Source organism: Mya arenaria, chromosome 9 (genome assembly GCF_026914265.1).
Source record: "Mya arenaria isolate MELC-2E11 chromosome 9, ASM2691426v1".
Classification (NCBI taxonomy): Eukaryota; Metazoa; Mollusca; class Bivalvia; order Myida; family Myidae; genus Mya; species Mya arenaria.
In genome coordinates this window covers 31,013,765-31,157,943 of record NC_069130.1, presented here as the reverse complement: position 1 = coordinate 31,157,943, position 144,179 = coordinate 31,013,765, and the positions used below count along the sequence as shown (strand labels likewise).

The 144,179-nt window shown below is 35.9% G+C and overlaps 1 protein-coding gene and 1 long non-coding RNA gene across 5 annotated transcripts; one reads left to right on the top strand and one right to left on the bottom strand.

Moving 5' to 3' along the window:
• Nucleotides 1-38,917: 38,917 nt before the first annotated feature.
• LOC128246430 (uncharacterized) lies at nt 38,918-44,035 on the bottom strand. The gene is made up of 3 exons (XR_008263249.1): nt 43,837-44,035; nt 39,919-40,058; nt 38,918-39,438 (listed from the first exon to the last, which is right to left on the bottom strand). It is a non-coding gene; the product is annotated as an uncharacterized LOC128246430 (long non-coding RNA).
• Nucleotides 44,036-51,103: 7,068 nt separating this feature from the next.
• On the top strand, nt 51,104-133,654 carry LOC128246970 (msx2-interacting protein-like). Of its 4 annotated transcripts, none has more exons than XM_052903641.1 (20): nt 51,104-51,306; nt 61,413-61,688; nt 84,758-84,901; nt 86,978-87,199; nt 90,369-90,508; nt 95,212-95,323; nt 95,440-95,528; nt 102,455-102,603; nt 102,861-102,986; nt 109,042-109,269; nt 109,611-109,747; nt 110,083-110,226; nt 112,573-122,449; nt 122,696-123,103; nt 123,301-123,433; nt 123,724-123,905; nt 126,107-126,862; nt 129,133-129,336; nt 129,544-129,702; nt 129,890-133,654. In XM_052903641.1, the coding sequence occupies exons 1-20, from the start codon at nt 51,224-51,226 to the stop codon at nt 130,019-130,021; spliced, it is 13,701 nt and encodes a 4,566-aa protein (XP_052759601.1). In that variant the 5' UTR covers nt 51,104-51,223; the 3' UTR covers nt 130,022-133,654. The 4 variants fall into 4 exon arrangements, with proteins under 4 accessions (XP_052759601.1, XP_052759600.1, XP_052821505.1 ...); XM_052903640.1 differs by having other exon boundaries at nt 90,366-90,508; nt 122,699-123,103; XM_052965545.1 differs by having other exon boundaries at nt 90,366-90,508.
• The last annotated feature ends 10,525 nt before the right edge of the window (nt 133,655-144,179 follow it).

Sequence of the window (144,179 nt, the reverse complement as noted above, 5' to 3'; positions counted from 1 at the left end):
ATCCAGTGGTAAAGTTGTGTCAGGTGAGGACGTGCCCCTTAGCACGACGGGATCTGCCGAGCCAGCGCTTACACAGCAACAGACCAGTAGCAGGCCTTTTCCGGAACATGTGCCACTTACGCAGACGGCTGGTGACATCAGTAATCTGACATATTCGCAGACATTATCGCAGTCATTGATTTCAGGTACTCCGATTAACAGTGCTATTGTTGATAAACAAAGTGCACGTGGTCGACCCCGATCACGTGGCCAGTCATCAACTAATCGGAGCAGACCGAGATCAGCCAGCGCTAAGCCAGCGATTACCACGTCACGAAAGAAGACACAGCTGACCAATCAGAGCGTGGTTTCAAATAGTGAACCGCCTACTGGGGTTAATACCTAGGACGGTTATAGTACTACCGGTGTATACATAGACAATGTAAATAGCACAGTTAAATTTGCTTTATTGAACATTCAGGGATTAAAACTTAAGCGTATAAACAAACTTGAAAGTAATGATTTACGATTGATATTTGATAAGAATGATATTATATGTTTAACTGAGACTTGGGGAAGTGATGATTTAGATTTTACAGTTAGTGGATTTCAACATGTAGTCTTAAATAGAAAAGAGAAACTTAAAGGCAGTACTCGAAATTCAGGTGGAATAATTTTATATATTAGAGATAAGCTAGCAAGTACAGATATGTGTGTTATGCAACAAAATGATTCTCATTTTTTGGGTTAAATTAGATGGAAAACATTTTAATCTTATGACTGACTTGCTGATTTGTGTATGTTATATCATACCGGCTAACTCCAGCAGAAGTGCACTTGTAGAAAATAGTACTTTTGACAATATTATAGGCAATATCGCCCATTTTCAGAGCGCAGGGGGAGATAATAAATATACGTTTATGATTCTAGGCGATTTTAATTCACGCACAGGAACTTTACATGATTTTGTCGAGGATGATAATGATGAATTATCAAATCTAAATATTTTACCTGATGCTAACATTGCAGATCGATTATTACCATTACCATATTTTAAGCTTCAGAAAGAAAACAGCCTGTTTATAAATAAATATATTATTCATTTTTATTTCAGATCCTGACATGGATCCAAGCTGCTGGTAACTAGGCGGGACGGATTGTTACACAGAACTGCAGGTTTCTGGATGGGTAACTAAATTTCCATATTTCCGGTTTACTCATGTTATTTATAAGCAAGATAAAAGTAAATACACCACAAGAGCGAATCAAGTGGAAATCGCGCATTATGTATGTATTTACAGTCAGTTTGTAGCATTTTTTTTACCAAATCTCAATTTAATACAAACTTTTAAGCTTATCATGCATATAGTTTTATGCACATTCTATAATTATAATATTAAAGATGTGCAGCAAATATATGGAATGATCCACATCACTGGATACTGTATATATGTAACATTGCATGTGAAAATGCATAGCAACAAGTGATATAAGACTGCTGAAAAAATCACATTGCAAGTTTTCATATTTATTTTCAAAAATTGATGTTTTATGCATTTTTCAAAAAAATTAATTTGCGACAGAAATATGAAAAACTGTGATAAAATCTTTTGTCAGCATTTTTGTATCGCTGGTTTTCAGATGTTTACACAAAATTTGCTCATTCCTGGACAAAAGATAAAATATTATTAAAACTGTTAATCTGTAAGAGTGCAGCCTTAAAGAAAACAAATGAAATAAAAAGGGGTTTTAATGATTTCTAGCAGATAAGTCTGGTGTCAAGACTGGTGTCTGTTGATGAAGAAGTTCCTACCTCCTCTAGTTCTGAGGAAGAACAGCCTACTGCTGCTGAGGCTCAGGATCAGGATCAGGATCATGAACAAGAACAAGAAAGTTTACACATTCCTGCTGCAGCACAAACATCTAAAGGTAATAAAAGTACTCGCAAGAAGAAAGGGACATCTAGGCAGGTGTACAGAATTGATGACCATCTATTTGAAGAGAACATTTAAGAATGGATGCAGCAACAGGAAAATGACTTCTTATGGAATTCAATCAGAACAGACTATCGCTAACCTCAAAAAAAGAAGACCAGATTTGGTTTGAAAGAAAAAGAGATCAATGATGACCCGGCTTACGACAATGGACGATAAGTTAGTTCCTTATTCCTTATTCCTTTTTCGAATAAGGAATAGGGAACTGGTTCCTTATTCCTTATTCAAAATAAATAATTGTAGATATGCATAAAATCACTTCTTTGTGATATTTTCATCACAATTAAACAACTTTGTGAATAAAATAATGCACGATAATAGAAAAAATCGAATAAGGAATAAGGAACTAGTTCCCTATTCCTTATTCAAACTCGAATAAGGAATAAAAACTTTTTAAGTAATACATTTTTTTTCCAATAACTATGCAGAAGTGGTCTACATAAAAAGTTTACAGAAATGCATTGTCTATTCAAGAAGGTTTCAGTGCTTCAAGTGCTTTAAAAACGTTCCAAAAACCGAATAAGTAACAGAATTTACGAAAAAACTCAATTTCAAAGGGCTTATTTTGCTAATTTTTTGAAGAAATATCAAAAATTAATCTTTTTAAACAACTTAAATAAATGCATTTACTTATTTAAAGGGATGGAGAGTTTCAATTTCTTTATAACGCACACTAAGTCGAATAAGGAATAAGGAACTAGTTCCCTATTCCTTATTCAAACTCGAATAAGGAACAGAAACGGTGAATTTTCAACTTTTTAATTAAGACATATTTTGATCAAATAACTATGCAGAAGTGGACTACATAAAAAGTTTACAGAAATTCATTGTCTATTCAAGAAGGTTTCAGTGCTTCAAGTGCTTTAAAAACGTTCCAAAAACCGAATAAGTAACAGAATTTACGAAAAAACTCAATTTCAAAGTGCTTAATTTGCTAATTTTTTGAAGAAATATCAAAAATTAATCTTTTTAGACAACTTGAATAAATGCATTTACTTATGTAAAGGGATGGAGAGTTTCATTGTCCGTACAAAATATTTATGAGTACATTGTCCGGACGATTTTTTAATTAACCTATAAGTGACATTTACATTACTTTTTCCTTATTATGAAATATTTATGAGTGCATTGTCCGAACGATTTCATGCTTAAAGCATTTCTCATTAATAATTTTAAACTGTTCCCTTCTTTGTAGATTATGCTGCACTACAAGTCTGTCCGGCCTACTTAAAACGCTTTCCAGACGAGTTCTGAAATGAGTCGGATTAATATTTCGTGTAAGTAAGCACTATTTTAGCTGTTTATTATTTTATTTCTTCGATGTGTATTTTAATAGAAATATTCCCTATTATAATAAACCCCTTTACCTCTTTAAACAACTTGCGATGTGCAAAGTGAACGGAGAACACTTATTGTACGATATTAAATGTACTATGCATTTTAATTATAGTATAATATACATACAGTAAGAAAGCAGTACAAAACATGTCCTAGTATTTAAAGTTTATAAATATATTATACCTCCATCCAATATCTCAATTTATTGAAACGATGCTTAATTAAGAATAATTCCACCGTCTATGATTGGCATACTCATATGTGTTGCTAATTTAATGTATAGCACGTGTAAATCCATGCCATCTATTAAAATGACTTGTATTAGTACGTCTGTTTGTGGGTTGAGAGTCTGGCTGTTCGTTGACTGCGACTCCTTAAGAACCGGTTATATATTCAGCCAAACTTTGGTGCACATATTGCACGATAAAGTATACACATGTCCAACAACAACATTTATACTTCTACATTGTTTTATTTACGTTCATTTTTCGACTTTGAAACAACATACGAGGGTTATCGTTCGCTCTTGTTTAGTAAAACGATGCATAGGCGTACAATGCTTTGCATTTTATTTCAGAATGCGACAGAAGAAGTCCACACTTTCGCTCCATAGACCCAAACAAAAACGAACTAGAAGAAATACCACTAAACGAGGCATGCAAAATGATTTAAACCGTGAAACAAAAAGCGGAAAACATTTTTACCCAGCAAAATTGTTTTCTCCAGCAAAATGTCATACACAAGTAATTCTCCAAGGAATGACACCATCTCCTTTGAAATCACCATTCCGTTCCCCTCTCTACAAGGTTTCGCCATCAAAATACAATTGAAAATGCCTGAACTGTAATACTGAGAATTAGAATCAATGTATAATATGTTAGTTTGACAATTTCATTGAAGTTATCGTTGTCGCTGTGTTGTCACGTGTATGTAAGACATTCGAAACCGTCAAATAGTTTACGTGTGATGTCTTCTTTTTCACCACAAGCATAAAAGTGCATTGCTTTTTGATATATTCAGTTTGTGTTAACCGACGAATAGGTGAATAAAAAGAAACTATTATTATTTATTTTGATTGTATTCATCACAGACTATTTATCACTATTTTGTAAATTTATAGTTGCACATTAACAGTGCATGGCACAAAACTTTTCTAGTGGTGTTGTAAAGTGGAATCAAATAACAATGTGAACAAAAAACTATATGCATAAATATGATCCTGTAAAATAATATGGCAAATATGTGGCATTGCATGGCACCACATGAATAAACGTTAAATTTACTACATCTAGATTATTATGCTCTTTAAAGTGCAATCCAATGTCTCTGCATTTTTGATTTGCTGCAGAACGGCTTTCCACAGCAATGGTATGGCGCCTTTTCATCATGGATGTGCTCGTGTTCGTTTAGCCCCGATCTGCTTTTAAATACCTTCCCACAATGCCGGCACATCAATTCTTTTCTAGACTCCTGAAATTAATTTCAATTGGTTTATTTCACATTTGCATGTTTATGATAGATGGTGGCAATGAATTTAAAAACACACCAAAAATACGTTGGATTAACAAAAAATGATCAGGCTTAGGCGAACCCCTCATGTCACCTTTCGCATATTTTGTCGATATGGCATGTGTCGTATTCATGACATACCACATGTAAAATGAGTCACGTGCAACAACGCGCAACTTCTTTTTCCATTTGTTGTATGGTCTATGAAAGATATATTACGCCATTCCAATAAAGCACAATCAAATAATTATATATGTTTGCTAGACTTCTAATTAAAATTAACATAAATAATCGTTAAAAAAGGCTAGATTAAGTTACTTAAAAGCACTGCGCTCTATGGCGTCAGTAAACAATGTCGCACGCGCTTTTGGTGTAATAGTACAAAAGTTCGTTTTAAACGTCATTTTCTCCACAAATTGATAAATTTACATATGCAAGAAAAAGATAAAATCATGTTTTTCCGGTCCAGATTAAAAAATCCGACCCTCGGACACGCTGCGAGACCGGTAACTCGGCAAGCCTCGTTACCGGCTAACGCACGTGCCCTCGGGTCGCATTTTTCTGCAAACATATATATTTGATTGCGCTTTATTGAAATGGCAAAATATATATTTCATAAACCATACAATAAATGAAATAAGAAGTGGCGCGTTGTTGCGCGTGGCTCATCTTACATGGGGTATGTAATGGGGTATTTCTGATATAAACTTATCTTAAGAAATTGATTCCGACAATAAAAGCCTTTTTAATTTTTAAACAGGCATACGTATAAAATATTTATGAGTACATTGTCCATTGGGGGATTAAATATGGCGGACAGTACACATCGGAAATTTTACCTGTAGTGAAAAAAATGGATTTTCAATGATTGATTAATTTAATAAGTGGATCTAAACCAAGTGGATTGAAAGTGAAATATAATCTAAGGCAATGGAATTCAGTGAATTACTATCAGATTTGACACAAGACCAGGAGAACCAGGATTTATTTTCAAGCGCGGGAGAAAGAGCAGGAGAACAATGGCGAGTCGTCGGCGGCAAGAGGGATCCGAAGCGTAAACGTGCAGATACAGGTAGTGTCGAACTGGACTCTTTCCAAACCATGAGCACGGACAGTAAGTTAAATGTTCTATTTACAAAAATCGACACAGTGGAAAAAGCTCAAAGCTCTGTGATACAGGTAGAGGCCAGCCTTGAGCAGGTGAAACACAAAATTGAGGAGCATGACGATAAAATAACAACTTTAACATATAAGCTCATAGATCTACAAGCAAGGGAGAAACGTTGTAATGTGATTATTTATGGGCTAGACGATGATCAGAGGAAAGAAATTTACGATCTAGTCAGTGATTTTCTCTATGACATGAACTTAGACCCTGACGAGTTTTATATAGAACATGCAGAAAGGTTGGGTTCCTCACAGCGCCCCGGTCAGCGTAGAACTCGTCCACTTATAGTGACGTTCCGTTCACAAACGGAAGTTGACGCGGTCATGCGCAATGCAAGATATTTGGCTGGGTCGAGATGCGCCGTGGATAGGGACTATCCAATAGAGATACGAAATGCAAGGAAAAGATTATGGCCAAAGTTTAAGGAATGCAAATCAAATCGTGCCAACAGAGTGCAACTAAAATATCCCGCCGAACTCGTTGTAAATAACCGAACGATTATAAATGAATTCCCGAACTGGCATACTTTACTAGCAAAACCCATACCCCGACGTTCTACGCCATATGTAACTAGTGAAACCGCGCCGACACGAGATCCGTCGGCGTTTCAAGCGGTGAGTGGCGTTTTGGGTTCGACATCCAGTGGTAAAGTTGTGTCAGGTGAGGACGTGCCCCTTAGCACGACGGGATCTGCCGAGCCAGCGCTTACACAGCAACAGACCAGTAGCAGGCCTTTTCCGGAACATGTGCCACTTACGCAGACGGCTGGTGACATCAGTAATCTGACATATTCGCAGACATTATCGCAGTCATTGATTTCAGGTACTCCGATTAACAGTGCTATTGTTGATAAACAAAGTGCACGTGGTCGACCCCGATCACGTGGCCAGTCATCAACTAATCGGAGCAGACCGAGATCAGCCAGCGCTAAGCCAGCGATTACCACGTCACGAAAGAAGACACAGCTGACCAATCAGAGCGTGGTTTCAAATAGTGAACCGCCTACTGGGGTTAATACCTAGGACGGTTATAGTACTACCGGTGTATACATAGACAATGTAAATAGCACAGTTAAATTTGCTTTATTGAACATTCAGGGATTAAAACTTAAGCGTATAAACAAACTTGAAAGTAATGATTTACGATTGATATTTGATAAGAATGATATTATATGTTTAACTGAGACTTGGGGAAGTGATGATTTAGATTTTACAGTTAGTGGATTTCAACATGTAGTCTTAAATAGAAAAGAGAAACTTAAAGGCAGTACTCGAAATTCAGGTGGAATAATTTTATATATTAGAGATAAGCTAGCAAGTACAGATATGTGTGTTATGCAACAAAATGATTCTCATTTTTTGGGTTAAATTAGATGGAAAACATTTTAATCTTATGACTGACTTGCTGATTTGTGTATGTTATATCATACCGGCTAACTCCAGCAGAAGTGCACTTGTAGAAAATAGTACTTTTGACAATATTATAGGCAATATCGCCCATTTTCAGAGCGCAGGGGGAGATAATAAATATACGTTTATGATTCTAGGCGATTTTAATTCACGCACAGGAACTTTACATGATTTTGTCGAGGATGATAATGATGAATTATCAAATCTAAATATTTTACCTGATGCTTACATTGCAGATCGATTATTAGCCAGAAATAATAAAGATTTAAATGTTAATTCGAATTGACGACTGTTGATTGATTGACTGGTGACATCAGTAATCTGACATATTCGCAGTCATTGATTTCAGGTACTCCGATTAACAGTGCTATTGTTGATTAACAAAGTGCACGTGGTCGACCCCGATCACGTGGCCAGTCATCAACTAATCGGAGCAGACCGAGATCAGCCAGCGCTAAGCCAGCGATTATCACGTCACGAAAGAAGACACAGCTGACCAATCAGAGCGTGGTTTCAAATAGTGAACCGCCTACTGGGGTTAATACCTAGGACGGTTGTAGTACTACCGGTGTATACATAGACAATGTAAATAGCACAGTTAAATTTGCTTTATTGAACATTCAGGGATTAAAACTTAAGCGTATAAACAAACTTGAAAGTAATGATTTACGATTGATATTTGATAAGAATGATATTATATGTTTAACTGAGACTTGGGGAAGTGATGATTTAGATTTTACAGTTAGTGGATTTCAACATGTAGTCTTAAATAGAAAAGAGAAACTTCAGATGTTTACACAAAATTTGCTCATTCCTGGACAAAAGATAAAATATTATTAAAACTGTTAATCTGTAAGAGTGCAGCCTTAAAGAAAACAAATGAAATAAAAAGGGGTTTTAATGATTTCTAGCAGATAAGTCTGGTGTCAAGACTGGTGTCTGTTGATGAAGAAGTTCCTACCTCCTCTAGTTCTGAGGAAGAACAGCCTACTGCTGCTGAGGCTCAGGATCAGGATCAGGATCAAGAACAAGAACAAGAAAGTTTACACATTCCTGCTGCAGCACAAACATCTACAGGTAATAAAAGTACTCGCAAGAAGAAAGGGACATCTAGGCAGGTGTACAGAATTGATGACCATCTATTTGAAGAGAACATTTAAGAATGGATGCAGCAACAGGAAAATGACTTCTTATGGAATTCAATCAGAACAGACTATCGCTAACCTCAAAAAAAGAAGACCAGATTTGGTTTGAAAGAAAAAGAGATCAATGATGACCCGGCTTACGACAATGGACGATAAGTTAGTTCCTTATTCCTTATTCCTTTTTCGAATAAGGAATAGGGAACTGGTTCCTTATTCCTTATTCAAAATAAATAATTGTAGATATGCATAAAATCACTTCTTTGTGATATTTTCATCACAATTAAACAACTTTGTGAATAAAATAATGCACGATAATAGAAAAAATCGAATAAGGAATAAGGAACTAGTTCCCTATTCCTTATTCAAACTCGAATAAGGAATAAAAACTTTTTAAGTAATACATTTTTTTCCAATAACTATGCAGAAGTGGTCTACATAAAAAGTTTACAGAAATGCATTGTCTATTCAAGAAGGTTTCAGTGCTTCAAGTGCTTTAAAAACGTTCCAAAAACCGAATAAGTAACAGAATTTACGAAAAAACTCAATTTCAAAGGGCTTATTTTGCTAATTTTTTGAAGAAATATCAAAAATTAATCTTTTTAAACAACTTAAATAAATGCATTTACTTATTTAAAGGGATGGAGAGTTTCAATTTCTTTATAACGCACACTAAGTCGAATAAGGAATAAGGAACTAGTTCCCTATTCCTTATTCAAACTCGAATAAGGAACAGAAACGGTGAATTTTCAACTTTTTAATTAAGACATATTTTGATCAAATAACTATGCAGAAGTGGACTACATAAAAAGTTTACAGAAATTCATTGTCTATTCAAGAAGGTTTCAGTGCTTCAAGTGCTTTAAAAACGTTCCAAAAACCGAATAAGTAACAGAATTTACGAAAAAACTCAATTTCAAAGTGCTTAATTTGCTAATTTTTTGAAGAAATATCAAAAATTAATCTTTTTAGACAACTTGAATAAATGCATTTACTTATGTAAAGGGATGGAGAGTTTCATTGTCCGTACAAAATATTTATGAGTACATTGTCCGGACGATTTTTTAATTAACCTATAAGTGACATTTACATTACTTTTTCCTTATTATGAAATATTTATGAGTGCATTGTCCGAACGATTTCATGCTTAAAGCATTTCTCATTAATAATTTTAAACTGTTCCCTTCTTTGTAGATTATGCTGCACTACAAGTCTGTCCGGCCTACTTAAAACGCTTTCCAGACGAGTTCTGAAATGAGTCGGATTAATATTTCGTGTAAGTAAGCACTATTTTAGCTGTTTATTATTTTATTTCTTCGATGTGTATTTTAATAGAAATATTCCCTATTATAATAAACCCCTTTACCTCTTTAAACAACTTTCGATGTGCAAAGTGAACGGAGAACACTTATTGTACGATATTAAATGTACTATGCATTTTAATTATAGTATAATATACATACAGTAAGAAAGCAGTACAAAACATGTCCTAGTATTTAAAGTTTATAAATATATTATACCTCCATCCAATATCTCAATTTATTGAAACGATGCTTAATTAAGAATAATTCCACCGTCTATGATTGGCATACTCATATGTGTTGCTAATTTAATGTATAGCACGTGTAAATCCATGCCATCTATTAAAATGACTTGTATTAGTACGTCTGTTTGTGGGTTGAGAGTCTGGCTGTTCGTTGACTGCGACTCCTTAAGAACCGGTTATATATTCAGCCAAACTTTGGTGCACATATTTGCACGATAAAGTATACACATGTCCAACAACAACATTTATACTTCTACATTGTTTTATTTACGTTCATTTTTCGACTTTGAAACAACATACGAGGGTTATCGTTCGCTCTTGTTTAGTAAAACGATGCATAGGCGTACAATGCTTTGCATTTTATTTCAGAATGCGACAGAAGAAGTCCACACTTTCGCTCCATAGACCCAAACAAAAACGAACTAGAAGAAATACCACTAAACGAGGCATGCAAAATGATTTAAACCGTGAAACAAAAAGCGGAAAACATTTTTACCCAGCAAAATTGTTTTCTCCAGCAAAATGTCATACACAAGTAATTCTCCAAGGAATGACACCATCTCCTTTGAAATCACCATTCCGTTCCCCTCTCTACAAGGTTTCGCCATCAAAATACAATTGAAAATGCCTGAACTGTAATACTGAGAATTAGAATCAATGTATAATATGTTAGTTTGACAATTTCATTGAAGTTATCGTTGTCGCTGTGTTGTCACGTGTATGTAAGACATTCGAAACCGTCAAATAGTTTACGTGTGATGTCTTCTTTTTCACCACAAGCATAAAAGTGCATTGCTTTTTGATATATTCAGTTTGTGTTAACCGACGAATAGGTGAATAAAAAGAAACTATTATTATTTATTTTGATTGTATTCATCACAGACTATTTATCACTATTTTGTAAATTTATAGTTGCACATTAACAGTGCATGGCACAAAACTTTTCTAGTGGTGTTGTAAAGTGGAATCAAATAACAATGTGAACAAAAAACTATATGCATAAATATGATCCTGTAAAATAATATGGCAAATATATGGCATTGCATGGCACCACATGAATAAACGTTAAATTTACTACATCTAGATTATTATGCTCTTTAAAGTGCAATCCAATGTCTCTGCATTTTTGATTTGCTGCAGAACGGCTTTCCACAGCAATGGTATGGCGCCTTTTCATCATGGATGTGCTCGTGTTCGTTTAGCCCCGATCTGCTTTTAAATACCTTCCCACAATGCCGGCACATCAATTCTTTTCTAGACTCCTGAAATTAATTTCAATTGGTTTATTTCACATTTGCATGTTTATGATAGATGGTGGCAATGAATTTAAAAACACACCAAAAATACGTTGGATTAACAAAAAATGATCAGGCTTAGGCGAACCCCTCATGTCACCTTTCGCATATTTTGTCGATATGGCATGTGTCGTATTCATGACATACCACATGTAAAATGAGTCACGTGCAACAACGCGCAACTTCTTTTTCCATTTGTTGTATGGTCTATGAAAGATATATTACGCCATTCCAATAAAGCACAATCAAATAATTATATATGTTTGCTAGACTTCTAATTAAAATTAACATAAATAATCGTTAAAAAAGGCTAGATTAAGTTACTTAAAAGCACTGCGCTCTATGGCGTCAGTAAACAATGTCGCACGCGCTTTTGGTGTAATAGTACAAAAGTTCGTTTTAAACGTCATTTTCTCCACAAATTGATAAATTTACATATGCAAGAAAAAGATAAAATCATGTTTTTCCGGTCCAGATTAAAAAATCCGACCCTCGGACACGCTGCGAGACCGGTAACTCGGCAAGCCTCGTTACCGGCTAACGCACGTGCCCTCGGGTCGCATTTTTCTGCAAACATATATATTTGATTGCGCTTTATTGAAATGGCAAAATATATATTTCATAAACCATACAATAAATGAAATAAGAAGTGGCGCGTTGTTGCGCGTGGCTCATCTTACATGGGGTATGTAATGGGGTATTTCTGATATAAACTTATCTTAAGAAATTGATTCCGACAATAAAAGCCTTTTTAATTTTTAAACAGGCATACGTATAAAATATTTATGAGTACATTGTCCATTGGGGGATTAAATATGGCGGACAGTACACATCGGAAATTTTACCTGTAGTGAAAAAAATGGATTTTCAATGATTGATTAATTTAATAAGTGGATCTAAACCAAGTGGATTGAAAGTGAAATATAATCTAAGGCAATGGAATTCAGTGAATTACTATCAGATTTGACACAAGACCAGGAGAACCAGGATTTATTTTCAAGCGTGGGAGAAAGAGCAGGAGAACAATGGCGAGTCGTCGGCGGCAAGAGGGATCCGAAGCGTAAACGTGCAGATACAGGTAGTGTCGAACTGGACTCTTTCCAAACCATGAGCACGGACAGTAAGTTAAATGTTCTATTTACAAAAATCGACACAGTGGAAAAAGCTCAAAGCTCTGTGATACAGGTAGAGGCCAGCCTTGAGCAGGTGAAACACAAAATTGAGGAGCATGACGATAAAATAACAACTTTAACATATAAGCTCATAGATCTACAAGCAAGGGAGAAACGTTGTAATGTGATTATTTATGGGCTAGACGATGATCAGAGGAAAGAAATTTACGATCTAGTCAGTGATTTTCTCTATGACATGAACTTAGACCCTGACGAGTTTTATATAGAACATGCAGAAAGGTTGGGTTCCTCACAGCGCCCCGGTCAGCGTAGAACTCGTCCACTTATAGTGACGTTCCGTTCACAAACGGAAGTTGACGCGGTCATGCGCAATGCAAGATATTTGGCTGGGTCGAGATGCGCCGTGGATAGGGACTATCCAATAGAGATACGAAATGCAAGGAAAAGATTATGGCCAAAGTTTAAGGAATGCAAATCAAATCGTGCCAACAGAGTGCAACTAAAATATCCCGCCGAACTCGTTGTAAATAACCGAACGATTATAAATGAATTCCCGAACTGGCATACTTTACTAGCAAAACCCATACCCCGACGTTCTACGCCATATGTAACTAGTGAAACCGCGCCGACACGAGATCCGTCGGCGTTTCAAGCGGTGAGTGGCGTTTTGGGTTCGACATCCAGTGGTAAAGTTGTGTCAGGTGAGGACGTGCCCCTTAGCACGACGGGATCTGCCGAGCCAGCGCTTACACAGCAACAGACCAGTAGCAGGCCTTTTCCGGAACATGTGCCACTTACGCAGACGGCTGGTGACATCAGTAATCTGACATATTCGCAGACATTATCGCAGTCATTGATTTCAGGTACTCCGATTAACAGTGCTATTGTTGATAAACAAAGTGCACGTGGTCGACCCCGATCACGTGGCCAGTCATCAACTAATCGGAGCAGACCGAGATCAGCCAGCGCTAAGCCAGCGATTACCACGTCACGAAAGAAGACACAGCTGACCAATCAGAGCGTGGTTTCAAATAGTGAACCGCCTACTGGGGTTAATACCTAGGACGGTTATAGTACTACCGGTGTATACATAGACAATGTAAATAGCACAGTTAAATTTGCTTTATTGAACATTCAGGGATTAAAACTTAAGCGTATAAACAAACTTGAAAGTAATGATTTACGATTGATATTTGATAAGAATGATATTATATGTTTAACTGAGACTTGGGGAAGTGATGATTTAGATTTTACAGTTAGTGGATTTCAACATGTAGTCTTAAATAGAAAAGAGAAACTTAAAGGCAGTACTCGAAATTCAGGTGGAATAATTTTATATATTAGAGATAAGCTAGCAAGTACAGATATGTGTGTTATGCAACAAAATGATTCTCATTTTTTGGGTTAAATTAGATGGAAAACATTTTAATCTTATGACTGACTTGCTGATTTGTGTATGTTATATCATACCGGCTAACTCCAGCAGAAGTGCACTTGTAGAAAATAGTACTTTTGACAATATTATAGGCAATATCGCCCATTTTCAGAGCGCAGGGGGAGATAATAAATATACGTTTATGATTCTAGGCGATTTTAATTCACGCACAGGAACTTTACATGATTTTGTCGAGGATGATAATGATGAATTATCAAATCTAAATATTTTACCTGATGCTTACATTGCAGATCGATTATTAGCCAGAAATAATAAAGATTTAAATGTTAATTCGAATTGACGACTGTTGATTGATTGACTGGTGACATCAGTAATCTGACATATTCGCAGTCATTGATTTCAGGTACTCCGATTAACAGTGCTATTGTTGATTAACAAAGTGCACGTGGTCGACCCCGATCACGTGGCCAGTCATCAACTAATCGGAGCAGACCGAGATCAGCCAGCGCTAAGCCAGCGATTATCACGTCACGAAAGAAGACACAGCTGACCAATCAGAGCGTGGTTTCAAATAGTGAACCGCCTACTGGGGTTAATACCTAGGACGGTTGTAGTACTACCGGTGTATACATAGACAATGTAAATAGCACAGTTAAATTTGCTTTATTGAACATTCAGGGATTAAAACTTAAGCGTATAAACAAACTTGAAAGTAATGATTTACGATTGATATTTGATAAGAATGATATTATATGTTTAACTGAGACTTGGGGAAGTGATGATTTAGATTTTACAGTTAGTGGATTTCAACATGTAGTCTTAAATAGAAAAGAGAAACTTAAAGGCAGTACTCGAAATTCAGGTGGAATAATTTTATATATTAGAGATAAGCTAGCAAGTACAGATATGTGTGTTATGCAACAAAATGATTCTCATTTTTGGGTTAAATTAGATGGAAAACATTTTAATCTTATGACTGACTTGCTGATTTGTGTATGTTATATCATACCGGCTAACTCCAGCAGAAGTGCACTTGTAGAAAATAGTACTTTTGACAATATTTTAGGCAATATCGCCCATTTTCAGAGCGCAGGGGGAGATAATAAATATACGTTTATGATTCTAGGCGATTTTAATTCACGCACAGGAACTTTACATGATTTTGTCGAGGATGGTAATGATGAATTATCAAATCTAAATATTTTACCTGATGCTTACATTGCAGATCGATTATTACCATTACCATATTTTAAGCTTCAGAAAGAAAACAGCCTGTTTATAAATAAATATATTATTCATTTTTATTTCAGATCCTGACATGGATCCAAGCTGCTGGTAACTAGGCGGGACGGATTGTTACACAGAACTGCAGGTTTCTGGATGGGTAACTAAATTTCCATATTTCCGGTTTACTCATGTTATTTATAAGCAAGATAAAAGTAAATACACCACAAGAGCGAATCAAGTGGAAATCGTGCATTATGTATGTATTTACAGTCAGTTTGTAGCATTTTTTTTACCAAATCTCAATTTAATACAAACTTTTAAGCTTATCATGCATATAGTTTGATGCACATTCTATAATTATAATATTAAAGATGTGCAGCAAATATATGGAATGATCCACATCACTGGATACTGTATATATGTAACATTGCATGTGAAAATGCATAGCAACAAGTGATATAAGACTGCTGAAAAAACCACATTGCAAGTTTTCATATTTATTTTCAAAAATTGATGTTTTATGCATTTTTCAAAAAAATTAATTTGCGACAGAAATATGAAAAACTGTGATAAAATCTTTTGTCAGCATTTTTGTATCGCTGGTTTTCAGATGTTTACACAAAATTTGCTCATTCCTGGACAAAAGATAAAATATTATTAAAACTGTTAATCTGTAAGAGTGCAGCCTTAAAGAAAACAAATGAAATAAAAAGGGGTTTTAATGATTTCTAGCAGATAAGTCTGGTGTCAAGACTGGTGTCTGTTGATGAAGAAGTTCCTACCTCCTCTAGTTCTGAGGAAGAACAGCCTACTGCTGCTGAGGCTCAGGATCAGGATCAGGATCAAGAACAAGAACAAGAAAGTTTACACATTCCTGCTGCAGCACAAACATCTACAGGTAATAAAAGTACTCGCAAGAAGAAAGGGACATCTAGGCAGGTGTACAGAATTGATGACCATCTATTTGAAGAGAACATTTAAGAATGGATGCAGCAACAGGAAAATGACTTCTTATGGAATTCAATCAGAACAGACTATCGCTAACCTCAAAAAAAGAAGACCAGATTTGGTTTGAAAGAAAAAGAGATCAATGATGACCCGGCTTACGACAATGGACGATAAGTTAGTTCCTTATTCCTTATTCCTTTTTCGAATAAGGAATAGGGAACTGGTTCCTTATTCCTTATTCAAAATAAATAATTGTAGATATGCATAAAATCACTTCTTTGTGATATTTTCATCACAATTAAACAACTTTGTGAATAAAATAATGCACGATAATAGAAAAAATCGAATAAGGAATAAGGAACTAGTTCCCTATTCCTTATTCAAACTCGAATAAGGAATAAAAACTTTTTAAGTAATACATTTTTTTCCAATAACTATGCAGAAGTGGTCTACATAAAAAGTTTACAGAAATGCATTGTCTATTCAAGAAGGTTTCAGTGCTTCAAGTGCTTTAAAAACGTTCCAAAAACCGAATAAGTAACAGAATTTACGAAAAAACTCAATTTCAAAGGGCTTATTTTGCTAATTTTTTGAAGAAATATCAAAAATTAATCTTTTTAAACAACTTAAATAAATGCATTTACTTATTTAAAGGGATGGAGAGTTTCAATTTCTTTATAACGCACACTAAGTCGAATAAGGAATAAGGAACTAGTTCCCTATTCCTTATTCAAACTCGAATAAGGAACAGAAACGGTGAATTTTCAACTTTTTAATTAAGACATATTTTGATCAAATAACTATGCAGAAGTGGACTACATAAAAAGTTTACAGAAATTCATTGTCTATTCAAGAAGGTTTCAGTGTTTCAAGTGCTTTAAAAACGTTCCAAAAACCGAATAAGTAACAGAATTTACGAAAAAACTCAATTTCAAAGTGCTTAATTTGCTAATTTTTTGAAGAAATATCAAAAATTAATCTTTTTAAACAACTTGAATAAATGCATTTACTTATGTAAAGGGATGGAGAGTTTCATTGTCCGTACAAAATATTTATGAGTACATTGTCCGGACGATTTTTTAATTAACCTATAAGTGACATTTACATTACTTTTTCCTTATTATGAAATATTTATGAGTGCATTGTCCGAACGATTTCATGCTTAAAGCATTTCTCATTAATAATTTTAAACTGTTCCCTTCTTTGTAGATTATGCTGCACTACAAGTCTGTCCGGCCTACTTAAAACGCTTTCCAGACGAGTTCTGAAATGAGTCGGATTAATATTTCGTGTAAGTAAGCACTATTTTAGCTGTTTATTATTTTATTTCTTCGATGTGTATTTTAATAGAAATATTCCCTATTATAATAAACCCCTTTACCTCTTTAAACAACTTGCGATGTGCAAAGTGAACGGAGAACACTTATTGTACGATATTAAATGTACTATGCATTTTAATTATAGTATAATATACATACAGTAAGAAAGCAGTACAAAACATGTCCTAGTATTTAAAGTTTATAAATATATTATACCTCCATCCAATATCTCAATTTATTGAAACGATGCTTAATTAAGAATAATTCCACCGTCTATGATTGGCATACTCATATGTGTTGCTAATTTAATGTATAGCACGTGTAAATCCATGCCATCTATTAAAATGACTTGTATTAGTACGTCTGTTTGTGGGTTGAGAGTCTGGCTGTTCGTTGACTGCGACTCCTTAAGAACCGGTTATATATTCAGCCAAACTTTGGTGCACATATTGCACGATAAAGTATACACATGTCCAACAACAACATTTATACTTCTACATTGTTTTATTTACGTTCATTTTTCGACTTTGAAACAACATACGAGGGTTATCGTTCGCTCTTGTTTAGTAAAACGATGCATAGGCGTACAATGCTTTGCATTTTATTTCAGAATGCGACAGAAGAAGTCCACACTTTCGCTCCATAGACCCAAACAAAAACGAACTAGAAGAAATACCACTAAACGAGGCATGCAAAATGATTTAAACCGTGAAACAAAAAGCGGAAAACATTTTTACCCAGCAAAATTGTTTTCTCCAGCAAAATGTCATACACAAGTAATTCTCCAAGGAATGACACCATCTCCTTTGAAATCACCATTCCGTTCCCCTCTCTACAAGGTTTCGCCATCAAAATACAATTGAAAATGCCTGAACTGTAATACTGAGAATTAGAATCAATGTATAATATGTTAGTTTGACAATTTCATTGAAGTTATCGTTGTCGCTGTGTTGTCACGTGTATGTAAGACATTCGAAACCGTCAAATAGTTTACGTGTGATGTCTTCTTTTTCACCACAAGCATAAAAGTGCATTGCTTTTTGATATATTCAGTTTGTGTTAACCGACGAATAGGTGAATAAAAAGAAACTATTATTATTTATTTTGATTGTATTCATCACAGACTATTTATCACTATTTTGTAAATTTATAGTTGCACATTAACAGTGCATGGCACAAAACTTTTCTAGTGGTGTTGTAAAGTGGAATCAAATAACAATGTGAACAAAAAACTATATGCATAAATATGATCCTGTAAAATAATATGGCAAATATATGGCATTGCATGGCACCACATGAATAAACGTTAAATTTACTACATCTAGATTATTATGCTCTTTAAAGTGCAATCCAATGTCTCTGCATTTTTGATTTGCTGCAGAACGGCTTTCCACAGCAATGGTATGGCGCCTTTTCATCATGGATGTGCTCGTGTTCGTTTAGCCCCGATCTGCTTTTAAATACCTTCCCACAATGCCGGCACATCAATTCTTTTCTAGACTCCTGAAATTAATTTCAATTGGTTTATTTCACATTTGCATGTTTATGATAGATGGTGGCAATGAATTTAAAAACACACCAAAAATACGTTGGATTAACAAAAAATGATCAGGCTTAGGCGAACCCCTCATGTCACCTTTCGCATATTTTGTCGATATGGCATGTGTCGTATTCATGACATACCACATGTAAAATGAGTCACGTGCAACAACGCGCAACTTCTTTTTCCATTTGTTGTATGGTCTATGAAAGATATATTACGCCATTCCAATAAAGCACAATCAAATAATTATATATGTTTGCTAGACTTCTAATTAAAATTAACATAAATAATCGTTAAAAAAGGCTAGATTAAGTTACTTAAAAGCACTGCGCTCTATGGCGTCAGTAAACAATGTCGCACGCGCTTTTGGTGTAATAGTACAAAAGTTCGTTTTAAACGTCATTTTCTCCACAAATTGATAAATTTACATATGCAAGAAAAAGATAAAATCATGTTTTTCCGGTCCAGATTAAAAAATCCGACCCTCGGACACGCTGCGAGACCGGTAACTCGGCAAGCCTCGTTACCGGCTAACGCACGTGCCCTCGGGTCGCATTTTTCTGCAAACATATATATTTGATTGCGCTTTATTGAAATGGCAAAATATATATTTCATAAACCATACAATAAATGAAATAAGAAGTGGCGCGTTGTTGCGCGTGGCTCATCTTACATGGGGTATGTAATGGGGTATTTCTGATATAAACTTATCTTAAGAAATTGATTCCGACAATAAAAGCCTTTTTAATTTTTAAACAGGCATACGTATAAAATATTTATGAGTACATTGTCCATTGGGGGATTAAATATGGCGGACAGTACACATCGGAAATTTTACCTGTAGTGAAAAAAATGGATTTTCAATGATTGATTAATTTAATAAGTGGATCTAAACCAAGTGGATTGAAAGTGAAATATAATCTAAGGCAATGGAATTCAGTGAATTACTATCAGATTTGACACAAGACCAGGAGAACCAGGATTTATTTTCAAGCGCGGGAGAAAGAGCAGGAGAACAATGGCGAGTCGTCGGCGGCAAGAGGGATCCGAAGCGTAAACGTGCAGATACAGGTAGTGTCGAACTGGACTCTTTCCAAACCATGAGCACGGACAGTAAGTTAAATGTTCTATTTACAAAAATCGACACAGTGGAAAAAGCTCAAAGCTCTGTGATACAGGTAGAGGCCAGCCTTGAGCAGGTGAAACACAAAATTGAGGAGCATGACGATAAAATAACAACTTTAACATATAAGCTCATAGATCTACAAGCAAGGGAGAAACGTTGTAATGTGATTATTTATGGGCTAGACGATGATCAGAGGAAAGAAATTTACGATCTAGTCAGTGATTTTCTCTATGACATGAACTTAGACCCTGACGAGTTTTATATAGAACATGCAGAAAGGTTGGGTTCCTCACAGCGCCCCGGTCAGCGTAGAACTCGTCCACTTATAGTGACGTTCCGTTCACAAACGGAAGTTGACGCGGTCATGCGCAATGCAAGATATTTGGCTGGGTCGAGATGCGCCGTGGATAGGGACTATCCAATAGAGATACGAAATGCAAGGAAAAGATTATGGCCAAAGTTTAAGGAATGCAAATCAAATCGTGCCAACAGAGTGCAACTAAAATATCCCGCCGAACTCGTTGTAAATAACCGAACGATTATAAATGAATTCCCGAACTGGCATACTTTACTAGCAAAACCCATACCCCGACGTTCTACGCCATATGTAACTAGTGAAACCGCGCCGACACGAGATCCGTCGGCGTTTCAAGCGGTGAGTGGCGTTTTGGGTTCGACATCCAGTGGTAAAGTTGTGTCAGGTGAGGACGTGCCCCTTAGCACGACGGGATCTGCCGAGCCAGCGCTTACACAGCAACAGACCAGTAGCAGGCCTTTTCCGGAACATGTGCCACTTACGCAGACGGCTGGTGACATCAGTAATCTGACATATTCGCAGACATTATCGCAGTCATTGATTTCAGGTACTCCGATTAACAGTGCTATTGTTGATAAACAAAGTGCACGTGGTCGACCCCGATCACGTGGCCAGTCATCAACTAATCGGAGCAGACCGAGATCAGCCAGCGCTAAGCCAGCGATTATCACGTCACGAAAGAAGACACAGCTGACCAATCAGAGCGTGGTTTCAAATAGTGAACCGCCTACTGGGGTTAATACCTAGGACGGTTATAGTACTACCGGTGTATACATAGACAATGTAAATAGCACAGTTAAATTTGCTTTATTGAACATTCAGGGATTAAAACTTAAGCGTATAAACAAACTTGAAAGTAATGATTTACGATTGATATTTGATAAGAATGATATTATATGTTTAACTGAGACTTGGGGAAGTGATGATTTAGATTTTACAGTTAGTGGATTTCAACATGTAGTCTTAAATAGAAAAGAGAAACTTAAAGGCAGTACTCGAAATTCAGGTGGAATAATTTTATATATTAGAGATAAGCTAGCAAGTACAGATATGTGTGTTATGCAACAAAATGATTCTCATTTTTTGGGTTAAATTAGATGGAAAACATTTTAATCTTATGACTGACTTGCTGATTTGTGTATGTTATATCATACCGGCTAACTCCAGCAGAAGTGCACTTGTAGAAAATAGTACTTTTGACAATATTATAGGCAATATCGCCCATTTTCAGAGCGCAGGGGGAGATAATAAATATACGTTTATGATTCTAGGCGATTTTAATTCACGCACAGGAACTTTACATGATTTTGTCGAGGATGATAATGATGAATTATCAAATCTAAATATTTTACCTGATGCTTACATTGCAGATCGATTATTAGCCAGAAATAATAAAGATTTAAATGTTAATTCGAATTGACGACTGTTGATTGATTGACTGGTGACATCAGTAATCTGACATATTCGCAGTCATTGATTTCAGGTACTCCGATTAACAGTGCTATTGTTGATAAACAAAGTGCACGTGGTCGACCCCGATCACGTGGCCAGTCATCAACTAATCGGAGCAGACCGAGATCAGCCAGCGCTAAGCCAGCGATTATCACGTCACGAAAGAAGACACAGCTGACCAATCAGAGCGTGGTTTCAAATAGTGAACCGCCTACTGGGGTTAATACCTAGGACGGTTGTAGTACTACCGGTGTATACATAGACAATGTAAATAGCACAGTTAAATTTGCTTTATTGAACATTCAGGGATTAAAACTTAAGCGTATAAACAAACTTGAAAGTAATGATTTACGATTGATATTTGATAAGAATGATATTATATGTTTAACTGAGACTTGGGGAAGTGATGATTTAGATTTTACAGTTAGTGGATTTCAACATGTAGTCTTAAATAGAAAAGAGAAACTTAAAGGCAGTACTCGAAATTCAGGTGGAATAATTTTATATATTAGAGATAAGCTAGCAAGTACAGATATGTGTGTTATGCAACAAAATGATTCTCATTTTTTGGGTTAAATTAGATGGAAAACATTTTAATCTTATGACTGACTTGCTGATTTGTGTATGTTATATCATACCGGCTAACTCCAGCAGAAGTGCACTTGTAGAAAATAGTACTTTTGACAATATTATAGGCAATATCGCCCATTTTCAGAGCGCAGGGGGAGATAATAAATATACGTTTATGATTCTAGGCGATTTTAATTCACGCACAGGAACTTTACATGATTTTGTCGAGGATGATAATGATGAATTATCAAATCTAAATATTTTACCTGATGCTTACATTGCAGATCGATTATTAGCCAGAAATAATAAAGATTTAAATGTTAATTCGAATTGACGACTGTTGATTGATTGACTGGTGACATCAGTAATCTGACATATTCGCAGTCATTGATTTCAGGTACTCCGATTAACAGTGCTATTGTTGATAAACAAAGTGCACGTGGTCGACCCCGATCACGTGGCCAGTCATCAACTAATCGGAGCAGACCGAGATCAGCCAGCGCTAAGCCAGCGATTATCACGTCACGAAAGAAGACACAGCTGACCAATCAGAGCGTGGTTTCAAATAGTGAACCGCCTACTGGGGTTAATACCTAGGACGGTTGTAGTACTACCGGTGTATACATAGACAATGTAAATAGCACAGTTAAATTTGCTTTATTGAACATTCAGGGATTAAAACTTAAGCGTATAAACAAACTTGAAAGTAATGATTTACGATTGATATTTGATAAGAATGATATTATATGTTTAACTGAGACTTGGGGAAGTGATGATTTAGATTTTACAGTTAGTGGATTTCAACATGTGGTCTTAAATAGAAAAGAGAAACTTAAAGGCAGTACTCGAAATTCAGGTGGAATAATTTTATATATTAGAGATAAGCTAGCAAGTACAGATATGTGTGTTATGCAACAAAATGATTCTCATTTTTGGGTTAAATTAGATGGAAAACATTTTAATCTTATGACTGACTTGCTGATTTGTGTATGTTTTATCATACCGGCTAACTCCAGCAGAAGTGCACTTGTAGAAAATAGTACTTTTGACAATATTTTAGGCAATATCGCCCATTTTCAGAGCGCAGGGGGGATAATAAATATACGTTTATGATTCTAGGCGATTTTAATTCACGCACAGGAACTTTACATGATTTTGTCGAGGATGATAATGATGAATTATCAAATCTAAATATTTTACCTGATGCTTACATTGCAGATCGATTATTACCATTACCATATTTTAAGCTTCAGAAAGAAAACAGCCTGTTTATAAATAAATATATTATTCATTTTTATTTCAGATCCTGACATGGATCCAAGCTGCTGGTAACTAGGCGGGACGGATTGTTACACAGAACTGCAGGTTTCTGGATGGGTAACTAAATTTCCATATTTCCGGTTTACTCATGTTATTTATAAGCAAGATAAAAGTAAATACACCACAAGAGCGAATCAAGTGGAAATCGTGCATTATGTATGTATTTACAGTCAGTTTGTAGCATTTTTTTTACCAAATCTCAATTTAATACAAACTTTTAAGCTTATCATGCATATAGTTTGATGCACATTCTATAATTATAATATTAAAGATGTGCAGCAAATATATGGAATGATCCACATCACTGGATACTGTATATATGTAACATTGCATGTGAAAATGCATAGCAACAAGTGATATAAGACTGCTGAAAAAATCACATTGCAAGTTTTCATATTTATTTTCAAAAATTGATGTTTTATGCATTTTTCAAAAAAATTAATTTGCGACAGAAATATGAAAAACTGTGATAAAATCTTTTGTCAGCATTTTTGTATCGCTGGTTTTCAGATGTTTACACAAAATTTGCTCATTCCTGGACAAAAGATAAAATATTATTAAAACTGTTAATCTGTAAGAGTGCAGCCTTAAAGAAAACAAATGAAATAAAAAGGGGTTTTAATGATTTCTAGCAGATAAGTCTGGTGTCAAGACTGGTGTCTGTTGATGAAGAAGTTCCTACCTCCTCTAGTTCTGAGGAAGAACAGCCTACTGCTGCTGAGGCTCAGGATCAGGATCAGGATCAAGAACAAGAACAAGAAAGTTTACACATTCCTGCTGCAGCACAAACATCTACAGGTAATAAAAGTACTCGCAAGAAGAAAGGGACATCTAGGCAGGTGTACAGAATTGATGACCATCTATTTGAAGAGAACATTTAAGAATGGATGCAGCAACAGGAAAATGACTTCTTATGGAATTCAATCAGAACAGACTATCGCTAACCTCAAAAAAAGAAGACCAGATTTGGTTTGAAAGAAAAAGAGATCAATGATGACCCGGCTTACGACAATGGACGATAAGTTAGTTCCTTATTCCTTATTCCTTTTTCGAATAAGGAATAGGGAACTGGTTCCTTATTCCTTATTCAAAATAAATAATTGTAGATATGCATAAAATCACTTCTTTGTGACTACATAAAAAGTTTACAGAAATGCATTGTCTATTCAAGAAGGTTTCAGTGCTTCAAGTGCTTTAAAAACGTTCCAAAAACCGAATAAGTAACAGAATTTACGAAAAAACTCAATTTCAAAGTGCTTAATTTGCTAATTTTTTGAAGAAATATCAAAAATTAATCTTTTTAAACAACTTGAATAAATGCATTTACTTATTTAAAGGGATGGAGAGTTTCATTGTCCGTACAAAATATTTATGAGTACATTGTCCGGACGATTTTTTAAATTAACCTATAAGTGACATTTACATTACTTCTTCCTTATTATGAAATATTTATGAGTGCATTGTCCGAACGATTTCATGCTTAAAGCATTTCTCATTAATAATTTTAAACTGTTCCCTTCTTTGTAGATTATGCTGCACTACAAGTCTGTCCGGCCTACTTAAAACGCTTTCCAGACGAGTTCTGAAATGAGTCGGATTAATATTTCGTGTAAGTAAGCACTATTTTATCTGTTTATTATTTTATTTCTTCGATGTGTATTTTAATAGAAATATTCCCTATTATAATAAACCCCTTTACCTCTTTAAACAACTTTCGATGTGCAAAGTGAACGGAGAACACTTATTGTACGATATTAAATGTACTATGCATTTTAATTATAGTATAATATACATACAGTAAGAAAGCAGTACAAAACATGTCCTAGTATTTAAAGTTTATAAATATATTATACCTCCATCCAATATCTCAATTTATTGAAACGATGCTTAATTAAGAATAATTCCACCGTCTATGATTGGCATACTCATATGTGTTGCTAATTTAATGTATAGCACGTGTAAATCCATGCCATCTATTAAAATGATTTGTATTAGTACGTCTGTTTGTGGGTTGAGAGTCTGGCTGTTCGTTGACTGCGACTCCTTAAGAACCGGTTATATATTCAGCCAAACTTTGGTGCACATATTGCACGATAAAGTATACACATGTCCAACAACAACATTTATACTTCTACATTGTTTTATTTACGTTCATTTTTCGACTTTGAAACAACATACGAGGGTTATCGTTCGCTCTTGTTTAGTAAAACGATGCATAGGCGTACAATGCTTTGCATTTTATTTCAGAATGCGACAGAAGTCCACACTTTCGCTCCATAGACCCAAACAAAAACGAACTAGAAGAAATACCACTAAACGAGGCATGCAAAATGATTTAAACCGTGAAACAAAAAGCGGAAAACATTTTTACCCAGCAAAATTGTTTTCTCCAGCAAAATGTCATACACAAGTAATTCTCCAAGGAATGACACCATCTCCTTTGAAATCACCATTCCGTTCCCCTCTCTACAAGGTTTCGCCATCAAAATACAATTGAAATTGCCTGAACTGTAATACTGAGAATTAGAATCAATGTATAATATGTTAGTTTGACAATTTCATTGAAGTTATCGTTGTCGCTGTGTTGTCACGTGTATGTAAGACATTCGAAACCGTCAAATAGTTTACGTGTGATGTCTTCTTTTTCACCACAAGCATAATAGTGCATTGCTTTTTGATATATTCAGTTTGTGTTAACCGACGAATAGGTGAATAAAAAGAAACTATTATTATTTATTTTGATTGTATTCATCACAGACTATTTATCACTATTTTGTAAATTTATAGTTGCACATTAACAGTGCATGGCACAAAACTTTTCTAGTGGTGCATTATGTATGTATTTACAGTCAGTTTGTAGCATTTTTTTTACCAAATCTCAATTTAATACAAACTTTTAAGCTTATCATGCATATAGTTTGATGCACATTCTATAATTATAATATTAAAGATGTGCAGCAAATATATGGAATGATCCACATCACTGGATACTGTATATATGTAACATTGCATGTGAAAATGCATAGCAACAAGTGATATAAGACTGCTGAAAAAATCACATTGCAAGTTTTCATATTTATTTTCAAAAATTGATGTTTTATGCATTTTTCAAAAAAAATAATTTGCGACAGAAATATGAAAAACTGTGATAAAATCTTTTGTCAGCATTTTTGTATCGCTGGTTTTCAGATGTTTACACAAAATTTGCTCATTCCTGGACAAAAGATAAAATATTATTAAAACTGTTAATCTGTAAGAGTGCAGCCTTAAAGAAAACAAATGAAATAAAAAGGGGTTTTAATGATTTCTAGCAGATAAGTCTGGTGTCAAAGAACCAAATTCAAGGTATCTTTATAGCCGTCTGTCATGTCAGAGACAATACACTAATTTTATTGTATTATATTTGTATATGATGTATAGGCCCTAATTATTAGGTCTATAAATCTGGCTTTAAGTGATTTTGACTTGTGCCCTTAATTTAAATGAGAAAACAACTGGTGTTTTATTATACATATTTTACAAGTGGCTCTGTGAAATATTCTGTGACTGTTAAGAGGTGTAAATTTAAAATATTTCGTATATGTACTCAATTTTTTTTATCATTGTTTTTTTTGCTCTTAAATAATTTTTGTTTTTCGTTTCAGAGACTGCGCCATGTCACAAATACTTCAGAACCTAGAATGAAAGTTACTGAAAGAGCAATAGACTTTCCAATCTCTACAAAATTCATCTTAACTGTTTTTCAAGGTGATACTTGAGACTACCAAAGACTTTTCAAGGACAGAATTCACAAAACAGTTTATGCCACCATCTCATATCAAAGGATTGTGCTTGAGTTGAACAGCCTTCAAACAGAAACTGCTTCAACACCTTCAATTGATTCATTCTGATTCAGTTTACCTTTGCTGTGATCTGAGCAACTATTTACATCAATTCAACATTGTAAATTGTTTAAACTTGAAAATTCTATCTTCGTGCAACTCACATCAATCTATTTACTGTGGACTTTGATGTTGACTCTATACAGGAAGAAGAGACCATCTTTATACATGCTGGCATATCTTTTAAAAAGGAAACAAATATTATAACCAACATACTACACTGTTATGTCATCCAAGGACTCAGCTACTGACTCAATTTATAAATACTTCAAAGAAAAAATGTCTCTGTCAATGTAATTACTGCTGTGCATAATAAGACATTTTTTATTATGCGCCCCTTCGAAGAAGAGGGGTATATTGCTTTGCACATGTCGGTCGGTCAGTCGGTACCGTCTGTAAACCAAAGCTTGTCCGAGTGATAACTCAACAATTCCTGGACGTATGGTCATCAAACTTGACGTGAAGGTTGGGCCTGACCAGTAGTTGATTTTAGGGCTCATCGGGTCAAAGGTCAAGGTCAAAGTGACCTTGAATGGTAAATTAATTTTTAAAGCTTGTCCGAGTGATAACTCAACAATGCCTAGACCTTTCGTCATCTCGTCATCAAACTTGATATGGAAGTTGGGCCTCACCAGTAGATGACCCCTATTGGTTTTGGGGATCATCGAGCCAAAGATCAATGTCACAGTGACCTTGAATGGTAAAAGGTTGTCCAGTGATAAATCAACAATGCCTGCCCCCATGGCCCTCAAACTTCACTCGGAGGTTGGGCCTTACCAGTAGATGACCCCTATTGATTTTAGGGGTCAAAGGTCAAGGTCAAAGTGATCTTGAAAGCAAACTCGACAAGTCCTGGACCAATCATGCCATTTAGTCTGAATGGTCATCTGAATTGACATAAAGGTTGGGCGTGACCAGTAGATGACCCCTCTGGACTTTGAGGGTCATCAAGCCAAGGTCAAGGTCACAATAACCTTTAATGCAAAAAAGATAACAAATCCTCTCTCAGGGATATCTCAACAATGCCTGAACCTATGATCATCAAACTTAACATGGAAGTTGGTCCTGACAAGGAGATGACGCTTATTGATTTTAGGAGTCATTGGGTCAAAGGTCAAGTTCACAGTGACCTTGAATGCGAAAAGGTTTCGAGTGATAACTTGACAATGCCTGTACCCATGGCCCTCAAACCTGACTTGGAGTTGTGTCTGGCCTGTAGATGAGTCCCTTTCATTTTAGGGGTCATCGGGTCAAACGTCAAGATCACAGTGACATTGATTGTAAAAATCTTGTCTGTGTGATAACATGTCAATGCCTGAACCTATGTCCCTCAAACATGACTTTTAGATTTTTGTAGACCAGCTGATGACTCATATGGATTTTGAGGTCATAGAGTGAAAGGTCATGGTCATAACACACTCTATCCTCACACTTTGAATGGTCATAATCTTAAAACTGCCTCAACGGCATCCAATGTCAGTGACTAATCAGCTGTCATTTCAGTCCATGCTTATTTCATTTAATTGTTCATATAATCCTGACAACATGGCGCTCTGGTGGGGGCATAATGTTTGACAAACATCTCTTGTTGATACTTGGCTCATTTCTTACATGTAGCTGTAACATTTTGGGCAACTTCTCAATTATTTTTCATCCAGCTCATTTAAGCCTAAGTTAGTGTTCATGTTAACTTTTATGACTGCCTGTTTATTGTACTTTTTATAAATTATTTTTAATGACTTTTTCTCAATAACCATTTGGCTAAGTTTGTCTCCTCCTGAAATAGACTAATTCTTTTAGCTGTAGTTGTTTGTCCGTCCGTCTGTAACAAATTGTGTCTGCTCCATGTCTCTTTAACCTTTTGAAGGATTTGATATAACTTCCCACAAATGTACATCGAGAGGAAGGGTTTATTATTATAACTGTTGAGCAGTTTCTGAACTTGACTGTATTATATCTTGCATTTACCTCAAGCTGTTAAGTGAACAATATAACATTGACCAATACAAGGAACTAAACCTTCTAGGTCACCATTTTGGAATAAAGTAATACTTAAAGCTCATATTTCCATAAGAATCTGCTCATATACAGTTTAAATAGCTTATACAAGTTTATCATTTTAACATAACATCAGATCCTCCACTGTTTTATGTTTGCAACATTTTTTTTTAAACTTTGATTTATATATCATGACTTTTATAACAAATACCAAACAGCAACTCACAGATCTATACTCATTTGGGCAGAATTTTGTAAATCCAAGCATTGTCATTTGATATTCAATGCTTTTTGGAAAATTGGAGCATTTTCTGTCACATTAAAATCAATATTAACAATAAATCTCTAACTTCAATATTTTTAAATTTTTGTTCCCATTCTTTGCCAATTATTTGTTTGTCTATTGGTATACATGTATGTTTATTCATACTGTTTTTTCAAAATAACGAATTACGAATTAATAAAATGTTTGAAATATTTTATTTGTTCATAACTTATTTAATATAACAAAAAGATGACTGCATTTTGTTTTATTTCACATCATGATCACTCATAGAGCAAGACTTGAAGAAGTATAGTGATATAGCCACAGGTGTTTGTCTGACTTTCTCCTATCCAAGAGGGCATGTGTTTGAATCCCAAGATGGAAAACACAGTTAAAAGGTCAGTTGATGTATCCTGATTGCAGGCAAAGAGAAACACTCTATGATGGGCACCTGTAAAATAGAAGATACATAATCTTTATTATTATCCATAAAACGTGAAAGTTGTTAGTAAAATAAAAACAGAAATGGTCTAACATTTTTTTTCAAATACAATTCTTGATAATATTTCTTGTAAAAGTACACATTTATCTTAAGAGATAAAAAAACATTACAGTACAAATTTGTTTTTTAAAAGCCATTTCTCATATTCAAATGAAATGCCTGCCTTGACAGTGATATTTTGTATTAAGATTACATATATTGGTAAAATATCGGTAGTTTGCAAGAAGGAGTAGCAAGTAATGAATATAGTTATATATATAGGTATCGAAATGTGTCATAACCTGAAAACATTGCAATGTGACACATGAAACAGCTGTTTAAACGGGTCAAAGCATGCCGTAGCAACCGTAGGCAACAAAACGTTACCACCTACTGAATTTATCAAAATAAATAGCAAATGTCTATTTTGATTATTCGAAAAGCGAAGCAGATAAAATCACTATTTGCGATTTTTTTTTAGTATACTCACATCTACGGTTTGTTTACATTTTCGTCCGATCCTTCCTCATTTTGAAGAGTAATTACGTACGAAAGCGTTAATAAAACGGTCGCAGAAATCTTCGCATTCAACTTCGTACGAAGTGATCGCTTGCTTAACATGCATTCATAAAAAATAGTCATGCATGACGAAAGTTGGCTCTTGAAATAACCAAACTGTCAATAGATGATAACAACGACACGATTTTAAAACCAGGCAGCTCTCCCTGTATATTTTTCTGCACATACACCAGAGGCACCGTCCCTCAGCACTTTCAGTGCTTTGATTGATGGATGGATTGACATACTATTTGTCTTACACCAACAGTTCACACTATTAAGACATTTTTGTAGATCTGATTGAATGCTCAATATACTTGGACCTATTTTGTATAACGTGGAATCATCTGCATATAAGTCAAAACATGAATTGGAAGAAATTAAAGGCATATCATTGATGTATATTAGAAAAGTAAGGGTCCGAGTATTGATCCTTGAGGGACACCCGACATAGTTTTCATTTTCTCAGAATGAATATTGTTCCCTTTCACAAATTGCATCATGTTAGTCAGATAGGACCTTAATAATTTCATAGACCTTTCTGTGAAGTGATAAAGTTGTAAGTTTGTGTAAGAGTATTTCATGGTCAACTAAGCCAAATGTTTTTCGGAGATCGAGATAAATGGCCCCTACATAATCACCACTGTCTATACCCTTCAACCATGTATCTATAAGATGGATTAATGCAGTCTGACAGGAGTGATTTGGACGGAAACCCGACTGATTTTTGAGTATAATATCAGTTCTCTTAAAAAACATTTGCCACTGAGACGCAATATGTCGTTCAAATACCTTTGATAAAGTATTGAGAATGGATATAGGGCGAAAGTTTCCCGGTTCGTACTTATTTCCTGATTTGTGTATCGGGACAACAGAAGCTTCTTTCAATTTGTCGTGAAATATACCGCTTTCTATACTGTTATTGATGATAGAAGCTATTGCAGATGTTATGTAATCGCCACAATTGCGTAACATGTTCGGTCCGATTCCATCAGGACCAGTGGACTTTGAAATGTCAAGTTTGCCAATGATGTGCTTTACATCAAGGGCTGTAATATTTTCCACATTAAATTGTTGTAGCAATTTTTCATCCAGATATTTCTGCAGAGTAGAAAAATGTTCCTTAGCAAATGGTTTTCTCTTAATTATATTAGATGTATTGGTGAAGTGAAAATTTAAGACTTCCAATATTTCCACTGTACCCTCAATATTTTTTTCATTAATTATAAGTTTGGATTCCTGTTGTTATTTGAGATATCATTCACGTTTTGCCAAAGAAACTTTGAGGATTTATTATTTTTGATAGCATCGTTATAGAAGGATTTCTTGCTTTTGCGTATCATAGATGAAAATTTGCTTCGTTTTTTTGTAATTCTCAAAATCTTTGTGCAAAAAGTAATAATCCCTCAAAAAATAGTTTGTTTTATTTGATCCGAGAACCAAAACGGTTGACTCGCATGTTTAACTAGAGATTGCTTTTTTGAAAAAGCGCATGTCTCCCCCATTGTGTGGTCGTAGGTGAGAAATAATCAATGATGGACATGAAATTGTCAAAACCGTTTCTTCACCTCAAGGTCATGGTGACCTTGACCTTTGACCTACTGATCTCAAAATCAATAGGAGTCATCTACTAGTCATGACCAACTAGCATACCAAGTATGAAGTTCCTGGGTGCAAGCGTTATTTAGTTATAGAGCGGAAACCGTTCCTTCACCTCAAGGTCAGGGTGACCTTGACCTTTGACCTACTGATCTCAAAATCAATTGGAGTCATCTACTAGTCATGACCAACTAGCATACCAAGTATGAAGTTCCTGGGTGCAAGCGTTATTTAGTTATAGAGCCGAAACCGTTTCTTCACCTCAAGGTCAGGGTGACCTTGACCTTTGACCTACTGATCTCAAAATCAATTGGAGTCATCTACTAGTCATGACCAACTAGCATACCAAGTATGAAGTTCCTAGACCCAAGGATCTTTAGTTATTGAGCGGAAACAGTTTCTTCACCTCAAGATCAGGGTGACCTTGATCTTTAACCTAGTGACCCCAAAATCAATAGGGGTCATCTTCTAGTCATGACCCACTAGCATACCAAGTATGAAGTTCCTGGGTGCAAGCGTTCTTTAGTTACTGAGCAGAAACTGTTTCTTCACCTCAAGGTCACAGTGACCTTGACCTTTGACCTACTGATTTCAATCAAAATCAATAGGAACTAGACATCATGACCAACCTGACTTCAAAGTTTGGTGAACCTAGATCAAAGCATTCTCCTGATATTGCACGGAAATATTTTTTTTCATTAGAGGTCACAGCGACGTTGACCTTTGACCTTGTGACCCCCCAAAATATAGGAGTTTTCTAAACCTCATGATCAACCTCCCTACCAAGTTTGGTGAACCTAGGTCAAACCATTCTCAAGATATTGAGCGGAAATGTTTTTTACATTGGGGGTCGCCGCGACCTTGACCTAGTGACCCCAAAAACAATAGGGATCTTCTACACCTCATGACCAACCTCCCTACCAAGTTTGGTGAACCTAGGTCAAACCGTTCTCAAGATTTTGAGCAGAAATGTTTTTTTATATTGGGGTCGCCGCGACCTTGACCTTTGACCTAGTGACCCCAAAAACAATAGGGATCCTCTACACCTCACGACCAACCTCCCTACCAAGTTTGGTGATCCTAGGTCATGCGGTTTTCCAGTTATCGATCGGAAACGAAGTGTGACGTACGGACGGACTGACGGACTACCGGACTGACGGACAGGGCAAAAACAATATGTCTCCCCCAGAGAGGGGGAGACATAATTCTCTTTTGTTTGATTGTCGTATGGCTAGAAAGAGCAGTATGAATTGTATCGTATAAAATGTCCAAAGCGAAGTTTGGATCTGCTATTGAATCGATAAGGATCAGATTCGAGTTAACTAAATCTGCTTTAAAAAGATCTTCATCGAAGCTTTTATAAAATCGATATGTTATTGATTCGTGACTGTTTTTCACTTGTTTCTTTTTTACTGATCTCGTGAAAGCGATAAGCAAGTGGTCGCTTATGGTATAATTATATACAGCAATATCTGAGATGAGATCTTTTCTTGTTGGATATATATATGGTCTATAATAGACGAACCATTTTTATGAATCCTAGTTGGCGTTTCAATGATTTGAGAAAGTCCAAACTTAGAAAGAAAATTTTTCCATTTGGCGTTATTGAATTTATTTGTTTTGTCTGGACAAATAATTGCTGTTTAAGTCCCCTAGAGCATATGCTTCACTATCCTTGCTTCCTAATTTGTTGTATCAAGTTTCAAATAGATCTATCCAGTTTTGTGAAGAATCAGGGGGTCTATATACAAAGTTTACTAAAACGATTTACTTCTGGGTAAGGCGATTTGAACACAGACGGGTTCTATTTAAAGTGTAGGACTCTAAATCATATCGCCTAACATATGAGGGTTTATTTGAAATTAAGACAATTATACCCCCGCCCCCTTTGTCGAGGCGATCGTAGCGCATGAAGCTATATCCATGAATAACTAATTCATTATCATGTACACTGGGTGTCAAAAACGTTTCCCATAAACCAATTACATCAATGTGAAATGACTGAAATATATGAAATTTCAACTCATCTCGCTTGTTTAAAATGTGTTGAATATTTAAACTGACTATGTGTAAGCCTTTATGCTTCTTTTTGTCATTTTTAATTGGCAGAGTCGAAATATTATTATTAAAACCTGTATTTCTTATCACAGGAATTTGACTCAGTGTTTGGTCTAAAATGATATATATAAGTCATTATCAGGGATGATAATAGAGCCAAGTTGCCAATCCTGAAAATTTCTGCATGGGGTTCAGGGGGCCGCTTAAGGCCCCCGATGGGTCCAGGGCAAAGCCCTGGTGGGGGGATAAGGGGGGCGAAGCCCCCCGAAGCTTTTCGTATATCAGGGATTCTAATACCCTTTTTTGCCTTAGAATAGTGTTCATGGAGTACACCTTTTGGTTTGGTAGATATAATTATGTTCAACACGAGACATCCACAATCAGAACAATTATCAGGAATTTTTAGCAGTGAAGTTTAACACCTTTGTCTTTAAACAAAGTTAAATTTACTTTTTTTACCTGAAGTCACAGGCATAAAACATGTACCTGACATTTTGGTTCAGTTGTCCACTTCCCATAAAACTCAACTGGCTATGATCAAATGCCTGTGTATGAACAGTCTACACTGTGGGATGTTTGATTTATAATAGTGAACAACATATCGATTATCATGCTTGCAAATGTTTATTGTAAAAGTGTTAATTATTCAATTTTAAGTATCATATAAAGAGTATTTATTCCATTTTCTGCACATTTGGTGAGAATGTATTGTTATTAATTATTCTATATATTATTCCAAGTAATATCCAAGCGGGACTTAAATTCTTTGGCAGCGTAGCCGTTGTGGACATGGTGGACTTTGACGTATTCTGGTCCCTAAGCCAGATTTTTTTCCCTCATGGTGTTACATGAGTCCAGTAGCACAAAAACTTGATTGTCCCATGGCAGTTCAAGTCTCTCAAATAGGCTTTCAAATTCTATGAAAATTGATTCAGAATCAGCCCTAGTGATTTTTAAGGAGGCCAAATGTCTCAACACTATTTCTTTCTCTATAGCAGAAAAATAGCTGCAACAGTTTTCTCATTGTGTTTGTTGACTTGTCTTAGTTGAAACAAAACCAAGATCCATTAACCCCCAAATGTTCATCATTGAAATGGCTAGCAACTCCGTAAGTCATCTTGTATGATGCTGTACACCTTTGAAGTTTTTATTCGCTTTTGTATCTTTGGCAAGTGTCTTAAGTAAGGCACACTACTGTGGTGCCAGGGAGCATGTTCAGCCATAAATCCAAGTATCATGGCCTCTGGATTGAATTGTCAGTCATTGACAGGAACAACTGGATGCACTGGCTGTGGTGTCTGTTCATCCCTGACTTTTGTAACCATCAACATACCTGGAAATACAAATTACAACTATAGAATTTAATCTCACTCAAACTGGGTCCTCAAGACGTTTTGTTGAACTGTATCAATAGAAAATAAAATGACTGCCTCCACGTAATATGTATTACTACTACAAAATATGTATTCATTTTTTTTTAAATTTGAACCAAACCAATTTTCATTTGAACCTCCCATTATGGTCAACAGCCACTTCTTATTGAGAACAATGCTTCAAACATTATGAGAATAATAAAGAAACGGTTTACAGCGTAAACTTCAATCAGCCAAATAAAATTTGTAAAATAAAAATCGATTATTATGACACAATCCGAATCGGGATGTCCGAAATAATGCTACATGCGCAAAATTCATTATCAGTTTGATCACTTTCTATTAACTTAAAAAGAAACGTTTCGAGAATTTCTCTTGAAAATAAATGGCAAATATACCCTTAAAATCGACGAATCGATGTTTTTAGAAGTTGGTGGTGGTCGTTTTTTTTTTCCAATTTTCCAATACCCGTTTATTCGTCTTCGTCGTCTGTCATATCCGGGTACGACGATCCGGATACTGTCTTCTTGTCCCATCGGTAATTTCCGTAATCACCGGATGCTATCTTAACCAATCATATAGCTCGATTGCCAAGACGTAAATAGGTTCGTTAATTTCCGGCTTTACACTTCCGGAAAACTCACCTTTCGTACCCATATTGTTCGAACTGAGCTCGATTCGCTCCTGTACCCCTCCCCCCTAGAAAAAAAACTCAACGGATTTACATTAATCTCAAAATCGATCCGTGAGGCCTTAAATCCGGAATTCCGGATTAATCCGGAATTTTATCATCCCTGCATTATAACGACTTAAATATATCATTTTAGACCAAACACTGAGTCAAATTCCTGTGTTTCTTATCAAATCAGTTTTGGTATTCACCGTACATGACGTAAATGGATATATATATATTTGAGGTCGCAGTGATCCGTAGGTTGTAACAAATAGTCAGAGTTACATGCATTTGGATTAGCACATTTTTGATTGCGATTCCTGATTGAAATTCCTTCATTATACTTGTCCATAATATTACAGAATTTACTATATATACAATAATTGTAATGGTATCAGTATAAACGTAAATACGTGGAATAATATCATATTCCCGACTAATTTAAAAATAACTGTATCTTGCATAATTATGTGTGATAAAATTGGAGGTAACTCCAATTGAATTAAAGTGATATTTACTCAAAAAGAGATGTAAAAATATCAACAACACATATAGTCTAACCTTTTATTATAATATATGAATAAACATTATGTTCCAGTGGTGGGTCACACACACACCAAACATTGTTTTGTAAAAGTGAAGCTGAAAATCGGTATCCGATTAAATATATGTGAAAAACGCTTCTAAGGCCTATATAGAGACCTCGAACTTGGTAGATATCCCTCAAACATGATTAGTTAGGTATTGTTATGCCAGTTGGTCAAAGGTCAATGTCGTGGTGATCTTTTAAAAGCTGAAAATCCGCAAGCTACGTTCAATAACTGAAGAATGCGTATATCCCCGTGCCTTAAACTTATGTCATTTTTAAAATCAAGACTGTCGGTGATGTAACTGACGCAAGCAAACACTACCGCAAAGTTCTTTCAAATGAAACGTGATCAAATGATTTTATACAAATGATGAACACTCTTTTTAAGGTAGATGAAGAAGGATAAATGTGATTATAATAAGCACAAATATATTGGCCCTACTTAATCATGTATCCAATGGCCTACAAGGTTCTTAATTCAAGTTTCCTAAGTCTTAACCGCTTTAAATTAGTTAAATGCATATTCATTATGTTAAAATTGCTTCAATTTATGACGTCGCTTTTAACAGTTTCAGTAAGCAATTACATTCCTTCATTTCATTAGGGTCTGTTGAAGCCAATGTCTCTAAAATGCAAATACAATACAAAACTATACCCAAGATTCAAGGGACAAAATAAAAATATAACTTTAAAATGATGCTCTTTCAAGCCTAAAAATGCCTCCCAGAACTTCTATCAACAGAGTCCACATATCTACAAAATTTGTGCTCGAGTTACTTTCTTTGATATAAAAGTGAAAACAAATCTGCATGGTGCTGTGGCATCATACCATGACAAATACAATATCTTTAAAATTTGTTTCTAGTTTGTTTTTATTATAAAAGTGTTAATAAATCTGCATGGTGCTGAAGAAAAAAAACTAATGTCTTAAATTTCAAACCTGCAGCATTAATTAGCGCCATGTTGCCAAGAATGTCTGGACAATTGAATGAAATATGCATGGACCGAAATGACAGCTGGTTTTTCATTGACAAAAGATGCCTTAGAGGCAGTTTTACGATTATGCTATTCAAAATATGAGGGTAGTTGGTCAAGTTTTCAATCATATTCAGATGATGGCTGATATTTGCTGATAAACATGTATCCTCTTAGCAGCAGGAAATAAGTAAATGACATAGTTTTAATGACCAATATTGGAGTTGTGACCTTGACCTCCAAATCCAAAGGGGTCATCTGCTGGTCACCCCAAACCTAAATTTCAAGTTTGAAGGCCATGGGTGCAGACTTTGTCGAGTTGTCACACAGGCAAGCTTTTTGCGTTCAATGTTTCTGTGACAAATAAATAGGGCTCACCTACTGGTCAGGCCAAACCCTAAAGTCAAGTTGTTGAAGGGCCATGGGTGCAGGCTTTGTCCAGTCATTATAAGTACAACCTTTAAGCATTCAAGGTCACTGTGACCTTGTCTTTTGACCCAATGATCCCTTAAATCAATAGGATCATCTAATAGTCAGGCTTAGCCTCCATGTTGAGTTTCAGGGCCATAGGTGCAGGCATTGTCAACTTATCAGTCAGACATGCTTTGAACCTTCCTGTTCAAGGTCACTGTGACCTTTGACCATATTACCCCTAAAATCAAAAGGCGTCATCTACTGTTCAAACCAAACTTTCATGTCAAGTTTGACAATAGGTCTAGGAATTGTAGAGTTATCACCTGGAAAAGCTTTGGTCTACTGTCAGACAGACGGACGTAGCAGCCAACATGTGCAATATACTCTTCTTCTTTGAAGGGGGCATAATAAATTGAAATTGATTAAATATTTTTGTTTATTATGTTAATTAACTTACACTACATACAACAAGTTCCATTTTGATATTTTCGAATGCTCATTTATACATGTACATGGGTTTTGATCTGACTATGAACATGAAACTACATAGCGATGTTCCCTCCTATCAATTCTAAATTTAAATAACCATGAAGAAAAAAAAACATGTTTTCACTGCACCATGAATAAATATGTCAAACAAAATAAATGTTAAGTTATTCAAGATTAATTTAACACTGTTCTTTTGATGATTTCCGTGCATTCCTGACTGCAGCTTTTTCCCATTTTTCAACAGAGTTATTTCATATTGGCCTTACAAGGTCAGATCTTGAGTTGGGTCTTCATTGCCGGACACTGTCTCTTTATTTCCACAGAAAACACACTGGTGCAAGTTTCACTGCAACAACTGCAAAAAAAGTTATATTATATTCTCACTGAACTCTGCATCAATATTCAATTATATTTTATTGGATTTAGGAAATGTCTTTGTTTTAAAGGGTTCATATAAAATAATGCATTTTTTTCAATTTAATCCATTATCATGCTGGATTCTTTGACATTGATGGTTAAAACAAAGAAGGTATATGATTTGTGTACAGATTAAACATTATTAATTATAAATATGTTCTTTAATAAATAGGCAAGTGGCAACAATTTCCCCAGTTAAAAAGCTTACATTTGCATATCTGCAGATTAATCATTTGCATTTCTTTTGCTTTGATCATTTAAGTCAAATGAGTTAGACATGATAACGTATTAAAATAAGAAATATATTTTTGGGCATCAAATTATAGTGTGTGCCTTCAATCTAGAAATAAATTTCTTCTCAACATATGCTAAATTATAAAAAAAATATATATAAAACAAGATTTTGATTATGACATACCTGCATAGTTAGTGGTCTCCATAACTGCTCAGAAATGCTCCCTATGACAAACTAAGTGCTGGTGTATGGCTGGGGAATAGTGCTGCTCCAACCAATAGCGCAATTCTTCCTACAGGTGGACCAGCTCCTCAATATGGTTTCTGTCATGGCAGTGATAACAGTATGTAACATGCCCTTTTCTACTTTCCAGAGAATGAATCTTCCAATCTCAATTACAAATTTAAGAACAAATTTATACATATATATGCAAGTGTAATGTTGTTAAAAACAAACCATTTAGGTGCAACAAAACTATAAGATTTTAGGTGAGAATTGAGCCAAATCAAAACATTCAGTCATTTAAAGCTGCACTCTCACAGATTTACTGTTTTTACAACCTTTGTATTTTTTGTCTTGGAATGACCTATTTTATGCGTAAATATTTGCAAACCAGTGATATAAGACTACTGAAAAAATATTAGATTGCAGACTTCCATATTTCAGGTCGTGAACTAAGGTTTTATGGCTTAAAGCGTTACTAACGATTTAAGAAGAATGCATAAAACATTTTGAACTTAAATATAAACATTTTCTGACTAATTTATTGTCAGCAATCTTATATGAATGGTTAACATGCATTTTCACATAAATTGGCCCATTCCAAGACAAAAAATAAATAAAGTAGTCAAAACTTTCAATCTGTGAGAGTGCTGCACTCTCAGTCACAGATTGAATGTTTTGACAACTTCTTTTACTTTTTGGCTTGAAATAAGCTAATGAAAAGCAGTATGAAAACTGATGATATAATACTGCTGACAAAAGATATGATCATGTTTTTTTATATTTAAATTTGTAACTTATTGTTTTATGGTTAAAAGCATTACTAACGCTTTACTAATAATGAGATTTTTGGCATAGAACATCATCTTTTGACCGTATTAAAATAAGAAATCAACGTTCCAATATTTTCAGTTGTCTTTTTTGACTGAAATAATATAAGAAAGCAGCGATCTACTTTTTCCAGTTGTCTGTTATGACCAGTGTTCAGAAATTCGCATAAAATAATTCATTACAAGATCAAGAAATAAAAAAAGAGTTATGTATCCAGGCACTTCTCAATCTGAAAGTTTACAAAAGAACATGGCCTGTAATATTTAATAAAAAAATCATAATCGTCAACCCCTGGATGATGGGTTCTAAAGTAAACCTGTGAGAAAAGATGCTACTGGTATGGTGCTTGAACCCACGACCATGTGAACACTTGCATGGAGATCTGTCAAACTGAGCTAACCGGGAAACTGATTTTTAGGCAGTTCCCAGCTTGGCTCTACAATTGACAGGTGCATTATACATTATAAAGAAAATCAAACACTTGAAGCACTAGTCCAAATAATAGTAACTTGACTGATCTTTTTACAAATATTGAAATGGCATATCCTTCACATACATTTTTTTTGTACCAAAAGTGGGTAGCTATTCCGATTGGGATTCTGGTCAGATAATTATCAAAAATATGAGTTATGTACACAAAAAATAATATGAAAAATGCGACAAATTATTATGAGTTTGATGAGTGTTTTCCTTCATTTCATACTGTCAAAACATAATGATATAAACTGTTATACATGAAGAGCACCTGCAAGGCTGCAGTGCATAGATTTACAACAATCGGAGCCTTTTGGCCATGGCCAAGTTGTTAAAATTATATATACAAAAGGTGACTGGTCTATCTCAAAGTTAACCTGAGATGGTCCAGTTGTTATGCTAGGAAATGGTTGTGTTTAAATGCATTAAATGCTTGTTTTGTGAAAAAAAGCTTTGCACTTTAAATGGTTATAACTAAAATACGAATATAAACCTTTAATATCTATATCAAACATATAATACTTATCTAACTATGATTATAATATCTTTCAACCCCCCCCCCCCCATCTGTTTTGCCCAAACCCGATTAGACGTAAGGGATTGCAAGAATCCCATATACAGGGGTGTAGAAATTAATTCAAGTAGCAGGGAATATCCTAAAAGTAGGCGGGGGGTCTGGGTGTCCTCCCCCTGTTAGGGTCAAGGGGGCAACGCCCCTTGTGGGATGAATTTAAGCCTTTTTAACCAAACATTCTAGTCTTCTGGTGCATGTTTATTTTGTAACAGGGAACCTTAACATAAATGTACTATAATATGATACTGAAACTGAGTACTATCCCCCCACCCACCAGTGAGGGCTAACTAAAGAACCAAACTACTGTCAAATTCAGATTTAGGATAATATTATAACATTCCAGACCACATGCCTTGACATTTGCTAGCTATTCCCTCCTAATAATATATGTAATTTCTTCTCTACCAATTATATACTTTCAGCCACTGAATCACTATATTAACCTCTGAAAATTAAACATCTGACTTCATTTTCTGTGGTTCTAGATATTTCACCTGCAACTAACTTATTCCATTTTGATACCAAAAGAAATATCTGGACACTAAATTTCACCCTACGTACATGTAAAATTCATCAAAATAATGGATTATTTTTAGCAGTGACATCACCGCAAGCTTGTTCATTTTGTTTACACCTGGTTAAGTTTAACACGCGTATATAAAATTTACTGTTGCGTAAATGGTAATAGGACTAACAGAAGGCCAGACACGCTCATGTTGCATACTTACTACGCTTTTTTGTGTCTGGAAAAAAATATTTATTTCACCCTCCATTGCTTCGCAAATCATTAATTTCAAAACATCCGCAGAGGGGATGCGACTAATAAGGTCATGTATCGAGCTAATGTTATTGTATTCGGAACACTGGGAAACCCAAACTTGAAAAACATCCCAGAGGGGGATGCGACTAATGACGTCACGTATCGAGCTAATGCTGTATTGTAGTCGGAACGCGCAGAAAGCAAAATTAACAATACCAACAATCAAGGTTTTAAACGGATGTAAACAGAACAGACATGACAAAAACAGATTTTATTTTTGTTGATGTGGGGAAATTAGCCGGGTGGAGATGCTAAAGTAACCGGGTTATTTTACCGGCTCCCGGCCCATTTCTACACCCCTGCATATAACACGTCTATTTTTTTAGACTATTGAAGCACATATGTTCTTTTTTGATGGTTGAGACGTTTCAGGTTAAACAACAATTAAAAATGCGAAATAATTTTAGTGAATAATCAACTCTGAATTGAAAGTAACATGAAGATGTTGTAGTGAAGGATTTGCCATATTTATATAATGTATATATATGTATATTTAATTTTTTTGGAATCGTAAAAAGAGTCCGTCAATGTACAAATATTTAGACTAAGAGATGTAGATTAGCTAGATGTACCTTCCAGTCCAAATAATTGTACGTTGACAGATTTTTTGAACGATTTTTGATACAACAAATCCTTCACGTACAAATTGTTTTGTACGTCAAGTGGATAGTTATTCCGATCGGGATTCCGGGGTAAAAGCATCACAATTTTACAACAATCGGAACATTTCGGCCATCAATTGTAACAACTCGCCATCATCTTTAAGCTTCGAGATAGTCAATTCCTGTTGGATACTGGCCTAGGTGTTCCCATTGTTCGGCCATGGCCGAGTTGTTATGATTGTATTATCTCGAAGCTTGTCGAAGGTGGCCGAGTTATTACGATTGGGTCAAGTTGTTCCGCTTGGCATAATTGTTCTGTGTCAGTCAACTTTACTTTCAATGGAAAAGTAAAAACTGTTTTTTAATGCATTAAATGCTTTTTTGCAAAATAGCTTTGCACTTCCATGGTAAAATATGAATATAAACCTTTATCTATTTCAACCATAAAATACTTCTTTTAATACCATTTCAATATTTTTCAAACACTCCCGCTTTTTGCACAAACCCGTTTAGACGTTAGGGATTGGAAGAATCCCGTATAACACGTCCATTATTTCAGACTATTAATGTACATGTACCTTCGTGTCCGAAATCGATCACTTCCTGGCAGCTCATTTCTGGATTGTCTCCATCTAAATTTAACATTTTTAGACGCATACTGTACATTGATGCCATTTTTTTCGATTGATGTTGAAGCAATAACACTAAATACAGGTCGGTTATTTTGTAGAGGAACGTGTTCGAAGTAACATTCAATTTTATTATCGAGCTAAACTGCTGACCGATTAGCTGACCATATAGGAATAGAAGAGATTTGCTGACGAATTGCTGACCATATAAACAAAGAAGGATTGTTATTTTTTAAGTGTTTCTGTTTGTTATGTTTGTTTTCAGTGTTTTAAATGTTTTAATGTTATATGAAATAATTAATTGAATTGACGAATATTCTTTTTTGTTATTCCAAGAGCGTTTCGTTGCAGATAGATGTCTTTTTATCAGTAAAAGACAGAAAGAAAACTGTCTACATCCAGGCCACACCACGTGGAGGCCCTCTTACCATGGCCCATTTTTTTGAGTGAATGAGCTAGTGAGTAGTGATTGATTGATTGATTGATTGGTTGAGTGATAGAGTTATTGATAGTGAGTGATTGATTGAATGAGTGTGCTAGTGAATAAGTGAACGAAGCATATGTTACAGTGTGCTTGATGAATGAATAATGAAAGCTTCAGTTAAACAAGGATTGATTGATTGATTGATTGAACAATTTGGGCATATGAATTCAACATCTACATGTGATATATCGACTGGTGCTTTTACGCAATGTTTATGAAACCATTGGGAACACTTGTTACACTGTACTTGATCACCTAAGCATGCAGGTAAATTACACACACAATAATTTTCTATTGAAATGATTTTTTTGTTTTTTTCCGCCTTCCACTGATCGTTTTTGTTGTTATTGGGAATTCGGACAAATCTTGATTTTCTAAACAGAACAGTAAATGTTCTCTGAGCTTTAGTGAATTAAATATTAAATCAAAACAAGGCTTTTTTTGGAAACAGAAAGATGTAGCGTGTGCACAGATTACTGCATTGTCTTGTTTTTGAACAGTAGGTACGACGACATTAATACAATCTTCCGTTGCTCCATAAATTTGTGATAATTGTATTTTAAGCCCATCTGGGACAATTCTTTCATTCGGCCGGTTGTTTCCTAAGCTATCGATGAGATATATCTTGTTGTTATGTTCCATGGATGTTACCCAATGGTCTTTGTGTGAAATTGGTCAGTAACTTTTCAATATCGAGTTTTCCTATACGTTACATTGGTCAGCTAAGAATTTGGTCAGTAACTTTCCAATATTGAGTTTTCCTATACGTTACATTGGTCAGCTAAGAAATTGGTCAGTAACTTTCCAATATCGGGTTTCCTTATATGTTACATTGGTCAGCTAAGAGATTGGTCAGTAACTTTTCAATATCGAGTTTTCCTATACGTTACATTGGTCAGCTAAGATTTAAGAATTCCTCTCTATCATTGAGTCATAGTTAGCGGCATATAAAATAAGTTAAAAAGACAACTATAAGTTTCAATGTTATAATAAAAAAATCGATCTGATACAAGTCCGTAACTCGTATTACTTTTTCATTTATCAACAAATATCAGGACATAAATCGGGTTAAAGGTAAAAGTACTTGTCAATGACATATTGCTTACATAACAAGTTTATTAAGTATTTAGTCAAAAATTAACAATGTATCATAGCCCATTTCCCTTATATGTTACATTGGTCAGCTAAGAATTTGGTCAGTAACTTTTTAATATCGGGTTTCCATATTGTAATGACCCTGTCATTATGCAGGTTACTCACCTGGACATGTACTTGCCATCTTTCTGTGGAACTAATATACAATACTGAGAGATATTTAAAGACTATGATATGTTTTATAAAGTTGCACTTACCTTAGGTAATGTCTGTTTAAATTCCATCCAATCATATAATTCCTGCTGCTATGTACATACAAGGGGGGTTCTCCACCCACCTTACATATACGTGTTGAATGAATTTGAACTGATAAGTATAACTGTTTTATCATCTTCGTAATTAGATAAACATTATTTATTAGTAGTTGTCCTATAATAATCATTTATATTTTGAGCCACTTCGCTACTGCTTGATTTTATGTCTTGAATTTGTATTTTAAGTATTGTAAACAAACTGTCATGGCTGCCGGACCGCCCGGTGGGCACTGTGAGTACCGCCCTACCGGTCCTTCTGTTCTGTCAGAGCGGTCCTCCGGTCCTTTGGTGATTGGTCAGCGTTCCTCCGGTCCTCCGGTGATTGGTTGGATGTTTGACCGGTCCGGCCGCCATTGGTCAGATTTGATCACGTGGGCATATCTGGTTCTCTATATAAACAGCGTTCCTTTCGGGATCAAGAGCTTGATCTTTGACGTCGGATAGCTCGTTTTGGGTAAGGTTACCCTCGTATGTTTGAGCTGGGTTTTTGATGTCAAATAGCTCGTTTGGGTTAGAAAACACCCGTAAATCTGATCTATTAGTCTAGTACTTTGACATTACTTTAATATTTATAACAAGTTGTTTTAACAAAAGATAATTAATAGTTGACAAATATAGAAAACTAGAGAGCCCATGCAACTTAAACTGATATCTATTGACTACACATGTGTTTAATATTTATGATTCAAAGTTAAAGAATACACTATAAACCGTTAAACATTCAACTCGGTGTTCGTTGTATTTCAACATCTTCCCTGACTTGAAAGAAGTTTTGCCTTGACTTCGTAGGTCGTTACAATATACATGTATGTTACATTGGTCAGCTAAGAAATTGGTCAGTAACTTTTCAATACCAAGTTTTCCTATACGTTACATTGGTCAGCACTATGCAGTGAACCGTGAAGTTGACTGACCATACAGTCATTTTGGTCAGCTAAGAAATTGGTCAGTATCTTATGAATGATGCATTATTTTGTCATCAATATGCACTGAACCATGAAATAGAGTGACAATACAACAATTGACCCCGAGGCTCTTGGTGCAAATTGTGACAAATCGATAGTCGCACAGTGTTAGCGTTCTTATCTTTACAAGATTTTAAGGGGCTTCATGGACCATACAAGTTAATGAATAAATATAAATTAAAAGCGTACACTAGTTTCACCATTAATGCTTTATTTGTTTATACTGCGTGAACATTTCATTATGCTGTATGCACAACGAATCACAAGTATTTCCTAAAAAAATAAAGGACTTGTAATTACACATAATATGAGTAAGTCTACTATAATGCCTACATAACAAAATTATTAAGTATTTAGTCAAAAACATAACAATGTATCATAGTCCATTTTCCTTAATAGTTACATTGGTCAGCTAGGAATTAAAAGGACTTGTAATTAAACATAATATGAGTAAATATAATATAATGCCTACATAACAAAATTAAAGCTAAAATATTTGTCAATGACATATTGCTTACATAACTAATTTATTAAGTATTAAGTCAGGAATTTAACATTGTATCATAGTCCAATTTCCTTATATGTTACATTGGTCAGCTAAGAATTTGGTCAGTAACTTTTCATTACCAAGTTTTCCAATACATAACATTGGTCAGCACTATGCAGTGAACCATGAAGTTGAAATGCAATCCCCTCCCCCCCCCCCAAAAAAAAAACACCAAAAAACACAAAAACAACCAGACAAACATCCGTCTATTCTTACACTATGAGGAGTATATAAAATAAATTTAACATAATATGTCTTGAAAAATCTTAAATATCAAAAATAAAATTTTCATGTGTTTTCCTTCTTTGTCTATATGGTTAGCAATTGGTCAGCAACTCTCTTCTATTTCTATTTGGTCAGCTAATCGGTCAGCAGTTTAGTATTGACCGCCGCCATATTGTGTATGACTTTAAAAACTACACCCTATAGTGCAAAATAACAATAGGCATAACGTTGACACACTGTTATAATCCGAATAACTTACTCAAACAAATACAATAGTTCGATTGCTGCTGAAAATAAATCATTTGAAACATAAAAGCTATTTAACAAAATATTACATGATATGAACTCTTTAACCGCTTATGATTTATTTCTTAATAGCTTTCATTCATAAAATATGTTCTTTGCCGGGGTTTGCCGGGTCAGTCTTGAATGCCGGGATATGTGTGACGTCACACGGGGTGCAAACATGTGGTGTAGCTTACTATTGGCTGTAGGGTAAAATGACTTCGTATGTAAATGCTATACTTTCATTAATTTTCATTGCTTTGTTCAATAAAACTCACCAAATTGCAAGTACAACTATACTAAGAGTAACACGCAATGTTCGTCATAAAAAAGGCAATAACGCGTTAAATACACATAAGCAAGTACTTGACGCCCCGCATTCACGTAAGTAGTTCTGTTGCTACGCAGGTTGTGTGTATTAATATATTCATGTTCAATATGTCGTGTTAGGCGACTAGTCGCGTTTCTGAAATACCGCTCTCTAAAGACTGTCGGCTTGCAGCCGACAGTCTAAAAACATTCGCGACGTATTTGATGCTTTGCATCAAAATTAGTCTTGTAATCTAAATGGTTCGGGTCATTCCGGGACGGTCCGTGTTGGCTACGTGTTTAGTCCCTGTCCATCCGTTGTGGTGCCGTTTTGGGTTCGGGCTGGTCCGATGTTTTGAGACCGTCAATGGACCGTCGACTCAATTTCACCTAATACCACTCCGGGTCACTCAGATCAAGATATCTCTTGATCAGTGGTGTTCCTTGTTAATCCGGGGTGGTCCGTGTTTGGTCCCTGGCTGGGGTGTAACTAGCTTTTTAAAAATTAAATGAATGCCGCGTTACCGAAAAACTTTGGGGTGGGTGAGGGGGGGGGGGTGGTGTGTTACACCCCCAGTTATAGTTCTTCAAAGAAACAGCGCCAACAGACAAATATGTAACACGAGCCATGACTGCAGTTGTCGCGATGAATTGAGTTCCAGAACAAGGGAGACAGCGTCGAAATGATTTACAAAGAAATATAATTGTGTACATTCCCTTACATTCGATCATAATTTCCGCCACTGACGGAAATAGCCGAAGTGAAAATCATGCGTGAAAAGCATGCTTGTTTCAATCCCATAATGCAACATTTGTCTGCCTACGTCATTGATCATGTTAGAATTAGCTAACAATGGCGGTGTGCTCGCTTACAAATACTAGTAATTATAAATCGCCTTATTCGGTGGAATTATTGTTAAAAAATCACCAAACTATCGCCACGTTGTTGTTTAAACGTAGGAATATATTGATACCACGTTTGAAAAAGAAAATCGATTTAAATAAATTTGGATAATAAAATTCTCTTTGTTCTCTGGCTTGTCAGACTCAAAATTATTGACCATCTCAGTTGACATAATAATTACCGAGCTGGAAGTATATGTTCTTGCTGGACGTTATCAACAAGCAGTGGATTATGATCAAACCAGACAAACAGCAATGGAAATATCAATGACCAAAAATCTAGTCCTTGTTAATAGCTAACTGCCCATTGGAATTAATGTGATTTGTCGTCTCGGATTAAAAACATTCAAGCAAAAACTAGTTTGACCAATAAATGCGTATCACAATTTCAAATGGTTGGGATGTAATTTACTATGTTAATAATAATGTTTGACTTAGATCTATCTAATGTATCAGGAAACGTTCAAAGTATGAATATTTATTTATATACGTTAATAATAAGTTGTATTTATTTCGACTGTTAGTGCTTTAACAATTCATATGCTTAGCGAATACAATCTTAGGAGTCATACAGCGGTTAACTTCCTAGTGAAAGTTGCTATGCACACGTTGGCAAACGCTTGAAATTATTTTGGCTTAGGGCCAAATACATTGTTTACACACTGGCGATAAAGGTTGAAATTTACATACCGCTCGACTACACATATCTGACAAGAAGGCATGCTTTAGCCAGCGGCAAACATTAATAGCTTTTCGTTGAAACGCGTCGTTGCTTCCGCTTTGAATACATTACTGGGGGTTGTGTCAAAATACAGCTAGTAACCACTATCGGGTTTTATCAGGCGAGACAATTGATCTCTCGAGACGGTCCGTGCATTCGACTCGATCCTCTTTAGTTGTTTCTCTTGAATGATTCTTGTGTTGAAAGAAATGAGTGAACGATTTTAAGACGAGGATTCATTTTTTGGTAAAATGTGCTAAGTGCTGAGCAGACATGCGTCTCGTAGACTTTCGACTATGTAGTTATTGGTTCCTGTAATTGTAATTGTGTACGGACTCAAATCTTCAGTAGAATTTATTAATTTAAAGTTCATTGTTATGAGAAATATCGTTTTGATTTTTAAGCACAAGGAAGACTGCTCTATACGTGTGGCCATATAACTAATAGTTTGATGTAAAATAACAATTTCCACTCCATATAATGTGTACTTGTGATACGAAATATGTTTGGTCATTAGCAGCTATGGTTGTACCAAATTTGTTTGCCTATCAGTCTGTAACAGTGCCTCTTTATATGAAAAACATGTTCATTTTGTCATATGTATCACTATGCCAATAATATATTGAATAAATTGAAACATCGTATTTATCATCGTTTCTTTCGTTGTCGAATCTGCGCTAAAGTTAATCATATCAGTTTTGTTTGGGAGGCTGCAATGTTGAATTGTGATGCTGGATGGCTCCATATAATTTTGAAATTAATTTAAAAGGTATTGCTTGGTGATTAATAAAAATGCTAGATAAAGTCAAATATATTAGAACTGAAATAAGACTTGCAATTACCTATATTTGAGGGAACGGTATTTTTCTTTTGGTTTATTTTTGACATTGTTTCACTGGTCACCATCAAGGCATTCCAAATATCAAATAATTGTACATGCAAACATCTAACGCAGTTCATTGTTGAAACAAGGAAACAAAACAGCCGAATATGGAAAAGTGATCACTACGAAATTGAAATGTGCAAAAACTAAAAGTAGCAGTGGATTCATTCCCAGTACAAATTGTGTACATACTGAGTCAGACAATGATAGAATATATATAAACATATTCCATATTTGATTAAATTCATAATATTGATCAGATACCCGTAATCATGTTAGTTCTTTATTTAAACAAAGATCAACCTGATACAGATAACATGTGACAGACCGGCTAAGATTATTGAATATTATATTATACAAAGCTGGTATCGGTAATAAATTATCATCGCCAACTTTGAGCTAGTCCCTACCCGCTACACATTTACTGTGTTCAGTCACATGGCATATGCTATTAACAGGTCACGTGGTGAATGACGTCACGCGGTTTCGCATGAAATTTTTTATCGAGACTACAGCGAAGTTGTAATGTGTAATGCAATGTGCTATTTCAAACGAAAATGTCGGCGTGTTTGAAATTCATACAGTAGGGATGTAGAAATACGGAAATGGTACGTGAAACACGGTACTTGCTCGTAGGGAATTTACCCGAATCAACTACAGAGAATGAAATTACGGATTATTTTAAACGGTGAGTGTTTTCAGTATGAATTTGGAAATGAAAAGTTTAAACGTGTTTCTCCAGACGAGACGAAATTGGGGTGTTGCCTCTGTGAAACTTACGCGGCTAACATAGTCTTAGTCGTGTTTATAACTTGTGAAATACATAATATGCGGCATGATCTTGTGGAACCTGTACATTCATTTGCTAATTGAAATTTGATTGGATTCACTCGAGATAACTGGAGTTGATAGTTTTTGTCCTTACAACGCTTTAATGGATACGACTTTTTACATCATCCTCACGAGTGATTGTCACCTTACGTTATACTCACTTTTGTTTAAAATCGTATATAACATAGCAGACATGATTGACTGTGTTTCATAAAACAAACGAATGTTGAAATGAAAGAATATATATATATATATATATATATATAATTAGTCAATAACAAATGGTACATGACTGTTCTAATTGAATGGATTACTTTGACCACCTCATGCAAACAATGACTTGAGGCAAGGAAGTGGAGCTTTGCTCCCATTCACGTTCATTGGCAGAAAAAAATACTCAAATTTAAAATGTTACAGGTTCAACAGTGGTTCAAAATAAAACAAGCCTGCCAGAGAATGGTTAAATGCCTGTGTGGCTTGTTAACTATCCAAGAATGCTTAATGGTTGACGCAACAGGCTTGTAGACTTTCCTGAGAATCTTTCTATCAATGTATGTCAATCTCCATTTTAGCAAAGAACCTGAAATAGAGCTTTCTGCATATTTTGAATGTTTTGCATTTGAAGACCTAGTCTAAAATAATAGATGTGTTATACAGGATTCTTCCAATCCCTAACGTCTAAACGGGAATGTGCAAAAAACGGGGGGGTTTTAAAAATATTGAAATTGATTTAAGTGAAGTATTTTATGGTTGAAATTGATCATAAAGAGTTATATTCATATTTTGCCATGTAAGTGAAATGTTATTTTGCACTAAACAAGCATTTAATGCATTAAAACAAGTTGTTTACCTTTCCAATAAAACGAAAGTTGACTGACACAGATAACAATTATGCGAAGGGGAACAACTCGATACAATTGTAATAACTCGGCCTCCTCCGACAAAGCTTCGAGATAGACCTCGTTATACAATCGTAACAACTCGGCCATGGCCGAAATGTTCTGAGCGATTTAAAACTGTGCCCTGAAGCCTTGCAGGTGCCCTTCATGTATATATCGTTATGTTTTGACAGAATGAAATGAAGAAAAGCCGTCAAATTTATAATTATAAGTTGGATAAAAAAAATTGTGTACGGAACTTATATAAAATAACATTATCTGGTAATATTTATTGTTTTTATGATATTTTATAGACACTACAGTACACTCAACGAGTTAGACCCACTTTCCGTTTCCCTCCGCGGATTTTTGCTATCGCGGCCATCACAATAATTTTATCGACTGTCCGCGTTCCTCGGAGTTTGAATTTAAGGCCCATCGGAGGGTGATCCGTCGACCGAAGAATAACGAACTCGGCGTTCCTCGGAGGGGTTAACTCCGTGAAACTCTGCGGACGCTAGATAAGAATCTATGCTAAAGTTATATTTATTTTATTAAAATTTTCAACCGATTACGATGGCTCCAGTAATTTGCTAGGCAACAGTTTTACCCTCGGAGGAAACCCGCGATCATCGACTTTATCCCTCGGAGTGAGCGAGGAAAGTGGGTCTAACTCGTTGAGTGTACTGTATATGCTTTAACCCAGAATCCTGATGGGAACAACTACCCACTTTTGATACTAAACAATTTGTACGTGAAGGTTTTGCCATATCAAAAATCTAAAAAAAATCTGCCAAGGTACAATTATTTGGACTATTGAAGACCCTATTCACGATTCCTCTCAGAAATAAGCTTACGAAATTATCTACTTTCAATGAATGATTTATGACGTTGCTGGAAAACGAAAAACAGTTACTATTGAATTCATAATATTCACTATGAGTATATAAGGCTGGGTGCATTCATATTTGTTGGATATGTTTTGATCTGAATGATTTTTTTCTGAATCACTCAATGAATTAATGTTTTAAGGTTTTGACTTAAGAGTTCTGGAAGGGTACTGCACCCTATCCTTTTTGGTAGCACCCTGCTTCAGCCCTCCTGGAGACCAGCATCTACACCCTTCTGCCTTCAAAGAAATAAATGCTTTCAAGATAACCAAATAGTTCTTTTATTTTGATTAAAACTTATGACTGATTTTTAATACAGACTTAACTTATGTGGCAGTTGAAACCTTACTCTGCGTAAACACCATTCCTAATGTTTATGTCAGATTCATCATGTTCAAGCGCTCAACCCGCTACACTGTGCCCTCTTCTCCCTTTGTACCTAGTCCCTTCTCTGCAAACCCTTTCCTTTTTGAAAGCTAAAACAACAAACTTGTAAAGCGGCAAAGTCCAGGACTACCAGTTTTCTGGTCAGACTTTTATAGAAATTTTAAGTCATAGACTGTCAGACTAACAGAAAAATGGCTATTCGTCCATTTTGAGAAAAAGATCCTAGACAAATTTGGAAAAGTGGCATCATAAAATTAACCTTCTTTAAGAAACTGAACAACATACACTAAAATGGCATCACCCTATTACACATAACTATGAACAACACGGAGCACTTTGCACAACAAAAATCATGCGATGTCAAGTTCAACATTACACCTTTTCAAAATATTCGCAGCACACATTTTCGGTGTATCTCGACCCACGTATCAAAAACATCTTTGAACCACACGGGGTCCCTATTGGCCAACACAATAAATTAATCATTTTACTCCTCAGAGTTAGAATGTAAAGCCCGCAGAGGGCCATCATTCTTTGGAGGGTTATCTCCGCGAAACTCTGCGAACACTTGATAAGAATCTACAGACATCGCGAAAGTTCAGAAAAAGTCTCTATCATTTGGACCAACAGCCTCTGTTATTTTGTCAGTCTGAAAGAAAATTTGCCAGTCCGACATTTTTTTTTCGAAAACATGCTTTTTCAAAGCCTTGTTTGCTAATTTTACATAAAATTTACAAGAAATAATAACGTATCAAGATATTAACCAGTTAAACTTGAACACAAATAACAGTTCACAGAGCTTTATTTGACAAAATATTAATAAACCAGCTTAATTTCTTTTTCTACCAACTAGACAGTTCATATAAAATTTTAAGGTATTTTTGGACACTCGCACTTAATCGTAATGAAAATTCTGATTGGTCGATTTTTTTTTACCATACCGGTACTGGTTTCGTAATCAAATAACATGTTCCAAAGGATTAGATTATTGTTTGGAAGATTTGGAACTATCATTTAAAACATTCCAACGTTCATGACAAAAGTTGAAACATTTTAGTGTTTTACACATCACATTATTTTTTACATCTGGCTGTGAAAACTGACGGACCGACCCCATCACAAATTTAGTCGAACCAAGTCAAAATTTATCGGTCAGGACTGTCGGACATCTGAATCTACGCTCAAGTTTTTTTATTTATTAAAAAATTCACCCGATTATGACAGCTACAGTAAATTGCTATTATATTCTTTTTCTTCTGCCAATTTTGCATGAAGTAAGCTTACCACAAGAATGAAGTCGTATTTCACTATTAAGTATTTGCACATGCATCTATCAACGTGTTTTTGCTAATGACTGAATACATTGATTAACACATTTCACCTGAAAAAGGCGGGGTTACTTATTACACATTTGGAAAATCGGGAAGTCAAATATGCGTTCAGCAAGGGGAACAGTTTTACCCTCGGAGGAAATCTGTGATCATCGACTCTATCCCTTAGAGCGATCGAGGAAAGTGGGTCCAACTTGTTGAGTGTACTGTACGTTTAAACTTGTAATCTATCAGTACAAAGCAGACAAGCCCCGTCTTGAATGTACCATAATCAGGTTTTTCTGCATGTCTTGGTTGGATACTGTGTGTTTGTATTATAATGATTATCTGATGTGCAAGAAAACTGTCGACAATAAATTTTCTGAATAATCGATGAAAAATGACATTATTTTAAGTGAATTTAAACAAAATAACAGACCGGTTCCGAAGATTGGATTTTAGTATGACCGAAGATTTCTGTCTCACATTTTCGCAATGTGAATTCTGTGGCCAACTTTTAGTACAGTTTAACTAATTTTAATTTTCTGCGATGTGTGGATGTGTTAAGTGTGCTTCAGAGTCATTTCCCCGAAAAGAAAAACTTGACTGGGAATAAAACCTATGAATTGCACCTTAGTGCAAGAACTCAATATCTGCTTCTATTTCTATATGTTTAAACCTATAGATAAGGGCTTCCATTAAAGGAAGTTTGGAAGTATATTACTCCTTAGAAATGGGTTAAAACTTCCAAAATTGATTCCTTTGAAGTACAAAAACTTCCATAATTTTGAAGAAAACCACCAAAGTAGAAAGCTTGGAAGTTCAAAATATTCAAACCTTGTGTCAATATTACTTTTATGGTCACAATTTCAATCAGTCTTTAGGTAAAATGATTTATTATAATATAAGTTTTTGAATTTGGCAAGTTAAAGTTACAAATTACTTGATTTTTAACATACTATTAATTGAAAAATAGTGGAACAAAATATTGTTTTCGGGAGATTTAAACTTCCACATTTCAATGTAAAACTTCCAAAATTGATGGACAGGAAGTTTATACTTCCAGTTTCAAATTCTTAATGAAAGCCCTGTATAGATGTTGTCTATTTTTATATGGTGGGACATAATTTTCAAGGTCACCAATTATTTTTGTGATCCTAATGTTATGTCCGCTGCAAGAACAAATTTTGGCTGACAATAAAAGCTCAAACATTTGATAACATTCAGATTTTACTGCAATATGAACATGTATTGGTCTTGATAAAAAAAAAAAATGACTTGAAACATTTTATTAGTAAAAATCTGTTTTTTCATATAACTCAAAACTTAAGAAATATAAGAAGCATGTTTTTCTTAACATTTGGATGCAAACAGCTTGTTCTTTTAACCATGAATATCCCCAAATTTGAGGCGAAGCGATAGAATTTCCCCCAAATTGGTTAATTTCACAACACAATTTTCCCAATTTGTCCAGGGTCTTTTTCTCAAAAGAGACAGAAAAAGCCCTGTTTTTCTGGTAGTCCATCCAGATATTAGGCTTTCTGTTGATTATTTTGTGCTCTCAAGTCTTTATGACATTTATGTCGTTGGCTGAATGTCAATAGATCATACTAAGATATAATTCATTAAAATTGTGCTGTCCTGCCCAATTTAAGGCTCGTATCAGAATTCAATTTAAAAAAAACAAAACTTTTGGGGGAAAAAGTTCTATATAAAGAACTGTTGTTTATTTGTGTTGAAGTTTTAAAAACAGTGGTCGTTTGCAAATACTGGAAAAAAAATGCCTGTAATAAAAGTGCTCATTTTAAACCAATGTCAGTTTCCTTGGGAATGGGCAGGGGGAGGAGGATGTCTACACTCAGAAAAAGTCCTATATATTATTAACAAATGCCAGGGTAAGGGTGTAGATGATGAAATCTCAGATGTGCCAGGATGGAAAAATGTGCATGATTTTTTTCTTTTTTTGGTGTGAAATTAAGTATTGTGGGCCTTTTGTAGGTATTAATATGCCCCTATTGACTGAAAATTACCTTTTTAGCACCTTCATGTATTCACATTTTACAAAATAACACTTATTTTTTACTTGTGACAGCAAGTAGGGAAAAAGGAACAGATCAACATTTATTTTACTTTTAAAATGATTCTGAAAGTAGTGTTTTTCTTTACTTATTTCTAGAAATTTGCTGTTTAGAATATTTTTTTAAATGAGAATGTAATGAGAATTGGACAACTTTCTGTCATCAACAACCTTGTCAGAATGTATTTGACATTAAGAGACAGGCAACATCCTACAAGCTCCTATTTTGAACTGCAGGAACCCTACTAACTTCAAATCCTTGATTGTCTACCTACACCAAATTTATAAGTTGATTTGAAATGGCCTATTATCATTTTTGAATAGGGCCAAATCAATACCTTGCAAAATATTCCATAGCTTGGTATTCAAGGCATTGATATTGATTTAGAGGATAGCAATGATCAGCTATGCAGAGCATGATTTTGCAACAGTGCCCTGACCTGGGAAGTATTAAGATTGTTGGCTTGTTCCCATACATAAAGGAGGCTTTAGAAATGTTTATTAGATTAAAACACCCATCTATAAATAGCACTTATTGCTGGAGTCTGTTAAAAAAATTACCAGTTGTATGTAATAATATTTTTTTTACATTAGAATGGAAAGTTTACAATAAAATGAAAGGCTATAGTCTATACATTTTCATATGTGGAAATCCTTTGAATCTGTGTGTGTGTTTCAGGGCAATTCCCAATGCTTAAACATTACACTTTTTTAATAACAAACATTTTGTTAGGAGGAGTTGGTGTATTTTAGGCCTTAATAATATCTGTTTTGTTTCAAGATTAATTGCCATTATGGTATATGATCCTTAACCCTGATGTAACAAATGTTTTTGAAATTATATTTATAAGTGTATACAAGTTATAACCTGATCAATGATTCTTAACCTTGATGTAACAAATGTTTTTGAAATTATATTTTTAAGTGTATACAAGTTATAACCTGATCAGTACTACACTGAAGGCCTGTGAACCATATGCCCATTCTCTTTTCAATTAATTTATTTTGTTTTTTAAACATTTACATACATGTATTTTTTTTAGCTCTGAGTATATCAAAATATTTTTTGATAAATTCCAACAATATCCTGTTTTATAGTCAAGCATGGTTACAATGTTGCAAAGCCAGATATTCAATACATGGCTGCCTGTTCTATTTTCATGCTGAGCAGCTGTGCATTCATTTTATGTCTTGTGACCATGAGTCATTGGGAGAGTCTATCTGTGTAAATATTTGGGAGGGATAGCTTGTACTGTAATAGGGCAGTCTTCTGTGTACTAAAGAGTTATTGTACATAATGAATGCTTTCAGTGTAAAAGGTTTTAATCAGATAAAATTTCATGTCATATTTGTGTATGTTAATATCAAAATATTAAAAGAATAGTTGTTAACATGGAACAATCCAGCACAGTTTCATAGTCTTATGTTGGAAAAGGGTTATGAACTTTGGATGAAAGCCAAGTACTGTAAAACCTGAGAGGATTTATATCTGAAGGAAGGGATTGAAAATGGAGAATTGATCTCTGTTTGGATCTGGCCAGTTGCCAAAGGAACATAAGCTGCAAGGCAAAATCAATACACAACAGCATTCAACAGAATAACCTATACAATCCAGCTTAACAAAAATATAATCCTGTCTTTGTTCACATTTACTTAGGGGTACAAAACAATATCTAAACCTGTTTACTGAATTTCAATTGGTTAATAAATGTTGGATTGATACGAAGTCTTACCTGAATAAGTTAGTATCAATGGACTGAATTGTATTGTGAATGTATATTTGGGCTTAGTTGGCCATAGGGTAGATTATTTTGATTATATTCATTTACAAGGCTTAGTTGTGAGGCAGGATCACAGTATCATGAAGGTTTTAACCTGAGGTGGGCCTTCAAGACTGTAGTATGTCCCTTTTATTGAGGTAGTTTAATACTACAACTTTGCAGGCTCTTCTTGATCTTATAGCTTGTAATATCAGATGCTGTAGTTAAGTACAAAGTTCCAGCTTGTTTTAATATGTGTGCATGATACTCCAATCAAGAGTAGTTATTCCATTATTTAGATCAAGCATGATTTAATTATTAACTGAAATTAGGAGTTAGACTGCAGGCACCAGTGGTCATTTCATATGCAGACAGTATTGATCTCCACTTTGAAGCAGCCATTTCTAGTGCTTATTGGCAATCACGCCATTCATCCAGTGCTGTTGATGACACTATCCCAAGTGTTTTTTACCTTATTCTTGTTGTCTGGGATTTCTCTCTCCATTTTTCACCCATAAATGTCTGGCCGTTTTACCAAGATTGTGTACATATTATTTAAGTATTTAAAATATAGTTTAATGCAAAACATAAAATTATCTTAGTGTTAGTCCAAATAATTGTACATGTACATTTACATTTTTTTAAGATTTTTGATTTGGCAAATCCTTCACATACAAATTGTTTAATAATGTTATTTTATATTATTTACGTACGCCAAAAAATAAATATCTAACAAATTATTATGAGTTTGATGTGTTTTTCTTCATTTCATACTGTCAAAACATAACGATATATACATGTACATGAAGGGCACCTGCAAGGCTGTGGTTCACATTTTTTCAACAATCTGAACACTTCGGCAATGGCTGACGTGTTACAGCTTGCAGGTGATGGTCGAGTTGTTACACTTGGATTCCCTTTATTCTCCTAGTATGTTACCAAATGATTCACTGGCTGTATACATTCTTGTTTAGTTGAAAGCCAACTTTACCATTGAATATGGATGTGAATGTTTTATGCTCATTATATATCAGATTCTCTCTTTTTGATCAAAATTGTGAAACTAATTTATACTTGTACATTTTCTTTCATTTTCCTCCATTTAACCAACATGACATTTTCATTGCATAAGAAAATACAGTTCCTCAAGATAGACTACACGGCTGTTGTGTATTCATGTATGCAAACATTACTGTTATCTCTTTTGGCAGTCGGCCAAGTCATTTATCACTGCCTGGGGTTTTATGACAAAAGCAGTTTTATGTTGGAAGGCAACTAACTACCTTCTCTCTGCTATCTCTCCAGCTGATATACAAGGCAGTTTTGTACTTGGGCTTAATGTAAGACTGCTTAGACCAGTAATCTCTTCAAGTATTGTAGAAGATTGGAGCTGATAGTGCTGGTTTTATACACATTTATAATTAGTTTGAATCAAAGGTGGAACATTTTATAACATGACATAGTTTATCTTCTCAGTACCAGTCATTCAACATTCAGTCCATATTTTTGCCAAATTCTTTTAATAAGCATAACAGAAATAATACTAATTACTTGGAAAAAAATATGTGGTTAACAAAGCAATTCTTTAATCTGTAGCCATTTAAACTATTGTTGCAAGCATACAATATTGGGGTTACAATTGACTGGTGCATAACATTAGCTAGATGACAGATGGTTCCAATTAAAATCTGTGGTTGTGTCAGAAAGAATGATAATGACAGGAACAATGTAACATGTATATTGTTCTGCTGGATGCCTTTGTGCTCATACAATGACTTATTGTACAAATTAATTATGCAAATATACATATACATGTAGACTAGTCTCAGTGGTCGAAATTAGCACAAGCCCGCAAGCCCTGCACTGGTTAAATGTCTTTTGGGCTTGCTCAAATTCTGAATTTTATATAGCAGGGCGTGTTCAAAAATTTGATGCTAAGCAATAACATAATAATTTGGGCTTGTTGATCCAAAAGTCTAATTTCGATGACTAGTCTAAGTTTTGTCCAGAGATTTGTAGATTGATTTTTTTTATATATTCGTGTCTGTCAAGGTTTTTATCAGAAAATTAGAAACATATCAAAGCCTAAGCGGGCATATTAATTCCTTAGTTTTAGTGCTAAAGCCACAGATAGACATATATTAGGGCTATAAAGAAGTTGCTGTCAAGTTATTTTCACCAAAATATGTGTGATAATGATGCTCTGAAAGGATTGCACCTTAAACATGAAACTTCATAGGACTTGGTCAGCATGGGTTGTCTTGCAACCTGCCATTTTCTTTTCAAATTTCCTGGTTACTCTTATAGCATGACAATTAACCATTCCTGCTTCCAGGCGTCGTCCAAAGGGTACATCGGGTTCTCAATAAGATTTTGTTGAACCGTCTCAAACAGTGAAGTGAAAGACCTATTCTACTTATCAAAAGTTCATTTATTATTTCTCCAAATTTGAACCGTCCAAATTGCCATTTCAACCAACTTTTTTTGTCTGCAGCTGGTTCTTTTTGAGAACACTGGGTACTCTTGGCATATTTTTACTGTAAAACTAAATAGCTGTGGTTTGATATTAATTGTTTTCAGTAATGTTGAAACTATTAGAAAAAAGAAAAGAAAAAATTGTCTAAACTTTGCCTATATATGATACCGACTGTATGTTTACAGGTTTGGAGGCATACAGAAAGTGAAACTAGAGAGAAAGCCTGACGACACTGACAGTGATGAAAAAGAAGAAGGATGTATTACTAGTCTAACTGCCACTGTTGCATTTACTGATATAAAATCTGCATCAAATGCTCACAAAGCTGAGAAAAAGATTGGTAATAATGTGATATCGAGCGAGTACAGCTCTGGTTTTGGGGCGACTGGCAGTGTTGTGAAGAGGAGCATTGAGCCTGAAATCTATCCTCGGCCCCCATCTGGATACCCACATAGGAAAGGGTAAGTCACATAACGTAATATTATCCAACTTCACTCTGGTCTTGTGTTTTTGAGTGTGTAATTGTTTTAAAATGAAGATAATCATAGCAATTACGCCCTAAAACATTCATCTGAATTATGGGAAAACTTGAACACTTGAAAACCAGGTGTCATGTATACATGACTGTATTCACAATTAATATTCTTGTATCACCTTTTGAAATAACAATTATTTGTAACTTTGTTGACAATGATGTTATTTTGCTAGCATGTTTGTGGTTTTGTGGTTATATGATTACACAATTGTGTAATATATAAACCAGCAGATGTTTTTAAATGCAACCATTGGATTGTACATGCTGTATGTATTTCATGAACCAAGTATGGAAATCTTGGATGTATAACAGAGCTCATGTGCTTTATATGCACATATATTGTTGTGCCATATTTGGAATTATACATGAAGAAACCTACTGGATGTATACATGCTGTGTCTAGTCCTACATGATAAAAGTTATTCATTTCACTAGTGCCTGGATGTACTAAGAACATTAATTGAATATCTGTAACGTACATGACTTTCCAACGTTCTAACCGTTCTTGATTAGTGTGTAAATTTACTTGTGACAATGTGAAAATGTTGTACATTTATGTTTATAAAAGTGATGTGACTGGATTTAGTTGCTTGTTAAGGATAAAAAAAAAAATAAACATGGCTTTGGATTATCTCCCTAAATCCCGAAGGTAAGTGGCAAACTTGCAGACAGGACTGGAGTAAAAACTATTTGTGGAAATGACATGTGTCAAACAATAAACAATTATACATGTATTTTGAGGACTTATTTTGTGAATTTATTAAATAGAAATTCTGCTGATTTTAATTGTGAGGCAGTTGTCCAATATTCCAGGTGCCATAGATACTGACTTGTAAAATTCTGATTTTCAGGGGCCCATTGCTACAAAGGGCGTCAAGTCTTGGTCTGTGTCTAGACAAGACTCAAAATAGTTTTGAAATAACCTTTTTTGAATTATATTTCATTATTTGACCAAATGTGTAGATAATAACTTGCAAGTGGAAATGTAGTCAGTCATCGAAATTAGACTTTTGGATGAACAAGCCTGAATTCTTAAATTATTGCTTGACATAAAAAATTTGAACAAGCCCTAAATTATAAAATTCAGAATCAAAGCATATATCCTAGTGGCTTTTGTGTTTGAAGTTGTTAAAGTAATATCAGGAGAGGTTTTGAAATTCTTTTCAAAAAGCTTATTTCCAGGAGCTTCCGGGGGCCGAGGTCCCCTTGACCCCTGTGCAGGGATTTGCCCTGGAACTACATGGGGCCCTAGCGGCCTCTTGGCCCCCAGCAAAATGTTCAGTTTTTTCCAAGTTTTCACTTTCACCCATGTAAGTGTGACCTTGACCTTTGTGATGCCACTGACCTGGGAATTGTATGTGGCACGCCACATCATTGTCATGAACATCCTTGTCAAGTTTTTGGAATTCTTGGAATTTACAAATAGGTTGCCCAGCTAAGATATAGTCCTATCAAGAGTGATCATTTCATTTTTTACCTTAACCTTGGAGATACATACCTGGGTCTTGTGCGTGACATACTGCAGCGCAATAAATGCAGCAAAAGGCAGCAACCAGGGGAATGCTATTTTTGTTCACACCTCATCATGCTGAACCTTCCTGACTATTTTTTTATGCGAAGATAAGGTGGGCTTTACTACTCGCCCCAACGTCGGCGTCCGGTTAAAGTTTTAGGGCAAGTTGGGATTTTCACTTATAAGTCCAATACCATACATTCAATTGACTTAATACTTCAAGCAGTTGTTCAGGGCCATCACATGATGAGGTTAGATAACTCCATATTATTCTTTACACAGTTTATGGCCCCTGATTGACTATGGAACTAAGGTTAAAGTTTTAGGGCAAGTCGGAATATTTATTAATAACTTCTATATCCTTTGTTCAGTTGACTTAATACTTCACACAGTTGTTCAGGACCATCACACAATGGGGTTACATAACTCCATATTATCCTAAATACAAGTTATGGCCCCTGTTTGACTTAGGTTAAAGTTTTAGGGCAAGTTGGGATTTTCACTTAAAACTCCAATACCATTCATTCAATTGACTTAATACTTCACACAGATGTTCAAATCCATCACATAATGAGGTTAGATAACTCCATATTATCTTTTATACAAATTATGGCCCCTGATTGACTATGGAACTTTTGTTAAAGGTTTAGGGCAGGTTGGGATATTGATTAATAACTTCTATACCCTTCATTCAATTGACTTAATATTCACACAATTGTTCAGGACCATCACCCAATGAGGTTACATAACTCCATATCCTTAATATAAGTTATGGCCCCTGATTGACTGTTAAAGTTTTAGGCAAGTAAAAGTTAAGGGCAAGTTGGGATTTTAATAAAAAAAACTTCTATACCGTTCATTAAATGCACTTAATAAAATTCAAAATTATTTACGACCACCTTACAACAAGAAACATAACTCCGCCTAAATACAAATTATGGCCCTTGAATTTTTTATTTTTTTTATTTTTTTATTTCCTTTGAAAGGCATAGTTGTATATTCTTAACCACATTTTGATTATGGGAAATCAAGTTATTTGAATGACTTGCGTCATTGTTTGGGGGGGTTGTTGGGAGGGCAGCATCAAAGTCACCTTGTGTATCGTATAATTTTAGTTAGGTTTGACATAAAGAGACCAAACTTGGTATTATTACATCGTTATTGTATTCTAAGTCCAAGCGGCGTAGTCGAGCGCGCTGTCTTACGACGGCTCTTGTTTTTTTAATACTATAATGCATCATTAACATACAACCCCACCACAAGGTTCAGTCCAAAGCAGTCCTATCAGCAGTACTCATTTTGACATTTACACTCTAAGAATTACCTTAATCTTTGAGATACAGACTTGGGTCTGGTGCACTTAATGCCACCTGGTCATGGTGAACCTTTATGGCAAGTTATTTGAAAATCCTATAAAGCTTGGTCAAGATACAGCCTTGGCAAGGATCATTTCAACCTTTGACCTCTAACCTTGACCCTCTTTGAGGTACAGACCTGGGATTTGAGTTTGACACTTCACCTCATCATGTTGAATCTTCATGGCAAGTTATTTGGAAAAACCTTTAATGCATGGTCAAGATACAGCCTGGACAATGATCATTTCAACCTTTGACCTCTAACCTTGACCTTACAGCTCAAGCACTTTAGATAATGCCAAAGGTATTTTTTCAGAAAACTCTTTGAGTCAAAAAATCTTTAAATACTTTTGTGTGGAATAACGAATAACAAATAACTTCTGAAAAAGAATGATTTTTAGCTCGACTATTCGAAGAATATGGAGAGCTATTCTACTCAACCAAGCGTTGGCGTCACACCTTTTTAGGTTTTGCGTGCAAGCACACATAGGTTAATATCTCAGCAACTACTTGAGGGATTGCATTGAGACTTTATACAATGGTACTCAACCATCCAACCTACTTAATTAACCAAGTTAGAAAACTCTAGTTTGCATTTAATGCAAATAATAGGCCTTTATTATTTGACTTAGAAATTCTGGTTAAGGTTTTGTATGCAAGCACACATAGGTTAATATCTCAGCAACTACTTGAGGTATTGCATTGAGACTTTATAAAATAGTACTCAACCATCCAACCTACTTAATTTACCAAGTTAGATAACTCTAGTTTGAATTATGTTCAAATAATGGCCCCTTTTTTATTCGACATAGAAATTCTGCGTTAAGGTTTTGCATGTCACCACATTTAAGTTAATATCTCAGCAAATATATCATGTATTGTATTCAAACTTTACCCACAGGCTCCAAACCATTTAACCTTCTTATTTATTCAAGTAGGATAACTTTAGCTTTCATATTATTTAATTTTTGCCCCTTTATTATGCGACTTAGAAATTCTGGTTTAGGTCTTGCATGTTAGCACACATAGGATAATATCTCAGCAATAAAAGTATTGCATTGAGACTATACAATGGTATTCAACCACCCAATCTACTTGAATAACAAAGTTACATAACTGTATTTTGCAAATAATGGCCCTTTATTATTAGACTCAGAAATTCTGTTTAGACAATAGGCGATCCAATTTGAATCGTGATCTTTGACCTACAATTCACGATTCACTTGGTATAAAGCAATACATTGTATGAAAGTTGGTTGTCCCACCCGTATATTTCAGTTCATTAAGACATGTTTTGCAGATCACTTTTATGTCATCTCCTTCACATCAAACCTGAAATATTTCCAGACTATGGAAGAATATGATGCTTGGGCAATTTTATTTAGTGCTGGATTTGATGTTTTTGTTGACAGGGATGCCATTTTGACATTGAATTGCAGATGAAAATAAATGATAGTTGTACATAAGTTTCGCATTTTATTTTATCACTGTAGATCTTCTCGTTAAACTTCTTTAATTATCTATGAATTTTTATTTCTTATTTCTGTTTTTTGTATTCTTTTTAAAACATTACATTCCCTTAACACCTTGACAAGAAGCATTCTCCCTTCGAACACTGCACACTCAATTGAAGGCTAGCTCTGTATGAATTAACTTCCAGTTGCGTCAATGTAACGTATTTCACACTTTTCGGATAAACAATGCATTATTTTTTTTATTTTTAACAACCACAATATTTGCTGGAATTGAATGAAAAATTATGTTTTATTCTTTTATTAAATTTTGTGCTTGAATCGCGATCCAGCATCTCAGCATTGGCGAGTTTTTTTGTCGAGTATTTTGCTTTGACTCGCGATTACTCTGGTACCCAGGTACACGTTACAGCCCTATTCTGGTTAAAATTTTGTATATAACCACATTTATGTTAATATCTCAGCACATCATGTATTGCATTGAAATCTAATCTAACAGTGATCCATGCATGTCTCACCAAAACTTTTCAATCCTTACACTGAAAAGCGGTGAAATAGTTGAGCGCGCTGTCTCTGTGACAGCTCTTGTTATTTTAAGAATAAACATAAAACAACCAAATGAAATGAGGCGATTTTCTGAGTTCTTTCTTTGATCTGTTCAGCATTTTCATTATTCATTCCAATAATGTTGGCAATTTCTCCTCAAGCTTCAGAATAAATCTGTTTCCATGGCAACTGTTATTGATTTTGGGCCAGAAAACTGTAGAAGGCTGATTGATATCAGACCTGTTCCTAGATGTCTAAACTGTTGTTGGTGTAAGAAAAGCAGGGATCCACTTAATTCCATTTTCTAAGGATCCTGAAGTCACACTACCAGTTGCAATCAGGTGTCCCCTTCTGAAGTCAAGCATTCAAAAAAAAAAGATTTGTTTTGGGGTTAAAAACTATACAGTCAAATGTTGTCAAATACCAATTATCATTTTCATGAATGAGGTCAATTTTATTTGATTTTCAGGGACTTAACAATTTAGTATATCTGAGCGAAGTAAATTTATTTACTTGAACGCATATCCAGATGACTTCTCAATCTGCTTAACCTCTTTAACCCCTAGAATGATTTAAAAAATGCATTTATTACTATTACAAATATGTAACAAAACCATAACGAAATTTGCATCATTATATATCGCATGACTTTCTAAATACCTAAAATTCTATGTTACTTTTTATCCAAATGATTTGCACTTTTTAACTAAGAAATTTTTGGTAATACATCTGAAAACACTGATTTTATCATTATTTTACTTGTGACATTTAAATTGCAGTCTGTACGAAAATTCGTCTGACCTCGGCTCCCGCCGGTAATTATTGGCGAGGTCCAGAAATTGCATGTATATCGTAGGCCCGTGTGTTGGGAAAATCTGTTGTTTAATAATAATGTGTTAAAGTGTTACTCGTTAATTTAATGAACTAATGTTTGCTTGATCAAACCCCCAAAAAACAGTTTAGGCTTTCGATTGACCCTGGTCTTGACGCACAGAAATGGTAAATGACCTGAAGTTGGCCCATCATTAATTTGTACTATGAGTCAGTTTTGACCCGCGAGAATTTCCGCAAGGCAAGTTCTAAATGTTTGTTAAATCAATTTAAGTCAAAAGCAATTATCTGCCGAAGGGACAAGTGATTATCGATCTGAAATTTGACGGGTTACCAACTCAAACTGAATGACGTGTAACTCCACCGATTTATGCAAATTAACCGATATCTTCGGCTTTTCGCTAAGTACGATGGTTTAAAAACAACAAAGCTAAAATATATTTTGTTTTCGTTTTTTTATAGTTATATATATCTAGTCTTATCTAGTCTTATCTTGGAATTCAAAAATGTATTTGTATTAGTTCGTAATATGTACGTCTACAGTAGAAAGCCTGGGAACAGCTGCACGCTTATTTCCTGTCAATTTTAATGAAAGTGAAAGAAGAACTGCGTAAATCTTTTGTCAGTGTAGAGTAAAGTTCTATAACAAATTAGTTTAATTGTTATGCTATTTATGTAAAATAAAAACAATTGCAATAAAAACAAATGCAATATTGACAATAAGAACGTTGAATACATGTTTTGTTTACTTCCGGAAAAGATGAAAAACTTGAAAGTGAAACTGAAAGTACAAGTTAGAAAAATTTCTAAACTTAAACAATTGCTGTTGCATGTAGGATTCTGACAAGGATGCATAGTGTTACATAAGGAGTAGTACCTGCATAATTCATGTTTCACTGAACAGGCATTAAATGAATTATACATTCATAGGTTACTAAGGGCTGTAACGATTCATCGGTGCATCGTGAAATCGCGATTCGGTACCCGACGATATACTGTATCGTATCGCATTGTAAAAAATCATGTGTATGGCGTATCGTTAGATTCCTTACCTCGACTTAAGATTAGGCCACAACAAATTAATGTTTAGTTCCTCGGATTTTTGCCAAAAAGAATACATACTATTTATTCATCCGTGTTTAGTACAAACATTATATGGATAAATCTAATTTCTTATATAATTAAAACGTACTTTAATATGACAATCATTCATAATAATAAATAACCCTGCTTTTAGTAAACTTTGAAACGACTTATATAAATCTACCTGAATCAGTTTAACATAATATGCAACTGTATTTAGACATAACTTAGGATTGATTTTGGATTTGTAAAAAATGATCACTTACTGGTATCATCAAACATCAGACTCCATATAACATAGATTAAATTTTGTTTTTATTATCACAGGAAATGCAATGACATGTGCTTATTTAAACAAAAAGAACAAGGGTATTTTATTTTTCAGAGTACTTATTTTGGTTATTTAGATGTTTTTATGCACCAGCCAATTGAATATGACCCCCCCCCCCCCCCCCCCCACCCCCAAGTCCAGTATAGCGGGGACTTAGACTTCTGGTCTCTCAAAACCCGGGTAAAATACCCGACCTGCAGGGACACACTGCTGGTAAAATCCCTGCCAAATGGCCCCGCAACCCCGAATACCTATGTGAGGCCCATTCCCGACTATTTTCAATATGCCTCCGCTGTCCCTGGTATGCCCCTGGAACAAGGGCAAAGGGTGGGCGGGGCAGTGGTTACAATTGACAAGTGCATTACAATCCCGGATTATGTTGCAAATAAAAACAAAATATAAGGTGATAAATTTAGGCTTACTTATGTTGAGGTATATCCAGACCAGTGTTTATATCGCTATTTGTGAAAAGATATTTGTTCAAAACTGTTGCTTTGTCAGAATTTGATCAAAAATGAGCTTGATACTGTACATCAATTTGGACCAAATAATGACTCATGTTCCAGTTAAGTTGACCTGTGACATCTTCAGCATCGTCGTAACGAGGTATGATGTTGGTCCCTTGTATTATGACTTGAATAAAATGGTACTAAGTTGATCATTCCGATTTCCATTCAAAACGAGTCACTAATTACGCAATATAATCGCTACCAGTCTCAGATACATATGCTTTATTGCATAATGATTGCTTTAAATAATGATCCTTTAGTGCATGAGACGATCAACAATGACTTCAAGCATGCTCAAAACATATTTATTGTCAAAAATAAGATTTAATTTCCAAACTTCGAGCCACATTGTTTATACCGGAAGCGGCCATTTTGATTGAATTTATTGAACCCATGCTAAACCGATCGATATACAGTATAAAAACACTACGGTAACTTCCCTTTACAAAAACACGAAAACTAGCGTAGAAAAATTAAACTTGATTATTTTTAGCCTTTTAATAAATTATTACCTGAAAAAAATCAAAAAAATAGGAGCGGTAAATCTGCGGAATGAAATATCAATTTGGTGTGGCCTTAGTATGCTTAAAACACTTTCCAAACATCTTTGCACGATCCAGTCAATTTGTTAACTTTCATTTTTTACTGTCGAAACAGTGAAAGCCTCTTCAGCCGCATTTTCGCAAACAGCAGGTAGAGCTAGCAAAATACCTTACAACTAGTTATCTTACTTATCTACACCGTGTTCATTTTTCAAACTTAAATGAAAAATGAAAATAAAATTATTAAAAAAATTGCAATTTAATTTTCTTTTTTTAAATTTGATTTACAAAAGATATGGAAAAAAACTGGACCTGCGAGTTTGCTGTATGCGAAAATGCGGCTGAAGTGGCTTTCGCTGTTTTGACAGTTTTCAGTCGTCTGCAAAGTCAAGAATGGCGGAAGGAAATACTACCAGTAGTAAAGAGAACAAAAGACAAATAAATAATACCCATTAAATAACAATAATAGGCTCAACAATTAACATTTAACAAAGAGGCAGAACTAAATGAATAATGGAAAACATTAACAAATAGTACTCATTTAATAATATTTAGCAAACAATTTACAAAATAATAAAAACATTAAAAATATAGTTTTAGTAAAGATATGCTCAACAATTTACAAAATAGGCCAACATTAAAGTCCTACATAATTTTTTTTAATATATATATATATATATATATAAGGGTATCGTGATATATCGTGAATTGCGTACTCCGTATCGTGATACGTATCGTATCATGAGTTGAGTGACGATACACAGCCCTATTAAAAAAACACATATTTTTCCAAGTTTTGCCTCTTGGAATTTGCTTCAACCATCAAAGAGACTGAGAAGAAAATAAGACAACAAGGTATTCTATAATGGTATATTGATCAATTTTCTTATTCCTTGATTATTTTTTTCTAGTATTGAAAGTAATAATACAGCTGATCTTTATAAGGCCTAAAAAAAATGGTTTGTTTCTGGTTACATGCTCAAAAAATATTGGGTCGGTAGGTAGGTGGGGGTTTTTTTATTGTTTTTTTTCATTGACACCTTGGCTGCAACTTCAACATCTTCTTTTCCGCCATGTAACTCATCGAAAAGGTATTTTGTAGGTTGTCCTTGTTCTACACACTTTATTTGTTTGAATCCCAATGCACAATGAGTGCAAGGGTATACATTTACTGCAATCAGCCTGTTAATTTCGTAGCCATTCCGGTCTACTCAAGGGGCATTTTGTTGTCAGGAAAAAAGAACTAATGCACCGGTCGGTGCTGAAAAAATATCTGGTTGTGAAATTAAGCAAATGACATAAATTTCGGACAATTTTTTTCGGATACCGGATTTTTTTGTCAAGTGATTTTTTCTGCAATAATTTTTTTTTTAGTCGGTGGCAAATAAATTGAGTCGATCAGGTAACCAGAAACAAACCTATTTTTTGTTTAGGCCTAAAAAAAATGGACATTGTATTTTTGTATGTATACGTTTCGGAAGCTATCAAACTAAGTATAGACAATCATGTACCTTGCCATCAGGGCCACAATCGGTCTGGATCCAGCGACCCCCCCCCCCCCCCCAAGGCCTGTTCAAAAGTCACATTTCACTTTTTCGCGATGTCTTTTCTGTCAATATTTTTTCGCGATATCGCAATACCTAGAGCCGCATAGCCGATTCAGATAGTCATTGATACAAGCTTAATTCAAATGAGATTCTCATTGAGTTCTGCCGCGTTTCTAATAAGAACGATTGCAATCGTAAATAACTGTAGCTGTCGGGAAGCGGTCAGACGACAAAAAGTGAAACAGTATTATGTTTTATTTGCTTAATGCATCTACAGTGGGTCAACATTCAACTGATACTCCTGAATAATAATATATATCTAGATTTATAATCGGGGCTTCAAGCTATAAGTGTGATATCGACAACGATTTTTTCATTACTGCGAATTAAAATGACGTAAGCGGCGCACTCAGCTTCCAGACTATGTAGTTAATCAAGCGTGTCGCTGTTGATTTCCTATATATGACTAGGTTTGGATTAACAATGACATATGCAATTCAAAAGAACAATTTTAATTTAACATTTTGGTAATCAACAAACGAATATATCATGTAATGATCGACAACGACATAGCATATTCATATATTGCCATGTGAAAATATGGACCGATGTTAACACTGCATTAGGATAGCTGCAAGCACATTATTAAGGCCACTCCTTTCTTATTTTTTGGTTTACAAGATATTTTGGAAAAAATGTCCACCAGGTGGTTGAAAAAAAAAAGAAAGAAAAAAGGAATAAGTCACAAAACATACTCTTAAAGGGTGAAAATCAGAGAACAACGTAAAAACATTGACAATTTATATCATTTACTTGACATTTTAATTTTTAATTTGTTATTAATGCATGTTTTAATACACTCAAAGTTCTTATTAAACACACAGTTTAAATCTTACATACTGTGCATATAAAACATCAATGAAATTGATAATAAAACATATTTTCATGTATAAACTACACTTTTTATCAAAGAAAAATTGAATATCCTCAGCAGGACATTTGTTTAGCTTTAAGGGTATGCTTAAGCAAATGTGAATGCAGAACACTTAAAAACTGGCCAATACTAAATTAAAACAAAAAGAAGGCAAATTTTACGCATTATAATACACAAAAAATTGCACTGTATTTAAACAATACATTACATTTTCTAAACATTGTTTATGTTATTTCAATATTGGAAAATGTCAATAAAGTGAAATAATTACCAATTTTGTAAATAAGGAAGTAACATTTTATGAAGACATTTGAGCTTTAATATTGTGAAAACAATTCCTGAAAAACTTAAAACCAAACAAGACCTAGATTTGAGTTTTAATAACCCTAACCATGTGGGGTACTAGTTGTGTAACCCGATCCATGCTAAGCCGGAATATTTTCGGACCGAGATATTTACCATGGGATGTTCACCAAATCCATTTCAAATTCAAATCTTGCAGCAAATAACCACATCAGTACATAAAAATCACATAGCAAAATAATAAATCTAGCATGTGACTTAACTTTATGTACCAATGATAGTAAACTGACAGAGAAATCCATAATTATGTATTGAATATTTGCATCTTCTCCCAACTCTGCCATTTTGTGTATACATGCGTTCACAGGGCATCTGTTCTTTCATGCTTGTTTATTTTTCATTTTAAAGAGTATTTCTTGGTTACAACAACAAACCTCATTTAAAGTGAAATATTAAGTTCATTACAAATTGAAATGGACTTATTCAAAATAGTTTTCCATGTTGTTTTATCCAAATGTTTTGTACACAACTCCTGGCATTAGTAAATGTCATTGACACATGTGTTCAACTCTTTCATTGTTTTTACTCTTTTATTAACCCAAACATGAATAAACATGTAATCTAGAATAAACATAAGCTTTACATTTACTCAATGACAAGTATTTCCAAACCATTCTGTGGTTTAAAATCCATAAACACCACCAACCGAACTTGTGAAACTAGGTCACCGGTGTCAACTTAGAAATTTTACTTTCGATTTCACCACTCATACTTAGTCCACTGTTATTTGATATTTAACTATAAAATGTTATAAAATATTTTTCTCACACATAATTTACAGATATATGTGTCTACTAATTCGATGGCAGCCGCTGACTCTTTTATTTTTATCTATAAACAACAATATGTTCATGACCTAAATTGGCGGGGGAAACAACAATCACGTGACAGTTATTGTTTGTGTCGGCTGTTAAATTTGCCGATGTTGAATGTTATTGTTATTTTAACAACTCCTGTATATTTTAAGTAATTATTTCATACAAAGAATGACTGCTATCGTCAAAATACGGCTACGGAACAACAAACCAGTCGAGATCTACTGCATTCGTACTCTTATCTGTTCGTTTTTCTTTCGTTTCGCACCAAAATCAATACGGTCAAGAAAATAATTTTTTTTTTAAAAAGTGAAATTCATTTTTTATTTTTTTTGTACTTTTCGGAAAATTAGACCCACCGGTTTTGTAAACCAATTTATATAAAAGTAGTGGCCTAACACATAGTTTGTCTTCTGCCAATACCAAAACACGTGATTGGACCGATTGCAAGCGTCTGCTAATTAACAGATAGGCTCTTTTAGAGTGTTCAGCGTAGCGGAAAAAGCAGCTGGTCACGTCGGTCTCATGGTAACTAAGACACTTTTATGACCTATTGGGGGTAGTTTTGAATGTGTGAATGACCTGTAAATGTTTGTGTATTACAATTTCTACAACTTTGACTGACTAAGTCGTTGTGGACCGAAATTCTAAAAAAAATGAGAAAATTTCGGACCAAAATCGGTCCAGACCAGCAAATTGCCAGTTTTTAGAAGCCCTGCTTGCAATGCCATCTTATGACAGATAAAAACATTTTTTTATGAAGAAGGAGAAAGAATTGAGAAACAAAATGGACAATGGCTATTAAAGATCTGATTTTGACTCTTGTAAATTAGACCATAAGAGTCATTGACTCATAGGTTTTAGACCCTGTTGAAAGCCCCGACTTTCAATAAAATCATTCTTAATCACCAGAGGTTTGATAATGATCTAACGGTATTTTACGCATAGCATCATCACTCTGGTTTAAGGGAATGACTACAATAAACATAAAATTTCCGGACCTGCAAAAACTGATATGGTCCTGCAATGTAGACTGAATTGCAGGACCTCGGGTCCTGCAATCTGATAATGACTTTCGTACAGACTGAAATTGCAGAAAGAAACACAGTTAAAGTATAAAAAAATATGTTGGTTTTAGTGGGGTGGGAACCCATGTCAAGAAAATAAATCGATAAACACCTGATCCACAAGATCTCGAGGACTTTCATACATTTATGTTGATATTTTGACATATTGGTCATATATTGATAACATTATGTGATAATGTCAATCAACTAATCACCAATATAACATCATCTGATAAGGTGAATCAACCAATCATGCAACAACAAAGCTTTTGATGCTAATTAATATGGAAATTATGGTCTTCGAAAACGATATTTGAGTAAATATCAACATATGCTGTAGCCTTCCAGCTTTTATTATCTTACTTATAACACTCTGAATGATTTGCCACACTTTATTTTGTCATACTCAAAAAGTGCATTTTTACAAAAACATCTATGTTGTTATACATTTGGAAGTGTTCAGTTGTTATATTTAACAATATGGCCGCAAACAACAACACTTAAGTACGAGTTACGCGTTATTGTACAATATTAACACTACAATTAAGGTATTGTCAGAAAACAATTGTACTTTTGATTATTGGTTAATCGATAGTCAAACTTAAACCGTTACCCAACACTTGTATTTCCCATACAGTTTATTTTAATAAACCATCGTGTGAACCTTAGCAATTCATCTGACATTATTATGATTATATGAAATTCTATCATAGTTATGTACTCGCTTTTATTTTTTTCTCTAATTATTTAATCCTAAGTGGCACTGAGGCTTTAATTTCATTTGGGTGACATTATGTACCACTCATTTTGATTTTCTGAAAAATAGCTCGACTTGGTTGGAGTACCAGCAACAATAAATATAATCAAAAAGCGTGCTTTTAAGTGTGTATTGCAAAGAGGTGCATTTTCTTTTCAGAAAGGTTCAGTGATATTGTTGTTGTTAATTTGATTGCTGAATATCAACATTGATTTTTTTTTTACAAAATAGCATCCATTTTCCTCATAAATCAAATCATTTTTGATTCCATTTACTGAATCTCTTTATCTAGAATTTAAACTTGCAATATGCTTTGCACAATGGTCCATTTGTCAGGACAAAGTCGGATCCAACAAAATCTTAAAAATCAGATATTTGTTTAGTCTTTTTTGTAAGATAAAGTATCATTTGGAAGGACACACTGTTTCACACATAAGCTTCTGTACAAGCACTATATCCTCTTAGGTATTATATTTCAGTTTTTCGATAGGAAACCTTATGATAAATGGTAGTATTTTAAGGAAACGTTATGTTAAATACTACTTATACTTGAACATTAGTGTCACAGAATTTCGGTTTTGACAGTTCTTATGGTGTTTTGTTTTTGATTGAAAATAAATTACACCAGAATTTGAATAGTAATATTAGTTAAAGGCATAATAAACACATATAGTTATTAACTCAATAAGTTTTTTTATGTCCCTCCCATTTTCAATGACTTACATGTATTTTAAATGACCAACCTGAAATGGCCTCTGAATTAAAACGTTACACTCTCGACATTATATATTATATATTTATATACATCCAAAGTGGCCTATATATAAAACACAAGTGTAGTTTATGCTTATGTTTTATACATACCATTTGTCATCGGTGATGGTTGGGTAACTGCGAAAGCGGGAAACAAGTTGTGAATAATGAATCGGAGGACAATGATAGGAATTCAAACAAAGACCTGTAGTCTGGGTTTTTACAGGGATGTGAATTTTCCGCAGATTTTGTGGCTGCCAGGACCATTTTTGAGATCAATGTAAATCCGAGGAGAAAATTGGGGGGGGGGGGTCGTCTTTATCTATTTTGTAAGATCGATCCTGTAGTCTAATCGAATCCGACATACAGTAAATTTTTATACTGTGCCATGGTTTCAGATATGTTCAGTTATCGTAGCTGTTACTGATAGCCAATGAGCGAAAGCCTTACTAAACAAACCAATCGTATTGCAGCGTCCTTAACAACTTTGCGATGGAAAACAAAATGTCAGCTGTCGAATGAAAATTTTAACTCGGGTGTAAAGATGCCAACCATTAATAAAAAAAAACGCGTTGAAGATAAAAGAATGTGACCAAAACGTAAAAAATAAGTTCAGCTTGAAATGGTTTGAAAAAATTGTGACTGTAAATATTGGTAAAATTGAGACAAACGTGACTATTGGGGAGGACTTCGTCAAAATTGACATTCCAGACCAAGCATCCTGCAAACACTGTAACAAACAAATTTATTATGGAAGTCGCGGATTCATTACGTAAGAACACCATGCAAAGCCCTGAAATGTTTAGTGTCAAGTCAAGTTTCCTTTATTTCACTCATTTTAATACAAACATGGATAAATGAGGTAATATCATATGATACATATCACAAAGGCAAATGAGTGAAATGCATACATATATAGAATTGATTTCTTACATTACAATTTTATGACGGTATATATTTCATAAATATGAAATTGCCAGTGTTATCAATTTGGTTAAACCCTTGTCACATTCATAAAGGAGTGAATGGAGAGTCAATAACATATCATAGCAATCATGAAACAAAATGGCTCATATTTTGAATATGTCAACAGGCATGTGATATACGGTAGTGCTTAATAAGAATTATTTGAAACGAAACATATGATTTAGGTAATCTGAACCTAAAGAAGAAACAGGTGTATGTAGCATAAACATGCTACTATAAGTTCATAAAAAAAAATGTAGCATTTAAAAAAAATGTGAAGACAGTGTCAGACAACAACAGTAAAATTCAGTAGCAAAAGTGCTTGATCATGATGAAAACTTGTCAGCAAATGAAATTCTATACCATGTAAATAGCAAAAATGCTTGATGAAAACTGATCAGCAAATGAATTCTTGACCACTTTAAACTATGAAATCCAGGAGCTTACAGGGGCTTTGCTCCCTGGTTTTGCCCCTGGTCCCCCACCAGGGCCCTGGCCTGGACCCGTAGGGTGTGCGGCCACCATGACCCCGCGATTTTTTTTCTTTTTTTACAAAATCCTTTCACATTTTACTACATTTTATTGTTGAAAACTACAAACAAATATATGGTATGGTAATACTAGGATATTGTTGTGTTTGGTGCCCAATACACTAGTACATGTATACAAGAATCAATTGTAGGTGTGAGGAAATAATTACTCTTAACCATTTCAAGCTGATTTCTACTTTCTCATAGTATGAACATTTGCCCTGCAGTGCTTTAAGTTGTGTACAGTAGTTATAATACTGGCCCCAATTTCTTGAAACTTCTTAAGTCCCTTATAACCGGATTAAGCTAATCTCACTATTTTTGTTGTTCTATAAAATGTGTTATATTTACTTCAAGAATTTTTAGAAATTATGTAGGAATAATCTGTATGATTATCAGAATAAACCATTTTTATTTATCAAAATTCATTTTCATTATGTATTTTGGCTAATTGAAATAAGCCACTTAAGCCTGTTAAGCTTAAGAAGTTCCGAGAAATTGGGGCCTGATGTTTGATTATGTACCAAGATCTGTACAATGTTTAATGTATGTCTTATTTAATGGTATGCCATATTAGATGCGCCAGAAAAAATAAATTTGTTCCCTTAAAACGTATCCCATTTGCCAGATTATAGTGCACCTGATCAGGATTCTGAACATCATACTTACATTTTAAACCTATAGCCTATATAAAGATTTTTTTTATAATTATTACAAGTTGATTTTTTTATCTCCCCAAAGGTGGGCATATTAAAATCGCACCGTCCGTCCGTGTGTCTGGCTCAATAAATCATGTCCGGGCTGTAACTTTCTCTTGTGTGGACAGATTTTAAAATAACTTGCCACATGTGTTCAACATACCAAGACGTGTAAGACCCATGTCCCTACCTTTAAGGTGAAAGATACACTTAGTGTTTATTTACAATGGAATGCTGAATATAACGACATAAGAGTGTTGGTTGTCAAGTATGGGTGGTATTTTTATTTTTTATACCCCCACAAACGAAGTTTGAGGGGATATATAGGAGTGAGCTTGTCGGTCGGTCAGTCTGTCTGTCGGTCGGTCTGTCGGTTTTCATGGTTTCCGGACAATAACTCATAAAAGGCTAGACAGATTTGAAAAATATTTGGTACACAGGTGTAACATCAGAAGATACAGGTCAAGTTAGATATTGGGGCCAAGGTCAAGGTCACTGTTACTAAAAATAGAAAAACGGTTTCCGGACGATAACTCATGAAAGGCTAGACAGATTTGAACAATTTTTGGTACACAGGTGTATCATCAGAAGATACAGGTCAAGTTCGATATTGGGGCTGGTGGGGCCAAGGTCAAGGTCACTGTTACTATAAATAGAAAAACGGTTTCCGGACGATAAATCATGAAAGGCTAGACAGATTTGAACAATTTTTGGTACACAGGTGTAACATTAGAAGATACAGGTCAAGTTTGATATTGGGGCTGGTGGGGCCAAGGTCAAGGTCATTGTTACTAAAAATAGAAAAACGGTTTCCGGACGATAACTCATGAAAGGCTAGACAGATTTGAACAATTTTTGGTACACAGGTGTAACATCAGAAGATACAGTTTGGTACACAGATGTAACACCAGAAGATATAGGTCAAGTTCGATATTGGGGCTGGTGGGGCCAAGGTCAAGGTCACTGTTACTAAAAATAGAAAAACGGTTTCCGGATGATAACTCATGAAAGGCTTGACAGATTTGAACAATTTTTGGTACACAGGTGTAACATCAGAAGCTACAGGTCAAGTTCGATATTGGGGCTGGTGGGGCCAAAGTAAAGGTCACTGTTACTAAAAATAGAAAAACAGTTTCCGGACGATAAATCATGAACGTCTTGACAGATTTGAACAATTTTTGGTACACAGGTGTAACATCAGAAGATACAGGTCAAGTTCGATGTTGGGGCTGGTGGGGCTAAGGTCAAGGTCACTGTTACTAAAAATAGAAAAACAGTTTCCGGACGATAACTCATAAAACAATACATGCATGATAAAAGAAGATGCAGTGTGCAGTAACCTTGGAGTTATGGCCTCTTTTTAAAGGAATGGTTTGCCATTCCTGTGTCCAGGCGGCATTTGGGGGTATTCGTCACTCCTGTGACAGCTCTAGTTTTATGTTTAGAGGCAATTTAAAATAACTTGCCATATGTATTTGACAGGTAAAGGCAAGATCAACTTTTCATGTTCTGACCTTGTTCATAGGTCAATGTCACATTCGGGGGCATTCGTCACATACTGTGACAGCTCTGATTTGTTTTAGTTTAGATTTAAGATAAGCATTGTTCATGTCACAGAATCCAAAAAGAGACACACAAAAAGACCCCTGGTGCGTCTAATATGGCAGACCATTAAGTAAGACATACAGTATCAGTGATATGTGTTCATTGCTCCTCAGAGTCAAATTCAGAAACAAATACCAGGTATCCATTTTGACTATGATGAACACAATATCATTTTGCAGTTTGTGTTTGCCAGAAGCTATGCATTTTTGGGCTGTAATCCAATTCATTCGTCTGAAAAAATAAAAATACAAAATTTAATTCAATTCCAGTAAATTGTTCTGGACAATGTATAAAAACTAGGCCTAATAAAAACCCATTATAAAAACAACATTCCTCATTTTTGCCAAAAGTTGTATATTGAAATATTAAAGACACCAGGTAGTGTGTACATTTACCATGCCGGTGAAACTGATCTGATCGCTGTTTAGTCATTCCCGGGCTTTCAACTCCCTTTACGTCTATTGATTGGTTATTGTGACAAGCATGGTCGGTATTTCATGACTTATTGCATTTAGTGGATTTTATCAAATTCCTTAATGGGGAAATTGGTTTTTATTCAGCACGCAGAGTTCTCATAAAGACATGCACCGTGTTTAATACAATATTTACAGTTCTGGATTTCCGCCAACATTCTTCATACACATGTGAAAGATAAATTTCATGGTACCATGCAAAATTAATTTTGTCAGTTTGCCATACTTGAACTAGGTTGGTTTTCAGAATACATAATAGCTTAACAGCTTATAAGTTTTTGGTAGCATTAACATTCAATAGAGTGGTTTAACATTAGGTGTACTTTTTGTTTAACTTAAAAAAACAACGGAAAACAAACAACATGGCTACCAGCATATGCTGCCAGGGTTTAAATATATATACAGAGCTACAGATAATATTTTTACTTAGTGTATTTTATACCCTTATCCAATCTAGTAAAGTGTATGGTACACCCTTGGGTCATTATTAAACTGTATGAATGGCAATTCTAAAGTGTACTGGTACATTAAATTACAAATATGAATGACTTATTTTATTAAATGAACTTTAATAGTACATAATTTTTTAAGAATTTACAAATCCTGATTAATTTAGACATCTTTGCTTTCTTGGCTTATAGCCTTCTGTATGTCTCTTTTAATAAACCGGTTTAACAATTAGTCAAAATGGCCAGCTAGCATAAAAACAGTAAAAAAATACAAAACAGTCAAAAATACTCGGAATAACATTACACCCTATTTTTTTTTAATGGTACTGGTATGAACAGCTGTTTGATTTTTATGTCATAATGGGCGATTTTTAAAGTGTATTATCTGCTCATCAGAAAGCACTTGCCATATATATCATCTTTGACCCCATGTTGATTCATAAAAATGTTTGGCCGTCCGGGGCTAGTTTTCGCTATATGTCTAGATGAAAATCTATGTCTATAATTATGAAAATCTTTTTTAAGAAACCATAAAATTGATTTCAAAATTATTTCACAGAAATTTTCATTAGTTCATTACACTATTTGAAGAAGGCCAAAAGGCTAATTCGTTTGTTGGAAATAATGTAAACAAGGTTGTACTTACTTATTTGATATCAAGTTGCACCCAGTAGAGGTATATATCACGGATTTTCTCTTCCTGTTTGCCTTGAAGCTTAGTGAAGCCTTCTGACATTTATAAATGCTACATATTACCTTGGTGGGAAAATGCCAATACCCTCATTATTTCTGCACATTATTTCTGCATTAAAATTATGTTTGCGACAGACGACATATATTTGACATTTTCCTTTTGTTATGCCCCCAAAGGTGGGCATATTAAAATCGCACGTCTGTCCGTCCGTCCGTCCGACTCAATAACTCAGAATATTATGGACAGATTTTAAAATAACTTGCCACATGTGTTCGGCATACCAAGACGACATGTCGCGTGCAAGAACCGTGTCCCTACCTCTAAGGTCAAGGTCACACTTAGTGTTTATTCACAATGGCGTGCTGCATATAAGGACATAGGGTATAGGTTGTCGTGTCCGGGCTGTAACTTTCCCTTGTGTGGACAGATTTTAAAATTACTTGCCACATGTGTTCGGCATACCAAGACGATGTGTCGCGTGCAAGACCCGTGTCCCTACCTCTTAGGTCAAGGTCACACTTACTGTTTATTCACAATGGAGTGCTGCATATAACGACATAGAGTATAGGTTGTGGTGTCCGGGCTGTAACTTTCCCTTGTGTGGACAGATTTTAAAATAACTTGCCACATGTGTTCGGCATACCAAGACGACGTGTCGCGTGCAAGACCCGTGTCCCTACCTCTTAGGTCAAGGTCACACTTACTGTTTATTCACATTGGAATGCTGCATATAAGGACATAGAGTATAGGTTGTGGTGTCCGGGCTGTAACTTTCCCTTGTGTGGACAGATTTTAAAATAACTTGCCACATGTGTTCGGCATACCAAGACGATGTGTCGCGTGCAAGATCGGTGTCCCTACCTCTTAGGTCAAGGTCACACTTATTGTTTATTCACAATGGAGTGCTGCATATAAGGACATAGAGTATAGGTTGTCGTGTCCGGGCTGTAACTTTCCCTTATATGGACAGATTTTAAAATAACTTGCCACATGTTTTCAGCATACCAAGACGACGTGTCGCGTGCAAGAACCGTGTCCCTACCTCCAAGGTCAAGGTCACACTTAGGTGTTTATTCCCAATGGAATGCTGCATATAAGGACATAGAGTATAGGTTGTCGTGTCCGGGCTGTAACTTTCCCTTATATGGACAGATTTTAAAATAACTTGCCACATGTGTTCGGCATACCAACACGATGTGTCGCATGCAAGACCCGTGTCTCTACCTCTTAGGTCAAGGTCACACTTAGGTGTTTATTCACAATGGAATGCTGCATATAAGGACATAGGGTATAGATTGTCGTGTCCGGGCTGTAACTTTTCCTTGTATGGACAGATTTTAAAATAACTTGCCACATGTGTTCGGCATACCAAGACGACGTGTCGTGTGCAAGATCGGTGTCCCTATTTCTTAGGTCAAGGTCACACTTAGTGTTTATTCACAATGGAATGCTGCATATAACGACATAGAGTATAGGTTGTCATGTCCGGGCTGTAACTTTCCCTTGTATGGACAGATTATAAAATAACTTGGCACATGTGTTTGAATTACCAAGACGATGTGTCGGGTGCAAGACCCATGTTCCTACCTCTAAGGTCAAGGTCACAATGGAGTGCTGCATATAAGGATACAGAGTATTGGTTGTTATGTCCGGGCTGTTACTTTTTCTTGTATGGACAGATTTTAAAATTACTTGCCACATGTGTTCGACATACCAAGACGAGGTGTCATGTGCAAGACCCATGTCCCTACCTCTAAGGTGAAAGATACACTTTGTGTTTATTCACAATGAAATGCTGAATATAAGGACATAAGAATGTAGGTTGTCAAGTATGGGTGGTATTTTTTTATGTTCAGAGGCAATTTAAAATAACTTGCCATATGTATTTGTTTGATCTTTAACTTTTCATGTACTGACCTTGTTACTAGGTCATTGTCACATTCGGGGGCATTCGTCACATACTGTGACAGCTCTTGTTTATACAATTTTTGTACTGAATACATATTTGTTTATGTATTGTCGGTTTAATGAATGCCATTCTCTGTGTAATGGCAATACTCAACAGCTGCTGCTGAATGCTGCCTTATAGTATTGTTTTTACTTTTGAATAATTTTATTTTTCTCATTGCTGATTTTTAATGTAAATTGTGATTGAAAATGCAATTTAGATAAGTTACTACCATTGAATGTACTGTCATTTTGAAAAAAATATTAAACTATTGATATATTTTGGAATGTCCATGAGAAACAGAAGCAGCAAAGTTTATTTCATGTTCCTATTTTTGCAAGTAGCATCAGTTCTGCATTGTCATTGTGTTCTGAAAGGAAACTTTAAGTTACATCCGGTAGTTTTGTATTTTGAGTATTTACTGTTTTTTTATCAATTGTAGATCAAATTAAAGTTCTTTAATATGTAATATTATGTTAAAGTCTGTGACATAGGTTTTCAGTGCAATGGCTCTTGCACAGAAAACAACAACTTGTCTGGTTACAAATGAGATTTGTGCTTTGTGTACTATTAAATTGAATTAGCTTTGTATTTTCTGTAGCCTATTCTATATGTATATTGTTATTTTTTTTTTATTTACTCAACTTCTAAATTGGCATATTAGGCTGTGCCTGGCAGCCAATTTAATTGCAAATAACTGTCTTAGTGTTTGGCGCCAAAGGCCTCTTGCTAGCCACTGTCTAGGCAAGGAGCTCTAATAATCATAGAACCAATTAATGACTTGGAACTTTGTGGGTTGTTTTTGTAAGATGAGTTTAAAACCTTTAGGTTAAAAGTTGTCCGGCAATATAATTGGTGGAAGCATGAGCATAAACACTCACTTCCTACTGCCCAGCTGCTTATTTTTTGAAAATGTCCATGTCCTTCATTGACAAGTAATATTGCTTTCATGATCTGCATTCAATTTTGAAACATTTTCATTTTCTAACTATGGCTAAAATGTTTTAAAAGGTATTCTAACTGGGTATGTATGTCAGCAGTACCAACCACAAATAGTATTTTGTGAAAAGATGTCATTATTCTGTTGGCTTGCTTTTTCCAAACATGAGCAGTTTACTTTCAAGATGCCCTTGTTTTGCATCATTTCAAAGCTTGACACTACAAACATCATGCAGCAATGTGCAAATGATAATATTAATGGTGTGCTTTTGCAGGTTTGAGGAGGATGATGGTTTTGATGTATACTATGGGACCCCCCAGCAGTACAGCGGAGAGCCAAGTGGGTTGTTCCATAACCCACAGTACCCAGAGCGGGGACGTCAACGAGAGAGATGGACACCTGGGGCTCCTTTTCCTGGGTGGGTATTCACTGGGAAATATTTCCAGTTTGTGTTTTTAAAAGAGTGAAAGCTGAAAATTTTGTTTGGCTGGCTGGTGTTCCTCAAACATAGGCCTCTCTGCCATAAACTTCAGTTAGCTCTGATAGATAGTGATGAACCTTGGTGTGTAGGTAAGCTTATGTGAAGAGCCATATTGCGATTGCTTTTGAGGGGGGTGGGATAAGTCACGGTTACTAATAATCAAAAAATGGTTTCCAACCAATAAATTTAGGATTGTTACATGTAGTAAATAAAAAAAAACTATGAGGGAGCATATGTGAAGAGCTAGCTTGGGATTGCTTTTAAGGGGTCGGTGGTCAAGGTTACCAGAGATACAAAAAAAAAACACTAGCCACTAGCCATCCAGTAGCCAAACTTGCCCAACAACTAAATTTGCTCTTTTATCAATAAAAATGAAAGGAAAGATTTAGTGCAACATAACTGATGGATCCTCTCCATAACTGGAGCACCACTCGCACATGCCACGATTTTCCCCATACCTCATGCACATACGATCAGTTACCTTATTTGAGTTGAAGCTACAAGATGGTTTGTTTTGTTCGTATTTAACAAGTGAAATTATTTAAAAAGATAAAGGGGCTAACATACTTTGACCTTAATAATAGTCAACAAGAAATGAAAATGTTGACTTTGCAATAACTCGAATGAATTTAATTGATCCGAAAGAAAAATGACAGAAAAGTGTGAAATTGATGATATAAATGCAGCCAAATTTTCATTGCCCAATAGAGTTTTTACTTGCATCAGGGACTGACTTTCCAAGCAATAATGGGTTTCCCTGGTTACTCATAATAGGAAAATGGTTTCGCACCAATAACTTAACCAATAACTCGGGGTTGATGGAAAGTGAAGAAACTGAAAATAGAAAATGTTTTCTCTTCTAAAAGTTAAGTTGGGAGTGATGGATAGAAATAAAACATGGTGAGTAGATAGCATATGTGAAAAGCTGGCTTGGGATTGGTTTTGAGTGGGTAGGGGTCAAGGTTACTTGAAATAGAAAAAATATTGTTTGCGACCAATAAATTCAGTTAGGATTGATGGATAGTGCTGAAACTTGGTGCATATGTAGCTTATTTGAAGTGTAAGCTTGGAATTGCTAGAGGAGGGAGGGTCAAGGTCATGGTTACCAAAAAAAAAGAAATTGTTTCTGGCTAATAACATAAGAATGATGGAAAGTGATTAACTAAATTATAGTAAATATGTAGGAAGCTTATATGAAGAGCAGGCTTGGGATTGCTTTTGAGGGAGGTGGAATCAAGGGCAAGGTCAGTAATACTAAAAATAATATAACAGTTTCCATCCAAAAACTTGAATTCAGAATGATGGATAGTGATGAAAGTCAATGTGTAGATAGCTTATGGGAAGAACTAGCTTGAGATTGCTTTTTAGGAGGGTGTGGGGTCAAAGTTGTAACTAAAAAATTAAAAATTGGGTTTCTGGCCAATGATTTTGTTAAGAGTAGTGGAAAATTTAAACATGCGCATGCATTCTATGTCTCAAACCCTTTTTGAAGACATTATTGAATATTAGCCCCATAGTGTGCATAACTGTAGCAATGGCATTTGCAAATGTCTGCACAAAAATCCTGTGACAGGCATCTTATCTAATGATATGATTGTGGAGAAGTTTCATTTTTTCTCATATTGTGATACACTATAATTGAACCTATTCATAAAAACTTATATATCCTAATGGTGCTTTTTGGTTTTATCAATTATTGACCAATATAAAGCGTGTTGCAAACTTAATCCAAAGTCAGAATTTTTATCTAAAGCAGAAATTAAAACAAATACGAAGGAGTACATGTATTCTGAAAGAAATACAGACATCCCTAAACATTAGAATTTTTTGTCAGACTTCCTAATAAAAAGTTTACATATCTTTGTCAGATGTAGATTAAAACTGCATCTTACATTCTGCAATGTACCATATTGAATGTTTTTATCATTGTTAGAAACTCTAAGAGCAGGATTCATTGAATAGTGGTGTTTTGCTAGTCATTCATAATAAAGCAATCATTTTTACACTTGACAGACGCGGAACAAAATGGTCAGCTGCTACCTCACGACAGTTTTCAGATTCCGGAAGTAAGGATGGGTTTGAAAAAACAAAGTCTGTCCCGACGTCTTCTCCCACAACATCACAATCAAGTACGCGCCAGAAGAAAAAGTCTAAATCTGGTGATCGGTCACGGTCTAGATCAAGCTCCAATGACAGCAGGAGCAGTTCAGCAACAAGTGAATCTGGATCTGCAAGGTAGCAATGCTCATCAATTTTTATAGATTGGTTTATTGCTTCACTGTTACTTTTTTAAACTAAAGCGTTAAAATTTGCCCTATGCGTGAGAATAAATGAGAGGTGCTTTTTGTATTCTTTGAAATCATATGTTGAACCCCTTTTGTCCATAAATGCACTAGTTTCAATACTCATGATTGAAAACAAGATCTGAGCAAATTGAGTTTTAATTTATTATGCTTTCGAAGAAGAGGGGTAATAAATTGCTTTGCACATGTCGGTCGGATGGTCTGTCAAAGATCAAGGTCACAGTAGACCAAAGCTTGTCAGAGTGATAACTCAACAAGTCTTCGTCGTATGGTCATCAAACTTGACATGAAGGTTAGGCCTGACTAGTAGATGAGCCCTATTGATTTTAGGGCTCATCGCGTCAAAGGTCAAGGTCACAGTGACCTATAATGGTAAAAGAATTTTAAAGCTTGTCCGAGTGATAACTCAGCAATGCCTAGACCTATGGTCATCAAACTTAAAATGTTGGGCCTGACCAGTAGATGACCCCTATTGTTTTGGGGTCATCGGGCCAAAGGTCAAGGTCGAAGTGACCATGAATGGTAAAAGTTTGGCTGAGTGATAACTAGACAATGCCTGCACCCATGGCCCTCATACTTGACTTGGGGGTTGGGCCTGACCAGTAGATGACCCCTATTGTTTTTGAGGGTCATAAGGTCAAGGTCACAGTGACCTTGAATGGTAAAAATTTAGGTTGTCCGAGTGATAACTCGACAATGCCTGCACCCATGGCCCTCAAACTTGACTTGGAGTTTGGGCCTGACCAGTAAATGACCCCAATTGATTTTAGGGGTCAAAGGTCAAGGTCACAGGGACATTGAAAGCAAACTCTACAATTCCTGGACCTATGGTTATCAAACTTGACATGAAGGTTGGGCCTGACCAGTAAATGACCCCTTTTCACTTTGGGGGTCATCGGGCGAAGGTCAAGGTCACAGTAACCTTTTAGGCAAAAAAGTTAACAAATCTTCTCCCAGTGATATCTCAACATTGCCTGAACAAACTTGACATGGAAGTTGGGCCTGACCAGTAGATGACCCTTATTGATTTGAGGAGTCATCGGGTCAAAGGTCAAGTTCACAGTGACCTTGAACGCGAAAATGTTTCAAGTGATAACTCGACAATGCCTGCACCCATGGCCCTTAAACTTGACTTGGAGTTGCGTCTGACCTGTAGATGACCCTTTATGACCCCTTATGATTTTAGATGTCATCGGATCAAAGATCAAGGTCACAGTGACATTGGACGAAAAAAGCTTGTCTGTGTGATAACTTGTCAATGCCTGCACCCATGGCCTTCAAACAGGTTATTGGTGACAAGCTGATGACTCCTATGGATTTTGAGGTCAAAGGTCATGGTCATAACAGACTCTATCCTCACACTTTGAATGAATGGTCATAATCTTTAAACTGCCTCAACATTACCAATGTCAGTGACAAATCAGCTGTCATTTCAGTCCATGCACATAACATTCAATTGTACATATATTCCTGACAACATGGCGCTCCGGGGGGATGTTACATGAGATTGTGGTCTTCTGTCATGGTCACGATGTTACATGAGATTGTAGTCTTCTGTCATGGTCACGATGTTACATGAGATTGTAGTCTTCTGTCATGGTCACGATGTTACATGAGATTGTAGTCTTCTGTCATGGTCACGATGTTACATGAGATTGTGGTCTTCTGTCATTGTCACGATGTTACATGAGATTGTGGTCTTCTGTCATGGTCACGATGTTACATGAGATTGTGGTCTTCTGTCATGGTCACGATTTTACATGAGATTGTAGTCTTCTGTCATGGTCACGATGTTACATGAGATTGTAGTCTTCTGTCATTGTCACGATGTTACATGAGATTGTAGTCTTCTGTCATGGTCACGATGTTACATGAGATTGTAGTCTTCTGTCATGGTCACGATGTTACATGAGATTGTAGTCTTCTGTCATTGTCACGATGTTACATGAGATTGTGGTCTTCTGTCATGGTCACGATGTTACATGAGATTGTGGTCTTCTGTCATTGTCACGATTTTACATGAGATTGTGGTCTTCTGTCATTGTCACGATTTTACATGAGATTGTGGTCTTCTGTCATTGTCACGATGTTACATGAGATTGTGGTCTTCTGTCATGGTCACGATGTTACATGAGATTGTGGTCTTCTGACATTGTCACGATGTTACATGAGATTGTGGTCTTCTGTCATGGTCACGATGTTACATGAGATTGTGGTCTTCTGTCATGGTCACGATGTTACATGAGATTGTGGTCTTCTGTCATGGTCACGATGTTACATGAGATTGTGGTCTTCTGTCATGGTCACGATGTTACATGAGATTGTAGTCTTCTGTCATGGTCACGATGTTACATGAGATTGTAGTCTTCTGTCATGGTCACGATGTTACATGAGATTGTGGTCTTCTGTCATGGTCACGATGTTACATGAGATTGTAGTCTTCTGTCATGGTCACGATGTTACATGAGATTGTGGTCTTCTGTCATGGTCACGATGTTACATGAGATTGTGGTCTTCTGTCATGGTCACGATGTTACATGAGATTGTGGTCTTCTGTCATTGTCACGATGTTACATGAGATTGTGGTCTTCTGTCATGGTCACGATGTTACATGAGATTGTGGTCTTCTGTCATTGTCACGATGTTACATGAGATTGTGGTCTTCTGTCATGGTCACGATGTTACATGAGATTGTAGTCTTCTGTCATGGTCACGATGTTACATGAGATTGTAGTCTTCTGTCATGGTCACGATGTTACATGAGATTGTAGTCTTCTGTCATGGTCACGATGTTACATGAGATTGTAGTCTTCTGTCATTGTCACGATGTTACATGAGATTGTGGTCTTCTGTCATGGTCACGATGTTACATGAGACAATGTTACATGAGATTGTAGTCTTCTGTCATGGTGAAAACAAACCAAACTTTCATGTGCCAAGGCCTGGAATAGAACTCTGGACGTATTGGTGAGAACACATGTGCAAACCACTTAGTGAATTTGAATGAGTTGTTTGAGATTGGCACATTACAAATACTGCTATTATAACAAATAAGATGTGAAAATATAGTTTAAGCATTGGTTACTTTATACTTCTAGCAGCAGTAAGGACCGCTCAAAAGGGCTGTCAGCTGTACCAAAGTCAGAAACACATGATTCAGAAATCAAACACTCAGAAATAGAACCGGGCGAAAGAGAACCACTTGGAATATACATCACAAAACTGCCTGGAAGATCAAGTGGTATGTATCATATTCTGGTCATTAAAGGGATGGAGAATAGAAAGGCAATGTTTGTTCAAATTGATGAGTGAAGTTATTTGGAAAAATTTGAGTTGCTAACACAACAACCTCTGCTGCACTAACAGTTATTGAAGAATCCATTCGCAACAGCCCTTTTTATTTAAGTAGCTTAAAGTAACAGGGATGTGATATTTGTACGCGGATTCGCGGAATTCCGCAGATCTAATGGCCCCAGAGCCCCCCCCCCCCCCCCAAAAAAAAAAATAATAATATTTGAAAAAAAAAAATGTGGTTGCTTTCAGTTCTTTAAGCTAATATTCCAGTTGGCTTCAAATTTGAATTCAGGAGAAGCCTCAAAAGGGCTTCTAAAAGCCATTTTATCTTCTACGGCAGTGTGCTTTTGACCCCACGAGCGCCCCATAAACCCTTGGCCGAGAATGTTTCAGCCCTCCAGCTGCCATGTCAATCACATCCCTGAGTAATGACGGGGAAACTTTAACGCAAGTGGAAGTTGATATTCTACATATAAGTAACATATTTCATGGATGAAATCAGTTTTTCTGCCAAACTTTGATGTTTTTAAATATTGATTTATTGATAAGAAGAGAACTCTATATTCCAACATCTTTAATTGCATATAATCGATCTGTTTTATAACAGGAAGTTTAGCTCTAAGAAAATAACTTCCCTTGGTTCAAGCTGTTTCACATTACTTCAGTCAAAACTGGTTGGCCTGATGGCTGATATTCCACGGAACGGGCAAAACACTTTGAGCCTCGAGAATATTGAGCCAAGCCGGATTGCTTACTAAAATTGCATTTCTCTTTAGTTAAAGAACATCGCATCAAAATCACAATAAAAACATCAATTAACTCGATTTTTGATTTTTAAAATCACTTCTGCATTAAATTTTTCTGTGCATCTATCTTGGCATAACATCGAGTCTTACCGGAAATGTATAAACCGTAAACAATAGAGTCAAAACTACCTATTTTGATGTATCCTGCACGTAAAGGGTTACTTCACTAAAAGGTGTATCCCAAATGAAATGGATTTAAGAGAAGTAAGCTTTCTTTCCAGCTATGCTTTTTTAAGTACTTCTTACAGTTTTATTTAACAGCCAACATTTGTTCATTGAGTGACACAGTCTGTATTCTGACTGTGTTTACATACCAAGACGTGGCTTCAGCCAGGATTTGAAAAAAGCAGGGTGCTTGGTCAGAACGGGCACTTTTGATGCACATTGAATAAGTCGGACATATTAATACTTATTTGTTATGAATACCTTAGCTATTATCTTTACTTTTGTATTAAAATTATGAATATAAATCTTTTTATACTTATTAAAAAAAGAGCACCGCATGGTATTGTTGGGAATCAGTTCAAGTTTGACTATCAATAATTAGTTTCACTCAAGCTAGTTTGGGACAATACCTAGTTTAATTCTTGTACAAATACTTCTCATCCTTAACAAGATATAATAACTGAACACTTCAAACAGGAGAAAATTTGTGGAAATTAACCAAATAACCAAATGCAAATAACTAGAGGCAAAAAGAAAAACAACTGGCCGGTTAATCGATGATCAATTATGAAAGAATACTATTGATTGTCCCCGATTTCAGGCCCAGCTAATCAATTTTAGATTTTAGTGGATCATCAGAACATCACTACAGCATGGTATTGGTAAAAGGCAGCAGGGTGCTGGAAAAGGGCAATAGGGGGCCCAAACCTGCTATTTAAGCCTAGCTGGAGCACTGCAATAATGTGAAACAAGATTGTTTTTATTATTTTCTTCATTATCACTCAATGTGGATTTCCTACTAACTTTATGCCAAAATATTTTGGTTTCCCGTCAGACCCTGGTTGTTTTTAAGTCCCCCTTTGCAATAAAATACAAGTTCAGTGAAGGCTGGCGTAAAGCATAGCTTTATTTGATGTTCATCAGTCCTTTCAACTCTTACAATAGACCTATCATCCAAATGTTTCAACAAGCCTTGATTCAATAAAATCAAGAATTGAGCAATCCTGGAAAGCATTTTACCAGTGCAGGGCTTGCAGTCATATGCTAATTTTGACCACTGCACATATTTAGTAGAAGTACAATATTTTGCTGAAATTCATATTAAAACATGATGTAAACCTAAGACATATTTTGATAAATCTTAAGATGACTGTCACTAACAATAAAATGCAGACAAAGTTTTCTAAATGAAAATCAACTGTAATCATGTACAATCATATCAGCCAGCAATACCAAACTAGGTCATCCGCTTGAGCAAATTTAATGACATTTTTTGAAACTTAGCCAAACTAACATTGCATTTCAAAATACTGCTGAACAATGCGAATAAAGCCAAGTCATTAAGCATTTTAATAGTATTTCACATGGGGCTATCTATATTCAGGCTGTTTTTCCCACTCAGTACAGGAGAAAATTAAAATATGTTTTTGTCATTTCAGTGTGGGAATGTGAGAAAGAAGTGCTCTTAAAGCTTATACAATCACCACACAAATAAATTATTGCAACCTTAAATAAAGCCGAGTTGTACATCACTGAAAACATTTATCATTTGGCATTAACTTGCAGTAATTTAGGAAAACACTGGCATAGGTTTCTTTTAGTAAAACAATTTATTATTATTTTGCCCTAAATTTTATCGAGTTATGTTATCTGATTTGTTTTACATGGTATAATTTCAGAAACAACAAGAAATTTGAAGTTAAGAATCTTGGTATTGGAAAGAAAATGGTATTAGTAAAAATTGGGCCAGAATTTTTTTATCTTTTGGATTAACTAGAGATTTTTCAAAAACAATGGTAAGGAGGAACTAAAAATAAAAGGGATATAAGGTTCTGAAGGAGAAAAAATACAACAGATTTTTCCTCAATTTAAATTTATATATTAAATCTTGTATCATAATCTTAAGAGTTACTAAATACTTATGAATGTATTATATGCTAAATCATGGTTATAAATTCATGCAAAAACCTACTGTCGAAAAAATGCTAAATCTAGCAACTTTTCTAAATATTGAACGTCCCTTTGCTATAGAACATAATGAGATGCAATTTTGTGTTTAAAGATGCACTCTTACTCCCAAATTAGATTTACCACAATTAATACAATTGTTTTAAATTAATATACCAAAAAGGATGAATTAATGTCGAAATCAATGGTTATTATGAAGGATGTGAAGTTTAATTTGAAAGAAAGTGGCAGAAAACACTCTATTTCTACCCTATGAGACGGTTGTAGATTGCAGTAAATCTTTTCACACTCACCAATTAATTAATATGTGTGCATATACAGCTATTTAATACATGATTACTATCTTCTTTTGAGAAATTAATATTTTCCATCAATGATTTATTTATGAGGTTGTTTATCACTCAAAATCTACATTTGTTACATGTGTATGTATTGATTTTGAAAAAGAGCGTCACTTTAATGGAAAGGTAATATTGATTAACCAATATTTATTACATTGATTTGTGCTTGATTTGAAAACCCAAATTTTCATTTATTCAAAATAAATATGTGAACTGATCCAATTTTAATACCTTTTTTGGCAAATTTAAATGCATATTTATGCAAAAACATAAGTTAGAGCCTCATAATAATAATAATAATAATAATATTAATAATAATAATTTATAATAATAATAATGTATTTATTTAAAGAAGATGCATGAAAATATATACATAAATATATTTTCTACGATGAGGTCTTCTATACAAACAGCAGAATATATATCAGTTAACAATGAACATTGATCTCTAACCATGCAAATGTTTTCTAACCAAATAATGTTGATGATAATAGCTGTATTCTTCTGCCATCATCACTTAAAAACAATTATTTCTATAGTTACAAACTTCCTCCAGACCATCTTGGTTCATAATGGAAAATATTGATCACCGTCAAACATTTTATTACAGCTTAACTTTTTCCCAGATAATTGTCTCATATTGTTATTATAGAATGCTGGCAAAAATATAATTATTACAGTTTTATAGCCATGACATTTCCCTAAGAGTTTCACATCTGGAAAGATGTCAATGTTGTGCATTCATATTGATTCCCATAGCTTTGCTGAGGATATTTCCATCAAGTTATTGGCAGTGAATTGATTATAGCCATAGTGACAATGTTGTAGAGTTTGCAATGGAAATAGAAAGTGGGACTTACTGTCCACCAGATCAATATATCTAAGGCAGAGACTTTTCGAAACCAGGGAGAACAAAATCCAAGAGTTAGTAGCCAATCAATGGCTTCATTATGGGTGTCCCAAAAATGTATGCAGATTGATAGAGTTTGTGGATTGATGAAAGAGATTTTCTTGTAGAATAAATGGCATTTGGTTATTTAGTATACATCATTTGCCTAAATAATCTTGCATCTGCGCATCTGTCTGCGTTGTGCTGCTGTCTGTGTTGCATTGAGAAGGTCCTTAACTAGGTTTGGAATTATTCAGTGGGTCATCACAAAATAATAGGACAACTATATTTTAAATAATGCAAAATCAAGTACAAATTAGGCCCCAGCTGTATATATCTCCAATAGAAATCTATATTTTCACTGTCTGCCAGATTTATGATTGTTAGAATGATATTTCATAAGGGATACCATATTGTATGTCATAATTATCCCTTTTGTTGCAGATTTTATTTCATGACTTTTTGTTTCTTGCTATTTCAGACACAAGTTTGCGCGATGGATTATTCCATGAGTACAAAAAATACGGAAAGATCACTGCGGTTCAAGTGTCTGGTCTGGGAGATGGACGGTTTGCCATCATCAGTTTTAAACAGTAAGTCGTTCAGCACAAATTGTTAAAATTAAAAAAGTAGTGTATATTTCAATGAATTTTTGCATTAAGCAACATGCACTTGAAAACTGATTTTCAATTCTCTGACATGTTTACAGAGCGGAGGATGCAGCCAAGGCCCTGAACTCGTCACAGGGTAAACGATTCTTCGGAGCCTGTATCCACAGTGTACCTCATGAGGGCCTAGGTCTGTATAGTCACCTTGTGAAAGTATATATAGTCAAAGTAGATGTGCACTCTTTCAAACAAGCTTCATGATTGTGTTAATCTTGATTTCAATAACGATAAAAAACTCATTATTGAAGCCTGCTTCAAATTTGACTAAAAAAATGTACTTAAGTATTACAAAAAGTAATGGGAAATCTTGCAAAGGCAATCAGACTTTATAATAAGTTATAGGCAATGTTAAAAAGTAGGGCTGCCACGATATACTGGTATACCGGTATATTGCGGTACGAAGCAAAAAAAAAAAAATCATACCGCTGTACAACATTAGCGTACTGGTTTTTAGCTCGACTATTCGAAGAATATGGAGAGCTATACTACTCACCCAAGCGTCGGCGTCACACCTTGGTTAAGTTTTTGCATGCAAGCACACATAGGTTTATATCTCAGCAACTACTTGAGGTATTGCATTGAGACTTAATACAGTAGTACTTAACCATCCAACCTACTTAATTTAGAAAACTCTTATTTGCATTTAATGCAAATAATAGGCCTTTATTATTCGACTTAGAAATTCCGGTTAAGGTTTTACGTGCAAGCACACATAGGTTAATATCTTAGCAACTACTTGAGGTATTGAATTAGGACTTTATACAGTGGTACTCAACCATCCAACCTACTTAATTAACCAAGTTTGATAACTCTACTTTGCATTTTATGCAAATAATAGGCCTTTATTATTCGACTTAGAAATTCTGGTTAAGGTTTTGTGTGCAAGCACACATAGGTTAATATCTCAACAACTACTTGAGGTATTGCATTGAGACTCGATACAATGTTACTCAACCATCCAACCTACTTAATTAACGAAGTAAGATACTTCTTGTTTGCATTTAATGTAAATAATTGCCCTTTATTATTCGACATAGAAATTCTGGTTAAGGTTTTGCGTGTAAGCACACATAGGTTAATATCTCAAGAACTACTTGAGGTATTGCATTCAGACTTTATACAATGTTACTCAACCATCCAACCTACTTAATTAACCAAGTTAGATAACTGTAGTTTGCATTAAACTCAAATAATGGCCCCTTTTTTAGACATAGAAATTCTGGTTAAGGTTTTGCTGGTTACCACTTTTAAGTCAATACCTCAGGGAATATATCATGTATTGCATTGAAACGTTACACACATGCTCCCAACCATTTAATTCTTTAATCAAGTAAGATAACTCTATCTTTCATATTATATAATTTTTGCCCCTTTATTATGCAATTTAGAAATTCTAGTTAAGGTCTTGCTAACATAGCACACATAGGATAATATCTCAGCAACTACTCTATGTTTTGCATTGAGACTTTATACAATGGTATTCAACCACCCAACGTATTTGAATAACCAAGTTACATAACTGTATTTGCAAATAATGGCCCTCTATTATTAGACTTAAAAATTCTGGTTAAAATGTTCCATGTAACCACATTTATGTTAATATCTCAGTCATGTATTGCATTGAAATCTAATCTAACAGTGATCCGTGCATGTTTCTCCAAAACTTTTCAATCCTTACACTGAAAAGCGGCGGAATAGTCGAGCGCGCTGTCTCTGTGACAGTTCTTGTTTCCATTAAAGTTCAATTTTCAAAACTTATCGGTCTTTTCATAATTTGGATTATGAAAAAATTGATGTGTGCAGGTTCAATAATCGATTACTTCCTGTTCCAGTCATGTAGGCGCTTGCAATATCCCTAAAACCCGGGTCTCCGGATCGCCGTTCACTGTAACGATCAATTTGTTACTGATCAATTTTGTGTTTTCTTACAGTTTATAGTATTGTTATTAAACGTAACAGTTAATAATTTTGTTTCATTATAGCTACGGAATGATAAACAATAAGCCAAATATAGATAATAACAGATGTTTCATTTCTTTCACAGTGAATTTACCTCATATTTTAATATGTTATGGATCTATCGTGCACGATGTTTTTGAGCACATAAATGAAATGACACTGTTTCACTCTTAAAACCGCAGTACAGTAAAAAAAAAATATTCAGTTTACAAAATAAAACTTAACATTTTCTGTTGGATATGGTGTTAATTGTTTACATATTTCTTGTCCAAAGTTAAAGACTGAAATGATTTAGAAGTTTTGAACTCCGTGATGGTTTTATTGTTGCGTTTGGTTCATTTGTTTTTAGTAAGATATGTAGTCAACATATGATATCATCATATCTATGAATTATTTAAGCAGTTTGCTGTTTGGAATAAAAATGTTGCAATTCGAAACAATATATAGCAGTGCAGTACTATGATTGTTGAATAGGGCTGCTAGGGCTGATTGTTTAGAACTTTCTTAAAGTTCACGACATCGTTTTTCATTTTTTTAAACTTGAAAAATTTGATGTTCACTCATATTCAAATATGCACAAGTTCAGCTGAAACTGTTGTCTACAATTCTTGTTAAAAATACAGCAGATTACAGGTGTATCCATTAAACTCCCAGAGCAGTAATGAAAGTGGACAACAATGATGTTAACAAAATGTTAAACTTTACAATGGGCCCATATGTTAGATATGACCTGTATTTACTTCAGAACATGAGCATTGACTCAGATCAATAAGGAAACATATTTACTGAAATGAAGATATTATTTGATTAATTTAGTTATATTCAAGGGAGAATTTTCTTTGGGGATTAATATCATTAGAATAATGATGATAAATAAATAAATAAATAATAACTAAATTTATAATTGAGATTTTTTTTATTGAATAACCAAGACAACAAGCAAGGTTTCTCTTTTTGACTTATTTTAATTTACTTTGATTTCCAACAAAACCACATCAAAATATTATCCCTTTATAGATAATTAGGATGGAACGGTGAAAAAGCCTTCCGTATGTATACATGTGACTTGTTAATGTTAACATGATGGAGGCTGTATTGTTTGATGTAAGACACATACGCTGGTCATGTAGGTGTAGAAAATCAATGGACTCAATGGATTCACACTTCATATAGGAAGATGGTGTGAATTTATATTGCAGTTCTTATAAAAGAACCATTCCTTTCTATATCTTTTTTATTTTGTGCCAATGTTATATTGAGAAATGCCTACTGTATATTGATTTTTCTTATGCTTCCTCGTTTCTCTGCTCAGAACTGCAAGCCTATCTATTGGAATTCTGTCTGTTGGATTTTGTTCAATGTAATGGGGTATTTTGTTGGTAAATCTTAAAAAGCATTGCTCAAAGGGTTTGGATTTAGATTTCGAAGTTTAATTTACATAGGATGAAGTAAGTAGACATTTTCATCACACAGTTCACTCTTGTTACTATGAGTTGTGAAATATTTATGAACTTGATTGTGTTGAAGTTGCTATCTTACAATGTTGACTGTGTCTATGGTAACTCTGTGTGTGTCTGTTACAATGATGACTGTGTATTTTTAACCAGGTTTTCAACGAAAACCGGGTTATTTGAATGAGGTTGTCGTTGGGCGGGTGGGCGGGCGTCAAACATTGGTTTCTGTTCAATAACTTTAGTTCGCATTGATAGATATTGATGAAACTTGGTGTGTAGGTAGCTTATGGGAAGAGCTAGCTTGGGATTGCTTTTGAGGGGGGTGGGGCTAAGGTCAAGGTCACTGTTACTAAAAATAGAAAAATGGTTTTTGCCCAATAACTTAAGTTAGCATTGATAGATATTGACGAAATTTGGTGTGTAAGTTGCTTATGTGAAGAGCTAGCTTGGGATTGCTTTTGAGTGGGGATGGGCTATGGTCAAGGTCACTATTACTTAAAATAGAAAAATGGTCAAGGTCACTGTTACTTAAAAAATGGTTTCTGCCCAATAACTTTAGTTAGCATTGACAGATATTGATGACACTTGGTGTGAAGGTAGCTTATGTGAAGAGCTAGCTTGGGATTGCTTTTGAGGGGGGTGGGGCTAAGGTCAAGGTCGCCTGTTACTAAAAATAGAAAAATGGTTTCTGCCCAATAACTTTAGTTAGGATTGATAGATATTGAGGAAAGTTGGTGTGCAGGTAGCTTATGTGAAGAGCTAGCTTGCGATTGCTATTGAGGGGGGAGGGGCTAAGGTCAAGGTCACTGTTACTTAAAATAGAAAAATGGTTTCTGCCCAATAATTTTAGTGAGCATTGACCAATATTGATGAAACTTGGTGTGTAAGTTGCTTATGTGAAGAGCTAATTTGGGATTGCTTTTGAGTGGGGAGGGGCTTAGGTTAAGGTCACTATTACTTAAAATAGAAAAAATGGTCAAGGTTACTGTTACTTAAAATAGAAAAAGGGTTTGTGCCCAATAACTTTAGTTAGCACTGACCGATATTGATGAAACTTGGTGTGTAGGTAGCTTATGTACAGAGCTAGCTTGGGATTGCTTTTGAGTGGGGAGGGGCTAAAGTCAAGGTCGCCTGTTACTAAAAATAGAAAAATGGTTTCTGCCCAATAACATAAGTTAGCATTGATAGATATTGATGAAACTTAGTGTGTAGGTAGCTTATGTGAAGAGCTAGCTTGGAATTGCTTTTGAGTGGGGAGGGATCAAGGTCAAGGTCACTATTACTAAAAATAGAAAAATGGTTTCCGCCCAATAACTTTAGTTGGGATTGACAGATATTGATGAAACTTGGTGTGTAGGTAGCATGTGAAGAGCTAGCTTGGGATTGCTTTTGAGTAGGGAGGGGCTACAGTCAATGTCACTGTTACTTGAAATAGAAAAATGTTTTTTGCCAAATAACTTTTGATAGCATTGATAGATATTGATGAAACTTGGTGTGCAGGTAGCTTATGTGAAGAGCTAGCTTGCGATTGCTATTGAGGGGGGAGGGGCTAAGGTCAAGGTCACTGTTACTTAAAATAGAAAAATGGTTTCTGCCCGATAATTTTAGTGAGCATTGACCAATATTGATGAAACTTGGTGTGTAAGTTGCTTATGTGAAGAGCTAATTTGGGATTGCTTTTGAGTGGGGAGGGGCTTAGGTTAAGGTCACTATTACTTAAAATAGAAAAATGGTCAAGGTTACTGTTACTTAAAATAGAAAAAGGGTTTGTGCCCAATAACTTTAGTTAGCACTGACCGATATTGATGAAACTTGGTGTGTAGGTAGCTTATGTACAGAGCTAGCTTGGGATTGCTTTTGAGTGGGGAGGGGCTAAAGTCAAGGTCGCCTGTTACTAAAAATAGAAAAATGGTTTCTGCCCAATAACATAAGTTAGCATTGATAGATATTGATGAAACTTAGTGTGTAGGTAGCTTATGTGAAGAGCTAGCTTGGAATTGCTTTTGAGTGGGGAGGGATCAAGGTCAAGGTCACTATTACTAAAAATAGAAAAATGGTTTCCGCCCAATAACTTTAGTTGGGATTGACAGATATTGATGAAACTTGGTGTGTAGGTAGCATGTGAAGAGCTAGCTTGGGATTGCTTTTGAGTAGGGAGGGGCTACAGTCAATGTCACTGTTACTTGAAATAGAAAAATGTTTTTTGCCAAATAACTTTTGATAGCATTGATAGATATTGATTAAACTTGGTGTGTGGTTAGCTTATGTAAAGAGCTAGCTTGGGATTGCTTTTGAGGGGGGTGGGGCTAAGGTCAAGGTCACTGTCACTAAAAATTTAAAAATGGTGTCCGCCCAATAACTTAAGTTAGCATTAATAGATATTGATATAACTTGGTGTGTAGGTAGCTTATGTACAGAGCTAGCTTGGGATTGCTTTTGAGGGGGGTGGAGCTAAGGTCAAGGTCACTGTTACTAAAAATAGAAAAATGGTTTCTGCCCAATAACTTAAGTAAGGATTGATAGATATTGACAAAATTTTGTGTGTAGGTACTAGTAGCTTATGTGAAGAGCAAGCTTGGGATTGCTTTTGAGGGGGGTGGGGTCAAGGTCACTGTTACTTAAAATAGAAAAATGGTTTCTGCCCAATAACTTTAGTTAGCATTGATAGATATTGATGAAACTTAGAGCGAAGGTAGCTTATGTGAAGAGCTAGCTTGGGAGGTGGGGTCAAGGTCACTGTTCCTAAAAATAGAAAAATGTTTTTCTGCCCAACAACTTAGTTAGAATTGATGGATAGTGATGAATCATAGTGTAAATATAGCTTATATGAAGCTGCAGATTGAACTTGCTCATACAACAAATTAATTGGCTATAATTTCTGATTGCCCATAACAAAAACCTGGTTTCGTCGCATTGCGACGCTTCTAGTTGTTACAATGTTGTGAGTGTGTGTTTGTTACAATGTGGTGCCCATGCGGGTGTAGGTGCTCTTGCGTATGTTACAATGTTTACTCTGTGTATGTTAGTAACAATGTTGACTGTGTGTGTTTGTTACAATGTTGACCGTGTGTGTTTGTTACAATGTTGACCGTGTGTGTTTGTTTCAATGTTGACTGTGTGTGTTTGTTACAATGTTGACCGTGTGTGTTTGTTACAATGTTGACTGTGTGTGTTTGTTTCAATGTTGACCGTGTGTGTTTGTTACAATGTTGACCGTGTGTGTTTGTTTCAATGTTGACCGTGTGTGTTTGTTAGAATGTTGACCGTGTGTGTTTGTTTCAATGTTGACTGTGTGTGTTTGTTACAATGTTGACTGTGTGTGTTTGTTTCAATGTTGACCGTGTGTGTTTATTACAATGTTGACGGTGTGCGTTTGTTACAATGTTGACTGTGCGTGTTTGTTACAATGTTGACGGTGTGTGTTTGTTACAATGTGTTTTTTTCAATGTTGACCATGTGTGTTTGTTTCAATGTTGACCGTGTGTGTTTGTTACAATGTTGACCGTGTGTGTTTGTTTCAATGTTGACTGTGTGTGATTGTTTCAATGTTGACCGTGTGTGTTTGTTACAATGTTGACAATGTGTGTTTGTTACAATGTTGGACCCTGTGAGTTTGTTGCAATGTTGACTGTGTGTATTTCAGAGGGTGAAGACACTGAATTTCTGACACCCGAGGCACAGCTGGATGAACACTCCCCAAAGGCCACACGCACTCTCTTTCTAGGAAACCTGGAGAAGGACATCACCACTGAGGAGTTGAAGGAACGCCTTGAGAAATATGGGGAAATACTGGTAATGTCTGGAAGAAACTTCCTCGCACGCACCATTTTAATGCAGATTTTCCATAAAAAAAATAAAATCATACTATTTTTGTTTTTCAAAAACTGTATTGTATCCATAATTTAGAGACTAGTGTAGAGGTGTGTGTTACCAGCCTGGTGTTAAATCTTGTTTACTTAAAGTGGATAATCTAACCTCTATTATGAACAAGTATAAATGGAATTTGCCAGAAAAAGAAAGTATAACATAAAGTCTTGTTGATGTTTCAGGATGTTGATGTAAAACGTCAAGGAGCAATAACTGCGTATGCCTTCATCCAGTTTAGTGATATCTCAAGCGTTGTCAAGTCCCTCAAAGACCTGGATGGCATCACATGGGGAACTACTAAACTTAAGGTAATGTTGCATAGCACATTGCTTGGACAACGGTTGCAGTGTGCCTTCATGTTACATATTAAAACTGGAGAACTAAAAAAGAAAATAGCCAAAGCAAAGTGTGAAGTGTTAGTTTACATCCCTGCTTCTAGTCATTCAAGTTGCAGACATTTGCAATGTTCCCTGATCAGGATCCCACAGAGGAAATTAATGCTTTCCAAAAGTTTCGTGCAGGTACCTTATTGATTTTGAAATAATGACCTTGGTAAAGCCCCTGTCACACTGTGGCGACTTTCGGCTATGAGTTGTTGCCAGTTTCAACTAGCCTAAACTCTTCAGGTGTCGTGTTGGTCTTGAATCCTCGTCGTTGCATGTCGAAGACATGTCTCCTCATAAAGAAAGTACTCGGCAAGCAGTGTAAACAGTTTAAAATTGTCATACGAGTTTTCATCTCGACAATCTACGAGTTCAGCAGCGACTCAGGGGGACATTATAACGATCTCTGCTCGAGATTCGTTCGAGTTGTTGTGAGTTTGTACGTACCCCTTCAACATTCCTCAAGATTGTTGCGACTTCCAGCAAGTTCAATTTGATCCTATCAAGAAAAATCACTGCATCATTTCTCCTGAAGATTCCATCCAGTAAACATCACTGTGGATCAAGATGTTGAGTCACCATCCCCCTACACCAACACCACCTTTGAATTGCTACGAAGCGTCACCTATGCTGATCAACTGGAATTTGGGCCTGATGTGTCCATCTGTAGTTATACCTAGTTCGCCATGTGTCGTCCTTTCTCGTACATACTCATAGCTCACTCTTAATAACTTGTCATAATATCGTGCACATATCGGCATAACTCGTAGAAATCTCTGTGGTTGTTGAAACATTGTCGTACACAGATCATACCGATGTGGCTTTAACTCAGGTTTAACAGAAGAATCTCGTACTACTCTCGTATTCACATGGAAGAGAACTTGAGCAGGTGTCGAACTGATGTACCTAGCATCGGAATCCATCTCATCTAGTGGCATTTTTTGGCACCAGCACTCGTGGTAACTCTTGGATGCAAGTCGTGACAGGGTCTTAAGGTTTAAAAAATCAAAATTCCCAAAAATAATGTTCTTTTCTGCACACCATCAAATGACACAACAACTGCTGGAGTCTGCTTTCTTATGATTGTTGGGCTCTGATGGTGCTGCCAAGTTGTGGATGGAATAATTGATTAATAATACCATTAACGGGCCATTTGTAAAGGGGTCTAACTCTTTGACAACCAGTAGTAGATGGAGTCAGCCACATGCGTTTACATGCGGTATTAGGCAATGTCGGTCAAAAATAAGGATAACATGCACTAAAGGGTTTAGTAATTCACAGGGCTTCTTAAATTTTGGAACCACAATCGGTCTGGATAAGGCGACCCCCCCCCCCCCCCCCCCCCCCCCCCAAAAAAAAAGAAGAAAAGAAAATGCCTGTTCAAACGTCCGAATTATTTAGAAATGTCACACATTTTCGCGACGTCTTTTCTGTCAATATTTTTTCGCGATATCACAAATCCTAAGAGGGTTCTAGAGCCGCATAGCCGATTCAGATGGTCATTGATACAAGCTTAATTCAAATGAGATTCTCATCGAGTTCTGCGGCATTTCTAATAAGAACGACTGCGATCGTAAATAACCGTGGCTGTCGGGAAGCGGTCAGACGACAAAAAGTGAGCCAGTATTATGTTTTATTTGCTTAATGCATCTACAGTGGGTCAACATTCAACTGATACTCTTGAATAATAATATCTATCTAGATTTATAATCGGGGCTTCAAGCTATAAGTGTGATATCGACAACGATTTTTTCATTACTGCGATTTAAAATGACGTAAGCGGCGCACTCAGCTTCCAGACTATGTAGTTAATCAAGCGTGTCGCTGTTGATATCCTATATATGACTAGGTTCGGATTAACAATAACATATGCAATTCAAAAGATCAATTTTAATTTAACGTTTTGGTAATCAACAAACAGATATATCATGTAATGATCGACAACGACATAGCATATTCATATTGCCATGTGAAAATATGAACCGATTTTAACACTTCATCAGGATAGCTGCAAGCACTTAATAAATTTTTTGTTTAATTGTGTCTTCTGCCAATACCAAAACACGTGATTGGACCGATTGCAAGCGTCTGCTAATTAACAGATAGGCTTTAGAGTGTTCAGCGTAGCGGAAAAAGCACCTGGTCGCATCGGTCTCATGGTAACTAAGACACTTTAATGGCCTATTGGGGGTAGTTTTGAATGTGTGAATGACCCGTAAATGTTTGTGTATTACAATTTCTACAACTTTGACTGACCTAGTCGTATTGGACCGAAATTCTGGCTTTTTGATCTGGCTTGGCCAAAATCGGTCCAGACCGGCAAATTGCCGGTTTTAAGAAGCCCTGGTAATTCAGGTAGTTAAATTTTTAGCTCTACTGGCCAAAGGCCAGAAGGGCTTATGCGATGGTAATGTGTACGTAGTATGTGCATCCGTGCGTCTGTAAACAATTGCTTGTGAACACGATACAGTCTTCAGTTTTGATTGTATCTCGATGAAACTTGTACAGTATCTAGATATCCATTAGAGCTTGGTTCCTTTCGAAAACCAGCCAGATCCACCCATGCATGCCTAGATTATGGCCCTTGATAGTATAAAAAAAATGCTATTGTAAACACTGGCTTGTGAACACAATACAGTCTTCAGTTTTGATTGTATCTTGATGAAACTGGTACAGTATTTAGATATCCATTAGAGCTTGGTTCCTTTTGAAAACCAGCCAGATCCGACCATGCATGCCTAGATTATGGGCCTTGAAAGTATAAAAAAATCAGTTCAACTGTAAACAATTGGTTATGAGCATGATACAGTCTTCAGTTTTGATTGTATCTCGATGAAACTTGTACAGTATTTAGATATCCATTACATATCCCCCCCCCCCCCCCCCACGGAGATGCACCAGTGCGGCATATGCAAACGGCCTCAGCGACGTTGGCGGAGGCCCAGGGAAGAGTTCTCTTGTCTTTGTAAGGGACGGACTCTCCCCCCCCCCCCCCCCCCCCCCTTTTGTCTGAAACCACTATGCAAATCCTTGTTATTTGTATCAAGTTTTTATTTAATGGTCCACTTCCATGATTGTTCAAATTATGCCCCTTTAGTCAAAACTGGCACTGCCCTGTGTGTCACAATTGTCATAGAGCCTTATTTAAGAAATATTTTCAAAATCTTCTTGTTTCAAACCACAAGGCCCATACCTTTGATATTTGTTGTGGAGCATCATATGATGCAATTGAAAACATTTCAAATAATTCCCCTTGGGCAAAAGTTGGCCCCACCCCTTGTGACTTACTTATTAATTTTTAAAGCTACAGTAATGAAATTTTGACCATGTGAACAGTTTTGCAAACAAGCATTAATGTTGTCCTCGGATGTCCTTGACTTTGACCTTTGACCAACTTTTTTATATTTAAAGCTACATAAATGAAATTTTGACAATGAGAACAGTTTTGAAAGCAAATATTTTTTACCCTCAGATTACCTTTACTTGGCACATATTAAAATAGTTCATGCAACTAATCTGCTTACAACACTTCCTGTCCTCAGATGTTGAATGTGCAGCGTTTTCAGCTAACCCAAACACTAAAAGTGAACTATATATTTGTTGCCTATTACTCAAAAGTACATGCTCTGGATTGAAAATGACCACAAGAGCCATGCCAGTAGAGCATAGGCCCTTTTGGGCCTCTTGTTTTAAACCATTTCCTAACTGCATTTTGTTATTATGAACAAGAATGCTATTTGTTTCCAAACATTTTTCAAATTTTTCAATACAGATTTTAGACCAAGATTATGTTCAAATGGGTTGAATGACAATATGTTGAAAACATCACTTTATTTTTATGAAAATTGGAAAAAAAGAAGAGTTTTGTGTGTGTGTGTGTTTTTCGCTTGCTCAGTCCATTTTTATTTATTTTTCAATAAATCCATTGAACAAAAATATGATTTGGTGTGTCCTTTTATAGTACACCTTCAACTGGATTCACTGTAACAAAATGCCTTAAAATTGCACAAATATCAACAATAATATATTTTTGAATGCTTGTATACTTAATATTTGCTTTAATTTTAATTAATAGCAGGAGTTTCGGTGGGCAGGATTAAAGTTTAGTTTATATGGATACTTGCCACCTTATTCTGTGTTCCAGATTTGAGATGTTACCATTAAGTGTTCTTAACTGCTGGCCCATGTTCTTGAAGGATTGTCTTTAAGATAAGAACTCAGGCATTTGAAGTCATGTGTACCATTAACTTGATTTAAACTTGATATTTTTGCATATGCTGCATTAGTGTAACCTTTCAGCAGATGGAGGGGATGTGAGAACTCGCTTTAATGAGTGCCTTAAAAAGAAACTCTGATATACTGTCATTCGGTGAATTTTTGGGTTTCACAGTATATGTTAAAAATTCCTTCAAATCAAAACAAAGTAACAGAATCTAGATGCTTGATAATGATTTGAAAGAAAAACTGTGAGTTGTGTTTCGGTTGTCATGTCTGTTTGTCCATGTGTGTGAGAACTTATGAGCTGTTTTGCTCTCTGGCTAAGATCACCATGGAGACTGGAACAGTTTTGTGGAGGTGAGGAAAATCAATGTAATATTCACAGTAATGCACTACAGTTTACTTCTGGAAATTACTTATTGGACATAATACTGCGACAATCAGTTCACATTTTCTATGCAAAGAGTTGGATTTAGAATAGGGTGAATTAAGCATTTGTGAAGTTGTCATGGAAAATATATAAAGCTTAAGGATGGTTGATGCTGTTTTATGGTATTCTCTCATGAATTAAAATCTTGTTTTTAAATAATTATGATTTGTTATTAAACATATTTGTGTAATATATATATTTTATATGTGATATGTTTTTGAGATTTTTGAGAATGAATTTGTGCTTAAATTTGACTAAGGCCTTTGTTCGAGTATAACAAGGGACATTAATTGTTAAGATAATTTTATCTGATTGCAGTATTTGTTTCATTATTTTCAGATTTGATAAGTTTAAATTTTAAACCCATATTGCAACTGTATCTAGTTATCATTTCAAATAAATATTAAAATACCCATTGATTTTGACCATAATATGGTCCAAGAGTTTTAAATAATGTGCTCCCCATGCCCTTTATTCCCTTTGTATTTTATCAGAATAATAATGAATAGAACACTCTCCTTCAACAATTTCTAGCGAAGAATTCAGTCTGTAAGTCTCAGGCCAAGCAGCTTTTGCTTAACTTAGTTAATGATTTATCTATGAAATGGGAATTTATAACAGGAAATGATACTTGAATGAAACAAACATGTAGAATATGTTAAGGAAAAGATTGTCAAGTGTTCAACCCCTCTTGTTGTCTGAATAACAGATATCTCTCTCAATTTAATGATGAAACAAAACTACATTTTTGAATGTGGAAAAAACTGGTGTATAATTGACAATATTTGTATGATGGACTGAGAAGCCTGGTCTTTAATGCTTTTTTATGTTTTGTTTGGATTTGGTCAGTGATATTTGGTATTAAGGGTGGTCATTTAATCGATTATGACTACATTGTTAAAACTTGGAGGAAAATGTATGAATTATGAATCATTGGATCATGTGAAATGGGATCGCAAGACAAGTAAATGATACATTGTGTTAAAATTTTGTTATTACCTGAAACAAGAGCAAGTTCTTGTTGCATACATGTTTGTTTGTTGTTTTTTTTAAATGGGCACAATATGTGTTTATGAGTAATTATGCATTATCATGTTTAACTCATTTGCCTATAATGATCAGAACAAAAAAGAATATGATTTGTGTTAAAAAAAATATATAGCCTTTTTAACTGGGGAATTTGTGGCCATGTCGCTATTTATTAAAAACAACAACATTTATAAAGGCTAATATGTTTATTTGTACACAAATTATACGCTTTTTGTTTTGATCATAATGCCTCTTTTGTAAGCCGCTACACAGTTTAATTTATTCTGTAACTTAATTCTTCAGGTTGGATTTGGCAAAAGCATGGCAACACCGGTAGTTTGGCTAGGCAATCTGGCAGACACTGTGCACGAAGGTTTCCTGTATCGCCAGTTCCAACGGTTCGGAGCCCTAAGTCACACCGTCGTGGACAAGGAAAACCACCGTGGACTTGTGTTCTTTATTGCTCCTGAGAGTGCCCAATACGCGCTGCCAGAAATGAGAAACCGCATTTGGAATGGAAAGAAAATTCATGTAAGTTAAATTTGATAATTTAAAATGCTCATATTTCAAAAAATAATAATTCCTTTATGTTGAAAATGTGAGCTTTGATGGTCAGATTCTTGTTGCATAGTCAAATAATTCTTACACGTGTCTATACAAGTTGTGTGTGTCAGGTATAAGTTTAATCTGACCAAACACATTCTTTCAGAATGTCTAAACTTATTAATTTTGTGGTAGTTGTTATTTTGATTTGATCTTAAAGACATGTATGGCAGTTTTAAACATGTTGCTAGAAATGAAGAATTGTTTTTGATGTTATAGAAGCATGATTGATAGAAGTGTAGCAACTGAAGAGGTTCTCTGTGTTACAGATTGACTATGCAAGTCGTGACTGCCAAGAGTCCTTCTTCAAGAAGATGGAGGCATCTGGCCAGCTGCGGCCTGGGGAGAGGCCTGACCCACGCTGGATGCAAAATCAGATTGCTAAGGAACCACCATGGGAGGAAAGGTAGGTGAAAATTTTATGCTGTTCTATCTAGGGCTCTCTGAAACAAACATGGTCACTCGTCATTGTAAGTAAATAGTTGGACTAGTTTCATTTCTTACCTGATGTACTTGACCACTTTTACCGTACTAAGGGAGTTTGTATTTTTGTTGAGGCGACTACAAATTGAATGCTAGATTCTCATCACTGCCTGCCTGTTTTGTCTGCCGCCTCTTAAATTTTATTATCTCATCTAAAAATATTGAATTGTTTTTTGTATCTACTAAAATTAAAAACATATGTTCCAATCTTGTCATAAAAAGAGTGCAGTAAATATTGTTGCACCTGTCTTGTTTCAGCAATGACCCAAACTTCACGAAGCGTGGAGGGTTTAACCAGTTCCGAGGCCGGGGTCGAGGATTTCAGAGGGGCCGCGGATTTTTCAGAGGGCGAGGAGGGGCCTTCGACCCCGGCTACCCACAAGAGGGATTTATGCCCCGAAAGTGAGAAGTGCTATATTGTTCTCATCTTAAGTTGTACTGGGTTCAATGAAAAACATTGAAGACGCTAAATCTTTCTCATTATCGGGAAACCAAGTTAATTAACACTTGGTGAAATTTTATGTAAATTATGGGGGTTTTTTAACATGTAAGCCAATGTCTCGATAATTGTGCATCGGATTGATTTAATACTTATGTGAAAAACTACAGAAACAAGCCCAGTAGCAAAAAGTTTAAACATAAACCTGGTTTAATGGCACTGGGTAAAAGCCAAAGACATAGAACACAAAAACAAAAAACACAGGATACATGGAAGAACAGCACAAAACTCAAGCAGTTTTTGACTGGTTATCACCAAACCTGCACAATGTTATTGAGCGGAAAAGCTCGGCCTTTTTTTATAATTAGCAATGTCGCCCCAGTCACTACTTCATTTTGGCCCTTGAAATGCTTAAATGTTTGTGTATAGGACACAATTTTTTCCCCTAGAATTTTCAAGAAATAAATGCCTGCATCTTATCTACGGTATTAGGCTTATTTCAATTTTCAGGCCAACTTGGCTCTTCAGATTAATCAATGGGGTAAAATGAGTTAAACTTAATTTCAAAAGGACATAACTCAGTGAAAAAAATGTAAGTCTTATTTCATTTTTTTTTTTTTATATTGTACGAGAAGTATTTATGTTATATCATTCTGTATTAAAATAATAAATAAGCATTCATACTGAACAGTACAGAGAAATTTCTTCTGCCTTTAAGCAGAGTAAAATATCAATAGTACAAACTGTTGATGTGAGGATTGTTTTTTTGCACCTTGCCAGGTTCTTTAATGCTGAAAGTGTTGACTTGTTTATAAACGAAGAAACATTGCTTTTGTATTAAGTATTGCATGGTTTGCAATAACCATTGCTGTTTCACGATCCTTAAAAAAGACGACACTGTAAACAAACATTGTGACTTCAACAATTTTAACTGCGTCCTTTTTATGGTATTAAAGGTTTTAAGGTTTTTATTTTTGATTCTTCACATCTTGTTTTGCCTGCTCCTATCTATTGATGCTTCCTATACAGAGACATTTACGGTACACAAATTCTTTAAAACCAAAACATTGTGGAATACACCAATATTTCCGTACCAAACAATTGTGGAATACACCAATTCTTCTATACCAAACAATTGTGGAATACACCAATTCTTCCATACCAAACCATTGTGGAATACGCCAATTCTACCATGCCAAAACATTGTGGAATACACCAATTCTACCATACCAAACCATTGTGGAATACACCAATTCTTCCATACCAAACCATTGTGAATACACCAATTCTTCCATACCAAACCATTGTGAATACACCAATTCTTCCGTACCAAACCATTGTGGAATACACCTATTCTTCCGTACCAAGCCATTGTGGAATACACCAATTCTTCCATACCAAATCATTGTGGAATACACCAATTCTACCATACCAAACCATTGTGGAATACACCAATTCTTCCATACCAAACCATTGTGGAATACACCAATTCTTCCATACCACAACATTGTGGTGGAATACACCAATTCTTCCATACCAAAATATTATGGAATACACAAATTCTTCCATACCAAACCATTGTGGAATACACCAATTATTCCATACCAAAACATTGTGGAATACACCAATTCACCCATACCAAGACATTGTGGAATACACCAATTCTTCCATACCAAAACATTGTGGAATACACTTATTCTTCCATACCAAACCATTGTGGAATACACCAATTCTTCCATACCAAAACATTGTGGAATACACCAATTCCTCCATGCCAATTATTCCATACCAAAACATTGCCATATACACCAATAATTCTACCAAACCAGAACATTGTGGAATACACTTATTCTACCAAACCAAAACATTGTGGAATACACCAATTCTACTATACCTAAACATTGTGGAATACACCAATTCTACCATGCAAAAACGTGGAATACACCAATTCTTCCATGCCAAAACATTGTGGAAAACACCAATTCTTCCATGCCAAAACATTGTGGAATACACCAATTCTTCGATTCCAAACCATTGTGGAATATACCAATGTTACATTGGGAACTTCTCCAACTAACACTTCACATCTACTTTAGAAAGCCTGATTGATAGTAAACCTAATTCCAGTTTAATATTCCTTACAAAAAAAATGAAATGGTGATGCTTTCTCCATTGACTTTGTTGCAATTTGTTAAAGTTTAAACTGGGTTTGTTCATCGCTTTGCTATAAATGAATGTTCTGCATTAGTTTTGTGAAATTGTGTATAATTATTAACATGAAGTGAAATCTTTGCCTGTTATCATTCCAGGATGGATGAATTCGGAACAGGAAGTGCATTTATGGAAGAAGACTCATACGAGCGTCAACTCCAGGAGTACGGTCAGAGTCAGCAGCACAGACAGGAGCGATCCCAGAGTCCAGGCATGTACGAGAATTTCTACGAGGGTCGTTCACAAACTGGCCAAGAGTTTGATCCTTACGATCCACCAGCACGTTACACCACTTACAGAAGCCCCAGTCCTGGAAGCGATCGTGATTTAGACATTGCCAGTGAAGACTTTAAAATGTATAAACGAACTCCAAGTGATGAACGCTACTATTTTAAGGAAAAATACTTTGAGGCTGGGAGTCGATCACGAGATCGTTCTCACAGTAGTGACAGTGAGCAGAGATACAGGCTTCAATCAGAGTTAATGCGGCGTCGCAGTAGGAGCAGGTCTCCGACAATAGCGACGATGAAAATGAAACAAAAAACCAAAGATTTGCCGCTATCTTATAGATCTCAGACTTCTCCATCTCCTACTGATGAGCCATTTTATCATAGTGATCACAGTCCTTCAGACTATCGGATTTACAAGAGACCAAGTAGTTTAGAAGGTGAAAGAAAAAGTGGCGTGCTTGTAAATATGGGATTACGTAAAGAAATTGACTTGAAATCCGAGGAGAGGATGAGCAGAAAACGTTCCTATGACCAGCTCTCTCCACGTTTAGAAAGGCAGCACAGTCGTGGTAGCCGGACTGATTCTATTTATGAGTATGATCGTGAAAAGAGTGCTCGGGGCTTAATTTCCGAAGTTGCACGCTTGCGTTCTGAATTAAATGAGAGAACTGGTATTAAAGATAGTCCAAGTTCCAGCAGTTCTAGTGATAATATTGACCCATCCACCCTTACAGAAGCTGAACTGGCTAAATTACACCGGGAAAAACAGAAACTATTACAAAAATTAAACATACAGGATAGTGATAGTGATGGCGATTCTAGGTATGTTTCTTCCAAGAAAGCTCGCCTGGAGGCTAAATATCATCGGGCAGATCCTATAACAAAGCTGGAAATAAAAGAGAAACTCAAAAAGTTAGATGAGAAATCACGGAAAAAAGAACTCAGGGATATTAAAAAGTCTAAATCTTTGGGTGACAGTAAGTTGGATTATAGTGAAGAGGATACTTATAATTCTCCTGGATATAATATGCCAAAGAAAAGAAGGAAAATGGACAGTGAGAGTGATAACAGATCTCGGTCTTATCGCTCTAGACTTGAGGATGATCATGGATTTAGCAGTGATGATGAACGAATGGATTTACAAAGACAGACAAGTACACAGAGGGATATGTATTCCTCCAAATCGCGACCAATGTCCAGTTTGGATGCTAGACTGGAAAGTGATGTGTTTGCAGCGCAGACACGTGAGGAAACTAGGCGAACATCATCAGGTAGTGACAATAATAAAGAGCAAGGCGAGACAAAAGGTAGGCGACGTAAGCATAAAAAGGAACACCATATAACACCATTAATTCCATTAGGAGATGATGATATGCCTGACCCAGAAACTGCCGACCCTAGGCCTCGAACACCACCAGTCAGAATAGAACGTCCAATGGTTTTACCACTTCCTGACTTTGCTCAATTTATCCAGTTTTCCCCCCTTCCTTCACCACGACACTCGCCAGAGCGGTACAGGGATCACCATGATGACCACACCCAACATCACCATGGCGACAACGGGTCAAACGGGTCTGAACAGTCACCCTGTTTCTCACCACAAAGCAGCAGCAGCAAAACACATTCCCCTTCACAGTCTCCGAGTGGGTCTGGCTCTGACTCCAAAGGAAACACTAACTCAGAGAGTGGCAGTGGTGAACTTCCACCTGGATTTCCGAAAGAAACAGAACAAATAGATCCAGATGAAAACAAAGCTGATAGCTTGGACTCAATACCTGATCCACCAAAAGTGACAGAACCTAAAAAAGATGATGACAGCTTTTCAGATAACAACAGTGATCTTGATTTGGCATCAGATAACTTAGCTATTGAGGAAAGAATTAGATTGCTTGATGAAAAATGGAACAAAGCACAAGCAGTGTCAGCTATTACACCTAAAATTTTACCTGATATGGACAGTGTAGTGGGAAATAATGTTTCTTCTTCATGTGTGTTGACAAACTATTCCCCTCCTATTGTTGCCCCTGCACAACAAGGGTCAACTAGTCCTGCAGTCTCCTCCCTATATTCCAAGTTTAAGATCAAGAAAAGAAATGATGGGCCTGGGGCTACTACCGATAAACCTGAACAGTCAGAAATTGTGCAAACAGTGCTATCTAAATCAAGTATCTTTGACCAGGATAGTAAAAGGCTAGGACAAATTAACGATTCTTTGGATACCAAAGATAATTCTTTGACTAATGACAATTCACCAAAGGCTTACAGTGCTTGGAATAAGTTAGATCCTAGAGATAATCCAATGGTGACTGTTCCTGGGTCATTGTTGGACCGGCTTGGACAAGGGAATAACGGATCATTCCCAACTTTAACTACGACTACAACTTTTCCAAGTGTAACAAACAATGTAAATTTTATCAAGCCCCCTGTTGTCAGTTCAAGTAATTTTTACGGTTTTGAGTCCAGTATTAATGACCAGAGTGTTTTTGAAAAGACTACAGAAAATAAACTTGAAGAGCATGAAAAAAGTGATGAGGAAGAGGAGAAATTTAGGGACCAGACAAAACTTAACACATTACTTAACAATAAAATACCTCACTTGGATTATAATTCAAAAGAAGAGTTGGATTCGACTAAACCGATCATGCACAAGACTGATGATAGTTTGGATTTAAACAAGTCTGATGCTAATGACTCTGCAAACATTTTAGTGAAAGATGAAAGTGTGAATGAAATGGACTTAAGAAATTGTGTTGATACAAGTTTGGATGAATCTCTGAATACTGGAGCTAAGGACAATAAATCTGAAAAAGTGGAATCAAAATTGGTGCAAGAGGCGAGAGAAGACAAAAAGTCGGCTGAAATTGTCAAAGAAGAACCCTTGATTCACAGTGGTGAAGACAGTGTGAAACCTGAAAAAGTCAAGAAAGAGAATGGCTTTTGTTCACCAGATAACAGCATGTTAAGTAATGAGGGTTCAAAAGATAAAACTTACAATGATATTCAAAATCCATCTGACATTTCTATTTTATCAACTGATGACAAAACAAGTACAGTTAATGAGTCACCTCAGGAACCTAAAATCAGAGGAATTCTGAAGAAGTCCTCTGAATCAGATATAAGTGGTCCAGTAAAAATAGAAGTTGATACATCCACTGACAGTGCTAAACAAGCTGATAAATCACATAGTGAAAAAGAAAAACATTCACACAAACCATCTAGTTCAAAATCGGAAAAGGATGACACCAAAGAACCAAGTCATAAGAAACAAAAGGTTTCAAAGGAGAAGGATAAGAAAGACTCTAGTCATAAAGATGATAAACACAAAAAGAAAGAAGTTGAAAAGAGAGAAGGAGAAAAGAAAAGTGAATCATCACATAAACCAAGCAACAGCGCAAGTACTAGTTCATCCGTAAAGAAAGATGATAAAAAAGACCGGCATAAGTCAAAGTCTGAAAAAGACAAGAAAGACACTGATAAGAAATCCAAAGATGAAAAGAAAGAATCTAAGGAAGAAAAGAAGAAGAAATCAGAAAAAAAAGATAAAGAGAAGAAAGATGAAAAAAGTTTAAAGGAAAGTAGAGATGAAAAAAGTAGTGAGAAGGTGAAACAAGTGAAAAAGGAGGAGAAGTCTGAAAAAGAAAAAGATAAGGGTGGAGAAAAGAAAGAGAAGAAGGAAAAACATGAGAAAAAGGAGCATAAACATGAAAAACACGGTAGCACTAAATCACCTGAAAAGAAACCAAAATCATCACATAAAGAGGGTGACAGTAATAAAGACAGTTTGAAAGATAAACCAAAAGAAGGTACACTCAAGGAACATTCTTCAGCTTCAACATCATCATCAAAAGACAGTGAAAAGGGTGGAACTGACAAAGAAAAGGAAAAGATAGAAAAGGGAAAGATTGACAAGAAAAGCAGTGAACAAAAGAAAGAACACAAAAGCTCTCATAAATCAAGTAAAAAGTCAAAGGATGAAAGTAGTGCTAGTAAGAAGGCGGAGTGTGAAAACAACAAGAAACAGAAAGAAGAAAGTAGTGATTCTAAGAAAAACAAGGATGAAGAAAACAAGAAACCCAAAGATGATCATAGTGAGCACAAGAAGAAAGATGAATCTAGCAACAGAAACAATAAAGATTCTCCTGATAAATCAAAGGATGTTAATAGAAAAGAAAGTACTGAAAAGAAAAGCTCCTCTGACAAAGCAAAAGAGAAAATTAGCAGTGAAAAATGCAAAGAGGAAAAATCAAAAAGTAAAGAGAAAGAAAACAAAGATAAAGATCCTGATCATTCAAAGTCTAAAAGTAAAGCTGGAGAATCTGGTGACAAGCCTAAAATTCATTCAAATGATTCAAAATCTGAAAGGACTGATACTGAAAAAGATGACTCAAAGAAGGCTGAATCTTCCCGAAAAGAAGAAAAGAAGAAGGATTCTGAAATAGGTAAGAACTCGAGTACATTATCAAAACCATCAACAAAGGATAATGATAAACAAAAATCTGATAAATTCAGCAAAAATTCTGAATCAAAACCTAAAATGGAAAGCAAGGTTAAAGAAAAGACACCCAGCAAGAAAGAAAAAGAACCTGCAGTTGCTAGTGGTGGTCTTACTGAGGAAGATCTAAAAATCTTTGCCCAATTCTCTGATGAGCCATACATGTCTATGTATGATAAAGTAAAAAGAAGATCAACAGAGAAGAAACTCCATGATCAAAAAGAACAGGAAGAACAGAAGAAATTATTACATGAATACAAAAGAAACCATAAGAAGAACATAAGCCTTAGTGATATTACTGAGAGCAGTGAGTTCACCTCAGATGAAGATAGAAGCAAGCCTAGCAGTGCACAGAAGACCAAGAAAAAGTTTGTATTTTCATCCGATGACAGTGAAAGTTCTACAGATCCTGGTGTTGTTCCAGTGAAGAAAACTCCTCCTAAGAACAAAATAGCTATCAAAAAACCGAAACGAATACTGGATATTTATTCCTCAGATTCAGAAGAAGAAGAAGAAATGGCTAACAAACATCCTGCCAAAAAAACAATGACTCATAAGAAAAACAAGCCTGAAGTTCAAAGAGACAGTGACCATAAATTTGAGTTTGACAGTATAAGTGACTCAGATAATAAAACTAGTGCTACACAGCATGCTAAAGCTAAAACCGTTGGTAAAACTTGCAAGAAAACCTCCAGAAAGGACAGTAAACCACAAAGAAATGGCAAAAAAGACTCGAATCAATCTAGGAAATTGCCACGAAAAGACCTTAGTTTCAAAGATTTGTTTTCTGATGATTCAGATAACAGCTTGCTATCGGATTCTGATAGTGACAGTGATATTTTGCTGTCACCAAAATCAAAGAAAAAGCCATTTCTTACAAACAAACCAGACAAGAATAGGAAGACTATTCCAAGAGGAAGTTCCATTTATACTTCTTCAGAAGAGAGTGAAACAGAAGATGAGTTTAGATCAATGTCTCCACCTAGAACTTCTGTGCTTCCAAAGAAAACTGAAATGAATGAATCGTTTTTTAAAGAGCCAGTACGTAAGAACAGTATCAGTGATTCGTTTACCTCGGACAATGATGATAAGCCATTTGTGAAGATAAAGAAAAGCTCTATAATGGTAAACCACAAAAATTGTTTGGATAGTTTTGACAGTGACAGCCATCTCTCAGATACTAGTGTTTCAAAATTCAGCCGGAAAAACATATTAAGCAATGATTTGGAAAAGATCAGAAAACAGAAGAACAAAGAAATAACGGAACTGCACAAGAAAAATAATAAAATGCCTGATATACTCAGAAATGAAGATCACCCATTCCAAAACTTGGCAAAGCTTGAGGTTGCTAGAGTTTATACTGAATATGAACATGACAAACTTCTCAGTAACTTGACAAACAAAGATAATTTACCACCAGTCTTAACAGACATTACTAAGGAGCCATTATTCAAGCTAGATGCTGATTCTGTAAGAAATGATATTCCCACTTTAAAAGATATATCACTGGACCTGTCTGGGAAAAGCAAGAATAAGAAACATAAAAAAGAAAGTAAAAAGAAAAAGAAGAGCAAAGACAAAGACAGTAGAGACTCATCTAGAGATAGAACGGAACAGATTAAGAATGATTTTCTTGATCATGGTCTTATGACTAATGATACGACTGATAACTGGATACCAGATTCTGATGCTGAAAATGCAGTCAATAGGAATGTATTTGACACAATAAAATCTCCTGATAATAAAAAGAAAAAAGAGCAAAAGAAGGAATCACCTAAAGTGAAGAAAAACCCTGAGTATCTCTCTGAATTTGAGTTCTTGTCAGATTCTGAAAAAAAGAATATGGAGAGAAAAAGTAAGGACTTACCAAAAGATCTTAACTCAGATGTATTTGACTTTCAAGATGAGGAGAGGGGTACTAAACCACCTATAAAGGAATCACATATGAAAACTGCAAAAGAAAATTCACATGATGCTAAATTACATCAGGAAGATTATGATCACAGTGCTGTAGGAATTAATACTGACATAGAATACAAGCCTGATGAGCAAGACTACAAAGATGAGGGAAATGTCTGTCCTATTGTGGAGACTACAGAAGTTGTAATTGAACAAGCCCCTGAAGAAAAAACTGAGAAAGGGAAGCCAAAGAAGCGCAAGGGGCAAAAAAATAGCAGTAAAGATACTGGCAATCTCACTCAGGAAGCAGTCTCAAATCTTGTAAAAGAGGACGAAACTGTTGAAACTATTCAAACTGAGATAGTACCATTTGATACACCTGTTTCCTTGGTTTCCAATGAACATGAGCTTGTGATAGATGAAGGTGTGTCTCTCCATGTAGAGGATGAAACTGAGAAAGCTGTTGATTCCATTGTAAATGAAAATGATGAGTGTGATGAAACTGCAAAGGCAGTTGAAAGTATTCTACTTGATGGCATGCCAACATATGCCATATCTGAACCAGTAGAACCCACTCCACAGCTAGACCAGAATTACTTGCAACCTGGTTTTGCACCAGGTTTGCCAAATATACCACCTGCTGTATCTGAAGTGGAAAGTAATGAAGCAGCAGTAGGAATGGCCAAGAAAGGCCGCAAAGGCCGCAAAGCAAAAACGGAACAAGGTGAAGGTCTACTAAATGACAGTGCCGGCAAATTGTCTGATGGCAAACCATTTGATCTTTTAAGTGAAAATTCTTTTACATCTGTTATGTCAAGTTCTTTGGATGATACTCACAATGATGATGATGATGATGGCAGATTGCAAATCGACTTTGATCCACCAAAACCTGAAGCCAAGCAGAAGAAAACCAGAAAGCCAAAGCAGACCAAGGCTGAAAAAATGGCAACAGCTGCTGCAATGGCAGCTGTAAATAAACTTGACAATATCTTTGGCAATTTCAACAGAGGCCAAGACAAAGATGGTGAATTGAATAGAGATTCATTGAGCAGTGAAAGTTCTGAAATGGAGAGGTCTAAGCACGAAGAACTCCTGTTTATGGATAGAGAAGATCAGAGGCATGATTCTGACTTGATGTCTCCTGATGAAAGATCAACTTCGGACGACATTACCAGTCCAACTGACATAACTAAGGTAAAGTCACGCAGAGGCCGCAAGCCTAAAAACAAGGATGCAGGTCTTATTGCAACAACTGCAAGACAGAATTCTCCAAGAGGCACAAGAACACTGTCACCAAGATCTCCAAGAAGCAATTTTGACCCCAGATCACCAAAATCTGACAGCTTTGATCCCAGATTGAATGGTCCAAAGAATCTTGTCATTGATGAAGGGCCTGAGAACAAATGTAACAAGGCTGGTAGCAATGTGTTTGACTTTGATGACAATGATGAGCAAAGTTCAAACTCGGTCCAGGTCTCTGTAACTCCTGCTACAAAGCAGCGTAAACCTTACCAGAGGAGGAAGAAGGGAGAAAGTGCTCTTCAGAGTCCGGATAGAGGCATGTTTTCTAGTCCAGAGCACAAGCAAGATGAAAAGCTTGTTATTGCTAGTCCTGACAGTAAGGGTATTATGAGCCCAGAACAAAAGATTGTGTTTGGAATGGAAAAGAAAGGCTTGTTTTCACCAACATTTAAACCAGAAGAGCAAACAGACCTTAAATCTGCTACTGATGACGAGCCTTTGTTCAAAGCTTTCTTTGAGGGTAGACCAAAGAATGACATTGAAAAGGTAAATCCTTTGCTTGCCAAAATACAGAAGGAAACTGAAAATGGGCTATCAGCTGAACAGATTGCAAGTAATGTAGATAAGACCATTGATGATGTTGCCAAGGGCTTGTTTGAGAGCACTGATGAGGAATCTGGTACACCTGCTGTTGAACAAGTACAACCACAAAAAAGGAGGCACTCCAAAAACTGTAAAGATGAAGAAATGATGAAATCACCGGATGTAAAGTCACCAATAAAATCGCCAATTGCAAAATCCCCAGTGGTCAATGTGAAATCACCAATGATGAATTCCCTCCATAGCCCTCCAATACCATACTCCCAGCCTCTCGTGTTACCAGGTATGGGTATTGGACAGCCTTCTTTTCCAGCTCAGATTGGAGAGCCCCAAGTGGCTGGTCATGTACCACTTATGTCACCCCCAGCTTCCAGACCTCCAGTTAATGTTTCTGCCTCTGAAGCTCAGAGACCTCCCTCACCTTTGAAGAATCCTCCATCCCCAGGCAAGAGCACTTTCCAGCTTCAAGTAAAAACTACCATTTTGCAATCACCTATCATATCCACTGTTATTCCAACGTTGGCACAATCATTAGCTGCTACAATAACTTCACCATCTACTGCCTCTTCCACTTCTGCTTCTACAGTGTCTGAGGCTCACAAGACGGAACCAACTAACTTAATGGGTGAGGCATTGAAGGAAGCAGTCCCTGGTTTCCTGGTTCCAGGTATTGCAGTAACCTCTGCTCTGGGTGTGGTTCAAGGTATGACTACAGTAGCGTCTATTACCCAAACAGTAACTGTTTCTTCAAGTATATCGGAGCTTCAGAAAAGACAGCAGCAGCAGATTGATAAGTTAGCTCAGGAACAGTTGTTAGAACAGCAGAAGGTGATTGACCAACAGAAACAAGCAGAGCTGCAAAGACAACAGGAACACCACGTGAAATTGAAAGAGCAAGAACTAAAAAAGAAAGAGCAGGAGATGAAACAGAGAGAAATGGAACAAAATGAGCGGACAAAGAAATTGGAAGAATTGAAATTGCTACAGCAACAACATGAGCAGCTTAGACAACATCAGCAGGCTTTGCAGGCAGGTGTTACAATTGGGCCAGGAGTTCAGACAGGACAACAGGCATTGTTGTCCCCAGGGGCAATCCAGCGGACAATTCCCTCTCTGCCGTCCCCAGGGGACAAACAGGGCCCACGGGGTCCACTTGTTGCGCACCATCAGATGCCCCAAGGTGCTCCTTTTGGATTACCTGGTCAGCATCCAGCAGGCTTACCCATCCGACCAGGGCAATTCCCTGCTCACCTTACACCAGCTCAGATACATGCTATGCAGCAACAACTTGGCCAGGACCCAAAGGCTTTGGCCTCCATGGCTAATGCAGAGGTGCTGTTGAAGCATCAGCAGCTTCAGGCCCAGATGAAGGCCCAACAAGCCCAGGCCCTGGCAGAACAACAGGTACAGATGGCCAAACAGCAGCAAGTCCAGCAAACCAAGCAGTCATCAAAAGCTGGCAAAGGACAAGGCCCACAAGCAAATAAGAAGGTTGCAGCTGTTGATCAACAGGTATGTCATGATTATTTACTTAATCTTAATCTTTAAGGTTCTTGTGTACGTAAATAAAAGTCTCTTCTTTTAAGTTATTTTGTATACATACTCCTAACAATCTAACAAACCAGGTTTTCAATACTTCATCTTTATTTATATGAGTATTTACTCTTTAATACACAAGAGATATTGTATTATTGTCCGATACTGTTACAGTCCTGTTTTACCACTGCCACTTTCTACTATTGGATAATGTATGTTTAGCAGAGGCCAACCAGCAACCAGATATCAAAGGATGCACCTCTACCAGGCAGTCAAGAAGCAGCCAACCAACTCACTCAGCAAATCAAACAGCAGCTGGCCCTACAGGCACAACAGCAGCAGGCACCAGCAGGATTACCTCCCCATGCCTCTCACCCACTACACAACTGGCAGTTACAGACCCCCCGACAACCAGCCCCACATTGCGTTCCACCCATGTCTGTAGAGTCACGCACTTCTATGCCAGGACCAGTGCCTGTTCTTGGTGGGAATCCACAGCAGGCTCAGCGTGTCTCGCCCCTCCCTCCCACCAAGTCCCCCACTGTGGCTCAGACTGCACCCAATATGGTTCATGGCTTTTCTCAACACCAGACTGCTGCACCAAGGGCTCCCAGTCCTGCTGTAGCTAAGGTACAACATTTAGATGGTCACCATTGTTAATGTTAACCATTATAACTTTTTAACAAATTTTGGTCCACTGACTATCATATGAATTACTGCTGAAGAAAAAAACAATTGACATGTATGTTTAAACTTACCATTATGCAATTGTTAAGATAATAATATATATTTAGTTTAGTCTGGACAAACCTTTGATTTTTTTGCAGACGGCTGAAAGACAGGCCCCAGCAGGAGGTAAGTGGGTGGGTGGAGGGGTCGCACCACGTCAAAGCCCCCCGGACCCCAGGCCAAGAACCTCTTCTGACACTACACAGCTCTCCGTCAGGCCAGACCAATGGGGTAAGTGCTAACATGTGTGTAGAAATATGTGGAACAGAATTTTGTGTTAAAAGATAATGTAAGATTTAGAGCGAAGAGTCTATTTGGGTACATACCGCATCTAAAATTGCCTGACAGACTTTTTTTGATAATGATTTGGGGTAGAGTATCGAATTGCTAGTATAACATTTGAATGCTTGTCAGTAGTAATATATTAAACTTTTCAAAGTAGTCATATATTCAACTTTTCAACTTAGATAAGTTTGTAATTGTGTAGACCTATTCAAGATCATGTCTGATATTAACTTTAGTGTCCATAAATGGTCCGACAGTACAGCCATCCTCGAGGTTGAGCCCTGCCCCACGGCCAGCCCACCAGCAGCCCCCATCTGCCCATCAGCAGCAGCCTGATCATGCCATCCAGTTGACCCGACCAACTGCCCAACCGGCCACACACACAGCCAAAACTACCGACAAATTCATGCAACAACAGGTAACAACAGCTGTTTGACAAGTTGGCAGAAGCGTCTTATTAGAAGTATCTGTGAGGTGCTTCTGTTCAGATAGGAAAAAACAACCTAAGGGTATGGGCTACACTACCTTCCAGAAAGTCAGATTTTATCACTCAGATGGGAAACATGATTTATACATTTTTTTGTATACCATAAATGTCAATTGTCAAATATATCATTTAATAAATTGTTATGCCCCAAAGGAGGGCATATTAAAATCAACCACTCCAGGCTGTAGCTTTGTCATGCAGAAAGGGATTTTAATATTACTAAGCAAATGCGTTGAGTATATAGAGACAACATGTCACATGCAGGTCATGGCCACACTTGCGGTTTATCATTTTGAATGCTGCTAATGCATATACAACAGTTTGTCATGTTTAGGTTGTAACAGAGGGATTTGAAAATAAATAATACCTATGTTCAGTTATAATAGCTTTTCATGAATGTAGGCATATATATATAAGAAATTGCATTATCCATTGAACTGGATGGTACTTTGGGGGCATTGGTCTTATTAGTATATAGTACTGCTCAAGTGAATGTCATAAGCTGTATGATGTAGTTGAAGAAAAGCACACCCCTGGTGCATTGTGATACTGCAAATGATTTAGGATTGCAATTTCACATTATTTTTTGGGGGCTCAACACTGCCGTGAGGTGACCAGCAGGATCACCTACCACAAAACATTGATGACCCATAAAAATAACAATGTGTCCTGCAAATTTCACAAAAAAAAATGAGTTTTCACATTTCATTCATTATTTACCTTAAATTAGAAGCAATCTTGAATGCTTTCCTTATCATTTTTTATTGTTTTGAGGACATGACTCAAATGCACCACATTCGAATTTCCACATCTCTAAAACTTAGTGACAGCATTTACCGTATTTCCTCGACTATAAGACGGGGAAATTTGGTCCCGATTTTTAACCTTAAAGTAGGGGGCCTGTCTTATAAGCGAGGCTATAAGAAATTCAGAAAGAATAGAGTCAGAATCAGGAATATTCAACATAAGGTATTCGACTGATTGATTTATTGTCTGTTGATGACACCCCAATAAAAATGTTACGATCACACCCATCGGATTAAGACGACCATCTGCTTTGTTTCGCTACGATGAACACTCGATATAACGCTTGTTATCGGTCCAAACACGTAGTTTATCACTGGAGACATATTTTGCTACCTTTAAAATAAAAATATTTTGAACAAAATATTTTAAAAATTGAATTGTTATTTTTTTTTATGTCGTAAATAAAACTTACTTTTTCCTTACTATTAGGCTTTGCGTATGTATCGGCAATCATCAATGGTTATTTATTTCTCAAAATTTAAGTCCCATCAACTGCAATCCAAACAAACACCTGCGAAAATTTAACTTATTAACACATGTAATGAAATGTGTTGTGTTTGTCGGCTGCAGATCAAACAGTACAATTTGTGACGACACAGCATGAGCTGTGTAAAGATCAAAGGTGCACTGCAATGGTTTGTATTTAAATAGGTCAATCAAATACCGTATGAACCCATCGAACTCCTAAGAATGCGTCTAGGCTGGTTAAAACATACCATACGATCGGAAAATAAAAATCAATAATCCTAAGCAAATGAACAAATTTAGTTGATAATTGACTGTTTAGCTTGAACATTATCACAGACTTGGAGAATTTCAAGTGCTTGATTTGCTTTAAAAATAGAACCTGTATTATAAACGAGTCGAGACAAAAACATCAGATTTCATGGGCAGAGTTAGGGGGTCGTCTTATAAGCGGATCGTCTTATAGTCTGGGAAATATGGTACATTGCAAAAATGTGATCAAATCCTTGGGTCTTATGAAATGTGAACAGCGATTGTCTTCTTTTTGTTTATTTAATGATCAAAGCCTGTGGAGGACAGTCATGTAGACCTGATTTTAGTCATTCTTATTCAGTGACATCACACTAGGCAGTGCAGTCTGCTATATATGAAGAGATTGTTTATTTAATGGTTTTGCAATGTGTTATATTCCTTGTTTACTTTCATAATAAAATGATTATAAAATAATTAAACAATGACCGAGCCAGTGTTTTTAAAGTTCATTTCAGCAAAGTGAATACCCTGAATGTTCATATCCTAATTAAACTTATGGCCTAGGTTTACTTAACTTGTTTAATGCAATGTTTTTTGTCTGTTACAAGATGCAGGAGCTACAGCGACAAGAGATGATAAAGCATCAGCAGGAAATGCAGCGGCACCAGCAGCTGCGAGAGCAGGCACTACATGCTCAGGCACAGAAGGAAGTACAGATCCACAAAGAACGGGAAAGAGCTGAGAGCCTAGAGAGGGAAAAACGGGAAGCACATTCCAACACCTCCGACCCTCGACAGTCCCCAGCCATTCGAGGAATTGGTTATCCTTTTGTTGAGCCGAGACCGCCAAGTCCAAATGGAAAACATCCGCAGAGTCCTGCTATTGATCCGAGAGATCCAAGGTTTGCCCAGCAATTTGCTGGTCATCATCCAGCAGATTTGCGTCTTGGCTCATCCCAGGCGAGTGCATTCAGCCCTGCAGCTGGTCAAGGTACAGATGCTGCTCATATGTACACACAAGCTGAATTTCAGCGTCTGCAACAAAATGGCCTACTGCCAGCCTATCCACCCAGCCTTCTGATGCGTGAACCACACCTTATCCCTGGTCATGGACCACCATATATGATTCCTGGACATTTAGCCCACTTTGCGCAACAAATGGAACACCAGCATCTGGTTGATGGTCGCCCGCCCTCTAGAGGTACTGGTCGGCCACCATCCAATCAACCTGCTGCACACACTATGTCCCCAAGTCAACAGCAGCAGGAGGGGAGGGGTCAGAATAGGGCTCCACAGGGTCAAACCATGGGCCCCCCTAGCAGGGACCCTCATCCTGGAGACGGAAGTCTGCTTGGACTCTTGCAGGTAAAAAGTTCTACTTGCTTTAATAGTTTTGAACTTGCTATACCTGGCCAAACCAAAGGAAGGCTATAGATTTGATGTTTTGTCCTTCTATCTGAAGCGATAACTAACTTGTACAGAAATTTATGAGACTTGTGTGTATATTCATAGTACCCGTGTGCATGTGCAAAATTTGTAAGTAATTCGGGTGTTATTGCCCTTAAAATATGTAAAAAAAAAACACTAAAAATTTGCCTGACCAGAGCCATTAATGAAATCAATAGACAAAAATATTAAACATTTGTATTTTCATAGTTTTGATGCATGTGCAAAATAAGTTTAGATTAGATCAGTAACATGAAAAAAGAGCTCCAGATCCGTTCTAAGTAACTAATTGACAGAAATTAATGAAACCTAAGTGAAAAGTATGTTACAATAGTGTGGCTGAGCATGCACAATATTTTTTCTTTATTGGATCAGTAACGCAAGAATTATTGCCCTTTAATTTATGAAACAAGCTTAACTGTCCATCCAGAGTATATAAATATTAAATCATCAGAAACTAAAATTTGTAACACCAAAGTTTGATGTTGCATGGCAAGGATCAATGAATTGTTCAATTACACATAAGTTATATCCCCGACAAAGTTTGAAAGGGGTATATTGGAGTCACCCTGTGGTCCGTCGGTTTGTCGGTCGGTCCGTTGCAATTTACCTTGTCCGGAGCATAACTTAAAAACTACTGGGTGGAATTGGAGTAAACTTCATACAATGGTAGAGCATAATGAGAGGAAGTGCATTGTACAATAACCATAACTCTATTCTTGCCTATTACTTTATTGCCCTTTGTGACTTTTTTATTGTCCGGAGTATAACTTGAAAAGTACTGGAGGGAATTAATTGGAACTTCATACAATGGTGAAGCACAATGAGAGGAAGTGCAGTATTCAAGAACCTTACCCTACTTGAGCTAATTACTGAGTTATTGCCCTTTATTTGTTTTTTTTGCTGTCATTTTTTTTCCAGACATTAACTTGCAAACTACTAGATGGAATTTATTAAAACTTCATACAGTGATAGATCAAAATGAGAGGAAGTGCAGTGTACAGGAACCGCAATTCTATTTCAGCCAATTACAGAGTTATTGCCCTTTGTTACTTATTTCTTGTCCGGAGCATAACTTGAAAACTACCGGATGGAATGTAATAAAACTTTATACAATGGTACAGCAAAATGAGAAGGAGTTCAGTGTACATGAATCATTACACTATTTTAGCAAATTACAGAGTTATTGCCTTTTTCTGTGTTTTTTTTGTCAAACTTTTGTCCGCACAGTAACTTGAAAACTACTAGATGGAATTTCATAAAACTTCATACATTGATAAATCATAATGAGAGGCGGTGTTCGGGGGTATTGATCACCTTCAGTGATAGCTCTAGTTATAATATTACTCTCTATTGAAAAATGAGTTTATAATTTTTTATAATTGAAAATGAATAATTTTGCCGGGGATATTAAAGCTGCACTCTCACAGTTTGAACATTTTGACCACTTTTTTATTTTTTGTCTTGTAACGAGCAAATTAGATCGCAGATTTTTATATTTTAGTTCAAAAGTTGATGTTTTATGCATTTTTCCTAAACCATTAGTAACAGGTTAAGCCATAAAACATTAATTTTCAAACATAAATATGAAAATCTACGATCTGATTTTTTGTCAGCAGTCTTGTATCATTGGTTTGCAGATATTTACGCAAAAATTTGCTCTTTCCAAGACAAAAAATAAAGTTGTAAATATGGTGTATATGTGAGAGTGCAGCTTAAACTGTCAAAATTGCTTGTCAATTTGAATATGCTTGAACAGTACTGTAGGAAATAAAAACCAGCGTTATGAGGTCCAACATAGCTGTACAAGTTTGTTTTTTATGCCCCATATTAGAATCACACCGTCCGTCCGTCAGTGTGTCCGGCTCAATAACTCGTGTCCGGGCTGTAACTTTCCCTTGTCTGGACAGATTTTAAAATAACTTGCCACATGTGTCGCGTGCAAGAACCGTGTCCCTAGCTCTTAGGTCAAGGTCACACTTAGGTGTTTATTCACAATGGAATGCTGCATATAATGACATAAAGTATAGATTATCGTGTCAGGGCTGTAACTTTCTCTTGTTTGCATTATGCTTCCAGTCCCTGTTCATGAGATTCATCTATCATGCTGTTGCTTTATTGATGTTATTGGAAATGTGAAAGTTTTTACTGAAAGCATGGTGTTTCAATGATGGCCTGTTGTATTGCAGCGTTACCCGGTCATGTGGCAGGGTGTACTCGGTCTTAAGAATGACCAGTGTGTGGTACAGATGCACTTTATCTCCGGGTTCCAGCCCCTCGTGAAGATGTCCCTGCCCCAGCCGGCCCAGGACGGCACTGTCCAGCCCCTACGCATTGCACAGAGAATGAGGCTGGAACAAACTCAGCTGGAGGGTGTTGAGAAACGCATGCAGGTAAGCATTAAATTCTTTGAGTTGTGGGCTTTGCTTTTTGCCATATTGGATTTAACAACCAGTTATATCTTCATTTGAATGTCACAGCCTTTATGTATTACCTACTGCAATATTTATAGCCCATAATAATTAGATGGGTTTGTTTCATACAAGAGAAGTAGGATTATAAGACAGATATTTTTATCACACTATATGTTTCATTCACAGTTGGAGAAGGACTACTGTATGATGCTGGCCCTGCCTTGTGGTCGTGACCACACAGACATATACCAGCAGACCCGTGCCATGTCCACTGGCTTTATACAGTACCTGCAGCAAAAACAGGCTGCCGGCATCGTGAATGTAGCAGATCCAGGCTCACAACAGGTTGGTGGGCCTCCATTATTTCACAGGGAACGAAAACTTATCAGTCTATACTGTTATCAACACTGTCTTATTCATAGAAAAAATAAGAAGAGCATGCAAGTGGAATAATCAACATAAAACATTATATGGTTTTCATGACATACAGAAATTTCATTTGGAAAACTAATTCTAAAAATTATGATTTCAGCCTGCCTATGTGGTGCATATCTTCCCTCCATGCGACTTCTCCCAGACAACTCTTCAACGGCTCGGTTTTGATCTTCTGTATCAGGTCAAGGATCTGGCACATTTGATTGTCATCATCGCAACTGTTGCATAGTGGAATGTCATCATCGCAACTGTTGTGTAGTGTAATGTCGACATCGCAACTGTTGCGTAGTGGAATGTCATCATCGCAACTGTTGCATAGTGGAATGTCATCATCGCAACTGTTGCATAGTAGACTGTCATCATCGCAACTGTTGCATAGTGGAATGTCATCATCGCAACTGTTTATCATCGAAATGTCATCAATGCAACTGAAGCATAGTGGAATGTCCTCCAAGCACATGTTTCGTAGTGCAACTTAATTCACTTTCAATAGGATCAAGAACTGTTGGATATTTATGAAACACTTGATTGAAGCATAACACTGGATATTGCTTATATTATAACTGATTTTTGATGTCAGGAAAACACTGGATATTGGTGAAAATACTAAAGGTGATGTAGACAAGGGAATCACCACAAAAGTCATGCGTATAGACAATACATGTATTATGCTAGCCACATACATTTAATACATGATCGTAGACTGTTCCAACTAATTGTAGTAAATTGAACTTTGTATTGTGTTGATGTTGTAGCCATTGTGAAATTCCCAATGTTGTCAAACTGAATACCGGCTATAAACTGTTGTTTACCATTGAAAGGCTATTTGAGGATTATATGTGGAATGAGCAACTTCAACAATCCATCTAGTTTATATTGTAATGTGCAAACAAATAATCCAAGAAAAAAAAACATAAAAATTTACATACTTGGCAGTGAAATATAGTGGTGTTATTGTGGTACAGTGGGATTAGTTTGCATTTGGGATAACATATGTAAAATGTGCTATTTTCTTCATGATTAAGTGAAAACATGAGAAAAGACATTGTGGAGCTTAATGGTGAGATTTGAGATTTAGAAGTGTGAAAATGCTTATAGTAGTGTTATCATTTAAAACCTCTAGGCTTAACCTGTAGGGAGTTTTTGCCTAAATAAATTTACTTAACAAATAAAAAGTGTTTATTAAGGAACATTTTCTTGTGTTTTACAGTGCTGTTCATGTTTAAACTTTAAACAATTTATTGAAAGATTTAATCTCGAAAAATAAGCAGTGTTTGAGGGCCTTCCACATTGGAAACGTCATTTGAAGGACCAAAGCTAAAATTTGTTTGAAAAATTCAATTTTTATTTAGTTTGAGTTTAATATTTAGCATGCTTAATTCATATATCCCATGCAAAATGTGTTGGTGTAATGAGAAGTTGAGCAAATTTTACGAAAGAATATTTTATCAAATTTCCACTTAAAAAGCATTTACATTTTTCCGAAGATATCTTTACTAAATAATGCAAACATGTATGTTTTTGTATTAAAATTGCCAAATTATAAAAGATATTTGCATTTTTGTTACCAGGAAATTAATTTCATCCACTATTTTTCACTATTTTATTAAATTAATTCCTTATTTGAAAAGTTATCATCAAGAACTCTTAAAACATGTAGTCTGGGACATTTTGGCACAAGAACAAAGTTATAATGTCGACAAACTTTTCCGAAAAAATGTGAATGCTTTTTATCCAAAATCTGATAAAGTAATTCTTTGTAAAATTTGGTCAACTCTTTTCTAACCCATAACATGTCACCAAGAACGTTTGTTTTACTCCCAAAAAAGCTTCTTCCTCAAAACTAAATAAAACATGATCTTTTGCAACATTTTAAATTTTGATCTTCCCAACCCACTTTTGCACTGTGGAAAGCCCTTAATGTAATTTATTTTTGTTCATTTTAAATGTGAAAAAAGCTGGAAATATCACAAAATTACATTTTGCTGTGCATATTTTGTTTTAGATGTTTTAGGGTTTGGAATTTTGAAAGAAATTTACTTGCTTGTAATATGCTTTAACTTTTGTGCTGGGCACAGGAAGGACTTGTTGCTTTCTAAAAACAACTGTATTATTTTTCCTTACATCTTACATTACAATTGAAATGACATTATTGTGTGAAATTGTGAAGTTAAAAGTTTGAATGTTTTCATTGCATTGTTTTGACTTGTTTGAATTAAAATTAAGGCAGCTAGAAGTTAACTCTCACCATAACATTTTCATTGTACATGTTGCCATTTTTCTTGAAGGTTTGAAGCACTTAAAGTTGGTGATCTGTCCCACAGCACTGGCAGTTCAGCTGTTCTAATTTTTAGCACTTCACATAGTAAATTAAATAGTACTTGAACTTCAAGTTCTTCAGCTTAATATCATCTACATCTTTTATCAGAGAACAAATTATACTTGGCACATAATGAATTCATAGCTTGTATCTATGTTCTCTTAGAGAAAATGGCAACATGATATTGGTACATGTTATACAGTATTATGATTAGAATTAGTTTGTCCTTGTGTTTTTTTGTGAAAGGCCCAGTTTAATTTAAAAGAAAAATAAAATTTCTTAAATTGATTCTTGAATAGTGGTTCAGTTATTCAAAAGGTATTCTTAAAATTTGGTTAATTGTTGATACATAAACAAAATCTTCAACTTATTTGTAGAGAAGAAAAACAACAACAAATCTTACTGTAAGTGATGTTTGAAATAGGGCATTTTTCTTTGTAGTGTTGTGTTTGTGTTACATGTGACATTGTCATACATGTGCTGTTTCTTACATTTGTTAATCTGTGTAGACTATTACTGTAACTACAGTGTTTTTCATTCACAGTGTATTTTTATAGAAAAAAACTTTTATGTGCAATGCTAATAAAAAAATGTGGACAAATATTTGATCTCAGACATGGCGGATGCTTGAATGAATGGTTCATTTTATCTGTATGTCTCTGAAACCAGATCCGCTTTTTCTTTAATTGTTTGTTGACAATTAATTAAAAGATTTTGTTATCATTTAATAATTCAAAGAAAGCTGAAATGGTCATATAAAACCATATTCAGACTGAGAACAGTTTTCAATGTTGTTTTTATAACTGTAGATGCAGTGAATCATAAAAACACCTGTTTAATTATTTATCATATTGAAGCTATATATAAGTGCTATTTCATACCCCTTACACTATTTAAAGCATTTTACTGTATCAAATAAAAGATACCATAACACATGTATGACGTTGAACAAAATATAATCATGATAAAATGCATATATAGTTATTCATTTTTTGTTTTGTGACTCTTAGGCTGATGATATGTACTATAATATTATTGACAAATACATAATGTTGATTTGTTTATGGTATAAATTTGTTGTTAAAAGCTTCTGCGTATCATTTTGATCGTTATTGTTGTAAGCAGTCGTTAATTTTGGAACATAAGCTTTTTAAAAAAAAATGATTTGTGTGTATATTTGTTTGTATACTGTGTATATATAGAGAGAATAACTATTGTAAATACTGTACATACCTAAAATGTTTTGTAAATAGATCAGCTTCTTGTGATTTTCATCCCAAGTTCTGGGATTTTCTTTGAATAACATTGATCACCATGGTAACAATTAAATATTTAAATTTAGATATTGAAGTTTGTGCATAATTCTAGAACTTGAGGATATCGGATTGTTGCAGTGTAAACTAATTCAAACTTCAAAGTTTTAAATGTTTATTGCTTATTTGTTACCATGGAAATAATGTTGAATATTTTCATGTTGGAGGTTGTTTGACCTCATGTCTTTGTCTCACTGAAGAAAACTGATTAAAAATGTTAACAATTACAGTGTGAGTTTGTTGTTTGTTGTTTCAACAATCTGTTGAAGTGTGTTGTTAACCTGATTTTCGCAAAAGTGACAGCTATAAGAATGACGTATGTCATTGTTGAGATGGTAGCGTTACCTATGGTACCAAATAATTTTTGGTGCCTTAAATATCAGTTGATAGTGAATAACTTAGTAAGGGTTGACAATATTGCATTCAAACTTGGTATAGTAAGAGTTGATAGAGGACTTGGATTGCATTATGGTAATGGACACCGCTTCTTAAAATTGAAACCTAATCCTACAGTGTAGGCTAAGTTCTTCAGTCAAATGTTGAAAACATTATTTTATGCATTGCGTTTTTTCTCAAATATTCCAAGAAAAAGGAGGGCTATACTATTCGCCCCGGCGTCGGCATCTGGTTCAAGTTTTAGTGCAAGCTTTTCACTTATAACTTCAATACCCTTCATTCAATTTATTCAAACAGTAGTTCAAGACCATCACACAATTAGGTTGCATAACTCCATATCATCCTAGATACAAATTATAGCCTGGTTGACTTAGTAACTTTGTATTGTCGCTTTGCTTCATTTCCTGTTTACCGTAATTCACCTTAGAGTTCGGACACCTTAAAATAATTATTTTTTTCGCTGTCCGAATTCATAGAAAATTACCATTTTTACATTTTATCTACATGCATGTTAAACCTGCCTTTTTTCTTAATGTTTGCATTTTACCACTTAATAATTTATCCGTAGTTATCAATGGTTATAAACTTATTTATAACGCCTATAAGTGTAAATCCTTCATCAAGTTAATTTAAGTCCCTTGAAACACCATTTTATACATGCATTGAACAGAATAATCACCTTCTATCGGCTTGATCAAACAGTCACACTGTATGACCTCACAGTTATACCCACGAGGATCTCGTGGAGAGCATGGATATTGTTATGCAGGATTAATGTGTCTGAGTGATTTTTTTTTGTAACTTAAGTATTGCATTTCTAACTTTCATTCATCACATTAAAATTATTGCTTTATACAGTGTATATAAGTGTGGTACATGTTTCAAAGTTTATTGGCACATCGTTTTACAAACATGTCATGTCTTCGTTTTCTTCATCCCCTGTTTGCCTTTGTTGTTTCTTTAATATCACGCTTCCTTTTCAACAGACAAAAATCGTTTAGAATGGGGTAGTAACTAATTAACTTGTCACAGTGGTGTAAACGGTTAGGTTATCTAGCCAGGCAAAAAATACATTGTTAGGATAAAGAACAATTATCTTTGCCTGTGAAACTAAGTAACTGTGAAAGTTATGATCAATGTCCTTTGGGTGTCCGAAAATTAGGTACTCAAAATAAATAAATTTTGAAAATAATATACCGGTACCTTTTAATTTGTCTTCTTTTTTATTGAATGACAGGCACATATTATATCATTATTGTATTCATTGCAATGAAAAAGCAGCGTTTAGTCGAGCACGCTGTCCTAAAGCAGCTCGAGTTGTATTTTAAAAGAGTCGCGTCGTGTCGTATGCCCTTGCGTGAGTGTCATTGTCGTTAGCATTGTAAGTGGCATTGGTCATAGTATTGTAAGTGGCATTGGTTATAGTATTGTAAGTGGCATTGGTTATAGTATTGTACATTTGTAAGTGGCATTGGTTATAGCATTGTAAGTGGCATTGGTTATAGCATTGTAAGTGGCATTGGTTATAGCATTGAAAGTGGCATTGGTTACAGCATTGTAAGTGGCATTGGATATAGTATTGTAAGTGGCATTGCAAGTGGCATTGGTTATAGCATTGTAAGTGGCATTGGTTATAGCATTGAAAGTGGCATTGGTTATAGCATTGCAAGTGGCATTGGTTATAGCATTGAAAGTGGCATTGCTTATAGCATTGCAAGTGGCATTGGTTATAGCATTGTAAGTGGAATTGGTTACAGCATTGCAAGTGGCATTGGATATAGCATTGAAAGTGGCATTGGTTACAGCATTGTAAGTGGCATTGGATATAGTATTGTAAGTGGCATTGCTTATAGCATTGCAAGTGGCATTGGTTATAGCATTGTAAGTGGCATTGGTTATAGTATTGTGATAGCATTGTTGGTGGTACTAATAATTCTGAGTGTCATTGTGGCTACGTCGGTGGTAGCTTTGTGGAAAACATTGAAGGTGGAAGTGTGGGTAGGGGTAGCAATGTGACTCATTGGTATAAGTCTTCATTTATGGTGTTAAGAAATCCAAAAGAACTATTAAGAGTGCACCGGCTCTCCCGATTTCCCATGCACCTCACACGTATTTTCGGCGCTTCTGCCATTTACAATTCTCCTGTTCAATCCAATTGGAAACCCAATCCATCAGTGCTCCTTTGTGGTGTAAGACGATTATGGTATTGTTGCCGACATTTTTAACCGGTCCCTAAATTGTAGCTCAGAGACCATAAAAGCTTTCAGCTTTTAATTTTATTTATTGGTCTGAAACTTTGCACACATTTTTGCTATGATATGCAGCAGTGCCTTACTTGTGCCTATCCAGATCACTTCACTGATGTGTGCCATATAAGGAAATTCAGCAGTGCCTTACTTCTTATACCTCAATCACTACTTATTATACCCCCATCACGTATTGGTGTGGGCTACATTGGAAATTCAGCAGTGCCCTACTTGTTATACTAGTCCCATCACGTATTGGTGTGGGCTATATTGGAAATTCAGCAGTGCCTTACTTGTTTTACTGCATCCCGCATTATGGGGGCTACATTGGAAATCCTGCAGTCCTCTTGTTATACCCCCATCACGTATAGGTGTGGGCTAAATTGAAAATTTGGTAGTGCCTTACTTGTTTAACCCCCATCACTAGTTGTTATACCTCAATCACGTATTGGTGTGGGCTATATCAAGTGGACTTTCAGCAGTGCCTTACTTGTCATACCCCAATCGCGTATTGGTGTGGGCTACATTGGCAATTCAGCAGTGCCTTACTTGTTATAACCTATCACGTATTGGTGTGGGCTACATTGGCAATTCAGCAGTGCCTTACTTGTTATACCCTATCACGTATTGGTGTGGGCTACATTGGCAATTCAGCAGTGCCTTACTTGTTATACCCCAATCGCGTATTGGTGTGGGCTACATTGGCAATTCAACAGCACCTTACTTGTTATACCCTATCACGTATTGGTGTGGGCTACATTGGCAATTCAGCAGTGCCTTACTTGTTATACCCCAATCGCGTATTGGTGTGGGCTACATTGGCAATTCAGCAGTGCCTTACTTGTTATACCCTATCACGTATTGGTGTGGGCTACATTGGCAATTCAGCAGTGCCTTACTTGTTATACCCTATCACGTATTGGTGTGGGCTATATTGGAAATTCAGCAGTGCCTTACTTGTTATACCCTATCACGAATTGGTGTGGGCTACATGGGAAATTTAACAGTGCCTTACTTGTTATAACCTATCACGTATTGGTGTGGGCTACATTGGAAATTCAGCAGTGCCTTACTTGTTATAACCTATCACGTATTGGTGTGGGCTACATTGGAAATTCAGCAGTGCCTTACTTGTTATGCCCTATCACGTATTGGTGTGGGCTACATTGGCAATTCAGCAGTGCCTTACTTGTTATAACCTATCACGTATTGGTGGGTGTAATATTGGGAATTCAACAGTGCCTCTCTTGTTATACCCCTACCACTTATTGGTGTGGGCTATATTGGGAATTCAACAGTTTTTTACTTGTTATACCCCTACCACTTATTGGTGTTGGCTATATTGGAAATTCAGCAGTGCCTTACTTGTTATACCCCTACCACTTATTGGTGTTGGCTATATTGGAAATTCAGCAGTGCCTTACTTGTAATACCCCTACCACTTATTGGTGGGGATAATATTGGTAATTCAACAGTGCCTTACTTGTTATACCCCCATCACGTATTGGTGGGGATAATATTGGGAATTCAACACTGCCTTACTTGTTATACCCCTACCACTTATTAGTGTGGGCTACATTGGAAATTCAGCAATGTCTTACTTGTTATACACCCATCACGTTTATGTGAGGACAATAATTATTTAAAATTCAGCAGTGCATTATTTGTTTTACCCCCATTACGTATTAGTGGGGATAATATCGGAAATTCAACAGTGCCTGACTTGTTATACCCCTACCACGTATTGATGTCGGCTATATTGGGAATTCAGCAATGTCTTACTTGTTATACACCCATCACGTATTTGTGAGGAATTATTATAAATTCAGTAGTGCATTATTTGTTTGACCCCAATCACGTATTGGTGGGGGTAATATTGGAAATTCAACAGTGCCTTACTTCAATCGGAACTCCTCGGCTAGTATCAAGATATGGCTATCTCGAAGCTTGCCGGAGATGGCCGAGTTGTTACGATTGTGCCTTACTTGTTATACCCCTACCACTCCGTCATTATTTGTTATAGCCCAATGACGTATTGATGTGAGCTTTATAGGAAATTCAGCAGTGTCTTGCTTGTTATACTCCATCACGTATTGGTGTCGGATATATTGGGAATTCAGCAGTCCCTTACTTGTTATATCCCATCACGTATTGGTGTGTGCCATAAAGAAAATTCAGCGGTGCCTTACTTGTTATACCCCCATCGCGTATTGGTGTGGCTATATTGGGAATTCAGCAGTGCCTTACATGTTAAACCCTATCACGTATTGGTGCGGGCTGTAATAGAAATCCAGCAGTGCCTTACTTGTTATACCTCAATCACGTATTGGTGTGGGCTATATTGGATATTTAGCAGTGCCTTACTTGTTATACCCCCATGCGTATTGGTGTGGGCTATATTGGAAATTCAGCAGTACCTTACATGTTATATCCTCATCGCGTATTGGTGTGGGCTATATTGGAAATTTAGCCGTGCCTTACTTGTTATACCCCTATCGCGTATTGATGTGGCTATATTGGAAATTCAGCAGTGCCTTACATGTTATATCCTCATCGCGTATTGGTGTGGGCTATATTGGAAATTCAGCAGTGCCTTACTTGTTATATCCTCATCATGTATTGGTGTGGGCTATATTGGAAATTCAGCAGTGTCTCACTTCTTATACCCTCATCACGTATTGGTGTGGGCTATATTGGAAATTCAGCAGTGTCTTATTTGTTATATCTCAATCAAGAATTGCTGGGGGCTATATAGAAAATTAAGCAGTACCTTACTTATTATACCCAATCACGTATTGGTGTGGGCTACATTGGAAATCCAGCAATTCCTTACGTGTTATACCACCATCATGTATTGGTGGTAGTTTTATTGGAAATTCAGCAGTGACTAACTTGATATACCCAATCACATATCTGTATGGGCTGTAATGGTAACTCAGCAGTGCCTTATATCCCCATCACGTATAGGTGTGGGCTAAACTGGAAACCCAGCAGTGCCTTACTTGCTATAACACCATCACACATTTGTGTTAGATACATTGGAAATTCAGCAGTGTCTTACATGTTATACCCTCTGCACGTAATGGTGTGGGTTATATTGGAAATTCAATAGTGGCTCACTTGTTATAAACCCTGCTATTATTGGTGTTCGTTATGTTGGAAATCCAGCAGTGCCTTACTTGTTGTACCACCATCATGTATTGTTGAGGGCTTCATTGGTAATTCAGCAGTGCCTTACTTGTTATTCCCCCATGACGTTTTAGTGGCTTTATTGGGAATTCAACAGTGCATTACCTGTTATACCCTATTACGTATCGGTTTGGGCTACATTGGTAATTCAGCAGCACCTTTTTTGTTTTACCCCATCACGTATTGGTGTGGGCTATATTGGGAATTCAGCAGTGCCTTGCTTGTGGTACCCTATCAGGTGGTGGTGTGGGGTACATTGGTAATTCGGCAGCGCCTTGTTAGTTTTACCCCATCACGTATTGTGTGGGGTATGTTGGAAATCCAGCAGTACCTTACTTGTGCTATCACCATCATGTATTGTTGAGTGCTATATTTGAAATTTAGCAGTCCCTTAACTTATTATACCCCCATCACGTACTGGTGTGGACTATATTGGGAATTCAGCAGTGCCATATGTGTTATACCCCATCACGTACTGGTGTGGACTATATTGGGAATTCAGCAGTGCCATATGTGTTATACCCCATCAGGTACTGGTGTGGACTATATTGGGAATTCAGCAGTGCCTCACTTGTTATACCCTCATCACGTACTGGTGTGGGCTATACTGATAATTCAGCAGTGCCATATGTGTTATACCCCATCACGTACTGGTGTGGACTATATTGGAAATTCAGCAGTGCCATATGTGTTATACCCCATCACGTACTGGTGTGGGCTATATTGGAAATTCAGCAGTGCCATATGTGTTATACCCCATCACGTACTGGTGTGGGCTATATTGGGAATTCAGCAGTGCCTTATGTGTTATACCCCATCAGGTATTGGTGTGGACTATATTGGGAATTCAGCAGTGCCTTATGTGTTATACCCCATCAGGTACTGGTGTGGACTATATTGGGAATTCAGCAGTGCCATATGTGTTATACCCCATCAGGTATTGGTGTGGACTATATTGGGAATTCAGCAGTGCCTTATGTGTTATACCCCATCAGGTACTGGTGTGGACTATATTGGGAATTCAGCAGTGCCATATGTGTTATACCCCATCAGGTATTGGTGTGGACTATATTGGGAATTCAGCAGTGCCATATGTGTTATACCCCATCAGGTATTGGTGTGGACTATATTGGGAATTCAGCAGTGCCATATGTGTTATACCCCATCACGTACTGGTGTGGACTATATTGGAAATTCAGCAGTGCCATATGTGTTATACCCCATCAGGTACTGGTGTGGGCTATATTGATAATTCAGCAGTGCCATATGTGTTATACCCCATCAGGTATTGGTGTGGACTATATTGGAAATTCAGCAGTGCCATATGTGTTATACCCCATCAGGTACTGGTGTGGGCTACATGGGAATTCAGCAGTGCCTCACTTGTTAAACCCTCATCACGTACAGGTGTGGGCTATATTGGGAATTCAGCAGTGCCATATGTGTTATACCCCATCAGGTACTGGTGTGGGCTATATTGGGAATTCAGCAGTGCCATATGTGTTATACCCCATCAGGTACTGGTGTGGGCTATATTGGAAATTCAGCAATGCCATATGTGTTATACCCCATCAGGTACTGGTGTGGACTATATTGGGAATTCAGCAGTGCCATATGTGTTATACCCCATCAGGTACTGGTGTGGGCTATATTGATAATTCAGCAGTGCCATATGTGTTATACCCCATCAGGTACTGGTGTGGACTATATTGGAAATTCAGCAGTGCCATATGTGTTATACCCCATCAGGTATTGGTGTGGGCTATATTGATAATTCAGCAGTGCCATATGTGTTATACCCCATCAGGTACTGGTGTGGACTATATTGGAAATTCAGCAGTGCCATATGTGTTATACCCCATCAGGTACTGGTGTGGACTATATTGGGAATTCAGCAGTGCCTCACTTGTTATACCCTCATCACGTACTGGTGTGGGCTATATTGGGAATTCAGCAGTGCCATATGTGTTATACCCCATCAGGTACTGGTGTGGACTATATTGGGAATTCAGCAGTGCCATATGTGTTATACCCCATCAGGTATTGGTGTGAGCTACATTGGAAATTCAGCAGTGCCTTATGTGTTATACCCCATCAGGTACTGGTGTGGACTATATTGGGAATTCAGCAGTGCCATATGTGTTATACCCCATCACGTACTGGTGTGGACTATATTGGGAATTCAGCAGTGCCATATGTGTTATACCCCATCACGTACTGGTGTGGACTATATTGGGAATTCAGCAGTGCCATATGTGTTATACCCCATCAGGTATTGGTGTGGACTATATTGGAAATTCAGCAGTGCCATATGTGTTATACCCCATCACGTACTGGTGTGGACTATATTGGGAATTCAGCAGTGCCATATGTGTTATACCCCATCACGTACTGGTGTGGACTATATTGGGAATTCAGCAGTGCCATATGTGTTATACCCCATCACGTACTGGTGTGGACTATATTGGGAATTCAGCAGTGCCATATGTGTTATACCCCATCAGGTATTGGTGTGGACTATATTGGGAATTCAGCAGTGCCATATGTGTTATACCCCATCAGGTATTGGTGTGGGCTATATTGATAATTCAGCAGTGCCATATGTGTTATACCCCATCAGGTACTGGTGTGGACTATATTGGAAATTCAGCAGTGCCATATGTGTTATACCCCATCACGTACTGGTGTGGACTATATTGGGAATTCAGCAGTGCCATATGTGTTATACCCCATCAGGTACTGGTGTGGACTATATTGGGAATTCAGCAGTGCCATATGTGTTATACCCCATCAGGTACTGGTGTGGACTATATTGATAATTCAGCAGTGCCATATGTGTTATACCCCATCAGGTATTGGTGTGGACTATATTGATAATTCAGCAGTGCCATATGTGTTATACCCCATCAGGTATTGGTGTGGACTATATTGATAATTCAGCAATGCGATACTTATTATACTTATTATACCCCCCATCAGAATTTTTTATGCTACATTGGAAATTCAGCATTGCCTATACCCCCCCATCACGTATTGGTGTGAGCTACATTGGAAATTCAGCAGTGCCTTACTTTAACACCATCACGTATTGCTGTGGGCTATATTTGAAATTCAGCAGTACCTTACTTGTTTAACCACATCACGTATTCATGTGAGCTACATTGGAAATTTAGCAGTGCATATCGTCTATTAGTGTGGGCTTATTTGTTATTTGTCGGCGACTATATTTGATATTACTTTAGAAATATTCCAACTTAGGGACTAGTTCATAAATTGCAGAACAATTCTTTCAATAGTTTCCACGTTGCATGATTAAATTTGAAGTTTAGTATGTTTTATAAAACTTTACACTTTAAGGAATGATGTCACCATTACGTCATATGTACTTCCGTTGTGTGGAAAATTCTCAATAAAAAAACAATGTTCTTATGATTGATAGACATGTTTTCAGATGCTCAATACACTGTAAATCAAAACTTTCATTATTCCTGAAACTTTTATACCCTAACTATCTATTCTTGCTTGATTTATCATTTAGAGTAGAGATTAAAGCATAAACCGCTGCCCTATAGTTGAAAGGTCATTTTGGAAGATCTGTCATGCCGGACGGTGCAATTTTTAGAGTTTGTTTTTGAAGTGGAGTGATTTTTCTTAGGAATAAGTTGACCCCCCTTTTTTATTGGCTTAAAAGGTAATTTAAAGCTTGTACTTTAAGAATATATGTGGTTATCATAGCCTGCATTCGCTCGAAATGCCTTTAAATGTTGTCTGAAAATTAAAATTTTACATTGAATTATATAGGGAATAACAATGGTGGTGTGTAACCTAAAAGGGACCAAACTGTTTTGTTTAAAAAGTGTTATTTTTGGTAAGAAATGTATAGCATTTCACTATTTCTGGCAAATTTTCACAATTAAATGCATTTATCTTGTCCGGTTGATCATAATATGCTATTTCCTGGTTTTCACAACTTTCGCCTATTTTTTTTTTAAAAAAATGAGTCGTCTGCAATCTTACGAGCACTGAAAATGTCCAAATTTGGTGAAAATTTGACTGCGAGAACATGAAATGTGTGCAAAGATGTGTAAAACTGCCCAATTTGATGCTTAGAATGCCATTTGAGTCAAGGTTCAGTTGAAAAACCTCAAAGAATGGCATTTTGGGCCAAAACGCCTTAGAAAATACAGACGCACAGGCACTTGGGTGACAGGCAGTGAAACTGGAAAACCTGACACAGACTATCAGATTGAGCTAGCTTTGGGTGTATTTATGTATGAAGGACTAATCGAAAGTGTTTTTCATAAAAAATGCCGGGACGGTTTAGTTATAGGGACCAAACTGCTTTGTTAAAAAAAATTGTTATTTTTGGTCAGAAATGTATTGCATTTCACTATTTCTGGCAAATGTTCACAATTAAATGCATTTATCTTGTCCGGTTGGTCAAAATATGCTATTTCCTGGTTTTCACAACTTTCGCCTATTTTTTTTTAAAAAATGAGTCGTCTGCAAACTTACGAGCACTGAAAATGTCCGAATTTGGTGAAAATTTGACTGCGAGAACTTGAAATGTGTGCAAAGATGTGAAGAACTGCCCCATTTGATGCTTAGAATGCCATTTGAGTCAAGGTTCAGTTGAAAAACCTCAAAGAATGGCATTTTGGGCCAAAACGCCTTAGAAAATACAGACGCACAGGCACTTGGGTGACAGGCAGTGAAACTGGAAAACCTGACACAGACTATCAGATTGAGCTAGCTTTGGGTGTATTTATGTATGAAGGACTAATCGAAAGTGTTTTTCATAAAAAATGCCGGGACGGTTTAGTTATAGGGACCAAACTGCTTTGTTAAAAAAAATTGTTATTTTTGGTCAGAAATGTATTGCATTTCACTATTTCTGGCAAATGTTCACAATTAAATGCATTT

Excerpts from the sequence above, each read along its gene's own strand:
- LOC128246970 (XM_052965545.1), top strand. The coding sequence starts at position 51,224 with ATGGTACGTGAAACACGGTACTTGCTCGTAGGGAATTTACCCGAATCA. Across the intron at positions 61,689-84,757 it reads GGATACCCACATAGGAAAGG|GTTTGAGGAGGATGATGGTT; the intron begins GTAAGTCACATA and ends GTGCTTTTGCAG. Across the intron at positions 129,703-129,889 it reads CAGATCCAGGCTCACAACAG|CCTGCCTATGTGGTGCATAT; the intron begins GTTGGTGGGCCT and ends TTATGATTTCAG.